Source organism: Electrophorus electricus, chromosome 5 (assembly GCF_013358815.1).
Source record: "Electrophorus electricus isolate fEleEle1 chromosome 5, fEleEle1.pri, whole genome shotgun sequence".
Classification (NCBI taxonomy): Eukaryota; Metazoa; Chordata; class Actinopteri; order Gymnotiformes; family Gymnotidae; genus Electrophorus; species Electrophorus electricus.
The window spans coordinates 25,378,644-25,522,822 of NC_049539.1; the positions used below are offsets into that span (position 1 = coordinate 25,378,644).

At 39.7% G+C, this 144,179-nt stretch overlaps 10 protein-coding genes, 2 long non-coding RNA genes and 4 pseudogenes across 16 annotated transcripts in view; 7 read left to right on the top strand and 9 right to left on the bottom strand.

Annotated features, from left to right (window-relative positions):
* Window positions 1-274: 274 nt before the first annotated feature.
* On the bottom strand, window positions 275-1,495 carry LOC113568920 (chemokine-like receptor 1). The gene has a single exon (XM_035526545.1). It carries the CDS (start codon window positions 1,466-1,468, stop codon window positions 446-448), a length of 1,023 nt encoding a protein of 340 aa, XP_035382438.1. The 5' UTR covers window positions 1,469-1,495; the 3' UTR covers window positions 275-445.
* Window positions 1,496-19,101: 17,606 nt separating this feature from the next.
* On the bottom strand, window positions 19,102-20,058 carry LOC113568827 (chemokine-like receptor 1). The gene has a single exon (XM_026996983.2). The coding sequence runs from the start codon at window positions 20,056-20,058 to the stop codon at window positions 19,102-19,104; it is 957 nt and encodes a 318-aa protein (XP_026852784.2).
* Window positions 20,059-22,035: 1,977 nt separating this feature from the next.
* On the bottom strand, window positions 22,036-24,320 carry LOC113568855 (annotated as a pseudogene).
* Window positions 24,321-35,719: 11,399 nt separating this feature from the next.
* LOC118241482 lies at window positions 35,720-39,388 on the bottom strand. The gene is made up of 3 exons (XR_004776117.1): window positions 38,563-39,388; window positions 37,199-37,338; window positions 35,720-35,918 (listed from the first exon to the last, which is right to left on the bottom strand). It is a non-coding gene; the product is annotated as an uncharacterized LOC118241482 (long non-coding RNA).
* An 887-nt stretch (window positions 39,389-40,275) lies between these two features.
* LOC113568574 (BOLA class I histocompatibility antigen, alpha chain BL3-7-like) lies at window positions 40,276-50,362 on the top strand. Its single transcript, XM_035525954.1, has 6 exons — window positions 40,276-40,519; window positions 41,989-42,243; window positions 42,349-42,645; window positions 42,763-42,870; window positions 45,876-45,883; window positions 50,168-50,362. The coding sequence occupies exons 1-6, from the start codon at window positions 40,276-40,278 to the stop codon at window positions 50,360-50,362; spliced, it is 1,107 nt and encodes a 368-aa protein (XP_035381847.1).
* Window positions 50,363-53,426: 3,064 nt separating this feature from the next.
* On the bottom strand, window positions 53,427-65,085 carry LOC118241445. Its single transcript, XR_004776091.1, has 10 exons — window positions 65,014-65,085; window positions 61,413-61,697; window positions 60,644-60,862; window positions 59,773-59,805; window positions 59,613-59,674; window positions 56,487-56,598; window positions 56,316-56,407; window positions 55,915-56,000; window positions 55,586-55,816; window positions 53,427-54,732 (listed from the first exon to the last, which is right to left on the bottom strand). It is a non-coding gene; the product is annotated as an uncharacterized LOC118241445 (long non-coding RNA).
* Window positions 65,086-66,332: 1,247 nt separating this feature from the next.
* On the top strand, window positions 66,333-67,420 carry LOC118241306 (annotated as a pseudogene).
* Window positions 67,421-69,766: 2,346 nt separating this feature from the next.
* Window positions 69,767-70,675, top strand: LOC118241442 (annotated as a pseudogene).
* Window positions 70,676-76,483: 5,808 nt separating this feature from the next.
* On the bottom strand, window positions 76,484-77,777 carry LOC113568921 (C3a anaphylatoxin chemotactic receptor-like). The gene is given in 2 exon segments (XM_026997059.2): window positions 76,484-77,552; window positions 77,555-77,777. Coding segments are annotated over 2 exon segments (1,002 nt in total). The 3' UTR covers window positions 76,484-76,773.
* Window positions 77,778-82,434: 4,657 nt separating this feature from the next.
* On the bottom strand, window positions 82,435-85,718 carry LOC113569072 (chemokine-like receptor 1). Its single transcript, XM_035526492.1, has 2 exons — window positions 85,661-85,718; window positions 82,435-84,304 (listed from the first exon to the last, which is right to left on the bottom strand). Exon 2 carries the CDS (start codon window positions 84,288-84,290, stop codon window positions 83,268-83,270), a length of 1,023 nt encoding a protein of 340 aa, XP_035382385.1. The 5' UTR covers window positions 84,291-84,304; window positions 85,661-85,718; the 3' UTR covers window positions 82,435-83,267.
* Window positions 85,719-86,536: 818 nt separating this feature from the next.
* On the bottom strand, window positions 86,537-87,635 carry LOC118241307 (chemokine-like receptor 1). Its single transcript, XM_035525955.1, has 2 exons — window positions 87,608-87,635; window positions 86,537-87,519 (listed from the first exon to the last, which is right to left on the bottom strand). Exons 1-2 carry the CDS (start codon window positions 87,633-87,635, stop codon window positions 86,537-86,539), a joined length of 1,011 nt encoding a protein of 336 aa, XP_035381848.1.
* Window positions 87,636-97,911: 10,276 nt separating this feature from the next.
* LOC118241428 (chemokine-like receptor 1) lies at window positions 97,912-102,424 on the top strand. Of its 2 annotated transcripts, none has more exons than XM_035526421.1 (3): window positions 97,912-98,066; window positions 98,169-98,217; window positions 100,558-102,424. In XM_035526421.1, the coding sequence occupies exon 3, from the start codon at window positions 100,572-100,574 to the stop codon at window positions 101,586-101,588; it is 1,017 nt and encodes a 338-aa protein (XP_035382314.1). In that variant the 5' UTR covers window positions 97,912-98,066; window positions 98,169-98,217; window positions 100,558-100,571; the 3' UTR covers window positions 101,589-102,424. The 2 variants fall into 2 exon arrangements, with proteins under 2 accessions (XP_035382314.1, XP_035382313.1); XM_035526420.1 differs by lacking the exon at window positions 97,912-98,066 and adding an exon at window positions 98,428-98,478 and having other exon boundaries at window positions 98,153-98,217.
* A 5,051-nt stretch (window positions 102,425-107,475) lies between these two features.
* LOC113569071 lies at window positions 107,476-108,835 on the top strand (annotated as a pseudogene).
* A 5,218-nt stretch (window positions 108,836-114,053) lies between these two features.
* On the top strand, window positions 114,054-116,117 carry LOC113568171 (chemokine-like receptor 1). 3 transcript variants are annotated; one of them, XM_026996353.2, is made up of 3 exons: window positions 114,056-114,183; window positions 114,577-114,640; window positions 114,775-116,117. In XM_026996353.2, the coding sequence occupies exon 3, from the start codon at window positions 114,810-114,812 to the stop codon at window positions 115,641-115,643; it is 834 nt and encodes a 277-aa protein (XP_026852154.2). In that variant the 5' UTR covers window positions 114,056-114,183; window positions 114,577-114,640; window positions 114,775-114,809; the 3' UTR covers window positions 115,644-116,117. The 3 variants fall into 3 exon arrangements, with proteins under 3 accessions (XP_026852153.2, XP_026852154.2, XP_026852155.2); XM_026996352.2 differs by having other exon boundaries at window positions 114,054-114,183; window positions 114,577-116,117; XM_026996354.2 differs by lacking the exon at window positions 114,577-114,640.
* A 1,813-nt stretch (window positions 116,118-117,930) lies between these two features.
* On the top strand, window positions 117,931-120,818 carry LOC113568170 (chemokine-like receptor 1). Its single transcript, XM_035525956.1, has 3 exons — window positions 117,931-118,977; window positions 120,459-120,470; window positions 120,576-120,818. The coding sequence occupies exons 1-3, from the start codon at window positions 117,931-117,933 to the stop codon at window positions 120,816-120,818; spliced, it is 1,302 nt and encodes a 433-aa protein (XP_035381849.1).
* Window positions 120,819-137,717: 16,899 nt separating this feature from the next.
* The window catches only part of wscd2 (WSC domain containing 2), a 54,762-nt gene continuing 48,300 nt past the window's right edge, over window positions 137,718-144,179 (bottom strand). For both annotated transcript variants that reach the window (XM_035525917.1, XM_035525918.1), the window contains exons 7-9: window positions 144,117-144,179; window positions 143,430-143,630; window positions 137,718-141,067 (exon numbers count right to left, since the gene is read on the bottom strand). The exon at window positions 144,117-144,179 is cut by the window's right edge and continues 102 nt beyond it. In XM_035525917.1, coding sequence (XP_035381810.1) covers window positions 140,715-141,067; window positions 143,430-143,630; window positions 144,117-144,179 — 617 coding nt within the window. In that variant the 3' untranslated portion in view covers window positions 137,718-140,714. The remainder of the gene's footprint in view (window positions 141,068-143,429; window positions 143,631-144,116) is intronic.

A 144,179-nucleotide genomic window follows, 5' to 3' on the forward strand; every position in this document is an offset into this window, starting at 1 on the left:
TGGCCTCCTGTGATAGCTAGTTATTGTGCAGAATTACTAAATGTGGCTTAATTCATCAAGTTACAAGCCTTAGGTAACAATGTGGACTTTTAACAATACCACCCTTTCCCTTTAAGTGTGATGCAGGACATTTCTTCTTTTGATGCAAATCTTCTCAACATGCTCAAAACTATGAAAGCACCAGTCAACATAAAGTATTGTGACTGTGATGTTCAAAATTTGCAGAAAAATATGAACTATACAAATGTTTTATGTCCCCTGAAATGCTTTTTAAGTAGATAAATGCAGTTGTTTTCCATATAAACCAAGACTACTCTAGACAAAGATAACATGAGTGAGTTCTGCAAGAGGCAAAATTGCATTAGCAAACCTAAATATATCTACATTCTTTTTTTGCCTAATTGTTTGATAATCTTCATGACTGACAAAACCATACACAGGACACTTAAACGGTAATCGAAAGTCTGCCTTCCCCTGAGTTGGTGATAGACGTTCGTCGGACTGTGCTCCTTTGCTCCTCCTCCATTGCACTCTCAATGTTCAGCAGAAGTGCATAAAACGTCCTCTTAAAATCCTTCCCCATGAAAGCATAAAGAAATGGGTTCATAAAGCTGTTTGCAGTGGCAAGAGTGGCAGCAATATTTTGTCCAGTGGGAACAAGACTGTGATATTTACTGTCAAGTTCCATGAAAGCAACAGTGTGAAAAGGAAACCAGCAGATAAAAAAGCAAAGAATCAGCACTGTCATAATCCTAAACGGCTTTTTGGACTTTGCCATCTGGTTGGTCTTCAGCTTTTGGATGATGACAGCATAACAGGTGACGATGACCAGGAATGGGATCACAAATCCAAAAATGAATCGGCACACTACAATGGTAATATGGTCTTGATTTTTAACATCTGTGTATCTGTAGTAACATGTTTTTATTGAAGTCATGTGATCTTCCTTGATGTTCCGGTAAATGGCTGATGGTGTGCTAAGCAGTGCTGAGACAATCCAAGCCAGCATGACTATCACAGAGGCCTTTTTTACAGTGCGCTGGTTCTGCGCCCACACAGGAAACATAACGACCACACAGCGGTCCACGCTGATGATGAGGAGGAGGAAGATGCTGCTGAACATGTTAATAAACATGATGAAGGACTGGAGCTTACACAAGAAGAGCCCAAAGACCCAGTCGCCTTTAACCAAGAAGACAACATGAAATGGCAGGAAGGCACAGAACAGGCAGTCAGACACGGCCAGGCTGAGGTACCAGGTTGTGTTGACCGACTTCTTCATCCTAAATCCAGTGATCCAAATCACCAGACCATTTCCAGTGACACCCAGCACAAAGATGATCACATTGGCTGTTGCTAAGATCACACACATCGCATCTCTGCATGATGGTGAAGACACTGTTGGGGTATCTGTTGTGTTGAGGTAGTCATAATCATAGTAATTTTGCATCAATTCGATGGAATTCATGATGCCTCTTAATTCTCTACAGCAAACAGAAACAGAAAATGTAGTTATTCTGACTTACAACAAAAAACTCTTTTAATGACTTCACTTCTTCCTAGATGCGGTTTGATAATGAGCTGTAAAATGTAAAGATTAAGCTAACAAAAAGAGAAAGACCTCTATGAGGATTAATGCTAAATTAAATAGGATTAATGATGCTCCTGAATAGTGAATATTAATAGTGGCACCTATGTGTCCAGCATTCAGTATCTTAAACTTGTATTAAAATGTGCAGATATTTGTAATAAAAAGGCTGTTGGGTTATATATTTCTTTTTATGGAACAGCCTAATTGCAGCGTCTTGCCCAGTATGGTACCCAGCCAGGACTCTCACACCAATTACACCAGTTACACTTTAAGCCCCACAGATGTCTGAGTCCAGTGCTTCCCACTGATGGCCTCTACAAGCCACCTAGAGAATGCTCAAATCATCTATGCTACTAAAGTGAATTTTCTTTTTTTCTTTTTTATCCTTCTGTCTCGACAAAATAAACCTGCTTGTTTCTTGCCTTGCTCCTAACTTTGACGAAATGTCATACACAGGTGTTTAAAAACTGCGTGTAGTTAAATGTACAAACAAGCCTAAAACAATACTAGTCAAAAAGGTTGTTCTCAGTTCTCTATCAGGGTAAAACAAATACAAAATAAATCATTCAAAAAGATTTTCTCTTCTACTGTCTAGATATTCTATTCAATCAGTATGAAGGTATTTCATGAGTTTGTATATATGATGCATTTGTGTAGACTGGTCATCTTCCCTTCACTTTGACTAGTCAGGATATGATTTGACAGGGTGTTTCAACCCAGTTAAGGGGACAGAACCAGACATGGAAGACTGATTCTTTCTTTATTCTTCTGTCCATATCTAATTTTCAGTGCCTCCTCATCTTTATCTCCATTTTTCTCCATATTATCTCCATACATGGTGTTACATGCAGTGTACACACAGTTTGCTATACTGTCTTACAGCAACCCAGTCACTGTTACCAGCTGTCTTCTGTTTGTGGTACTCAGCCAGTATTTCAAAATAGTATTTAATTCATGTCCAACCTAAAGACAATATCTGTACATTTTGGAAAGGTTTGCTACTTTGTATAACACATGTAAAACTGAAACTATCTGAACCAAATGAATCAAATGTATAATATTAAAGTGTGTAGGCATAACATTGGTTGGGACTTCCTGTGTAATACAGTAGGAGTATCTCACAAAGATATGCACAATACACATTATATCTACAATAATTCAATTTCTTAAATGCAACTTCCTGTATATTCTGTAAGGTGACTCTAGCCTATATGCACAGATCTGAATGATGATTGACTCACTTTTTGATGTCTCTCACTTTGGTGTCGAATTCGTGGTTTTAATGTCTGTAATGGAAAACCTTTTCGTGTTAGTAAAGCTTCCTATCATAGAGTTCCTTGCTGAGCTGAATGTAGTTTTCGGCTGAAAGAGGGTGTTGCAAACCACATAGTCACACTCCCCCTCCATCTACCACTGTCTGCTGCAGTGCCTCCACTGTTCTGTTGAGAAACTGGTACCAGAGGAGTTACACAGTGATAGAGCAGCAGATAACAAAATGGTTCACAGTTTATCAGTTAGATCAGCTAACGTCTCCAGCCACCACCATACTCCCCTTAACAATACACACACACACACACACACACACACACACACACACACACACACACACACACACACACACACACACACACACACACAGAATACGTGTGAAGCTATATGATGCATGTGCAGAGGGTTCTTATAGTAAATCTATAAAACTTGAACTTGAACTTGAGACGTGCATATGTGTGATTGTGCAAGAAGACCTGTATATGTGACAGTTAGAGGCGAGGGCTGAAATGGAAAAGTACTAAGCAGAAGTGGCGCAAGGCGAGAAAACTATAAGTCTGTGTGTTGCGAAGTTATGCTTTGGATCTCACTCGCACAGCGCTGTGAAGTGACATCTCCAGAGCTCTGCATTAATAAAAGGCCACAAGGTAACGCACTGTTTCCGGTCTCTTCTTTCATGCATCAACGGACACGACAGTGTCTTTATCAAATCAAGCAGGAGTCTGTAGTGCATCTCTTTCTGAGACTTATATATTCTGTTGGGGGATTTAACTACAAAGAAGAATGTAACCCGCATACTACCAAAAAAGTCATGAAATCCTACTGAGATTTTGATCAAATTTATTCCATTAGTATGATTAGATGTCAGCCAGTGAAACAAGAGCAAACGTTTCAGGTTGACGTGCTATCGTCTAGATTTACCCAAGAAACGTAAATCTAGAAGAGTGTTTGGCTTCTCTAAATGGCGTGCCACAGGCGAAATGTGGTCTAATCTGCACTGATGTGTTCAATAATTCTAGTGCGTAACGCTGGGTTAGTTTTTCATCGGTTAGTTTGTTATGTATCGAGAGGGTTGGGGTATAAAAAAGAGGGGGAGACCGAGATAAATCACTATTACACAGGGAGATTTTTATATTTGTGATTTGGCTTCCATGTTTCCCATGGGGATGAATGAAGTCCTTAATCTTAAACTGTTTTTTGTTTGTTTGTTTGTTTTTGTAAGAGGGTACATTGCCATTTCTTAACATATTTTAATATATCTTTTTATTGCTTCTTGTTATATACACCCCCTTGGGATTGCACACACGTGCACAGGCTTTGTCAAGTGTTGCCATGTCTATTTAAACCCCTGTCCGTGTGCGCTTCCTTTGCTGGTCATTGTCGCTACGTAAGTCGTTTATCATATGTATGATATGATATACACATATCTGCCTGTGTATCGTACCTTGATTTTGTATTTCTCGTTGCTGATTTTTGCCTGCCCCTTGGATTTATCTGCCTGGTTTTGGATTGCTCTTCTGGTTTTGACACAGATTGTTCTTTTTCCAAGATTCGGATTTCCCCTTACCTTGCCCTTTTGGTTTGGAGCCTGGTTTGTTCAGCCACCACTGTGTTTAACCCTATTAAAGCTCCTGTTTTATTTCCGTAAGCGTCCGATTCTGCCAGGCCCGTCACACACTACATGTAATCATTTGTATTTATTGTTTTCCCACATTAGACAGACACCTTTTGATGGAGCTAATTACACAAGTGGACATTTACAGTTACACTGTTTACATTGCTCTTCTGGTGTTGACACAGGCTGTTCTTTCTCCAAGATTCGGATTTCCCCTTACCTTGCCCTTTTGGTTTCGACCCTGGTTTGTTCAGCCACCACTGTGTTGAAATGCATACACATGACTGTAATCTGTGCTACCATAATCACTCCTATGTAAAACCACATGAAAGAACTCTACCCAAACATTTGTATTTATTGTTTTCCCACATTAGACAGACAACTTTTGATGGAGCTAATTACACAAGTGGACATTTACAGTTACACTGTTTTTTATTAGTATATTAGCATTAGAAATAGTAATAGCTGCTATAACAGTAATATAAACTAATAATTTAATTTTGTTAATGATGCTAAAAAATAATCCATGTCAAATCCAGTTATAAGAGTATCTGGAGTGAAAAGGTAGAACAATGCAAGTAACAAAAACCATGTAAAAGATCGACTGAGGCATCAGTCTGAATCTGAACACACACACCTGGGTTGCATCTAATGATAAAGTTCAAATTACCAAACGTGTGGGATTCTGATGTTGCTTATAGTGTGAACCAAACAAACTACCTGGAGAACACCTTTATCAGTGGTTACAGGAGTATGCAGAGAGAAAAGGTAGAGTGTGTGATCTGCTCTGTTAATGTAACTGCACCTGCTTCTCAGACACACTGCATTCCCCCTCATCACTGTAACCCTGCTGTTCAGACTTATGTTTTTTTGGCAGGATAAAGGAATAACCAGCACAAAGAAAAGATTATTAACCCACAGAGAAGTACATCTGAGAACATTGATCTTTACATAGAGACCTGTATGGGATTGGGGATAGAAGTAATACAAATCATTGGAGAAATATGCTGGTTTGGGAACAAAATGAAAGGTTCTTGTGGTGACAACAGGAATATTCATAAGCTTTATGGTATTCCTGTGGGAATGGTAATAAAAAGACCATGGTATTGCTGTGTGTAACTTCCACATGGTTTAACCCAAAACATTCTCAGCTCCCGTATTGAAGTTTTGTCTGACTCTTGAGTGGGTTTTTTTGTATGATGGATGAAGTAGTGCTTAAAAACAGTTGTGATTGGCTGAAAGGCCTGTCAGTCAGTTCAGCATCAATCACTTCTCACATCATCCATTACTAGACAGAAAGCCAACATTATTAAGATGGATGTTCTGTCAGTTATTGATCTAAAATTGACCACTTACATTTTGAAATGAATGTGAAAAAGAATGACTGGAAACAGTCTGCACTGATCAAAGACTTCCATACTGTCCAGCACTCAGCATTACATGTTAGTTTGCTGAGAATATGTTGACTATGGCATTCTGGTATTGTGTTGTATCCTCTCTTGAGTGTGTTTTGCGTGTTATCTTGTTATCTGCATACATATCGGGACCGCTGTGTGTTCTTAATTTCCTTCTCATTATCTCTCTGTTTCTCTTCAGTTCCTCCTGAGGAGACTCTGTTCCAGAAGGAGTCCTCTTCTCCAGTGGTGTGTCATGCTACAGGTTTCCTCCCCAGAGGACTGATGATCTCCTGGAAGAAGATTGGAAAGAACCATGCATGAAAACGTGGAGCTCACAGAGACGTTACGCAACCATAACGGAACCTTCCAGAAGAGAATCATTCTGGCAGTCTAACCTGAGGAGCTGGACAAGAATGAGTACACCTGTGTAGTTCATCACAGTGGACTGGAGAAGGACTTAGTGTTAAGAGTGGCTGATCGCAGGGCCCTGAACACAGGTAGGAAAAATCTGACAAAAGGCTGTATATCTCTGTGTTCTAAATTATTAAATTGTACACACAGCTAATGGGAGTCTACAGTGATGTAACTCACTGGTGTTTCAGGTTGATGGTCGGTTCGCGTCATTGTTGGTATAGTTGTGGCTGTTCTCCTCCTGGTCTTTATTGCTGTTGGATTCTTCTTCCGGTGGAAGAATAATAAGAAGAGATCTGGTAAGGGAGGATGCAGTCTAATCTAATGTTAAAGAAAACAAATGATTTATTGAGCATAGTGGTTTTTATATGTACATAACTTGCTTTCCATATCAAAATTGATATTTGATACAAATCTGGTATCAAGTATTTTGTGATTCTGGTCAGGTTTTTCTTTAACCTCTAGATATGTTAGACTGATCTTCACCACACTGACATGTTTACCCTCATACTGTCATCTGTGCTATTCTGTTTTAAACAGATGTACACATTCACACTAGCAGTTCCTCATCACAGATCCAAAGGCAAACACGCAAAATACCCGTCTAAGAGTTAACAATGTTCACATAGTTAATACAGCTAATACTCACGTATTCCTACTACATCTGTCATGCAGTAGTTGATATATTCTACACAGTTTGTACAATAATTCCATATCTATCTTGTCTTTTTAGGCTTTAATCCTGTTTCAGGAAACCCCACTGCATGTAAGTGATACAGTGAACACTAATGGATTATTTCGTTCTATTATTCAGTTCCCTTCATTAATGTCTGAGTATTTAACTTTAACTCTGTTAACCTACAGGTTTTGAATCATCGATCACCAGCTCCCCCGATTGCAGAATTCAAATAGTACATTTGGTGTCAGCTGCATGCAGAAAACCACAAGACTGGAAATTACATTCCATGTACTTACCTTGACTGAACTTAAACTGCAATATTAGATACTCTTGAAATTGGCCGAGTTATTTTTTTCTTCCTATTGTTTATGCCACCAAAATAAGTACATCTGTTTTAAATCATTAGACAATGTAGATAAATTAGCTACATTAATAATGTAAGAATAAATCAAAGAATAGTAGTGGGATAAATAGTGATATTTTGGAACGAACTAAGAAGAGAAATAGACATTAAAAATAAGGATGATGTGAGTTGGGCACATTTATAAAACAAAAGAATGAGGTCAATAGAGTAATTGAAATAAATAGAAAGGCTTACTTCACAGAAAAGATAACTGAATATATAAAGGATTTTAACAAACTATGGAAATCCTTTAAACAGCTTTGAAGTGAGTGGCTTGGCTTGGAGTAGCTTGGAGAAATAAATAAAGTTTATATTAGTCAATGGAGTATCTGCCTGGTCAGACTGGCCTGTGGGGAGAGTTATGTGTCTGTAACTATTATAATCAAACAGGATTACTGGAGATAACTGGTCTCATAGTTGTGCTTGAGAAACATACGAACTAAGCTTAACAGTCTGGTTGTAGAAGGTCTTGTTCTACTGATACATGTTTAAGTGATTTTGTTAGGACTGAGCTCTGATACAGTGATGTGTATTAAGGTGCCATGTTTGCCATGTTTCACCTGCATCTTATTGTTGGGTTTGTTTATTTGTTTATTTATTGGATGAAGAACCTGTGTCTGAAACATCCTGCATCTTCTGCTTGTATGGAAACTTTGTGTAATTTATTACAGTTTTGAATCTCTACTTTTTTTTACTATAGTACATTCCAGTACATTGCTAAATATATGAGAGAGATTCAAAATCCATCAGCAGCAGTGTATATATATTTAGATTTCAATAGTATAGATATTTTAGATTAATAATTTATTAATGGACTATCTAGTTTTTAATACAAAATGTTAATACTTGTATTGTCTAATGAGTTTGTTTTTTTCTATGAATATTAAAATACTTGCCCATTTAACATGTGCTCTGTGGTTTCCTTGGAACTCACTTTAAGGCAGGTCATTAACCTGTGACAGGTAGTCAGTCAACTTTCAGATCTACCACATGCAGAGTGACACAGGACAGCTGAACATGCTGAAAACACTTAATGTGACTTCACAGGTGCTCCTGCTAAGCTTGGCCCTAAGCTAAACCCCAAAAAGACCTCAAAACATGAAAAGACATGAAAAGTGTTGTTTGTTTGTACTGGGAAAGAACAGATTCACTTGCAATGCTTCAGAATCCCTGTCAATATATAAGCAATTTTTAAAAAAATATCCAGCCATGCTGTATTTTTATCTCTGGTTCAGCACACCATGTGTTGTAAACAGTTCTGAGGATAAGTGGGTGTGTCTGTCTGTGTACAGGTAGCTCACCTGCACCTAAACAGCAAACAGTGGGTCTTAACCACATGATAGCCTGAGGTAGAACCACCTTTCCTTTCTGCTGTTACACTAGCAGCCGTTCTCTCTGTTCTTATTGCACTGCACTAGGAATAGTTTCCAACCTCCGCATGGATCCTCTGTTTATTTCACATATCCTACATCAACAACTACTGAGTGCTGGTCTCACTAGATACCCCTTGCTTTTTTCCAACCCATTTTTGTTGACTGATCACAGACGCTCATTTGAGGAGCTCTGTTAAAACAAGCCTTCATGACCTGAGAGTGTCTTCAGGTGAAACAGGGCCTGTCTTTGGCATAAACCTTTTTAAACTCTCTTCTCTGTTTGTTTTGGGTTTCATAAGGAACTCTTTAGAATGTGAAAGTATTCTAAAGAATTCCTCATAAAACGTGTTTATTTGCATATGTGCATTTACTCATTATGTGTATTTATTTATTTGTAATTAATTACCAATTTAATTAATTACAATTTTAGTTGAAACAATGACCATCTACTACCAGTCCATATTACATAATAGCTTTCTCCCTGTGACAGTGAGAGTTACCATGTTTTCTCTGTGACTCACAGCTATAAAAAGATGTGAGAAAAGTTAGTCAGTTGGGGGAAGCTCTTACCACTGTATGCTTAAAGGTGGTACTTGCAAAAACATCTGCTTTTCTTTGTACATTCTGTAATGCTGTACACTGTATACTTATTATGGGCACTGTATATACTGGATATAGTTCATTAGCTCTTCACTTATAGTGTATTTTTTAAATGCACAACTTTGCAATGTTGCAAAAAGGACAGGTGATGTTTTGTCCTCACACTTAGTGGTTATTATAGGCATCTCTGCACTTTAACACACTGCATCTCTGCACATTTAACACTTGGCCACTGTCATGTAAAGGTGACAAAACCACTAAATTTGCATGCATCACGTGGTCCATTACAACTTGAGCATTTAACACTCCCTAAAGCAGAAGGTTACATTTCTGGTTTAGTTTTCTTCTGAACAATTAAGTAGGTGTTTCATCCACAGTCATTGCCTACAGGTGTATAACATCAAGCACATAGCCATGAAGTCTTGACAGATGTGTCAAACTGAAGAGCTCAGTGATTTTCAGTGAGGAACTATCATAGGATGCCAAAAGCCAGTCCTGGTCAAGTGTGAATGTTATTGTGAAACAGAAGCATCTAGGAGCAATGACAGCTTAGTCACAAAGTGATAAACTACACACACACACACATACACTGCCAAATTCCACTGAGAGATAATACTTATGCTAAAGACATTGTAGAAAAGCATTTACTTCCAACATTGTGGGAAAAGTTAGAGTTTTTCCAACATGCCTATGCCCGTGCGCACAAAGTGAGGTACATAAAAACAGTGTCCTGCACAGACCTGACCTCAACTCCACTGAAAACCTTTGGGATTGGGATTTGAAACATACAGCAAGGCCCTTCCCTTCAACATCAGACCCTGACATCACAAATGCCCTTTTGAGGCATGACATCCTACAGACACATTCCACACTTTTAAAGGCCTTCTCTGAAGAGTTATAACTGCAAAGTGGTGGCTACCTCCATAATTTTGGAATGTCCCACATACTTGGAATGTCCCACATACTTGGAATGTCCCACAACTTATCTACTATAAACAGGTACATCAATTGGTTAAAACATGTAACAGCTGAAAACAGGGACCAAGCGTGACTTTTGAATGCAAAAGTTGAATGAAGACTAAAAAGAACTTAGAAGTGGCAGGGACCACACCACCCTGCACACGGAACACAATGGGCACCATGCCACCACCGTGCCCACCAATGCCTACATTGTGCAGCAGAGACACTTCCCTCCTGCATCTACAATCAGCAGCCACCTGGACAGGGGTTACTCAGTTCTGCCTGACTGTCTGGAACTGCTTCTGTACCATGATAAATATTTCTGTCAGTCCAACTTCAGGCTAATTACCCTAAATCCAGCTGTCAGGCCTAAGCCAGGACTTGACCTGATTTTTTACTGCAGTAATTCTCAACATAACTGGAGCCCAGTTTTTTACTCTGGGCAGAATATGCGCAACATTCATAATTTGCTGGATTCACTGTCCCCTGTCAGCTGAACGTATTCTGCCTACAGCTGGACTCACTGTCCCATGTCAGCCATACAGTACACAGTGTGAGGAGTACTGCTGGTGCTGACTTTGGTCTGCATCTCACAGGAATGAGAGAGGAGAGCATCAGGTGGCCATGTTACATATACAGTAGTGTGCAAAAATCTTAGGCACCTAAAGAACAGTTCATTTATTTCCTCCTGACAAGCTTTTGTTTGATAGTTTAATAATTACATTGATCAAAGGTTATTACTAGTATCAAGGTGAAGCAGTAAAATTGTAATGCATACAAAGTTCATTTTCACAATGATCATGTGTGACAGACGTGGAAGAGTCTGCAGAGGCTGTGGTGAACATTATGCTGCCTGCAGCACCATCCAACGTCTGACACAGGAATTTCTGAAACAGCTAATATATATATTCAATCTATATATGAGGGACAAACACAACAGGCTTATAAAGAACACAACATAATAATATAAGAGACACACACCACTGCAATGCCACTACTGTATAAGGGAAGCTAACAGCGGCAGTCACACAGACCAGAACATGGCGTGTTGGTCATAATGGTCATGTTGCTATCAGGTGATTTAAGTAGCATCTAGCAGGCTCACATCCAGCCAAGGTTGTTTAATTAAAAGGTTATGGGACATTGTGTCCAAGACTGTGTTTTAATGGGGCTGAGAGAGAATCTGGGAGAATTAAAATCAGAATAGTGCTGTTGGAAGGACAAGTACCTGCTCTGATTTACATCACGGTGTGAGGGCAGAACTGTGAACGCACCTGGAGTGCAATGGCAGAAGCAGTTTTCTATAATTATTTGCATATCTTTTAAATTTTATCATATTAATTATATTTTAATGGATATTGGTCAGTTCTATAGTTGAAAATCGCCTACCATGCAAAAATGTCCAGCCAATCATGGTCTTGTAGTCAGAAACCGACCTCAAGTATCTTGCATGTGCTTATACAATATTGAGACTGTAACCCAGGTTATGTTACTCACATGGGTTAGGGACTGTTTCCTTTATAATTCTTAAAAGCTCCATAAAGAAATCCAAGTTAAAACGTATAATGAGTGTACAGCCAGTTATACTGCAGAATTTTAAGTACATGCCTTAATGGGATATACTGAACCAGTCTTGCCAAAGGGTTGCACCTTTTGTTGCCAACTCAACATGTCCTGGCTGGTTATTTTTTTGCCACCCTGTGGATTACTGCTACAGCTGACCTTTCTCACTCTGCTGCCAACCGCATTTACAGAGATGTCTTTGCTTTCATCATCTATGTCTCAAAGAGTCTCTTCTTGAGCTTTGATTTAAGTTTGCAGAGTGCGTTGTGAGGCATGTGGATAAGCACAAATGGTTGGCAGAGCTGGTGCTACTGGCTAAAGGAACAAGAAGTGTCAGGGAAAGGAGTTTAAACAGAGCCCCTGTACAAACTTTATTTAGCTTTGTCTTTTGAGATCTCAATAGTAATTTTATTTATTTTTTGTTGGATAAAACATATTTTAACTCATCCAACCTAAACTGTGAGGAGTCGTGTCAGTGCTGTCTGTGGTCTGTAGCTCTCATGAGTGAGAGAGGTGGAGCATCATTATCTCATGCTGTCACATATACAGCAGTGTGCAAAAGTCTAAGGCACCTACAGAAAACTAGTTAGTTATTACTAATATCTATGTGAAGCAGCTAAATTGTAATGCACACAAAACAAAATACATTGTACCTGCTCACAAAGATAGAGGAGCATAATTGGTGTGTAATTTAAGCTTATATTTAGTTGCTTCTCCAGTAAACCCAGTACCAGTGATGGGGACCATAGATGTGAGAGCTTGTGAGAGTCTAAATGGGGATTGTTCAAGTTAGAGAGATGTGCAAAACAAATTCATGAGACCTTGTATAACTCTCACCTTGTATATATGTTTACTATGTAGATTTATGAAATGGTCTCCACAGACCATTCCATTTCAAATAAAGGATGTTTGAAAATGAACTAACTTGTTGATCTAGACTGGTAGGACCAGTCATAAAGCTTCTCAGCTGACAAGTCTACAGACCGGCCCACAGGTGAGGAACACTACATGATCACTCTAATTACACAAACACTATAAACCTTCACAACGTTCAGTCACTATCTCACAATACTTTATTTCTTTAGAGTGAGGTCTGATCTTTGAAAGCAGCTGATTAAAAATGGCAGAACAGAACAAGAAAGACATCACTAAGATAAGATAATGTGGACCACACTATATTAACTAAAAAGGAGATCTGTCATTTGCAGTTAGCTAATTATTTTTAAGCAATGTGCATGTGTGTTTGTGTGTGTATGTGTGTGTGTGTGTTTTTTGTGAAGATCTTCAAGGTCTTCAATGACCCCATCCATGGCCACATTCAGATGCATCCTCTGCTGGTGAAGATCATCGATACTCCACACTTTCAGTGCTTAAGAAACATCAAACAACTTAGTTATTATGGTTATATGGTTATATATATTGTTATTATGGTTATATATGAGGTTATTATGTCTTTCCAGGGGCTTCCCACAACTTTGGGTATAATAAAGTAATTGGGTACAATTACTTTATACTTGAAATACTTTATTGGGAATTATGACATTAGCTACAAATAACAGTATGGCGACAATGATAATTAATCTCATTTTTATTATCAGTGTGACACATTTAGCAGGGAACCTTGTAAAAAAATCTTCCCAAAAAAAAGAAAGAATAAATGAAGAGAAAGAGAAAGAGGAGAAAAAGGAACTCTGTGTGCAGATTGCAGGATTGTGTCATGACCTGGGTAAAATATTATTGACTATTAGTGTTTGACCATTACCAGTACTAGTGAGACTCTGCTTACATTATGGAGCCTGACATATAGGCACTGACAGTATATATATATATATATTTAGCCTGCCATGTGAAGTGGGAGAATCATTGTTTGTGGCCACAGCTGCACACACCTGCACCTTGTTTTGTTTATGTATTTAAACCCTTGTCGTAGTATGCAGGATTGTTGGTCATTGTGGATGTAACATGTTGATGTAATGTTCCTTTTGTCGTTGGTAAACGTATTCATGTTTTTTTATTGTAGACCATTTCATGTTTGGGTTTAGTGTTTGTAGTGCTTGTGAGTGCCATTATCGTTTTATATTTATACGTAAATAAATGTACGTCCCAGTCGCTGGAGTCTGTGCGTCCTGTCCCTCGCCCTGCGGTACTCGGGCCACCATGCATTATATATATATATATATATATATATATATATATATATATATATATATATATATATATATATATATATATAAAATCAAACACAAACAGTAAATAATATATATGTAGAGAGTGCATATATGTCAAGTTCCAAGATGTAAGCAGAGTCTCACTGGTACTGGTAATGGTACTGGTGTATTGTACAAACATAATGCAGAATACATAGAATAAAGTAGATGGGGAGTCAAGTCTATATGAGTTGATATTGTTTGATGTTTGAAGCAAATCAGTTCAATTAACATTTATTACACTTAATCCAGATTTATCGTGTATTTCTTATTTAAGGCCATGGTCCATTCTCTCATTTATTTGAGGAATTTATGAAGAAAAAGGAGCCAAACTCGAAGGTACAGCATTACCACTTGTATTTAATGTTAACTGTCTCATAAACCTAAATAAGTGTTAATAGTATTCAAATTTTAATTTGTTAATTAGTGTTATTAGTATTTTAGTATTCAACGTATTATTTATTTATTTATTTGGAAAAAAACATCCATCCATCACAAAATTATTCCATTGTTGTTTATTAATATTGTTTATTCTTAAATATGTGCTTTTCCTGAACATAATTTATGTATAATCCTGTTTTCAACTAAAACAAATTATAGAAATATAAAAATAGTCATAACAATATTGGACACGTTCACCTTCAAACTTTCGTTTTCTCGTTGAGACAGCATGAAGAGCAAGGATTCACAATGTTTGAAGACCTGATAAAAGACAGAGAATTTGCTAAGGAAATGAAACAATATAAAATTGACCTGCAGGATAGAGAATTCATCAAGGAGTTGATTCGTCGCAGGGGATATTCTAAGGTGAACATTCATATGAAACTCTGTTTTATACCAGACCATGCAGAGCCTTACAGGAAAATACATGAGGTGCATTTAAGACACATGCATTTTAATAGAATTTTAGTTGTTGGCATTTGAATGCACAAGATGGTGGAAACCGCTTCTTAGTCAGAAAAGGTGCCAACACTGACCTAGAAGACAAGTTCTTTCTCTTGTAATAAATTTAAAAACATCAAAAGACAAAGTTTACCTGTTGTCCTTATGACTGGAGAGTTTGGTTGGCCAAATCAGAGCACTAAATTGCAGTTCTGATTATTTTCCTTTGTGTTTCCTCATGTATATGAATCGTAATGGTCTTGTTACATAATAAATATTATTGTTTTACTTGTGTTGTCTGAAGACATTCATTGCTGGCTTTAGTTTAGCAGGCATTAGATTTACAATAAGAACCCTCTGCACATGCATCATATAGCTTCACACATATTCTGTGTGTGTGTGTGTGTGTGTGTGTGTGTGTGTGTGTGTGTGTGTGTGTGTGTGTGTGTGTGAACTGTATCAAATGTATCCCACGTGTTACTTTAACCTACGAGTGAAACTAAGTTAATATGCCTTTAACAATATGACGCAATCGTAAGAGCCGACGAGTTAGTGACGGAGCGTCACGGGACGCTCGCCTCTCACGAGTGACGTCGTTTGGCCAGCCGCATGCAGTGGGAGGGTCTTGTTTGTTTATTTGTAACCACGCCTACACACACCTGCACCTGCTTAGTGTTTTGTCTGTGTATTTAAACCCCTTTCATTGTGCGCACCCCGGTCATTGTCGTTGTTCAAGTCGTTTAAATGCTTGTCCTTATTGTCAATGTTAAATATATTCGTATTCATGTTCACCGCCTGTGTTATATGTGAGTGCCGTTGTCTTCGTATGTCACTTCGTGCGTCCTGCTCTTCGCCCTGCGGCACTCGGGCCATCACACAGACAGAATAGCCTCGCCCTTCCTCACGTAAGCACAACGCTGAGAAGCCCAGGATGTCAGTTCTGCTTAAAAAAGCTTAAAAATAAGAAGATTGTGATAATTATAGTGAAACTAATTAGTGGAACTTAAACTCAATACCTGAGAAAACTGTAAAATGTAATACAACATTGAAGGCATTAATTCTGAGGTGTCATTTTTTTATAAGGGGATTTTCTATTATAGTTTTTTTCCCCTCTTATAGATCATTCAAGATTCAAGGGCACATACTACTCCTAGAACCTGGTCCATATGCCCTCCTTAGTGTTACACCTGTGGTGGAAATTTGAATAAACAGCAAGTCAGACGTGATTAAAAGAGTAATTTAATAAAGAAAATAGAACATACAAAACACAGCTGTGTGAGAGCTAATGCTCTAAAGCAAAAGCTCTAAAGGGGTAGAATGACTCTGCTCCTTATATCTAAACTTCACATCCCGGAAGGGATGTTCTGTTGTCCTGTTTACCCATTTCCTGCTCCTTATCGCGATAAACACTCTTGCACATACCGGGATGCTTTGTTCCACCAGGACGGACACAGTTTTCTAGCTCCTCTTTATCAGCATTAGTCGCGCGACACATGCAAAATCACGAAGCAGGTGATTCAGCAGTTGTTTTGTTCACACAATATACAGAGACAGAGTGTGCAGACTAAACTATTCATATAGGATTATATGATGGAAAGGATTAACATGATTATATATGAATCACATGATAATACATGATCAAGTAATATTTTCCATCACACACCCATTACCTGGTCAGATCAGAGAGGAGGGACACACAGGTTACAACCCATTTAGGAGTACATTCATCCTCATAGGTTCCTCCTGAGTTTCCATATACTGGTTTCAGTACATCATCTTTTACTGTACCATCAGGAGGACAGTTGAGGTCATGGCATTATTTAAAATGCTCTCTGAAGCAGGCTCGAGAACACATGCCTCCTGTCTGTTCCTTCGGGTGTGCAGTATATCAGTAGGTGAAAATCGCTGAGTTACATGTATGAAATCACGTTGTTACTTGACAGCTCAGTATTCTTGACAGCAGCTGTGATTTCATACTTTGCTTATTTGCAGTATAAGACATCAGGGCCTGCTGTCTGATGGTCACTTACCTCAGTGTCGTGCTGCTGAAGTACAGCAGGGAACATCGGCGTGCAGGGGAGGCTACACCTGCTGATCTGAAGTTGTGTGAACCATCAGAAATCGTATTTTGGTGTGAACCATACTGGTATTGTATATTACAATTTATATTAAAGTATTTTATGTGTCATAGGTATGAAAACTTCTAAAGACCCTTCTTCTCTCAACCATTAACTTCCTTTACTGCCATTTCTAACTAAAATTTTTCACTGGTATATTTAAACTTGTCCTGACGTTAGGTGATACTCCTAAGGGAAGGTGTTAGTCCTAATGGCAGGTGTTACTCATGCAATGTTACAAAATATAAATGTTTCAGTCAAAGGTTAAATAATATATTTATCATTCTGGTTTGATTAAAGATTCTTTCATGACTTTGTGGTTGAAGTTTGGTTTTCGATGGATCACCATACTGTGATCACGAAAGCCCTGCTTTTCCTCATGTTTAGTATTCATTAGCATGTATGTAGCTGGCTAATGGTTAGGCTAGTCGGGCAATTGTCAATATATTCAGAAAACGTATCAAAACAATATTTAGGCAGTAGGCTAAAATGATATGTTAAATGAAATATGTGAATTATTGGACTGATGTTCTGTCTTGACAGCATCTGATCTGTTACAAACATTCAGCTGCTACTAATACGTAATTTTAGTGTAAATATGGAAGCTTGAATCCGAGTTAGCCTCCCTCTGTCCAACTGGGTTAATTATTACGTAGTTACTGTAGTTATATATTAAACTGGATGTCCTGGTCTAGAATTTTTTACCTTGAAATTTTTCTATGCTATTTGTGATCTGAAAGGCTGCAAACAGTATATTGATAAATTTCCCCCTAGCAAATTATATCCTAATGTTTTGAATTTTACCAACTAACAATTTTAAGGAAGGAAGTTTATTACAAAAAGCAAACATTAACAATGTCTGTAAGAGCATCTGCTAAATGCAATGTAACATGTCTAAACTGTTCCAATTCAAGTACAAAATAATTTCAGCAAATTTATAACTACACCAATGTTATACAGGCCAGATAGATTTTATTACACTGCTTGAGCTTTGCTTGTACAATAAGGTGTTGTTCAAAGTGTGTGAGTGAAGTGATTATACAATCTTTTATTTTGCCCCTCAACCTTGTTCAACATCACTAGACATTTTATATGGAAATCTGACAGTTAACACAGAAGACTACATATAAAAACGTATTCCAAATAACTAACCTTCCAACATCTTTAATATCATAAATGGCAATATGTAATGACATCCTGTTTTTAGTGGTATAGTAGTTTTGTGGATTATTGATTATTTTTGTTGTTTTTTGTTTCGTTTGTTTCTTTTATTATTTACTTTTAAACTTGTGCCTGCCCCCCACACCTTTTTGTTTTCTTTGTGTTCTCCATCCTTCAATAACTGTCCATTCCCTGAAGCATCAAGTTTCTTTGTCAGCGAGTTGCCTAGGAGCACCTGTAACCTCCTGTGCTTGTTGCTTCCAGGTATCAGTGTAGTAGATGCAGGATAGTGCTGTTTCCACCATACTCTGTTGACACAGGAGGGTGCTGTGCCCTGAGCTCCAGATGTTTATCAGTAAAATTGTCCTTCAGTGGCATCAGACCATTTAAGTTGATCTTCATTTCTCGAATGCTTTTGGAACACTTGCAGAACTACATGGTTCTTCGAAGACATGTCAAATTGTTCACAAACTGCCTTGACTAAGCAGAGACACTTTCCTCATTTGCTCATGTGGTTCATTTGACCTTTCAGAAAAGAAGTAAAGGAAGCGTGTGGTTTTCCGTGGAAAATATTATTCATGTTTCAACAGCAGTTAAGAGACAGCAGAGATAAAAAAAAAAAAAAGGTGCAAGTAAAAATGTGGGCTTGATTTGTAAAAATATCACTTGGGTGTCTTGTCTCACCCAAGTGTGTTGCAGGACATTTCTTCTTTTGATGCATATCTTCTCAACATGCTCAAAACTATGAAAGCACCAGCCAACATAAAGTATTGTGACTGTGAGGTTCAAAATTTGCAGAAAAATATTAACTGTACAAATGTTTCATGTCCCCTGAACTGACTTAGTGATAGACGTTCCTCGGACTGTGCTCCTTCACTCCTCCTCGATTGCACTCTCAATCTTCGACAGAATTGCATAAAAGTTCCTCTTAAAATCCTTCCCCATGAAAGCATAAAGAAATGGGTTCATAAAACTGTTTGCAGTGGCTAGAGCGGCAGCAATGTTTTGTCCAGTGGGAACAAGACTGTGATATTTAGTGTCAAGTTCCATGAAAGCAACAGTATGAAAAGGAAACCAGCAGATAAAAAAGCAAACAATCAGCACTGTCATGATCCTAAATGGCTTTTTGGACTTTGCCATCTGGTTGGTCTTCAGCTTTCGGCTGATGACAGCATAACAGGTGACAATGACCAGGAATGGGATCACAAATCCAAAAATGAATTGGCACACTACAATGGCAATATGGTCTTGATTCTTAACATCTGTGTATCTGTAGTAACACGTTTTTATTGTAGTCATGTGATCTTCCTTGATGTTCCGGTAAATGGCTGATGGTGTGCTAAGCAGTGCTGAGACAATCCAAGCCAGCATGACTATCACAGAGGCCGTTTTTACAGAGCGCTGGTTCTGTGCCCAGACAGGAAACATAATGACCACACAGCGGTCCACGCTGATGATGAGGAGGAGGAAGATGCTGCTGAACATGTTAATGAACATGATGAAGGACTGGAGCTTGCACAAGAAAAACCCAAAGACCCAGTTGTCTTTAACCATATAGATGACATAAAATGGCAGGAAGGCACAGAACAGGAAGTGAGACATGGCCAGGCTGAGGTGCCAGGTTGTGTTGACCGACTTCTTCATGCTGAATCCAGCGATCCACATCACTAGACCATTTCCAGTGACACCCAGCACAAAGATGATCACATTGGCTGTTGCTAAGATCACACACATCGTATCTCTGCATGATGGTGAAGACACTGTTGGGGTATCAGTTGTGTCTGGGTAGTCATAATCATAGTAATTTTGTATCTCTTTGATGGGATTCATGATGTCTCTAGATTCTGTACAGAATCAAGAAACAGAAACAGAAAATGTTATTCTGACTTACAACAAAAACCTCTTTTAATGACTTCACTTCTTCCTAGATGAGGTTTGATAATGAGCTGTAAACTGTAAAGATTCAGATAACAAAAAGAGCAAGACCTCTGTGAGGATTAATCCTAAATTAAATAAGATTAATGATGCTCTGATGGCCTCTGATGCTACTGATGGCCTCTACAAGCCACCTAGAGACTGCTCAAATCAGCTATGCTGATAAAGTGAATTTTCTTTCTTTTTTTTTTTATCTTCTATCTCAACAAAATAGACTTGCTTGTTTCTTGCCTCACTCCTAACTTTGATGAAATGTCATACACAGGTGTCTAAAAACTGCATGTAGTTAAAATTATTTTGTTGTTACAAACAAGCCTAAAACAGTACTAGTCAAAATGAGGTTCTCTATCAGGGTAAAACAAATACAAATAAATCATTCAAAACATTTTCTCTTCTACTGTCTAGGTATTCTATTCAATCAGTATGTAGGTATTTCATGAGTTTGTATATATGATGAGATTTGTGCAGACTGGTCATCTTCCCTTCACTAGTCAGGATATGCTTTGACAGGGTGAGTTTCAGCCCAGTTAAGGGGACAGAACCAGACATGGAAGACTGATTCTTTCTTTATTCTTCTGCCCATATCTAATTTTCAATGCCTCCTCATCTTTATCTCCATTTTTCTACATATTATCTCCATACTTGGTCTTACATGCAGTGTACACACAGTTTGCTATACTGTCTTACAGCAACCCAGTCACTGTCTTCTGTTTGTGGTACTCAGCAAGTATTTCAAAATAGTATTTAATTCATGTCCAATTTAAAGGCAATATCTGTACATTTCGGAAAGGTTTCATACATTGTACAACACGTAAAACTGAAACTATCTGAACCAAATGAATCAAATTCATAGTACTAACTGTGCAGGCATAACATTGGTTGGGGCTTCCTGTGTAATACAATAGAAGTATCTCACAAAGATATGCACAATACACATATCTACAATAATGCAATTTCTTAACTGCAACGTCCTGTATATTCTGTAAGTGACTGTAGCCTATATGTACAGATTTGAATGATGATTGACTCACTTTTTGATGTCTCTCGCTTTGGTGTAGAATTTGTGGTTTTAATTTCAGTAATGGCAAACCTTTTCGTGTTAGTATAGCTTCATGTCATCAAGTTCCTTGCTGAACTGAATAAAGTTTTTGGCTGAAAGAAGGTGTTGCAAACCACATAGTCACACTTCCCCTACACCTACCACTGTGTGCTGCAGTGCCTCTACTGTTCTGTTGGGTAATTGGCACCAGAGGAGTCACACAGTGCTAGAGGTAACATGGAGAGCTAAAAATGATTCACAGCTTATCAGTTAGATCAACTAACGTCTCCAGCCACCACCATACTCCTCTTAACAACACACACACACACACACACACACACACACACAAGCTATATGATGCATGTAGAGAAGGTTCTTATTGTAAATCTAATGCATGCTAAACAAAATCCAGCAATGAATGCCTTCAGACAACAAAAGTAAATCAATAATATTTATGTAACAAGACTATTACAGTTCATTAATCATGACAGATCATCATGCACATCATACACAATCTACAGGAACTGCAGAATGAAAGCATGACTATGCAGATTACAATATATATTTACACTGTGCCTGAGCATCAGAAATTGCATTTTTTGGACTAAAATATATCCAATCTGGAGCTGAATTAAATTTGCTGATTCTGTTTTAGCTCTTGATCAAGATTATCATCAAGACTAGACATAATTTGCATCCATAAGAAAATTGGTCAGAACTTGATCATAATCGCAGACAGAGGTCTCACTCCTTACCTTCAGTTCAAGTACTTAGAAAACCTGAGTGTATTTACATTTTTTTTCAACTGGAACATTACCTACTTAAAAGAATAGTTAGTTATGGAACTGCATTAATTTCTTTACCACAGCTCCAGATGAGGGCCAGATGTGAGTGGAAGCTCTGCATCCATAGAGCTGGAGCATGACAGGTAGTGGCTCAGCGTGCATTGCTCCTCTCCTATTGCATTCACCATCTTTGAAACCAGCGAGCTCTTGAACTTTCTCCTGAAATCGTTACGCATGAACACGTAGAGTATCGGGTGAGGAAGCTATTTGCTGACACAATCAAGGTGCCAGCTCTGAGTGAGATGGGGATGACCTCAGCATGGATGCTTTGGTTCAGCTCAATCAGCACTAATGTTTGGTATGGAAGCCAGCACAGGAAAAATGTCACAATGAGTGCTGCCATGACCTTAAACAGATCTTGCCATCTGGTTGCTTCTCAGTTTGAAGATGATGATGGAGTAACAGGTGATGATGATCAGGAACAGGATGAGGATTCCAATAAGGAACCGGCTTGTAGCGATGGTTTCATGACTGTACTGACTAGTGCTATAGTTGTTCAGGCACCAGCTTGTGCCCAGATGTTGCTGAACATTGCAAAAAATGATGGATGGAATGCTGCAGAGACGACCCAGGATTAATGCTTGAATTAATAAAATAATTGCTGTATGTGCAGACATAACAGGAAATGCCTTAGACGTGCATATGTGTGATTGTGCAAGAAGACCTGTATATGTGACAGTTAGAGGCGAGGGCTGAAATGGAAAAGTACTAAGCAGAAGTGGCGCAAGGCGAGAAAACTATAAGTCTGTGAATTGCGAAGTTATGCTTTGGATCTCACTCGCACAGCGCTGTGAAGTGACATCTCCAGAGCTCTGCATTAATAAAAGGCCACAAGGTAACGCACTGTTTCCGGTCTCTTCTTTCATGCATCAACGGACACGACAGTGTCTTTATCAAATCAAGCAGGAGTCTGTAGTGCATCTCTTTCTGAGACTTATATATTCTTTGGGGGGATTTAACTACAAAGAAGAATGTAACCCGCATACTACCAAAAAAGTCATGAACTCCTACTGAGATTTTGATCAAATTTATTCCATTAGTATGATTAGATGTCAGCCAGTGAAACAAGAGCAAACGTTTCAGCTTGACGTGCTATCGTCTAGATTTACCCAAGAAACGTAAATCTAGAAGAGTGTTTGGCTTCTCTAAATGGCGTGCCACAGGCGAAGTGTGGTCTAATCTGCGAACCGCACTGATGTGTTCAATAATTCTACTGCGTAACGCTGGGTTAGTTTTTCATCGGTTAGTTTCGTATGTATCGAGAGGGTTGGGGTATAAAAAAGAGGGGGAGACCGAGATAAACCACTATTACACAGGGAGATTTTTATATTTGTGATTTGGCTTCCATGTTTCCCACGGGGATGAATGAAGTCCTTAATCTTAAACTGTTTTTTTTTTTTTTGTTTGTTTGTTTGTTTGTTTTTGTAAGAGGGGACATTGCCATTTCTTAACATATTTTAATATATCTTTTTATTGCTTCTTGTTATATACATTTTCCTTTTCGGCTTCATTATATTTATTTTTCTTTTACTGTTACTGTCTCTTTAAGGTTTACATTTATGGCATTTAGCTGACGCTTTTATCCAAAGCGGTTTACAATTATAACTGAGTACAACTTGAGCGATTGAGGGTTAAGGGCCTTGCTCAGGGGTACAGCGGTAACTTGGCAGTGGTGGGGCCTGAACCAGCAACCTTCCACTGAGCTACCACAGCCACCTTTAAGGCACTAATTACTCAACGTGAACGTCAGTTTTAGCCTATAAAAGGTAAGCCTATAACAGATGGTTTCTCATGGTAACCTGAAACGTTTATTATTGTTTCAGTGCCTACCTGTCACGGACTGCTCCTCCCCCATAAGCCACATGGTACGGCCCGCTAAGTGTGGGGGATCCACATGTGTATTGTTTATCTGTTTTGTAACCACACCCCCCTGGGATTGCACACACGTGCACAGGCTTTGTCAAGTGTTGCCATGTCTATTTAAACCCCTGTCCGTGTCCGCTTCCTTTGCTGGTCATTGTCGCTACGTAAGTTGTTTATCATATGTATGATATGATATACACATATCTGCCTGTGAATCGTACCTTGATTTTGTATTTCTCGTTGCTGATTTTTACCTGTCCCTTTTTTGGATTTATCCACCTGGTTTTGGATTGCACTTCTGGTTTTGACACAGGCTGTTCTTTCTCCAAGATTCGGATTTCCCCTTACCTTGCCCTTTTGGTTTCGACCCTGGTTTGTTCAGCCACCACTGTGTTGAAATGCATACACATGACTCTAATCTGTGCTACCATAATCACTCCTATGTAAAACCACAAGAAGGAACTCTACCCAAACATTTGTATTTATTGTTTTCCCACATTAGACAGACAACTTTGGATGGAGCTAATTACACAAGTGGAAATTTACAGTTACACTGTTTTTTATTAGTATATTAGCATTAGAAATAGTAATAGCTGCTATAACAGTAATATAAATGAGTAATTTAATTTTGATAATGATACTAAAAAATAATCCATGTTAAATCCAGTTATAAGAGTATCTGGAGTGAAAAGGCAGAACAATGAAAGTAACAAAAACCATGTAAAAGATCGACTGAGGCTAGATCTGTTCAAACATACCTGAAGAGTAAAGGAAAACATCTTACATGTTTAACTTGTTTGTGTGTGTTTTCTGAATGCCCATTAACAACTGTTTAAATAGGTGTTGTTAGTCACTCTGCACAAAACAATCCATTCATAAGAACACTGGTAATGTAAGCATCAAATTAATAATTACACAGTTTTAAAATATAGATGTGCCCCACATACTGCAGTATTTTAGGCACTAAAACAGTTTTAGAGTCTATATATTTAATGGACTTCTAATTGCACAATAGCCTCTTTAGAAAATATGCAAAATGGTGAGCCCTTTCACTAAAAACCCACAATGGTGTCATGTTTGCGTATCTGCAGGGGTTCACACAGTACAGGTGATGAGATGGCTGTGAGATGGATGATGATGGAATCAAGAGAGGATCCATACAGTACAGCTATTACGGAGAAGAATACATCAGTCTGGATCTGAACACACACACCTGAATTGCAGCTAATGATAAAGCTAAAATTTCCAAACACGTGTGGGATTCTGATGTTGCTTATAGTGTGAACCAAACAAACTACCTGGAGAACACCTGTATCAGTGGTTACAGGAGTATGCAGAGAGGAAAGGTAGAGTGTGTGATCTGCTCTATTAATGTAACTGCACCTGCTGGTCAGACACACTGCATTCCCCCTCATCACTGTAACACTGCTGCTCAGACACGCTGCATTCCCTCTCATCACTGTAAACTTGCTGCTCAGACACACTGCATTCCCTCTCATCACTGTAAAGCTGTACCTCAGGGGTAGGTGTACCTTTGCAGAAAGAGAGACTAAATAGGCTCCAGCTGATCTAGCTATGGCAGCACAGTTAAAAGGATAGAGTGAGAAGGAAGCACAGGCATGAGGGCACACTGGAACATCAGCACTCCACCACTCTCAGTCTATAAACCAAAAGAGAGTGACCAACAATGGTGCACACACTGACAGGAGTTTAAATAGACAGACAAACATACAACAGTAAACCCTGTGCAGGTGTGTGCCTAACCCTGTTAGCTCTTGTCTCTGGTGTGAAGGAAACCACCCGGCCAGTTCCTGGCTCCGTTGTGAGAGATGCCGCCTGGCCATTTCCCGCCTCTAGCGCGAGAGACGCCGCCCGTCCTGACCCAGTTCCACTCCCCGGCACGAGAGACGCCAGCCGTCCTGAGCCTGTTCCCAGTTCCCAGCATACTGGATGCCGCCAGTTCTGTTCCTGTTTCCGGCATAATGGATGTGCCACTTCTGTTTCGTGTGTCACTCCATTCCTGTAGTGGTGCAGCCCCGCCTCTGGACCCCCCAGACCCGCCGCCGCTGAATGCCACGTCACCGGACCTGCCAGTTCCTGTTTCTGGAGTGGAAGAAGCCACTCCACAAGTCCCCGTCCCTCGTACCAGGCCATTCCCTGTGGTTTCTCCTCGAGACTCCACTGTGCCCCTAAATGCTAATACCATGTGCCTCCTAAGACGCTTAGGACTCCTTCGGCAACACCTCGCAGCAAGCCAGTGACTCTTAAGCCCTCTCTGTCGGCCTCACGGACCCCTACGACTCCTATTTCTACACCTTATATATCTCCTCTGCTCCTTCAGACTGCAGCGCCAGACCCCATTACTGCCCCCTTGTCTGCTTCTGTGTCTTCAGTTCCTGTGTTGCCTACTCCTGTTCCTGGTTTTGTCCTTGTCCCTGTTCATGTGTCTATTCCCATTTGTGTGAAGATTGTCCGTCCTGTTACTCTGCCTTGTGGTATTGTTGTTGCCGTACCTGTACCCGTTCCCGTCCCAGTACCTGTACCATGCCTGCCGTGTATTTTGTTCCTGTGTCCATCTCTGTCATAGTTCACATCATGTCCTCTGTTTTTACCTCTTCCCCCGTGCGTGACACCAGTTTTTCTCCTCTCCTCTCTCTGCTTGTCTCTGTGCTCATCTCGAATTCCGACCGGGTCTCCAGTGACTCCTTTTCCCCATCAGGCTCCTGTCCTTTGGTCTGTCCCTACTGCACTGCCTGTCCACGGTTTAACCCTGAGACCGACACATATCCCTGGTCCTGTCGCATTCCATGTCCGCAGTCCTGCCCTGTCTCCTATGCCTGTTTGTAATCCTACCCCTGGCCCGGCTTCTACTTCTCTGTTTACTCCCTGTGTCCCCTCAGCTGTTTCCTGTCCTGCCTCGTCATCCCTAGCTCCTCCTTTTATTCCGGTCCCTGCATCGTGTAGCCCTTTTGTTCCAACTCCCTGTCTTGCCTGAACTCCCACCCCTGTTCCACCCTCTGGTATTATGCTTGTTTTTGTTCTTGTTCCTGTTCCTGTGTCCGTTCTGGTACCCTTGTCTGTTTTTGTTCCTGTCCCTTTGCCCCTGGTCTGTTTTGAAATGTTTCTTCCTGGTTCTGTTTTGGTTTTGGTGTTCCGGGTTTTGCGGGCCCTGGTGTTGCGCGCGTTGGTGGGGGGTTCTGTCATGAATGGTCACCTTCCTGGCATCACTGTTTCTTTAGTTTTTCTGTCGTGTCTTTGTTTTTCCTTCACTTCCTTGTTCCTTTCCTTGGTTTCGTTTTCTCCGCCCCTCATCTGCTCTTCAGTTCCAGTCCGTGTTTTAGTTATCTCTGTTATGTTCACCTGCGTCTGATTATCCTTGATTGTTTTGGTTATTTTAGCCCTGGCTTTTGTCTTCTAGTTTGTTGGTTATTTTGGTAAGTTACGTTTGTTCTGTTGTGTTTAAATTCTGCTCGTGGGACTGTTGTCGCCATTGCTTTTCCATTTGTTCAGTTTGTGTATTATTTTTGCTTCATCGTTTTTCCTCCTTGCCTTGGTTTATTTTACTCTCCATGTTTGTGTTTCACTCACTTAATAAACCACCTCCTGCATTTGCATTCTGCCTCTTGCCTGTTTCTATTGGGATCGATACACCTACCTCACTCTGCCTGCTAATGACTTCTGCTAGTGCTGGAGTAAATGGGTCTAGTCCTAATAATGTTCTAATTATTAATAACATTAAACAACTGACATTGCTTGTTGTAATAAACTTGCTTTCTTAAAATTGTTAGTTGGTAAAATTCGAAACGTTAGTAGGACATAATTTGCTAGGGGGGGATTTATCAATATACTGTTTGCAGCCTTTCAGATCACAAATGGCATAGAAAAATTGAAAGGGGAAAAAAGTCTAGACCAGGACATCCAGTTTAATATATAACTACAGTAATTACATAATAATTAACCCACAGCGAGTTGGACAGAAGGAGGCTAACTCGGATTCAAGCCTCCATATTTACAGTAAAATTACGTATTAGTAGCAGCTGAATGTTTGTAACAGATCAGATGCTGTCAAGACAGAACATCAGTCCAATAAGTCACATATTTCATTTAACATATAATTTTAGCGTAAATACTGTTTTGATACGTTTTCCAAATATATTGACAATTGCCCGACTAGCCTAACCATTAGCCAGCTACATACATGCTAATGCCGGATGAATACTAAAACAAGAAGAAAAGTAGGGCTTTCATGGTCACAGTACGGTGATCCATCGAAAACCAAACTTCAACCACAAAGTCATGAAAGAAACTTTAATCAAACCAGAATGATAAATGTATTATTTTAACTTTTGACTGAAACATTTATATTCTGTAACATTGCATGAGTAACACCTCCCATTAGGATTAACACCTTCCCTTAGGAGTATCACCTAACGTCAGGACAAGTTTAAATATACCAGTGAAAAATTTTAGTTAGAAAATTGCAGTAAAGGAAGTTAATTCAGGTGCAGGTGTGTGTAGGCGTGGTTACAAATAAACATACAAGACCCTCCCACTGCATGCGGCTGGCCAAACGACGTCACTCGTGAGAGGCGAGCGTCCTGTGACGCTCCGTCATTAACTCGTCGGCTCTTACGGTTGCGTCATACTATTAAAGGCATATTAACCTAGTTTCACTCGTAGGTTAAAGTAACACGTGGGATACATTTGATGCACACACACACACACACACACACACACACGTGTATACAGTGTGTGAGGAAAAAAAAAACATTAAAAAACGCAATAAGGAAGAAATTTGCCCTGAGATTATACGTTTAAGGTGTTTTTTTTCACAACAGGTATGAAATAATGACTTGCAGTCCACCTAATTTAATCAAACCTAGGCACCCACCCATGTCCCACAATGAAATATAAAGGCTGTAAATTCCCCTGCTGTTTGGCACTGTCATGCCAAGCCTGTTTGGTAGCGGGAGATGTTAAGTCAGTGGAGCAGAAACCACCTTTGATAAGGTGAAGAACAGCTCCCCCTGCTGGTGCATGAAAGCATCTCTGGTCTCTAGCCATTAACCCTTGTGTGGTGTTCGTATTTTTGTTAATCAGCCAATGTTTGCGGTTCTGGAGGGGCCCACCGCATTATTTGGTTTCTGAATCAATACAGCCATAACAATTTATGTAATAAAAATACCAGATGGTTTCTTTATGACAAATACTAGCAATAAAGACAGGATATATGATTAATATTTACCATTTACCCCTTTTAAATCATATTTATAAATGATAGTGCGAATTGTTTATGTGATAAAATGTAAAAACAAAAATGTAAAAAAGAAAAAAGGAAAATTCAATATCAGCATATCGGTGGAAAAACATGTTTATTTAGATTTATGTTAATTGAACACATTTGTGTCAGTATAAAAAACATCAGCCCCATTGAACACATACACATTGAACACATGTGGGGCAGAGTTTTTCTCTGTGTGTGTTGCATATGTATTTCCTGCACCTGATGCATGTGTATTCTTCCATGCATATGATGACACATCATCACAGGCAGCCCAGATCTTGAGTAGGTATTTTGCGGGTTTAGATGCTATGTATTGCCTGAAGGGGCAGCGGCCCCTAAATGACACCAGCTGTTCATCAGCAGTGACATTGGGGTCAGGGTTGTAAAACAGGGGGAGGCGGTGCACCCACTTGTCTCATACTGTTCTGATGGCAGCTAGCTTGTCTCTCTGCTGCCGAGCTGGTCTGTCATTTCAGTTATCGAAGCAGATAATCCTGGAAATTATTTGAAAGTTTTCTAGTGACCTTGTGGCACAGAACAGGTCTCTGCCAGTTTCTGCATCCCACAGGGATTCTGTGGATTCCCTTTGGATCGGAAAACTCCAGCAAGGTTAAGAAGCCCAAGGTATGCACATAAATGGGTTTGGTCCATGGCCTTCTAACCCTCTTGAAAAACATGCCTCTAAATTGGTGCAATCCAGAATAATTTTCTGGATGTCATCCAGGATGAACATTTCAAAAGAAGACCCGATGTCCTAGACTTGAATAACTGCCATCTGTCTTGGCTCTGGTTGCATCGTTATCACATTGGCAGACCTGCGGGGTGGCTCTTTCTTTGGCCAAGGAGACCATTCAATTTCACCATTTTTTGACATCCATATTTCTCCATATGCTATCTGCTGATGTCCTGACTGCTGTTGGGCTGGTCCTGCAGGGGGCTGCTGATGGGCTGGTCCTGTGGCTGGTCCTGCCTGATGGGCTGGTCCTGTAGCTGGCTGGTGAGGGGTTCCTGAGGCTGGTTGTTGACTTCTTCGTTTTGATGGTTGTTCATGTTCAGTTTCATCCTCTTCAGACTCACTGTCAGACTCTGAATTGACAGAAATATTATCTTCAAATTCAGAAAATTCCTCCTCTTCATTATTTTCCCAATGTTCTCTCTCTTCAAAAATAATTTCTAAGGCCTTCTGAACAGAGAACCTCTTTGCCATCTTGATCAACTGCTATGCATAGCCACACACACACACACACACACACACACACACACACACACACACACACACACACACACACACACACACATACACAGATATTTATTGGTTGTACTCCGCCAACAATTTTGAGGAGTGTGAGAAAATATAGAATAATTCCCGCAAAATAGAGGGTGTAATGTGCGGGAATTTAGGAGCAGACAGCTTGAAATATAACAATGTTGCAGTCTTGTCTGTGAGTAGTAGGACCTTGTGCGTGAACACATATGCAAACACACACACACACACACACACACCCACACACACACACACACACCACAAACACAAACAGACACTAACAGTAGGCCACGTAGGAGGTCACTTTTATTATGCATGAGTCCAGTGGACCTGCAAACCACTTGTGTAATATAAATGTGTAGGGAGGGTGTACAATGTGAAGTCATTAAAAATGTGTTATGATATATGTTCTTCACAGGAAATGACTTAAAGCCATAAAATCTGAGGTTGAAATAATAATCAATCGCAACATTTTTCTTTTGGTAAACATTGAAAATGGGTCCCACAGACCCAAACACCACACAAGAGTTAAACAGATCCTTGCCATTAAACAGATTTCAGATGAGTGCCATTTCAGTGAAGCAACGGTGATTCATTTCCAGTGATGACATGACATTCAGTTTGAAGCAAAGCTCCAAAACAGTATTTGTGAAACAGGAGTTTAAAAACTTGAGACATGTTTCTAAAATCTGCTCCACACCACACTGACCCACCTGGACAAAGGGAGGGGTAATTATATTAAAATGCTGTTTGTCGACTACAGTTCAGAATTTAACACTATCATCCCCTCCCTACTCAGTACTAAGTTAGAAGATCTAGGACTGCATACATACCTGTGCGACTGGATCTCCAACTTCCTAACAGACAGACCACAATCAGTACGGGTGGGCAACTGTGTCTCATCCACCCTCACCCTCAGCACTGGAGCTCCTCAGGGTTGTGTCCTAAGCCCCCTGCTCTACTCACTGTACACCTACGACTGTACAGCCACTTCCAGCTCCACCATCATTGTCAAGTTTGCTGATGACACCGTCGTCATGGGCCTGATCTCGGACAACGATGAGAGGGGCTACCTGGAGGAGATTAAACACCTGGAAAACTGGTACCAGGAAAATAATCTCCTCCTAAATGTCAGTAAGACAAAGGAGCTGATCGTGGATTGCAGCAAGAAGCAGGAGCGGCACTACCAACCTGTGGGGATCAGTGGAACCACGGTGGAGAGAGTAGATAGTTTCAGGTACCTTGGTGTTCACATCTCGCAGCACCTGTCCTGGTCCCGCCATACCAACTCCCTGGCAAAGTAGGCTCTTCAGCGTCTTTACCACCTCAGACGCCTAAGAGACTTCAGACTGCCCTCCAAGGTACTGCGGAACTTCTACACCTGCACTATCCAGAACATGCTCATGGGGAACATCACAGTCTGGTTTGGGAACAGCACCAAGCAGGACAGACAAGCACTCCAAAGGGTGGTGCGTTCAGCAGAGCGCATCACTCATACGGAACTTCCTGACCCGTAGACCATCTATTACAAGCGGTGCCAGACCAAGGCCAGGAGGATTGTGAAGGACCCCACCCATCCCAACAACAGGCTCTTCTCTCTGTTGAGGTCAGGGAAGCGCTTTCGCTCCCTGAAGACCAAGGCAGAGAGACTGAAGAGGAGTTTCTTCCCACAGGCCATTTGGGCCCTGAATCAGAGAAACTGATAAACTATGGGGACCACCACCACCATATAACATGTAACTGTAAATATGTTCAATTGGAAGATGGAACTGTACACTGTGTACATACATATACATATATACATGTCCATATATACATATGCATTGTATATTGTGTATATAAACATAATATACATATATTGTACATACATTGTTTAATATATTTTATATATATTTAGATATATATTTCTCTATGCACCTCTGTTTTTTTTCCCTCAGTTTGGACAGAGCACTCTAAAACCATTTCACTGCGAGTTATACTGTGTATGACTATGTATGTGACAAATAAACCAAGCTTGAACTTGAAATCTTTATTGAGCAAACCTGATCCTAGGTTCACACCCCACAACCTTCACCAGGAATAGAGCTTCAGGACAGTGCAGTGCATTGTTCTGTTTTATTTTACCTTGTATTAAATATCACAAATGAATAAGATAATAAGATGATAATAATAAGATGAATAAGGATCAAAAATCAAAACAATGCCTACTCTAACATAAAGACATATTTCAGTATTCTCAGTTCATGTCCATTTATACACCATTTATATATGATAGTCCTGAATCTAAATTATTTCATTCTCTGTTTGATAGAAATGGTTTAAAAATGTTTAGACATTAAACATTCAAAAAAAGGAGTATACAAACTCATCAAACAAACAAATATCATCCCTCCTGGTCTTCTTTGAATTTCAGAGGTCAAGGTGGTAGTAAATATACACATTCATATCTATTTAAACAGCTCCTACAGTAGACATTAAGCTCTGGGGGACTCAGTTTTAGTTAAAGGACTTTTGTACCATATCCTAATGGTTTTGTACCATATCCTAATTTTTTTTTTTTTTTTCTGGTCTTCCTTCAGTTTTCCAATGAGTCTTAAAGCAAAAAAAAAATGAGAAGAGTGTGTTCCTATGTTTTGCCCCAGTTCAAGTTTTAGTATTTTTTTACCTGGTAAAATTGTAAATAATATTCTTGGTTTCCATTTTGCTCTATTAGGTGAGCTCATCATCTCATTTTTCATTTCCTTCCTCAGTTCTTCATTCGCCCCCCTTTATCTATCTAAACTTTGTAGCCTAACACAGGAGATGCTCGTTGGGGAGGAACAGTGGCCCCATCTCCTCTCTTCCCACCATGCTCTTTGTTTGTGTTTCTACCTGCCCATGTTCATTTGTTGCCCCTGGCCCCGCCCCCTACTCATGTTAATTCCCTTCCCGTATCCATCTGACTGTTCCTTATTCAGAACCAGGAACCATCAGTCAAGGCAGACAAATATGCTTTGCAGTTGTACAGTTAGTACCACCAACATTATGCTGGTATGCTGGTGGTATTTGTCACGGGACGCTCCCCCCTACGAGTCACGCGTTATGGCTTGCCACGTGCAGGGGGGTTCACCTTGTTTGTGGTCACGCCTTTTGTGATTGAATGCACCTTCACAGGGTTTAATGTCATGTCTATTTAAACTCAGCTAGTGTGTGCATGGTGTTGGACATTGTTAGGCTGCTGTTATATGTAAAACACATGTAGTCATTGTTAAATGTTATTGTGATCTGTGTTTTATTACATATGGAAGTCTTTCATTAATATTGTGTATGAGTGCCAACGGTGTTGTTCGTGTCTTTCGTTAATAAATGTTTCACTTTATCGAGTGAGTCTGTGCGTCCTGCTCCATGCCCATCGACACTCGGGCCAGCAGAATTGTTACAGTATTAAGCATAAAGTGGTAAGAGTTTCCCCCAACTGACTAACTTTTCTTATATGTTTTTATAGCTGTTAGTCACAGAGAAAACATGGTAACTCTCACTTTCACAGGGAGAAAGCTATTATGTAATATGGACTGGTAGTAGATGGTCATTGTTTCAACTAAAATTGTAATTAATTAAATTGGTAATTAATTACAAATAAATAAATACACATAATGAGTAAATGCACATATGCAAATAAACAAGTTTTATGAGGAACTCTTTAGAATACTTTCACATTCTAAAGAGTTCCTTATGAAACCCAAAAAAAACAAAACAGAGAAGAGAGTTTAAAAAGGTTTATGCCAAAGACAGGCCCTGTTTCACCTGAAGACACTCTCAGGTCATGAAGGCTTGTTTTAACAGAGCTCCTCAAATGAGCGTATGTGATCAGTCAACTAAAAATGGGTTGGAAAAAAGCAGGGGGTACCTAGTGAGACCAGCACTCAGTAGTTGTTGATGTAGGATATGTGAAATAAACAGAGGATCCATGCGGAGGTTGGAAACTATTCCTAGTGCAGTGCAATAACAGCAGAGAGAACAGCTGCTAGTGTAACAGCAGAAAGGGAAGGTGGTTCTACCTCAGGCTATGATGTGGTTGAGACCCACTGTTTGCTGTTTAGGTGCAGGTGAGCTACCTGTACACAGACAGACACGCCCACTTACCCTCAGAACTGTTTACAACACATGGTGTGCTGAACCAGAGAAAAAAATACAGCATGGCTGGATATTTTTTTAAAAATTGCTTATATATTGACAGGGATTCTGAAGCATTGCAAGTGAATCTGTTCTCTACCAGTACAAACAAACAACACTTTTCATGTCTTTTCATGTTTTTAGGTCTTTTTGGGGTTTAGCTTAGGGCCAAGCTTAGCATGAGCACCTGTGAAGTCACATTCAGTGTTTTCAGCATGTTCAGCTGTCCTGTGTCAATGTGCTTGTGGTAGATCTCAAAGTTGACTGGCTACCTGTCACAGAGGAAGTACACCATAGTAACATACCAGGCTTGGACTGTATACTTTGAAAATGTTTTGGTGTCTGAAAATTGTTTACATGCTACATTCACAGACCATCATGACTAGACTAACTGTTGTCAGCTTTAATTTTACAGGTAGCTGAAGTCAGCGTTATTAAAAAAAAAAAAAAAAGGTTTAGTAGAGTATATTTCACCTGTATATTTTTGTAAAGGTTAAAAGTGTTAACTTGTAGCACAGAGTATATACAATTTGTGAAAAATCATAATACTGGTGTGTTTATACTGTTAAGAAATTTGAAACAAAGAGGGAGGAGACATCCTTTTAAACAGCTGGTCCCGGGTGGAGAATGGGGCGAAGACTTCCCTTTAAACAGCTGATCCTGGGTTCCTAAAGGGCTGCATTCTCCCTTTTGGCTGGATCTCCATCTACAATACACATAATATTGTATTATGTGACATTGTATTTGAATAATTATAGAGATCCCAATGATGTAAGTGGGGAATGAAGAAATATCCCTGATAGCTAGGTTTAGTCTACCCCCAAGTGGTGAATAGACGTGTCATCATGGCCTTGTCCCGAATCATTGGTAAAAGAGCCTCTAGAGGTCTACAGTAGTGACTAGAATGGGCAAAGCATTCTGTGTCGAACACCCTGGAGCTGTTTCTGAACCTAAATACTAATGACATGCCTTAAAGTGAGTTCCAAGGAAACCACAGAGCACATGTTGAATAAGCAAGTATTTTAATATTCATAGAAATAACCAAACTCATTAGACAATACAAGTATTAAAATTTTGTATTAATAACTAGATAGTCCATAAATAAAATTATTAATCTAAAATATATATACTATTGAAATCTAAATATATATACACTGCTGCTGATGGATTTTGAATCTCTCTCATATATTTAGCAATGTACTGGAATGTACTATAGTAAAAAAGTAGAGATTCAAAACTGTAATAAATTACACAAAGTTTCCATAGAAGCAGGAGATGCAGGATGTTTCAGACACAGGTTCTTCATTCCTATAAATCAACAAATAAACAAACTCAACAATAAGTTGCAGGTGAAACATGACAAAAATGCCACCTTAATACAGATCACTGTATCAGAGCTCAGTCCTAACAAAATCACTTAAACATGTATCAGTAGAACAAGACCTTCAAAAACCAGACTGTTAAGCTTAGCTCTTAAGTTTCTCATGCACAACTATGAGACCAGTTATCTTCAGTAATCCTGTTTGATTATAATAGTTACAGACACATAACTCTCCCCACAGGCCAGTATGACCAGGCAGATTCTCCACTGACTAATATAAACTTTAATTTATTTCTCCAAGCTACTCCAAGCCAAGCTACTCATTTCAAAGCTGTTTAAAGGATTTCCATAGTTTGTTAAAATCCCTCATATATTCATTTATCTTTTCTGTGAAGTAAGCTTTTCTATTTCTTTCAATTACTCTATTGACCTCATTCTTTTGATTTATAAATGTGCCCACCTCTCATCATCCTTATTTTTAATGTCTATTCCTCTTCTTAGTTCGTTCCAAAATATCACTATTTATATTACTATTCTTTGATTTATTCCGGCATTGACAGGTAAGTAGCTGGCTAATGGTTAGGATAGTTGGGCAATTGTTAAAATATTTTGAAAACTTTTCAAGACAATATTTAGGCAGTACACTAAAATGATATGTTAAATGAAATATGTGAATTATTGAACGTGGACTGAAGTTGTGTTTTGAGCCTGTTTTTCAGCCTCCGATCTGTTTTAAACTTTCAGATGATCTTTACTAATCCTTAATTTTACTGTAAATATGGAGGATTTAATCTGAGTTAGCCTCCCTCTGTCCAACTCACTGTGTGTTATTTATTACATAATTATTGTAGTTATATATTAAACTGGATGTCCTGGACTAGATTTTTTTCAATTGAAATTCATTTTCTTTGGTGTTTGTGATCTGAAAGGCTGTAGACAGTATATTGATAAGATGTGGTGGACCTTAGACAATCTAAATCTCAGGGTCTCCCTCGCAAATTATGTACTAATAACGTTCTGAATTTGACCAAATAACAGTTTTAAGAAAGCAAATTTATTACACAAAATAAACATTAACAATGTCAGTTGTTTAATGTTATTAATAATTAAAACATTATTAGGGCTACACCCATTTACTCCAGCACTAACAGAAGTCATTGGCAGGCAGAGTGAGGTAGGTAGGCTATGCAGGTGCGTGGTATAAAGGAAGATTCAGACAGGCAGGTAGGGGAACAGGTAGAACAGGTTAATATTCAGATGAGCTTACCCGCATGTGTCAGTCAGAAGCTGCTGCATTTCTGACTAAGGACGCTGTGGTCTGTACATCAGGGAGGACAGTTGAGGTTGTGGTATTATTTAAAACTCTCACTGAAGCAGGCTGGAGAAACACATGCCTCCTGTCTCTTCCTTCGGGTGTGCAGTATATCAGTAGGTGAAAACCACTCAAAGTTACATGTATAAAATCACCTTGTTACTGTATTTATTGACAGGTCAGCATTCTTGATGGCAGCAGATATTTCATACTTGTTTTATACTGGAAATAAGCAACTAGTTTAAAAAAAAATAACTAAGTAATGCACACATCTGCATACTCGTCGGTGCTCTCGAAACCTCTATTCACTAATATTATAGTAAGAACTGGAATCGGCAGGAACACAAGAGACACTAACTCACAGAAAGCTTCGTTTCTCAAGGTTTCTCATGCACGCGGTATAGTGGGATAACATTAAACTAAATGGAAATTGCGTCGGGTACGGCGCCATGCTCACTGTGAAAAACTACGGTTTATATACTTTAAGTAGTTCATGGGTACATTACATTAATACACTATTCTATAGAGTCTTTAATATAAAGTATTAATTTCTTTGAGTTGATTCACTTTTTTCCACCTTTTGTAAACAATTTAAGAAAGCTTGATTCTAAATGTCTCTCAACATCAAATCAGTATTATTTTGATCAGTTGTCGCGAGGCTTCTGAAAGTTGCGAGGATCATAGGTTGCTGCCTACACTTATTTGGTAATACGACACTGTTTATAATTCAAAATTCTTTTCAGTGAATTTTGATCACTATAGTGTATTTTAGATCTACCTTTAACGCGCTTATCAATGTACTCTTTCTCTTCTGACATTGCTACATAAAATGCTGTATAAGGTAATACCTTTTTAGATTATCTAGTTATATTTAGTTTTTACGAGATATCAAATTATGTCCTTATAAATTTCGATTTCTTGATATTGCGATAGATTAATTCCATTATCTCGAGAAAACGTTTGTGTCGAGATAATGAAACAAATAATTTGAGACCTCGATTAAACAAAATTAACTCGTAACGCTAAAATGAGGTGGAAAAAGGTGCAAATTCAGTGCTTCTGGACCTTTTACTACATCCAGCTTCGTAATCACAATCGAGGACGAGGAAACCGATCTGGCTTGGTGATCGCAATATTTTTTTTCATGAAGTTGGTACAATGGCGATAAGTGTCATCAGACTTTGAGACCAACAAACAGGGAGATGATCATGGGCTACAGCTGGGTACAGCAAGACCTTTCTGTAAAACGGGTATTCGGTTTCTTGTAGTATAGCCGGCTTAGCTGGGTTAACTCATATAGTTGTTTGATGGTCGCTTACCTCAGTGTCGAGGGAACATCGGAGAGTTCAAGGGAGTCTACACCTGCTGATCTGAAGTTCGTCTGTCTCTGTAATCGGTGGACAGCTTGGAGCGTATACAGCGGAGCATAACAAGGGACGTTTGTAAATTGCGTGGACTGTCAGAAATCGTATTTTGGTGTGAACCATACCGGTATTGCATGTTACAATTTACATTAAACGATTTTATGTGTCATAGGCATGAAAGCGTCCCTTCTTCTCTCAACCATCAACTTCCTTTACTGCAAATTTGTCCTATCGTGAGGTGCTCGTCCTAACGGCAGGTGTTACTCCTGCAACGTTACAGTATATGAATGTTTCAGTCAAGGTTAACCCTATTGTTTTTGTTCGAATCAACGTTTTTCACAACTTCGTGATTGAAAGCTGGTTTTCAATCAAACCGCGATCATGAAAGTCCTGATTCTCCTCGCGTTTAGCATTTATTCGGCATTAAGTAGCTGGCCTTATGTTTAGGTTAGTCGGACCAGTGTCAAAATGTTTAGAAAATGTATTTAGTGGTTATCAGTGCCGGATTAAATCCTGTGGAGGCCCCTGTAGGCAGTCGAAATCTCTGGACCCCTTGCAAATGATCTCCTAATGTTTTTAATTTACCAACAAAAAATTTTAAACCAATTTTTTTACACAAAACACAATGAAAAGAGTGAAAGAATTCTTAGGTCTCAACAAAAAATGCGCAAAACTGCCTGAACAAGATAGATTCGCTGTTATGGTAGAAATTACACGGCGAAGTTAACAATTTAATCGAAAATCAGAAAAGCTAGCTAGCTAACTAGCTAACTCGACGATGTTCTCGAAGCTTCTACTATTCCACTAGGATGTGAACTCGCGAGACACTGACTCACAGAAGGCTTCGCGAGGTGTCTCGTGTGCGCGCTCTTGTGGGGTAACACTGAACCACGTGAACTAAATAGTGAACATTTCGCCGCTAGAGGGACTGTGTCTGGTACAGCTCCGTTTACACTGTAAAAAACAATGTATGGTTTATGTACTTTAAGTTGTGAATAGGTACATTACATTAATACAGTGTTTACTCTATAGAGTCTTTAATGTAAAGTTTTCATTTCTTTGAGTTGATTCTTTTTCCCCTATTTTTTGAAAAAAAAAGAACACAATTGTATTTGTCTTTCAAGATCAAATCAGTCCTGTTTTGATCCGTTGTTGCGAGGCCTCTAAAAGGTATGAGGACCATAGGCTGGTGCCTACTCTGTATATTTGTTAATCAGACACTGTTTGGTATACAGTATTTTCAAGCATACACACTGAAGTATGACATCAAGACAATATTTAGGCAGTAGGCTATAATTATATGTTAAATAAAATTATATAACTTAATTATGTGAATAAGTGAACATAGAAATATGGAGCATTTAATTAGCCAACCTCTGTCCAACTCAGTGTTTAATTATAATGTAATTAATGTAGTTATATATTCAACTGTATATCCTATATATTGTTTATCTACATAGGTCCTTTATTTAAAATTTGTAGCATAACCACCTTGCGATCAATCAGCAAGCACTCTGCGAACTACTGGTTGGGCAACTGTGCTAAAGAGTGCCGCTTGTACAGTGTGATAATTATAACAGATGGAAGAAATTGGCCTTTTCATTTTCTTCTGCAAAGATTTTGGATCTGAAACATTTATGTCTGAGATTCATGTTTTAATAAAAACAAATGGTTGTGTTTTTCCTCTTTACAGACAATTATACTCTACATCATGTCTGCAATGCAGTTACTCCCAGAACAGATTTCTCAGAGTGCACTGCTGCTGTTCTGGTGGATGGTAAGTGGATAAAGAACATTACAGCTAATGATCCACTACTGGACTACAAAAAAACTACACAGATTCACCAGAGAATTCAGGAGATCTTCAAAGACAATGAGGCTACTGGAATGGGACCCTTTATTCAGACTCAAGGTAAGGATGAAAACACTCAGAAATAGCATCACAGTGACACTTAACAACATTCATTATTACAGTCTAGTAGTGAGTATCAATGGAAACCAGCCGTCAGACAGCAACAGTATGATGTATTCTGTACCTCTGTCAGTCTAAAGTGTACAGCTTCCTCACGTGTTGTTACTTTGTTACACAGTTAATTAGCAACAGCAGAGAAAATGTATACACATAACTGTAATCTGTGCTACCATAATCACTCCTATGTAAAACCACATGAAGGAACTATCCAAACATTTGTATTTATTGTTTTCCCACATTAGACAGACACCTTTTGATGGAGCTAATTACAAAAGTAGACATTTACAGTTACACTGTTTTTTATTAGTATATTAGCATTAGAATGTTAGTAGTTTTTTTTAAATATATGTATTAGTAATAGTTTTCTTAGTGTGCTCTCTGTGAACTGATTGCATGAATGCTAGGTGTCACTATGACCTAGTGCTACAGGAGCTTAGTCATTTGTGTATGAATTTGAGCATTGTGACTGACATCATAACTGTTCCTGAATCAAATAATGGGAGACATTTTAATTAATGTATTATATTGTTTATATTGTACAGTTTATATAATTGTACTTGCTATTCTGTTGTCAAGTGGCCTAGGGTCTTAAAGGAATATAAACAATAGTGTATCTGAAAACTATAAACGTTACTATTATAAACAAAACAGATATTATGTAAGGTTTAAGTCGAGGACATACAGAGAAACACAGTCATCCTCTAACAGCTCTGTGATGTCCTTACTCCACTTTAAAACAAATACAAAAACAAAAACCCATATACCTCTTTATGTTTTGTTCACACTGTATTAGATTGTGGAATGCTGCTACCTTGTGGCTCATTATTAAATGACAATAAATTTATTATAAAATGTAACTTTTGTGTATGGCTTAGTTTTATAGTCAAGAAAGAAAATTGTAATTGCCACTATAACAGTAATATAAACTAGTAATTTAATGGTGATAATAAAAAATAATCCATGATTAAGTCCAGTTATAAGAGTAGCTGGAGTGAAAAGGCAAAACAATGCAAAAAACAAAAACAATGTAAAATATCAACTGAGGCTAGATCTGTACAAACAGTCCTGAATAGTAAAGAAAAACATCTTACATATTTAACTTGTTTGTGTGCGTTTTCTGAATGTCCATTTACAACTGTTTAAATAGGTGTTGCTAGTCCAACTACTCACAAAACAATCCGTTAATAACACTGGTAATGTAAACATCAAATTAATAATTACACAGAGTTTTAAAATATAGATGGGCACCGCATACTGCATACAATTTTTTTAGGGGATAAAACAATTTTAATTTAGTGTCTATATATTTAATGCACTTCCAAATACATAATAGATTCTTTAAGAAAATATCAAAACGGTGAGCCCTTTCACTAAAAAACCCAAATGGTGTCATGTGTATCTCTCTGCAGGGGTTCACACAGTGCAGGTGATGTACGGCTGTGAGCTGCAAGATAATGGAACCAAGAGAGGATACATGCAGTACAGCTATGATGGAGAAGACTACATCAGTCTGAATCTGAACACACACACCTGGACTGCAGCTAATGATAAAGCTGAAAATACCAAACAAAAGTGGGATTCTGATGTTGTTTATAGTGTGGGCCAAACGAACTACCTGGAGAACACCTGTATTGAGTGGTTACAGAAGTATGCTGAGAGGAAAGGTAGAGTATGTGATCTGCTCTGTTAATGTAACTGTTATCTGCATACATATTGAGACCTCTGTGTGTTCTTAATTTCCTTCTCATTCTCTCTCTGTTTCTCTTCAGTTTCTCCTGAGGTGACTCTGTTGCAGAAGGACTCCTCTTCTCCAGTGGTGTGTCATGCTAAAGGTTTCTTCCCCAGAGAAGTGAAGATCTCCTGGAAGAAGAACGGAAAGGACCTGAATGAGAACATGGAGCTCACAGAGACATTACCTAACCACGATGGAACCTTCCAGAAGAGAAGCATTCTGACAGTCTCACCTGAGGAGCTGGACAAGAATGAGTACACCTGTGTAGTTCATCACAGTGGACTGGAGAAGGACTTAGTGTTAAGAATGGCTGATCGCAGGGTCCTGAACACAGGTAGGAGAAATCTGACTCTAAAAGGGAAAAAATGCTGTAAATCTTTGCATTCTAAATTATTAAATTGTACACACCACTGATGGAAGTCTACAGTGATGTGACACACTGGTGTTTCAGGTGGAGGGTCGGTTGGTGTTGGTGCAGTTGTTGTAGTGGCTGTTCTCCTTCTGGTTCTCATTGGTGTTGTATTCATCTGGTGGAAGAAAAAGACTGAGAAGAAATCTGGTATGGGAGGAAGGAGTCAAATATATGTTAAAGAAAACTATTTCTTTATTGAGTATAATGGTTTTTATATGTACATAACTTGCTTTCTATATCAAAACTAATATTTGATACTAATCTGGTATCAAGTATTTTGTGATTCTGGTCAGGTTTTTCTTTAACCTCTAGACATGTTAGACTGATCTTCACCACACTGACATGTTTACCCTCAGTGTCAGATTATCCTCAGATTCTTTTTTTACTTTTTTTTACACCTGCTACATCTGTCATGTAATAATTCATATATTCTACACAGTTTGTACAATAATTCCATATCTATCTTGTATTTTTAGGATTTACTCCTGTTTCAGGAAACCCCACTGCATGTAAGTGATACGGTGAAACTAATGGATTATGTAGTTATATTATTCATTTCCCTTCATTAATGTTCCCTTCATTAATGTCATTCAGTTCCTGTGATGGTGAGCGTCAAGGAGGCAGATGCATTTGCAGAGAAGAGCGAGATTTATTCAGGGCAAATCCAGAATCAGAGTCGTAGTCGTAGTCCAGGGTCATAGTACCAATACGGAGAGTCGGAAAATACATGATAAACAAAACAAACACACGGAGGCAAACAGGGGAAGCAGGCTATAATAAAGACTAGGGAAAACTTGGGGCTAAGAAACATGGAGTACAAACCAACACAACTGTACAAACACATTCAGATGAACAGCCAAGACACAGGGCACATGAGAGGGTTTAAATACATGAACTTAACAGGGTAGAAATGAGGGACAGGTGTTGAAAATCAAACGAGGGGAGGAGAAAATGAAACTATGGAATGGAACTAAAAAACACAAGACAGGGAAAACACGGAACACAGAATCTGGGAGGGACTGTTAGTGACAGTTCCCTTCATTAATGTCTGCGTATTTAACTTTAAATCTGTTAACCTACAGGTTTTGCAGCCTCCTCCGACTGCAGAATTCAAATAGTAAGTCTTTTTATGTGAACCAGATTTGGTTCAACTGCATGCAGAAAACCACAAGACTGGAAATTACATTCCATGTACTTACCTTGACTGAACTTAAACTGCAATATTAGATACTCTTGAAATTGGCTGAGTTCTTTTTTTTCTTCCTATGTTTATGCCACCAAAATAAGTACATCGGTTTTAAATCATTAGACAATGTAAATAAATTAGCTACATTAATAATGTAAGAATAAATCAAAGAATAGTAGTGGGATAAATAGTGATATTTTGGAATGAACTAAGAAGAGGAATAGACATTAAAAATAAGGATGATGAGAGTTGGGCACATTTATAAATCAAAAGAATGAGGTCAATAGAGTAATTGAAAGAAATAGAAAAGCTTACTTCACAGAAAAGATAAATGAATATATGAGGGATTTTAACAAATTATGGAAATCCTTTAAACAGCTTTGAAGTGAGTAGCTTGGCTTAGAGTAGCTTGGAGAAATAAATTAAGTTTATATTAGTCAGTGGAGAATCTGCCTGGTCATACTGGCCTGTGGGGAGAGTTATGTGTCTGTAACTATTATATTCAAACAGGATTACTGAAGATAACTGGTCTCATAGTTGTGCATGGGAAACTTAAGAGCTAAGCTTAACAGTCTGGTTGTAGAAGGTCTTGTTCTACTGATACATGTTTAAGTGATTTTGTTAGGACTGAGCTCTGATACAGTGATCTGTATTAAGGTGGCATGTTTGCCATGTTTCACCTGCAACTTATTGTTGAGTTTGTTTATTTGTTGATTTATAGGGATGAAGAACCTGTGTCTGAAACATCCTGCATCTCCTGCTTCTATGGAAACTTTGTAATTTATTACAGTTTTGAATCTCTACTTTTTTACTATAGTACATTCTAGTACATTGCTAAATATATGAGAGAGATTCAAAATCCATCAGCAGCAGTGTATATATATTTAGATTTATATAGTATATATATTTTAGATTAATAATTTATTTATGGACTATCTATTTTTTAATAATTTTAATACAAAATGTTATTACTTGTATTGTCTAATGAGTTTGGTTATTTCTATGAATATTAAAATACTTGCTTATTCAACATGTGCTCTGTGGTTTCCTTGGAACTCACTTTAAGGCAGGTCATTAGTATTTAGGTTCAGAAACAGCTCCAGGGTGTCTATTCACCACTTGGGGGCAGACTAAACCTAGCTATCAGGGATATTTCTTCATTCTCCACTTACATCACTGGGATCTATATAATTATACAAATACAGTGTCACATAATACAATATTATGTGTATTGGAGATGGAAATCCAGCCAAAAGGGAGAATGCAGCCCTTTAGGAACCCAGGATCAGCTGTTTAAAGGGAAGTCTTCACCCCATTCTCCACCCGGGACCAGCTGTTTAAAAGGATATCTCCTCCCTCTTTGTTTCAAATTTCTTAACAGTATAAACACACCAGTATTATGATTTTTCACAAATTGTGTATACTCTGTGCTACAAGTTAACACTTTTAACCTTTACAAAAATATACAGGTGAAATATACTCTACTAAACCTTTTTTTTTTTTTTTTTAATAACGCTGACTTCAGCTACCTGTAAAAGTAAAGCTGACAACAGTTAGTCTAGTCATGATGGTCTGTGAATGTAGCATGTAAACAATTTTCAGCCACCAAAACATTTTCAAAGTATACAGTCCAAGCCTGGTATGTTACTATGGTGTACTTCCTCTGTGACAGGTAGCCAGTCAACTTTGAGATCTACCACAAGCACATTGACACAGGACAGCTGAACATGCTGAAAACACTGAATGTGACTTCACAGGTGCTCATGCTAAGCTTGGCCCTAAGCTAAACCCCAAAAAGACCTAAAAACATGAAAAGACATGAAAAGTGTTGTTTGTTTGTACTGGTAGAGAACAGATTCACTTGCAATGCTTCAGAATCCCTGTCAATATATAAGCAATTTTTAAAAAAATATCCAGCCATGCTGTATTTTTATCTCTGGTTCAGCACACCATGTGTTGTAAACAGTTCTGAGGGTAAGTGGGCGTGTCTGTCTGTGTACAGGTAGCTCACCTGCACCTAAACAGCAAACAGTGGGTCTCAACCACATCATAGCCTGAGGTAGAACCACCTTCCCTTTCTGCTGTTACACTAGCAGCTGTTCTCTCTGCTGTTATTGCACTGCACTAGGAATAGTTTCCAACCTCCGCATGGATCCTCTGTTTATTTCACATATCCTACATCAACAACTACTGAGTGCTGGTCTCACTAGGTACCCCCTGCTTTTTTCCAACCCATTTTTAGTTGACTGATCACATACGCTCATTTGAGGAGCTCTGTTAAAACAAGCCTTCATGACCTGAGAGTGTCTTCAGGTGAAACAGGGCCTGTCTTTGGCATAAACCTTTTTAAACTCTCTTCTCTGTTTTGTTTTTTTTGGGTTTCATAAGGAACTCTTTGGAATGTGAAAGTATTCTAAAGAGTTCCTCATAAAACTTGTTTATTTGCATATGTGCATTTACTCATTATGTGTATTTATTTATTTGTAATTAATTACCAATTTAATTAATTACAATTTTAGTTGAAACAATGACCATCTACTACCAGTCCATATTACATAATAGCTTTCTCCCTGTGAAAGTGAGAGTTACCATGTTTTCTCTGTGACTAACAGCTATAAAAACATATAAGAAAAGTTAGTCAGTTGGGGGAAGCTCTTACCACTTTATGCTTAATACTGTAACAATTCTGCTGGCCCGAGTGTCGATGGGCATGGAGCAGGACGCACAGACTCACTCGATAAAGTGAAACATTTATTAACGAAAGACAAGAACAACACCGTTGGCACTCATACACAATATTAATGAAAGACTTCCATATGTAATAAAACACAGATCACAATAACATTTAACAATGACTACATGTGTTTTACATATAACAGCAGCCTAACAATGTCCAACACCATGCACACACTAGCTGAGTTTAAATAGACATGACATTAAACCCTGTGAAGGTGCATTCAATCACAAAAGGCGTGACCACAAACAAGGTGAACCCCCCTGCACGTGGCAGGCCGTAACGCGTGACTCGTAGGGGGGAGCGTCCCGTGACAAATACCACCAGCATACCAGCATAATGTTGGTGGTACTAACTGTACAACTGCAAAGCATATTTGTCTGCCTTGACTGATGGTTCCTGGTTCTGAATAAGGAACAGTCAGATGGATACGGGAAGGGAATTAACATGAGTAGGGGGCGGGGCCAGGGGCAACAAATGAACATGGGCAGGTAGAAACACAAACAAAGAGCATGGTGGGAAGAGAGGAGATGGGGCCACTGTTCCTCCCCAACGAGCATCTCCTGTGTTAGGCTACAAAGTTTAGATAGATAAAGGGGGGCAAATGAAGAACTGAGGAAGGAAATGAAAAATGAGATGATGAGCTCACCTAATAGAGCAAAATGGAAACCAAGAATATTATTTACAATTTTACCAGGTAAAAAAATACTAAAACTTGAACTGGGGCAAAACATAGGAACACACTCTTCTCATTTTTTTTGCTTTAAGACTCATTGGAAAACTGAAGGAAGAACAGAAAAAAAAACCCAACAACAACAAAAAAGCATTAGGATATGGTACAAAACCATTAGGATATGGTACAAAAGTCCTTTAACTAAAACTGAGTCCCCCAGACCTTAATATCTACTGTAGGAGCTGTTTAAATAGATATGAATGTGTATGTTTACTACCACGTTGACCTCTGAAATTCAAAGAAGACCAGGAGGGATGATATTTGTTTGTTTGATGAGTTTGAATGCTCCTTTTTTTTAATGTTTAATGTCTAAACATTTTAAAACCATTTCTATCAAACAGAGAATGAAATAATTTAGATTCAGGACTATCATATATAAATGGTGTATAAATGGACATGAACTGAGAATACTGAAATATGTCTTTATGTTAGAGTAGGCATTGTTTTGATTTTTGATCCTTATTCATCTTATTATTATCATCTTATTATCTTATTCATTTGTGATATTTAATACAAGGTAAAATAAAACAGAACAATGCACTGCACTGTCCTGAAGCTCTATTCCTGGTGAAGGTTGTGGGGTGTGAACCTAGGATCAGGTTTGCTCAATAAAGATTTCAAGTTCAAGCTTGGTTTATTTGTCACATACATAGTCATACACAGTATAACTCGCAGTGAAATGGTTTTAGAGTGCTCTGTCCAAACTGAGGGAAAAAAAACAGAGGTGCATAGAGAAATATATATCTAAATATATATAAAATATATTAAACAATGTATGTACAATATATGTATATTATGTTTATATACACAATATACAATGCATATGTATATATGGACATGTATATATGTATATGTATGTACACAGTGTACAGTTCCATCTTCCAATTGAACATATTTACAGTTACATGTTATATGGTGGTGGTGGTCCCCATAGTTTATCAGTTTCTCTGATTCAGGGCCCAAATGGCCTGTGGGAAGAAACTCCTCTTCAGTCTCTCTGCCTTGGTCTTCAGGGAGCGAAAGCGCTTCCCTGACCTCAACAGAGAGAAGAGCCTGTTGTTGGGATGGGTGGGGTCCTTCACAATCCTCCTGGCCTTGGTCTGGCACCGCTTGTAATAGATGGTCTACGGGTCAGGAAGTTCCGTATGAGTGATGCGCTCTGCTGAACGCACCACCCTTTGGAGTGCTTGTCTGTCCTGCTTGGTGCTGTTCCCAAACCAGACTGTGATGTTCCCCATGAGCATGTTCTGGATAGTGCAGGTGTAGAAGTTCCGCAGTACCTTGGAGGGCAGTCTGAAGTCTCTTAGGCGTCTGAGGTGGTAAAGACGCTGAAGAGCCTACTTTGCCAGGGAGTTGGTATGGCGGGACCAGGACAGGTGCTGCGAGATGTGAACACCAAGGTACCTGAAACTATCTACTCTCTCCACCGTGGTTCCACTGATCCCCACAGGTTGGTAGTGCCGCTCCTGCTTCTTGCTGCAATCCACGATCAGCTCCTTTGTCTTACTGACATTTAGGAGGAGATTATTTTCCTGGTACCAGTTTTCCAGGTGTTTAATCTCCTCCAGGTAGCCCCTCTCATCGTTGTCCGAGATCAGGCCCATGACGACGGTGTCATCAGCAAACTTGACAATGATGGTGGAGCTGGAAGTGGCTGTACAGTCGTAGGTGTACAGTGAGTAGAGCAGGGGGCTTAGGACACAACCCTGAGGAGCTCCAGTGCTGAGGGTGAGGGTGGATGAGACACAGTTGCCCACCCGTACTGATTGTGGTCTGTCTGTTAGGAAGTTGGAGATCCAGTCGCACAGGTATGTATGCAGTCCTAGATCTTCTAACTTAGTACTGAGTAGGGAGGGGATGATAGTGTTAAATTCTGAACTGTAGTCGACAAACAGCATTTTAATATAATTACCCCTCCCTTTGTCCAGGTGGGTCAGTGTGGTGTGGAGCAGATTTTAGAAACATGTCTCAAGTTTTTAAACTCCTGTTTCACAAATACTGTTTTGGAGCTTTGCTTCAAACTGAATGTCATGTCATCACTGGAAATGAATCACCGTTGCTTCACTGAAATGGCACTCATCTGAAATCTGTTTAATGGCAAGGATCTGTTTAACTCTTGTGTGGTGTTTGGGTCTGTGGGACCCATTTTCAATGTTTACCAAAAGAAAAATGTTGCGATTGATTATTATTTCAACCTCAGATTTTATGGCTTTAAGTCATTTCCTGTGAAGAACATATATCATAACACATTTTTAATGACTTCACATTGTACACCCTCCCTACACATTTATATTACACAAGTGGTTTGCAGGTCCACTGGACTCATGCATAATAAAAGTGACCTCCTACGTGGCCTACTGTTAGTGTCTGTTTGTGTTTGTGGTGTGTGTGTGTGTGTGTGGGTGTGTGTGTGTGTGTGTGTGTGTGTGTGTGTGTGTTTGCATATGTGTTCACGCACAAGGTCCTACTACTCACAGACAAGACTGCAACATTGTTATATTTCAAGCTGTCTGCTCCTAAATTCCCGCACATTACACCCTCTATTTTGCGGGAATTATTCTATATTTTCTCACACTCCTCAAAATTGTTGGCGGAGTACAACCAATAAATATCTGTGTATGTGTGTGTGTGTGTGTGTGTGTGTGTGGCTATGCATAGCAGTTGATCAAGATGGCAAAGAGGTTCTCTGTTCAGAAGGCCTTAGAAATTATTTTTGAAGAGAGAGAACATTGGGAAAATAATGAAGAGGAGGAATTTTCTGAATTTGAAGATAATATTTCTGTCAATTCAGAGTCTGACAGTGAGTCTGAAGAGGATGAAACTGAACATGAACAACCATCAAAACGAAGAAGTCAACAACCAGCCTCAGGAACCCCTCACCAGCCAGCTACAGGACCAGCCCATCAGGCAGGACCAGCCACAGGACCAGCCCATCAGCAGCCCCCTGCAGGACCAGCCCAACAGCAGTCAGGACATCAGCAGATAGCATATGGAGAAATATGGATGTCAAAAAATGGTGAAATTGAATGGTCTCCTTGGCCAAAGAAAGAGCCACCCCGCAGGTCTGCCAATGTGATAACGATGCAACCAGAGCCAAGACAGATGGCAGTTATTCAAGTCTAGGACATCGGGTCTTCTTTTGAAATGTTCATCCTGGATGACATCCAGAAAATTATTCTGGATTGCACCAATTTAGAGGCATGTTTTTCAAGAGGGTTAGAAGGCCATGGACCAAACCCATTTATGTGCATACCTTGGGCTTCTTAACCTTGCTGGAGTTTTCCGATCCAAAGGGAATCCACAGAATCCCTGTGGGATGCAGAAACTGGCAGAGACCTGTTCTGTGCCACAAGGTCACTAGAAAACTTTCAAATAATTTCCAGGATTATCTGCTTCGATAACTGAAATGACAGACCAGCTCGGCAGCAGAGAGACAAGCTAGCTGCCATCAGAACAGTATGAGACAAGTGGGTGCACCGCCTCCCCCTGTTTTACAACCCTGACCCCAATGTCACTGCTGATGAACAGCTGGTGTCATTTAGGGGCCGCTGCCCCTTCAGGCAATACATAGCATCTAAACCCGCAAAATACCTACTCAAGATCTGGGCTGCCTGTGATGATGTGTCATCATATGCATGGAAGAATACACATGCATCAGGTGCAGGAAATACATATGCAACACACACAGAGAAAAACTCTGCCCCACATGTGTTCAATGTGTATGTGTTCAATGGGGCTGATGTTTTTTATACTGACACAAATGTGTTCAATTAACATAAATCTAAATAAACATGTTTTTCCACCGATATGCTGATATTGAATTTTCCTTTTTTCTTTTTTACATTTTTGTTTTTACATTTTATCACATAAACAATTCGCACTATCATTTATAAATATGATTTAAAAGGGGTAAATGGTAAATATTAATCATATATCCTGTCTTTATTGCTAGTATTTGTCATAAAGAAACCATCTGGTATTTTTATTACATAAATTGTTATGGCTGTATTGATTCAGAAACCAAATAATGCGGTGGGCCCCTCCAGAACCGCAAACATTGGCTGATTAACAAAAATACGAACACCACACAAGGGTTAATGGCTAGAGACCAGAGATGCTTTCATGCACCAGCAGGGGGAGCTGTTCTTCACCTTATCAAAGGTGGTTTCTGCTCCACTGACTTAACATCTCCCGCTACCAAACAGGCTTGGCATGACAGTGCCAAACAGCAGGGGAATTTACAGCCTTTATATTTCATTGTGGGACATGGGTGGGTGCCTAGGTTTGATTAAATTAGGTGGACTGCAAGTCATTATTTCATACCTGTTGTGAAAAAAAACACCTTAAACGTATAATCTCAGGGCAAATTTCTTCCTTATTGCGTTTTTTAATGTTTTTTTTTTCCTCACACACTGTATACACGTGTGTGTGTGTGTGTGTGTGTGTGCATCAAATGTATCCCACGTGTTACTTTAACCTACGAGTGAAACTAGGTTAATATGCCTTTAATAGTATGACGCAACCGTAAGAGCCGACGAGTTAATGACGGAGCGTCACAGGACGCTCGCCTCTCACGAGTGACGTCGTTTGGCCAGCCGCATGCAGTGGGAGGGTCTTGTATGTTTATTTGTAACCACGCCTACACACACCTGCACCTGAATTAACTTCCTTTACTGCAATTTTCTAACTAAAATTTTTCACTGGTATATTTAAACTTGTCCTGACGTTAGGTGATACTCCTAAGGGAAGGTGTTAATCCTAATGGGAGGTGTTACTCATGCAATGTTACAGAATATAAATGTTTCAGTCAAAAGTTAAAATAATACATTTATCATTCTGGTTTGATTAAAGTTTCTTTCATGACTTTGTGGTTGAAGTTTGGTTTTCGATGGATCACCGTACTGTGACCATGAAAGCCCTACTTTTCTTCTTGTTTTAGTATTCATCCGGCATTAGCATGTATGTAGCTGGCTAATGGTTAGGCTAGTCGGGCAATTGTCAATATATTTGGAAAACGTATCAAAACAGTATTTACGCTAAAATTATATGTTAAATGAAATATGTGACTTATTGGACTGATGTTCTGTCTTGACAGCATCTGATCTGTTACAAACATTCAGCTGCTACTAATACGTAATTTTACTGTAAATATGGAGGCTTGAATCCGAGTTAGCCTCCTTCTGTCCAACTCGCTGTGGGTTAATTATTATGTAATTACTGTAGTTATATATTAAACTGGATGTCCTGGTCTAGACTTTTTTCCCCTTTCAATTTTTCTATGCCATTTGTGATCTGAAAGGCTGCAAACAGTATATTGATAAATCCCCCCCTAGCAAATTATGTCCTACTAACGTTTCGAATTTTACCAACTAACAATTTTAAGAAAGCAAGTTTATTACAACAAGCAATGTCAGTTGTTTAATGTTATTAATAATTAGAACATTATTAGGACTAGACCCATTTACTCCAGCACTAGCAGAAGTCATTAGCAGGCAGAGTGAGGTAGGTGTATCGATCCCAATAGAAACAGGCAAGAGGCAGAATGCAAATGCAGGAGGTGGTTTATTAAGTGAGTGAAACACAAACATGGAGAGTAAAATAAACCAAAGCAAGGAGGAAAAACACTGAAGCAAAAATAATACACAAATGGAAAAGCAATGGCGACAACAGTCCCACGAGCAGAATTTAAACACAACAGAACAAACGTAACTTACCAAAATAACCAACAAACTAGAAGACAAAAGCCAGGGCTAAAATAACCAAAACAATCAAGGATAATCAGACGCAGGTGAACATAACAGAGATAACTAAAACACGGACTGGAACTGAAGAGCAGATGAGGGGCGGAGAAAACGAAACCAAGGAAAGGAACAAGGAAGTGAAGGAAAAACAAAGACACGACAGAAAAACTAAAGAAACAGTGATGCCAGGAAGGTGACCATTCATGACAGAACCCCCCACCAACGCGCGCAACACCAGGGCCCGCAAAACCCGGAACACCAAAACCAAAACAGAACCAGGAAGAAACATTTCAAAACAGACCAGGGGCAAAGGGACAGGAACAAAAACAGACAAGGGTACCAGAACGGACACAGGAACAGGAACAAGAACAAAAACAAGCATAATACCAGAGGGTGGAACAGGGGTGGGAGTTCAGGCAAGACAGGGAGTTGGAACAAAAGGGCTACACGATGCAGGGACCGGAATAAAAGGAGGAGCTAGGGATGACGAGGCAGGACAGGAAACAGCTGAGGGGACACAGGGAGTAAACAGAGAAGTAGAAGCCGGGCCAGGGGTAGGATTACAAACAGGCATAGGAGACAGGGCAGGACTGCGGACATGGAATGCGACAGGACCAGGGATATGTGTCGGTCTCAGGGTTAAACCGTGGACAGGCAGTGCAGTAGGGACAGACCAAAGGACAGGAGCCTGATGGGGAAAAGGAGTCACTGGAGACCCGGTCGGAATTCGAGATGAGCACAGAGACAAGCAGAGAGAGGAGAGGAGAAAAACTGGTGTCACGCACGGGGGAAGAGGTAAAAACAGAGGACATGATGTGAACTATGACAGAGATGGACACAGGAACAAAATACACGGCAGGCATGGTACAGGTACTGGGACGGGAACGGGTACAGGTACGGCAACAACAATACCACAAGGCAGAGTAACAGGACGGACAATCTTCACACAAATGGGAATAGACACATGAACAGGGACAAGGACAAAACCAGGAACAGGAGTAGGCAACACAGGAACTGAAGACACAGAAGCAGACAAGGGGGCAGTAATGGGGTCTGGCGCTGCAGTCTGAAGGAGCAGAGGAGATATATAAGGTGTAGAAATAGGAGTCGTAGGGGTCCGTGAGGCCGACAGAGAGGGCTTAAGAGTCACTGGCTTGCTGCGAGGTGTTGCCGAAGGAGTCCTAAGCGTCTTAGGAGGCACATGGTATTAGCATTTAGGGGCACAGTGGAGTCTCGAGGAGAAACCACAGGGAATGGCCTGGTACGAGGGACGGGGACTTGTGGAGTGGCTTCTTCCACTCCAGAAACAGGAACTGGCAGGTCCGGTGACGTGGCATTCAGCGGCGGCGGGTCTGGGGGGTCCAGAGGCGGGGCTGCACCACTACAGGAATGGAGTGACACACGAAACAGAAGTGGCACATCCATTATGCCGGAAACAGGAACAGAACTGGCGGCATCCAGTATGCTGGGAACTGGGAACAGGCTCAGGACGGCTGGCGTCTCTCGTGCCGGGGAGTGGAACTGGGTCAGGACGGGCGGCGTCTCTCGCGCTAGAGGCGGGAAATGGCCAGGCGGCATCTCTCACAATGGAGCCAGGAACTGGCTGGGTGGTTTCCTTCACACCAGAGACAAGAGCTAACAGGGTTAGGCACACACCTGCACAGGGTTTACTGTTGTATGTTTGTCTGTCTATTTAAACTCCTGTCAGTGTGTGCACCATTGTTGGTCATTGTTGCTACCTATGTGTTAATATTGATCTTTGTGAGACCCGCTGTAATGTTTGTTTTAAAAGTTACCATTAATATACGTTCTTCGTTTAATGTTAATGCATTGTCATGTTCATGGTCGACATTATATGTGAGTGCCACATTTGTCATCTGTGTTTTAAGTTAATAATAGTTCTACAACATCAAGAGAGTCTGTGCGTCCTGCCCCGTGCCCTGCGGCACTCGGGCAGACAGCGATACACTAACGTGATGTGATAGTGCTTAAGGGAAGGTGTTAGTGCTAAAGTGAGGCACTATTGGCAGGTAACTAACGGAGCATTTAACTAACTAAGTAGCTAACAGGAGATATTAAAATTGCACCAGTGCATGTATGATTAAGTGATAGTCTGGTCTAGCCAAATTATTTGGCTTCATTTACATTTTTCAAATGAACATTTTTTTCTTAAGCAAAGATTATAAAGGTGGTTACTGTTAATAACTGATTATCTGTTAAACCTCATAGCCACAAACTAAGGACACTGGACCTTTCTTGCATGGACAATGCAGATTACAAATCAACTATATTTCAGTAGTTACAAGAATATAAATAGCTTTGGTATTTTAATAATTAAAATTTTGGTTCTGTGTTGCACAGCCAAACTGAAGCTTCATCTATGACAAATCAAGTGTCCTGCACTGCAAATGTTTACAGTATTTTCCTGTACTGCACTGTAGGTGTTTATAGTATTTCCCTGTGCTTACCTTCACTGCAAAGTCATCTGCAGAGAGCTGCGAGCCACCAGGTTGTCCCTGGATTTTGTCCAACCAGGTTTTCAGAAGTTCAACCATGTCCAAGTGACCATGTGACTTGAGTCTGAAATGTTTTCCCTTCAATAAACCTGTAGAGTTTGCTCTCAAAAATTCTCTTTATAATTTTCTGTGCTTGTACAATGCCTTTGTTTATTGAGTTCAGGATTTCCCGAAGAACACAATCTGCATAACATAAGAAGGAACAACAATAAATACAAAGCAAGATACTACAATGAAATCAAGCAACCAAACACAGACATTTGCTAAAATAAGTGGACAACCTGTGAGATTCAGGTAAGCTTTGGGGTCCTTTACTGCAGCAGAAAACTCAAAGATCTCATCAGATGCTGTGAGTACATCTAAAATCCTGAAAACACCATCAATGAAAATGTATGATTAAAACAAGTTTCCTGATTGGTTAATACAGCCAGAATGTGTTGACATTTTTAGATGCTGATTACAAGGCCCAGAACAGTCAAAAAGGTTTTTCTTTTTCTTTCTCAGTGTATCTCTGTTTAGGCTAAAGGTTGTTGAAAAAACACATCAACTTTTATTAAGCAATTTCAATTAAATGTCTTTGACCTATCCAAGTGAGAAAGAGAGAGAGAGAAAGCAAGAGAGCAAGAGAGACAGTCCAACATGGAAAGTATGCTATGGTTTTATAGAATCAGAGTGAACTTACATGAGTTCAACTGCCTTTACAACCCTGTGCTGGTAGGCATTGTGGTGAAGGAGGTTCCGAACATGAAAGAGCTCGTACATGTTTAATGCTTCCTGATGGAGACAGAAGAAAAACTCAGAATGGTGATTGGACGTCATTCTAGAACAAACACTTCCCTGTTTATGGGATCACCTTGTCTCTCATGCAGATCTGCTCGGCTCCATCACCATCAGTGCAAACTCGTGCAAACACCATGTAACATTCGTGGGAGAAGTTGGATGTCATACTCAGATGGTGACGGTCTCTGGATAAATGAAATGATAAATAAAGGATAAATGTTGTAAGGTGGGCTCGAACCAAGATCGGTTAGGTGATGACACAGGCAGCCTAATGGGTGAGCAACCATGCTCTAATGATGGTGGGCCCATATGCAGAACAGTTAGATCTTTGAACAAGTAAAACAAAAGGAAAAACTAACCACCACGCCGAGCGTAGAAAAAGCCTGAAGTTTTGTTTATTTCGTGCTTTTGGTTTCTTTATTGTCTATGGATAATAAACCGCACTTCACCACAACCCCGCCTCTCGCTTCATCTGAGCCGCCTGCATCACATTTATTAGACCCAGAGACACTTAAGTCCTCACTCTTCAGTTATTCAGTGAACCTAAGTGGTATCACAATTACATCTTCCTTAACACTTAAAGATCTTTGAGTTATTATGGATCCCAGTCTCTAGGTCGAAGCTCATATAAATAATATTTCTAGGACCGCCTTTCTCCACATTAGGAACATTTCAAAGATTAGGAACATGCTTTCCTCATATGATGCATAAAAGCTAGTCCATGCATTTATTATTAAGATTGGACTACTGTAATGCCTTACAATCAGGCTGTACTACTACGTGCCTAAACAAGCTCCAGCTAGTCCAAAATGCAACAGCCAGAATATTTACTAGAACTAGAAAATTTGATCACATCACTCATATCTTAGGTACTTTACACTGGCTCCCAATAAAATTTCATATTGATTATAAAGTACTTTTAATTACCTGAAAAGCACTGAATGGTCTTACCTGCAGTAGCTTAGAGAACTCTTAGTGCTTTACGACCTGCTTAGTTCAAAAGGGTCAGGCTCTTTATTAGTAGCAAGAATAAGAAAATCTACCACAGGGGGCAAAGCCTTTTTCTATGAAGCTCCCACACTATGGAATAACCTTCCTGCAAATGTTTGAGATTCAGACACAATCTCAATATTTAAGGCTAGGCTGAAAACCTCAACAGTCAGGCATTTTATTAGCTACTTCCCATCTTAGGTAAAGGTGTAGATCAGGGGGTCCATGGGCATTGAGAGTTATGGTAAACTGGGATGTTATAATGCTGTCACTTCACCGCTCTTTTGTCACTCTCTTTTGGTTTATAGAATGAGAGTGGTGGAGTGCTGATGTTCCAGGGTGCCCTCATGTCTGTGCTTCCTTCTCACTCTATCTGTGCTGCCATAGCTAGATCTGCTGGAGCCTATCTAGTCTCTCTTTCTGCAGAGGTACACCTAGCCCTGAGGTACAGCTTTACAGTGATGAGAGGGAATGCAGTGTGTCTGAGCAGCAGGTTTACAGTGATGAGAGGGAATGCAGTGTGTCTGAGCAGCAGGTTTACAGTGATGAGGGGGAATGCAGTGTGTCTGAGCAGCAGGTTTACAGTGATGAGAAGGAATGCAGTGTGTCTGAGCAGCAGGTTTACAGTGATGAGGGGGAATGCAGTGTGTCTGAGCAGCAGGTTTACAGTGATGAGAGGGAATGCAGTGTGTCTGAGCAGCAGGTTTACAGTGATGAGGGGGAATGCAGTGTGTCTGAGCAGCAGGGTTACAGAGATGATGCAGGAACTTGTTATTTTTCCTGCTGGACATGTTGTGCCAATAACAAACTGTTCAGAAAACTCTAAATAATCAATAATGTGAGATTTCTTGATTAAATCTCTTCCTTAAACGTAAATGAAAGTTCTAATGTATTAAAGAATACTCTCTGAGAAAACTGTAGCTTGCAATGACCACTCTATTTTCTTTCCACCAGCAACCCTACCACATACTGACTCAACATCTTGCGGTGAATGTTTCATTATTTTAATTATGTTCTTGGGTGTTTGATAACTTCATAGCCCAATAAAAGCAGCAGTTGCTCAGCCCTGTTGTGTTCTGCCTGTCTGATTGGCCATGATGAGAACGTCATTGACAAGAATGAAAACCACAGTGGTAAGTCCTACATTGAGCTTGGAAAAGAGACCAAAAGAGATGTTTCTTACAGAACCTCCTGATCAATTAAAAGTGTATTCTAACAGTGTCATATTCCTATCTTCCACTAAAATCTGATTACCTGAAAACTCTCTTTTTTCTTAAAATATTATACCAAATGTATATTTTGATTTATAGATGTATAGATATAAAACATGGTCCTGTTTCTGTGATCATAAACTTGGCTTCTCTCATTAATATATAAAGGAGTCTATGGATATTAGGAAATGGTATGTTAGAGGGATAGATTTAAATAATGTAAACAGGGACATCACACATTTTAAACTTTTAAATAAACACACGTTACATTTAATGTGAAAGCTGTCAGTGTGACAATATTCATGGCATTTGTTCCCTCAATCAGAACCATAAAAATTTATTTTTTATGTAATGTATGTGATCCATGTTAAAGTATTGTAATCCTGGTAGTAATCACCACATTTTAAACATGTACTGGTAATGTGAATAACTGCCTATTTTACTTGACCAGCTGCACAAACGCTATAGTCAGAGCACCCCCTCAACAGTGCAAGTCCTTATGGGTCATTCCTGCACCCTCATGAACCAAACACCTGTGTCACTGTGCTCGTGGCAGATCTGAAGGGTGATTGGTAGTAGCAAACCAGGCTTGGACTGAATACTTTTAAAATGTTTTGGTGGCTGAAAACTGAATACAGTTCAGTGTTACCCAGTGTGTACATGTTATGTTCACAGACCATCATGACTAGACTAGCTATTGCCAGCTTTAATTTTACAGGTAGCTGAAGTCAGTGTGTGTGTGTGTGTGTGTGTGTGTGTGTGTATATATATATATATATATATATATATATATATATATATATATATATATGTGTGTGTGTGTGTGTGTATATATATATATATATAAAATTAATGTTTAGTAAAATATGTTTCGGCTGTATATTTTTATAAAGGTACAAAGTGTTAAATTGTAGCCCAGTGACTACATATTTTGTTTAAAATCATAATACTGGTGTATTTCTACTGCTAAGATATTTGAAACAAATAAAAAAACTTACTATTTCAATTCTGCAATCACGGGAGCTGGTGATCGATGATTCATCGCCAGAGGCTGTAAAACCTGTAGGTTAACAGAGTTAAAGTTAAATACTCAGACATTAATGAAGGGGACTGAATAATATAACTAAATAATTCATTAGTGTTCACTGTATCACTTACGTGCAGTGGGGTTTCCTGAAACAGGATTAAAGCCTAAAAAGACAAGATGGATATGGAATTATTGTACAAACTGTGTAGACTACAACTACTGCATGACAGATGTAGTAGGAATACTTGAGTATTAACTGTCTTAAATATGTATGCAGATAACACCCACAACACACTCAAGAGAGGATACAACACAATACCAGACTGCCATAGTCAACATATCCTTCAGCAAACTAACATGTAATGCTGAGTGCTGGACAGTATGGAAGTCTTTGATCAGTGCAGACTGTTTCCAGTCATTCTTTATCCCATTCATTTCAAAACATAAGTGGTCAACTTTAGATCAATAACTGACAGAACATCCTTCTTAATGTTGGCTTCGAGTAACGGATGACGTGAGAAGTAATTGATGGAGAACTGACTGACGGGCCTTCCCGCCAATCACAATTATTTTTAAGCACTACTTCATCCATCATACAAAAACAAAAAACACTCAACACTTCTAATGCTAATATACTAATAAAAAACAGTGTAATTGTAAATGTCCACTTGTGTAATTAGCTCCATCAAAAGGTGTCTGTCTAATGTGGGAAAACAATAAATACAAATGTTTGGGTAGTTCCTTCATGTGGTTTTACATAGGTGTGATTATGGTAGCACAGATTACAGTCATGTGTATACAGTTTCTCTGCTGTTGCTAACTGACTGTGTAACAAAGTAACAACACATGAGGAAGCTGTACACTGTAGACTGACAGAGGTACAGAATACATCATACTGTTGCTGTCTGATGGCTGATTTCCATGGATACTCACTACTAGACTGTAATAATGAATGTTGTTAAGTGTCACTGTGCTGCTGTTTCTGCGTGTTTTCATCCTCACCTTCAGTCTGAATAAAGCGTCCCATTCCAGTAGCCTCAATGTCTTTGAAGATCTCCTGAATTCTCTGGTGAATCTGAGTCCTTTTCCAGTAGTCCAGTAGTGGCTCATTAGCTGTAATGCTCTTTATACACTTACCATCCACCCGAATAACACCACTGCAATCTCGGAAATCTGTTCTTGAACTAACTGCAATGCAGATGTAATATAGAGTGTAATTTTCTGTAAAGAGGAAAAAACACATCCATTGTTTTTAATCAAAACATAAAAACATCATCTCAGACACAAATGTTGCAGGTACAAACCTTATCAACACAAGTACCTGTAAAAAGAATCAGACTTCCAGCTGAACTGGTCAATAAAGATCATTTGCAGAAGAAAACGAAAAAGACAGTTTCTTACATCCAATATAATCAAACTGTACAAGCAACACTTGAATTTGTAACTCTACAGAACAGTTTCCCAACGAGTATTACATGGAGTGTGTGATGGGCCTGGCAGAATCGGAAGCTTACGGATATAAAACAGGAGCTTTAATAGGGTTCAACACAGTGGTGGCTGAACAAACCAGAGTCGAAACCAAAAGGGCAAGGTAAGGGGAAATCCGAATCTTGGAGAAAGAACAGTCTGTGTCAACACCAGAAGAGCAATCCAAAACCAGGCAGATAAATCCAAGGGGCAGGCAAAAATCAGCAATGACAAATACAAAATCAAGGTATGATACACAGGGAGATATGTGTATATCATATCATACATATGATAAACAACTTACGTAGCGACAATGACCAACAAAGGAGGCATGCTCCAAGTGAAGGGTGTGGAGGGAGCATTCCTCAAAGACAACCCTTCCCTGGGGGCGTGGTTCCTGATGCTTTCCCTTCCAGGATAGTTCACTCCAGGCTGCCGTGAACACACACAGACAAGGCATGGCATTGCCCGGAGCCCACCCAGCACAAGGTGGGCCAGGAACTTCCCACCTGGGAGACCTCCCGGAATGAGGAAGAAAGGCCTGCCTCTCTGGGGTCCTTCCGGTATGCTTCCCAAAAAGGTAACGTGCCTAAAAACACACACATAAACATTACACATAAACACATACACATAAACATTAGCACCAATGAACACATATACATGGTGTTGTGCTGCAGCGCCTGCTAAGTCCGCAGTCGCCGTTAACGTGTCCTTGGGCCCATCGGACACATGGGGGTGCACGACCACCCTGGTTCCATACGTGTGACCTCCCTTAATGGTCCTCTTTAATCCTGACACTCTAGGAGCGTTCCAGAGGAACTCCCCCTCCGGGACTTTGGGCGGCCCTCTCCAGTCCTTCTCCTGGTGGGTCCGTAGAGGTAGAAGGACTCGGGCTCTAGCGTCTTTGGTCGTAGATCTCGCTGACTCTATCGCCCTAGGCCCCCACTAAAATTTTCCAGGGGGTGTTCCTCTCCCACTCCAGAGTTTCCGCGATCTTAGGTCGTGGTACAGTAACGGTGGCACTCACATATAACATTCACGGATAACATAACTTTATAATAGACACGGATAACTCACACAACCATAACCTCTACACAGACATTCAACATCACAGGGCTACAATGACCAACGGAGAGGTGCGCACTGACAACAGTTTAAATAAACATACATACACTTAACGTCCTAAACCCTGTACAGGTGTGCACCCTCACGGAGGGTGTGGCTACAAACAAACGAACCCCCTGCACACCGCAGGCCGTACCACATGACTCATGGGGGAGGAGCAGTCCGTGACAGAACCCCCTCCCAAGGGGCGCGGCTCCCGAAGCGTCCTATGCCTGGACAGCGAATCCCACGCCACCATGCACACACAAACAGATACTGCATGGCAGTGCCCGGTGCCCACTTAACCCAAGACGGGCCAGGAACCATCAGCCAGGGAGATCCCTGTGAATGAGGGAGAAAGGTAGAGTGCCTGCCTCTCTCGAGGTAATCTGGTATGCTCCACAATGTGACGTGCCTAGGAACGCACATTAGGTGCACACACATACAAACAAGAGTGCCATTCCACATAGATATAAGGCGCTGTGATGTGTCCTCAGACTCCACGAACACGCGGGGGTGCATGTCCGCCCTGGTTCCGGGGCATGCTCCTTCCCCGAACGGTCCTCCTCTCCTCTACCACTTTAGGAGAGCCGCAGAGGCGGTTTGCCTCCGAGACATTGGGCGGACCCCTCCAGTATCGCTGGCGAATACACTGAAGGGAAGGGACTCAGGCTTTAGCCCTGCCCTCCGGAGATCCCGACGACTCCACCCAACCTCCCTCTTTGCAGTCTGTGGTGTTTGGCGTTCTGTGGTGTTTGGTCATTCTTTAATGCTGCTGGCCCGACTGCTGCAGGGCGCGGGGCAGGACGCACAGACTTCCTCGTTCATGTGAGACATTTATTAACATGAAACAAACACTACACAACAGGCACTCAGAAACATTGGCAGTGAACATGATTACATGTTTTAACATTTAACAAAGTACACACTAACAAAGGTTATCACACAATCACAGACATTACTGCTATCGCAAATATTTACAACGATGGGTGTTGACGTTAAACGACAATGACCAGCAAAGGAAGCACACACGGACAGGGGTTTAAATAGACACGGCAACACTTGACAAAGCCTGTACACATGTGTGCAATCCCAGGGGGGCGTGGTTACAAAACAAATACACATGTGGATCCCTGAACTCCCCGCACACGCCGGGCTGTAACATGTGACTTATGGGGGAGGAGCAGTCCGTGACAGGTAGCTACAACCCCTTGACAAAAGGTATGTGGTTATGCTCAAGCCAAGAAAATTAAATGAAAAAAAACATTTACTGTACGTGCATGAAGAAAATAGCAGAATGTCTAAAAAATAGACTGTAGCCTGCACACTACTAGAAAAGGATCAGGAGAATCCAACAGAGCTTTTGATAAAATTTATTCCATTAGTATGATCAGATGTCAGCCACTGAAACAATAATAAACGTTTCAGGGCACCATGTGAAGCCATCTTTTACAGGCTAAAACTGATGTGCAGGTTGAGTAATTAGTGCCTTAAAGATGGCTGTGGTAGCTCAGTGGAAGGTTGCTGGTTCAGGCCGCACCACTGCCAAGTTACCGCTGTACCCCTGAGCAAGGCCCTTAACCCTCAATCACTCAAGTTGTACTCAGTTATAATTGTAAGCCGCTTTGGATAAAAGCGTCAGCTAAATGCCATAAATGTAAACCTTAAAGACACAGTAACAGCAAAAGAAAATAAATACCATAAAGCCGAAAAGGAAAATGTATATAACAAGAAGCAATAAAAAGATGTATTAAAATATATTAAGAAATGGCAGTGTACCCTCTTACAATAATAATAATTAAAAAAAAAACAGTTTAAGATTAAGGACTTCATTCATCCCTATGGGAAACATGGAAGCCAAATCACAAATATAAAAAATATCCCTGTGTAATCGTGGTTTATCTCGGTCTCCCCCTCTTTTTTATACCCCAACCCTCTCGATACATACGAAACTAACCGATGAAAAACTAACCCAGCGTTACGCAGTAGAATTATTGAACACATCAGTGCGGTTCGCAGATTAGACCACACTTCGCCTGTGGCACGCCATTTAGAGAAGCCAAACACTCTTCTAGATTTACGTTTCTTGGGTAAATGTAGACGATAGCACGTAAAGATGAAACGTTTTCTCTTGTTTCACTGGCTGACATCTAGTCATACTAATTGAATAAATTTGATCAAAATCTCAGTAGGATTTCATGACTTTTTTGGTAGTATGCGGGTTACATTCTTCTTTGTAGTTAAATCCCCCAACAGAATATGAATGAAATCTCAGAAAGAGATGCACTACAGACTCCTGCTTGATTTGATAAAGACACCAAAATGGGAAAATACAGAAAAGAAAGACGACTGAGTAAGTCAGATCTAGGATACGTTAGGTAGTCCTCAAAATTCACTGAAAATAATTTAAGTTACAGTTGATCAATATACTAATCGTTTGCCGCCTTTTAGCTCACAAAGGTTAAACAACTAGCCCACCATAAACAGTTGAATATATAACTACAGTAATTACGTTATAACTACACAAAGTGAGTTGAACAGGTGGAGGACATCTCCAATTAAATCCTTCATATTTACAGCAAAATTGGGGATTAGTAGAAGTAGCAGGTTCATGTTCAATAATTCACCTAAATTGTATAATTTCATGCAATTTATAATTTTAGCGCCGATTACGCGTCATTAGAACGTCATTAGAACCATTAGCCAGCTACTTATCTTACATATACGTTTACCGCATTTAGCAGACAAAAAGGACTTTGTCATTTACTCATAGAAACATCCTAACCAGTACAGTAGCTTACCTGCTAATGCCGGATAAATAACCGCGAGGAAAAGCAGGGCTTTCATAATCGCGTTACTGTGGTCCATCGAAAAGCAAACTTCAACCAAAGTCGCGAAATAATTACTTTACTCTTTATTTTACTCTTCGATTAAAACATTCGGATACTATTAACTCGTCTTGCGACATCCTGATACTCAACTGATATTCAAGTAACGTTACATAGAGCACAACCAATGAGAAAGGACGTAAAATTGCGTAGGAAAGGAGGGGTAGAGTTGTCCGTGCTTTAGCGATTCAATATGAGGGGCCGTTTAGGGGGAAACACTTGCACATACGCACACAACTTGCACTTTACTGCCAAACACTTGCGCATGAATATGAAACATTTTCACATAAATAATCTACTACTTTACAAATCTGTAAAGGAAGATTTTCATCTGAAAATTCTGAGATTGTTACTCCCTATGTTGTACCTATGTTATATGTTGTGATAAAACATCTTATTCATATAAAACTTATGTCATTGGCATAAGTTGGCAAATTTGTGGATAAAATGGCAAATTTGTGGACCTTTTTCACTGAGATTTGGCCTGAAAAAAACCCCAAAAAAACAGACAAGCAAAAAAAAAATTGCCTTCAAATTGAAATATTACGTATTACATGCTATGATTGTATTATGTTGCAGTTTTGTGTTTACTAAAATTAAATATAGGTCAGGCACTTCAATCTGTAAGGGAGGGAGGGAGGCCTTGAGTCAGGCACACCACTAATCAGGCTTAACGCACAACAGCTGGGCTAGACCTATCTAAGCCCAGTGACCCAGTCTGTCAGTGTTGGGTCTTTGCCAAAGTTCTGAGCCAAGCTCCTAGCTGGTAATTTTGGGTATTGAGGTCTGTGAGCCCTCGTACTACACCTCACTTCTGTGCTGCAAAGGTGTTTGTGTTTTTACATGTCCCCTCCCCTCTCCAGTTTTCCCCCTCAAATCTGTCTCTCTCCAAAGGCTTCCCTTAGCCATTACAGTTCCTCCCTGTTTTCTGGTTTTGTTTGGGAAGTTTTAGTTTGGTTTTCCCCAGGGCATCGGGGCTGCCATTCTTCCTGTGGCGTCCTTGGTTCTCCCTTTTCGGTGTGGTGTTTAGTTTTTTGCCTCTAGTTTTGTCATCCTCCATTCCTTTGAAGGGCGATATATTCACCGGTTGTTTTATAGCTGCTGCAATCTAGTGGGTATTTGGCCCCCTTGTAACAAAGTGGCCGGGATTCACTCCCACCTTTGGTTAATTACTTTTCTTGTTTACCTCTTCCACGATCTAACTGTTCTGCACATGGGCTCACCATTAGAGCATGGTTGCTCACCCAGTAGGCTGTTGGGGTAATTACCTAGCTGACCTGGATTCGAGCCCACTTTACACAATCTCTTCTCTTCACTGAGATTTCAAATGAATTAGCTTTTTTTACAGTGGACTCAATGGATTTCACTTTGGATTACTCCAACTACAGCAATTACACAGTGGATAACCTGACATATAAGTAGATGTCTTTTAGAGTACTCCCAACATGTTCTGGAGAAGTTCTGTGTATTGCGTTGGTGGTCATTAATGCAGTCATCTTCCTGCTGGGAATCGTAGGGAATGGCGTGGTGATCTGCATAACTGGCTTGAAGATTAAGAAGTCAGTCAACACAACATGGTACCTCAGCTTGGCCGTGTCTGACTTCCTGCTCTGCTTCTTCCTTCTCTTCAACGTCTTCTACATGGCCACGTCTGACTGGACCTTTGAAATCTTCATATGCAAGTTCATGTCCTTCATCATGTTGCTCAACATGTTCAGCAGCATCTTCCTCCTCGTCATTATTAGCGCGGTCCACTGTGGGGCAGTGATGGTCCCCATGTGGGCACAGAACCAGCGCACCATAAGCAGGGCCTAGTCTGGCATGGGTCATCTCTGCTGCCCTGAGCGTTCCATCCATCATTTTTCGCAATGTTCAGCAACATCTGGGCATAAGCCGGTGCCTGAACAACTACAGCATTAGTCAGTACAGTCATGAAACCATCGCTATAAGCTGGTTCCTTGTTGGATTCCTCATCCCGTTCCTGATCATCATCACCTGCTATTCCATCATCATCTTCAAACTGATTGTGACATTTTTCCTGTGCTGGCTTCCATACCACTCGTTAGTGCTGACTGAGCTGAACCAAAGCATCCATGCTGAGTTCATCCCCATTGCACTCAGAGCTGGCACCTTAATCACATCAACAAATATCTTCCTCAACCCGATACTCTACATGTTCATGGGCAACGATTTCAGGAGAAAGTTCAAGAACTTGCTGGTTTCAAAGATGAATAAAGCAATGGGACAGGAGGGACGCATGCTGAGTCGCTACCTGTCACGCTCTAACTCTATGGATGCTGGAACTTCCACTCACATCTGACCTTCAGCTGGAGCTGTGGTAAATAAATGAATGCAGTTCCATAACTAACTACTCTTTTAAGTAGGTAATAAAAAATGTATGTGGTAAATACACTCGGGTTTTCTAATTACTTGAACTGAAGGTAGGGAGTTAGACCTGTCTCTGATTATGGTCTAGAGTTCTCACCACTTTTCTTATGGATGCAAATTATGACTAGTCTTGATAATAATCTTGATCAAGAACTAAGACAGAATCAGCAAATTTAATTCAGCTCCAGATTGGATATATTTTAGTCCAAAAAATGCAATTTCTGATGCTCACGCACAGTGTAAATATATATTGTAATCTGCATAGTCATGCTTTCATTCTGCAGTTCCTGTAGAGCGTCTATGATGCGCATGATGATCTGTCATGATTAATCAACTGTAATAGTCTTGTTACATAATAAGTATTATTGATTTACTTTTGTTGTCTGAAGACATTCATTGCTGGATTTTGTTTAGCATGCATTAGACTTACAATAAGAACCTTCTGCAAATGCATCATATAGCTTGTGTGTGTGTGTGTGTGTGTGTGTGTGTGTGTTGTTAAGGTGAGTATGGTGGTGGCTGGAGACGTTACTTGATCTAACTGATAAGCTGTGAATCATTTTTATCTCTCTCTTTTAGCTCTAGCACTGTGTGACTCCTCTAGTGCCAATTACCCAACAGAACAGTAGAAGCACTTCAGCAGACAGTGTTAGGTGTAGGGGGAGTGTCACTATGTGGTTTGCAACACCTTCTTTCAGTCGAAAACTTTATTCAGCTCAGCAAGGAACTTGATGACATGAAGCTATACTAACACAAAAAGGTTTTCCGTTACTGACATTAAAACCACGAATTCTACACCAAAGTGAGAGACATCAAAAGGTGAATAAATCATCATTCAAATCTGTGCATATAGGCTACAGTCACCTTACAGAATATACAGGAAGTTGCTTTTAAGAAATTGCATTATTGTAGATATAATGTGTATTGTGCATATCTTTGTGAGATACTTCTATTGTATTACACAGGAAGTCTCAAACAATGTTATGCCTGCACAAATAGTACTATGAATTTGATTCATTTGGTTCAGATAGTTTCAGTTTTACATGTGTTGTACAATGTACCAAACTTTTCCAAAATGTAGATATTGTCTTTAAGTTGGACATGAATTAAATACTATTTTGAAATACTGGCTGAGTACCACAAACAGAAGACAGCTGGTAACAGTGACTTGGTTGCTTTAAGACAATATTGCAAACTGTGTGTACACTGCATGTAACACCACATATGGAGATAATATGGAGAAAAAATGGAGATAAAGATGAGGAGGCACTGAAAATTAGATATGGACAGAAGAATAAAGAAAGAATCAGTCTTCCATGTCTGGTTCTGTCCCCTTAACTGGGTTGAAACTCACCTTGTCAAAGTATATCCTGACTAGTCAAAGTGAAGGGAAGATGACCAGTCTACACAAACGCATTATATATACAAACTCATTAAATACGTACATAATGATTGAATAGAATACCTAGACAGTAGAAGAGAAAAATTTTTGAATGATTTATTTTGTATTTGTTTTACCCTGATAGAGAACTGAGAACTATCATTTTGTCTAGTATTGTTTTAGGCTTGTTTGTAACAACAAAATAATTTTAACTACATGCAGTTTTTAGACACCTGTGTATGACATTTTGTCAAAGATAGGAGCGAGGCAAAAAACAAGCAAGTTTATTTTGTTGAGATAGAAGAATAAAAAATAAAAAATGAAAATTCACTTTAGTAGCATAGCTGATTTGAGCATTCTCTAGGTGGCTTTTAGAGGCCATCAGTGGGAAGCACTGGACTCAGACATCTGTGGGGATTAAACTAACTGGTGTGATTGGTGTGAGAGTCCTGGCTGGGTACTGGCCTGGGCAAGACGCTGCAATTAGGCTGTTCCATAAAAATAAATATATAAACCCAACAGCCTTTTTATTACAGATATCTGCACATTTTAATACAAATTTTAGATACTGAATGCTGGACACATAGGTGCCACTATAAAAATTCACTATTCAGGAGCATCATTAATCCTATTTAATTTAGGGTTAATCCTCAAAAAGGTCTTGCTCTTTTTGTTATCTTAATCTTTACAATTTATCCAACCTCATCTAGGAAGAAGTGAAGTCATTAAAAGAGATTTTTGTTGTAAGTCAGAATAACATTTTCTGTTTTTGTTTGCTGTACAGAATCAAGAGACATCATGAATTCTATCGAAGTGACACAAAATGAATATTATTACTATGACTACCCCAACACAACAGATACCCCAACAGTGTCTTCACCATCATGCAGAGATGCGATGTGTTTGATCTTAGCAACAGCCAATGTGATCATCTTTGTGCTGGGTGTCACTGGAAATGGTCTGGTGATTTGGATCTCTGGATTTAGGATGAGGAGGCGGTCAACATAACCTGGTACCTCAACCTGGCCGTGTCTGACTTCCGGTTCTGTGTCTTCCTGCCATTTCATGTTGTCTACTTGGTTAAAGGCGACTGGGTCTTTGGGCTCTTCTTGTGCAAGCTCCAGTCCTTCATCATGTTCATTAACATGTTCAGCAGCATCTTCCTCCTCCTCATCATCAGCGTGGACCGTTGTGTGGTTATGTTTCCTGTGTGGGTGCAGAACCAGCACACTGTAAAAAAGGCCTCTGTGATAGTCATGCTGGCTTGGATTGTTTCAGCACTGCTTAGCACACCATCAGCCATTTACCGGAACATCAAGGACGATCACATGACTTCAATAAAAACGTGTTATTACAGATACACAGATGTTAAAAATCTACACCATATTGCGATTCATTTTTGGATTTGTGATCCTGTTCCTGGTCATCGTCACCTGTTATGCTGTCATCATCCGAAAGCTGAAGACCAACCAGATGGCAAATTCTAAAAAGCCGTTTAGGATTATGACAGTGCTGATTCTTTGCTTTTTTATCTGCTGGTTTCCATTTCACACTGTTGCTTTCATGGAACCTGACGCTAAATATTACAGTCTTGTTCCCACTGGACAAAAAATTGCTGCCACTCTACTCACTGCAAACAGCTTTATGAACCCGTTTCTTTATGCTTTAATGGGGAAGGATTTTAAGAGGACGTTTTATGCAGTTCTGTCGAAGATTGAGTGTGCAATCAAGGAGGAGCGAAGGAGCACAGTCCGAGGAACGTCGATCACCAACTCAGGGGAAGGCAGACTTTCAACTACCGTTTAAGGTGTATTGTGTATGTTTTTGTCTGTCGTGAAGATTATCAAACAATTAGGTAAAAAAGAATGTGTAATTATTTATATTTGCTAATGCAGTTTTGCCTCTTGCAAAACTCACTCATCTTATCTTTGTCTAGAGTAGTCTTGGTTTATATGGAAAACAACTGTATTTATTTACTTAAAAAGCACAGTCAATTCAGGGGACATGAAACATTTGTACACTTCATATTTTTCTGCAAATTTTGAACATCACAGTCACAATACTTTATGTTGACTGGTGCTTTCATAGTTTTGAGCATGTTGAGAAGATTTGCATCAAAAGAAGAAATGTCCTGCATCACACTTAAAGGGAAAGGGTGGTATTGTTAAAAGTCCACATTGTTACCTAAGGCTTGTAACTTGATGAATTAAGCCACATTTACTAATCTTGCTAAATAGCTAGCTATACTGTATACAGCTATATACAGTGTGGGACAGTTTTGTACCTCACACACTTCACACTGCAGGAGGATGGGAAGGTTTTTGAAAGGATCAGGAGATTCATGGACATGAAGCTGCACAGGGCAAGTTAGGTAGGTGTCATGAAAAATTAGGACTTTGCAAATACACCACATCTGATTTACAGAGAAAGTGAAAAATGTCATTGTCCACTTCTGTCAAAAACTTCAATGACTTCTTTGAAAACATTGTTGGGTCTCTCCAGCATGATTTCATATTCCTAAAGAATTAATATGCAGCTCCTCTATGTATAACTCTTGTGTAAGTACAATGATTAACTGAAGTATGTGAATTGTGTGGGATTGTTTACACTTGATACTAGAATAATGTTCTCTCCCATCAATTGCCACAAGTAGTAATTCATCACAAGTAGTAGATTTGATTGGGTGTATTCAGTTTAGTGTCTGCTTCCCTTCCCCAATACTGCTGCTGCGTTTGGGCTGATCTCTCTTCTCTTCCCCAACACCGCTGCTGTGTTTGGGCTGATCTCTCTTCTCTTCCCCAACACCGCTGCTGTGTTTGGGCTGATCTCTCTTCTCTTCCCCAATACTGCTGCTGCGTTTGGGCTGATCTCTCTTCTCTTCCCCAACACCGCTGCTGTGTTTGGGCTGATCTCTCTTCTCTTCCCCGACACCGCTGCTGTGTTTGGGCTGATCTCTCTTTATATAGCCAAATGTGATGCTGCACCTTCTCACACAGTCAGAGCGTGGTGCAATGCTCAACCATTTCACTGCGAGTTATACTGTGTATGACTATGTATGTGACGAATAAACCAAACTTGAACTTGAACTTTTATACTTCAAAATGTAATAATATACAAAATGTAATAGAAACATACAAATCTAAATATAGGTGTAGTTATAATTTTCCTTTATTAATGCCTGCAAAATGACTGATATTACACATATAATATACTGTATGTGTCTGTGTTGTACATTATTCATGCTACTTACGGGTACATATGTAGTAAAGAATATACGAGCTTTTATTTCTGCCTGCTGGTGCTAATGGTGTTAACAAGCTTTCTTGGAAAAAGAAGGTTTCATACAAAAGTGTGACACTGTAAAAACAATTAGTTGTTTATATCTACTTTTATAATATTATTAATCTATTTGATTTCATTTTGAGGGCAAGTACATCCATGCAGTTAATCTCTACTGTGTGGTCCCTGCTGACCTCTAGTGGTTAACTAGTATAGATTTCAAAGAGCAGGACTGATGTGTAACATAAACTTTTTTTAAGCTATTTTATTTATCAGGAAGAACTAATTATGTCTCATGAAGTAGGGCCTATTCAGAGAAATAGATACCTAAAAACGTCTATTTGGTAAATGGACTTGATAAAATGGACCAGTTTATAAAGTAGTTGTACCTAAAGGGAGCTGTGACTGTATATTTTTTATAAGTTCCATTGACGAGTTCACAGACTGAACATAAATGAATAACGCACATATACAAAAACAAATACACAATAAGGTATTTCCTTACACTATGAGTTTTCTGTTTTAATAGTAATACTGTTGTAATATCATACCGCTGACATAAATGCTAGAACTAAATGTTTCTTCTTCTCAGCAATTTTCTGCCACAGCCTGTGGCGTCTTGTTGTGATAAAGATAAAACATCTAACTGTTCTTTATAAGTTAAAGATTAATCAGACCTGAGAGTTAACACCTAATCTAAAAACTCTCAAAATTCTTAACATATCAACAAATTGACTAGGACAAAGTATATATTACTATGGATTATATATTACAAATTATGGATTAATATATATATATATATATATATATATATATATATATATATATATATATCACAAATGGTTGGTTGATGGGTTGCAAACAAAAAAGTTGAGATTGACATGTTTCCATTTTTTATTTCTTGTCACACATTGTTTACATTTGGCTTTCTTAACTTTCCCATAACTACTGATGAGTATCAACAAGATGGACAGACTCAGACACCTGTTATGTACCAGCCAGTGCATAATAGTTAGTCAGTGTGCCACCACTGACACGAATGGCTGAAAACTTAAATGGACTGGAATGTCAACTGGAAACTGGCAGTATGATTGTGTAAGAAACAGTGTTACTAAAAGCGAAGGTACCGGAACTGTCACGGTACGGCCCCTCGTCCCAGACGCCTCGGCGTGCACGTGCGTGTGTGTGTTTGTTCGTATGGCCACGCCAGACTGTGCTCCTTCCCTCCTCCTTGATTGCACTCTTTATATTCGACAGAATTGCATAAAACTTCCTCTTAAAATTCTTCCTCATGAAAGCATAAAGAATCGGGTTCATAAAACTGTTTGCAGTGGCTAGAATCTGAGCTATTGTTAGTCCAGTAGGAACAAGACTGTGATATTTAGTGTCAAATTCCATGAAAATGTCATGATCCTAAGCTGTTGTTTGATATTTGCCATCTGGTTGGTCTTCAGCTTGCAGATGATGACAGTATAACAGGTGATGATGACCAGGAACAGGATCACACACTACAATGGCAATATGCTTGATAGATTTGATTAACCTACCAAAAACACAGATTAGCTCACTAAAGCAAGTGCATTATCTAGCTTAGCTAAGACATTGGTTATTATCAAAAGGGAGCACTGCTAACTAGTTAGTTAGCTATATACATGACAAGCTAGTAAAATGAAAAATATAACTAGTAGCTAGCTAGCTAATCAAACGGCCTTGCTGTAAATAATTCAATAGAAAATGTTATTTTCATTTTAATTCACATATTCTTTTTTTTTTTTTTTCAGTAGCTAAGATAATGTGAAATCTTCAGGGAGGTCCATTAGGTGGTGCTTAGCCTCTAATTGTAATAATGGGTGTAATTTATTCACATGAATTTGAGATGTTTTGACTAAGATGCTTCAGCATTGGCTTGCTGAACACATGCTCTAATTATCTAATTATTGAGTTTTTCTTTATTTCTTTAGCTCCTTAGTTTGAAACTAATGCTTGCTTCACCTGTTTTTTGCCCATTCTCCACCTGTGACAGAATAATTGACTATTTTGGGAGGCAGCAAGTTTTTTGCTCCACCACTTTGCGCTTTCTCACCTTTGGACTGTGTTGTCTGCAACTTTTAGGGTGGTGCTCCCCCTACCCCATTTGGGGATATGGTTCAACCCAGAGCTCTCCCTATGTGCATGGTTTCTGTGGACCTCAGCCAGGAGACATGGTTTGTCCCCAGGGCTCAACAGTGCTGCTCCCATAGCTTGCCAGAAAGCATGTGTTGTCTCTAATTTTTGAGGGCTTGAAAGATGGTGTTGTTGAGAGAGTCAGTCCACACCAGATCAAGAGACGAAGCACAGGCTAACAGCAGCCTAACACAGATGACCAAGGGTCTGGAGTCTTGAGTCACCTTGGTTCCTAGAGTAGGCTCCCCTCTGGATTTTCTTTTGGAGGCAGGGGAGCCCTGCCCTCCAGAATCTGACCGGTCCATACCTGGTGACTGTGTGGATTCGAAGGTTGATCTGGAGGGCTGCCCAGGTGGCTGACGATTGTAGATGCAGATGGGCACTGTCTCTGTTGCACCCTGTAAGCATAGGTGGGCATGGGGTGGCATGGTGCCCATTGTGTTCCTTGTTCTGTGTGCAGGGTGGTGTGGTCCCTGCCACTTCTAAGTTCTTGGTAGTCTTCATTAAACTTTTGCATTCAAAAGTCAAGCTTGCTTACGTTTTTAGCTGTGACATGTTTTAACAAATTGATGTACCTGTTTAGAGTAGACAAGTTAATATTATCTATACTTTATGGCCAAAGGTATGTGCGACATTCCAAAATTATGGAGTTAGCTTCCTCTTTGCGGCTATAACTCTTCAGAGAAGGCCTTTCAAAGTGTGGAATGTGTCTGTAGGATTTTATGCCTCAAAAGAGCATTTGTGATGTCAGGGTCTGATGTTGCATGGAAGTTTCAAATCCCAATCCCAAAGGCTTTCAGTGGAGTTGAGGTCAGGTCTGTGCAGGCCACTGTTTTTATATACCTCACTTTGTGCAGAAGGACATAGGCATGCTGGAAAAACTCTAACTTTTCCCACAATGTTGGAAGTAAATGCTTTTCTACAATGTCTTTTAGCATTAGTATTATCGTTCAGTGGAATTTGGAGGTGTATGTGTGTGTGTGAGTGTGTGTGTGTGTGTGTGTGTGTGTGTGTGTGTGTGTGTGGTCTATCACTTCATGACTTAGCTGTCATTGCTCCTAAATATGCAGAGATGCAGTGTGTCAAAGTGCAGAGATGCCTATAATAACCACTAAATGTGAAAACATAACATCACCTGTCCTTTTTGCAACATTGCAAAGTTCTGCATTTAAAAAATACACTATAAGTGAAGAGCTAATGAACTATATCCAGTATATACAGTGCCCATAATAAGTATACAGTGTACAGCATTACAGAATGTACAAAGAAAAGCAGATGTTTTTGCAAGTACCACCTTTAAGAAAGCAAATAAAATCACCGAATTACAAATGCTTGCTACAGAAATAAAATGCAAAACCCAGCACATTCAATATGCATTCATTTATGGTTTATATACAAAAGGTTAAACTGTGAGATTTCCTATCTTGTTCATCTTTAATCTGAAAGATTTATGTGGATGAGAGAATTAGACACAGAATAGGGGGAAATGCATGTTTAACCAGCATCAGCCAATTTCACCATAAGACTAAGGACATGAAAAACAACCAGTTTTAAGACCCAGCAGCAATAGCTTCAGCTGAAGCAAACACAATAATAAACACAGTTTAAAACTTCAGAAAAATCACTGAGCATTTAAATTGAGTTTCATTTCGTGAATGCTTTTAGAAAAACTCATGCAATTACAGTTATTACAAAGACAATGTATGCAAAAATAGGTACAAGTGGTTAACAAACTGTCTTGACCAATCAGAGACTCTTTGCTTACTTTCTCATATGGTTAATTTGGCCATTTAAAAAACATGGAGACCATAACAAAGGTACATTGCCTTAAGTGACCAAGGAATACTATCATGTTTCAACAGCAACGTTAATGTATGCTACAGGCAAGCAACAGAGTCTGATAAATCACAGCAGCGATAAAGCAAAGGCAAATTTGCAGGAGACTGAAAGGCTAGAGAGAAAACCCTGACAATGTTTTAAGATTTCAGCCAGTTTTGTTCCCTGTAATCCATCATGGTGGCCTCCTGTGATAGCTAGTTATTGTGCAGAATTACTAAATGTGGCTTAATTCATCAAGTTACAAGCCTTAGGTAACAATGTGGACTTTTAACAATACCACCCTTTCCCTTTAAGTGTGATGCAGGACATTTCTTCTTTTGATGCAAATCTTCTCAACATGCTCAAAACTATGAAAGCACCAGTCAACATAAAGTACTGTGACTGTGATGTTCAAAATTTGCAGAAAAATATGAACTATACAAATGTTTTATGTCCCCTGAACTGCTTTTTAAGTAAATAAATGCAGTTGTTTTCCCTATAAACCAAGACTACTCTAGACAAAGATAACATGAGTGAGCTCTGCAAGAGGCAAAATTGCATTAGCAAATACAAATATTTACACATTATTTTTTACCTAATTGTTTGATAATCTTCATGACAGACAAAAACATACACAAGACACCTTAAATGGTAGTTGAACGTAGGCCTTCCCCTGAGTTGGTGATAGACGTCCCTCGGACTGTACTCCGTCCTTCCTCCTCGATTGCAATCTCAATCTTTGAGAGAATTGTGTAAAAGTTCCTCTTAAAATCCTTCCCCATGAAAGCATAAAGAAACGGGTTCATAAAGCTGTTTGCAGTGGCTAGAGTGGCAGTAATTGTTTGTCCAATGGGAACAAGACTGTGATATTTAGTGTCAAGTTCCATGAAAGCAACAGTGTGAAATGGAAACCAGCAGATAAAAAAGCAAACAATCAGCACTGTCATGATCCTAAACAGCTTTTTGGACTTTGCCATCTGGTTGGTTTTCAGCTTTCGGATGATGACAGCATAACAGGTGACGATGAGCAGGAACGGGATCACAAATCCAAAAATGAATCGGCACACTACAATGGCAATATGGTCTAGATTTTTAACATCTGTGTATCTGTAGTAACACGTTTTTATTGAAGTCATGTGATCTTCCTTGATGTTCCGGTAAATGGCTGATGGTGTGCTAAGCAGTGCTGAGACAATCCAAGCCAGCATGACTATCACAGAGGCCTTTTTTACAGTGCGCTGGTTCTGCGCCCACACGGCAAACCTAACAACCACACAGCGGTCCACGCTGATGATGAGGAGGAGGAAGATGCTGCTGAACATGTTAACGAGCATAATGAAGGACTGGAGCTTACACAAGAAGAGCCCAAAGACCCAGTCGCCTTTAACCAAGAAGACAACATGAAATGGCAGGAAGGCACAGCCAGGCTGAGGTACCAGGTTGTGTTGACCGACTTCTTCATCCTAAATCCAGTGATCCAAATCACCAGACCATTTCCAGTGACACCCAGCACAAAGATGATCACATTGGCTGTTGCTAAGATCACACACATCGCATCTCTGCATGATGGTGAAGACACTGTTGGGGTATCAGTTATGTCGGGGTAGTCATAATCATAGTAATTTTGTATCTCTTTGATGGGATTCATGATGTCTCTTGATTCTGTACAGAATCAAGAAACAGAAACAGAAAATGTTATTCTGACTTACAACAAAAACCTCTTTTAATGACAATAGAAATTTTATTTTCAATTTAATTCACATACAATTTTTTTTTTTTCAGTAGCTAAGATAATGTGAAATCTTCAGGGAGGTCCTTTAGGTGGTGCTTAGCCTCACAAGAATTTGAAATGTTTTGACTAAGATGCTTCAGCATTGGCTTGCTGGACACATGCTCTAATTATCTAATTATTGAATTTTTGAATCTTTATTGCTTTAGAACCTTAGTTTGAAACTAATGCTTTCTTCACCTGTTTTTTGCCCATTCTTCACTTGTGACAGAATAATTGACTATTTTGGGAGGCAGCAAGTTTTTTGCTCCACCACTTTGCGCTTTCTCACCTTTGGACTGTGTTGTCTGCAACTTTTAGGGTGGTGCTCCCCCTACCCCATTTGGGGACATGGTTCAACCCAGAACTCTCCCTATGTGCATGGTTTCTGTGGACCTCACCCAGGAGACATGGTTTGTCCCCAGAGCTCAACAGTGCTGCTCCCATAGCTTGCCAGAAAGCATGTGTTGTCTCTATTTTTTGCGGGCTTGAAAGATGGTGTTGTTGAGTCCACACCAGATCAAGAGACGAAGCACAGGCTAACAGCAGCCTAACACAGATGACCAAGGGTCTGGTGTCTTGAATCACCTTGGTTCCTAGAGTAGGCGCCCCTCTGGATTTTCTTTTGGGGGCAGGGGAGCCTTGCCCTCCAGAATCTGACCGGTCCACACCTGTTGACTGTGTGGGTTCAAAGGTTCATCTGGAGGGCTGCCCAGGTGGCTGCTGATTGTAGATGCAGATGGGCACTGTCTCTGCTGCAACCTGTAGGCATAAGTGGGCATGGGGTGGCATGGTGCGCATTGTGTTCCGTGTGCAGGGTGGTGTGGTCCCTGCCACTTCTAAATTCTTGTTAGTCTTCATTAAACTTTTGCATTCAAAAGTCACGCTTGCTTACATTTTTAGCTGTGACATGTTTTAACAAATTGATGTACCTGTTTAGAGTAGACAAGTTAATATTATCTATACTTTATGGCCAAAGGTATGTGCGACATTCCAAAATTATGGAGTTAGCTTCCTCTTTGCGGCTATAACTCTTCAGAGAAGGCCTTTCAAAGTGTGGAATGTGTCTGTAGGATTTTATGCCTCAAAAGAGCATTTGTGATGTCAGGGTCTGATGTTGCATGGAAGGGCCTTGCTCTATGTTTCAAATCCCAATCCCAAAGGCTTTCAGTGGAGTTGAGGTCAAGTCTGTGCAGGCCACTGTTTTTATGTACCTCACTTTGTGCACAAGGACATAGGCAATGAATGTGGAAGAAACGCCTGCTTAATTGTTCAGAAGAAAACTAAAGAGAACCAGAAATGTAACTTTCTGCTTTTGGGAAAGTTAAATGCTCAAGTTGTAATGGACCACGTGATGCATGCAAATTTAGTGTTTTTGTCACCTTTACATGACAGTGGCCAAGTGTTAAATGTGCAGAGATGCAGTGTGTTAAAGTGCAGAGATGCCTATAATAAGCACTAAGTGTGAGGACAAAACATCACCTGTCCTTTTTGCAACATTGCAAAGTTGTGCATTTAAAAAATACACTATAAGTGAAGAGCTAATGAACTATATCCAGTATATACAGTGCCCATAATAAGTATACAGTGTACAGCATTACAGAATGTACAAAGAAAAGCAGATGTTTTTGCAAGTACCACCTTTAAGAAAGCAAATAAAATCACCGAATTACAAATGCTTGCTACAGAAATAAAATGCAAAACCCAGCACATTCAATATGCATTAATTCGTGGTTTATATACAAAAGGTTAAACTGTGAGATTTCCTATCTTGTTCATCTTTAATCTGAAAGATTTGTGTGCATGAGAGAATTAGACATAGAATAGGGGGAAATGCATATTTAACCAGCATCAGCCAATTTCACCATAAGACTAAGGACATGAAAAACAACCAGTATTAAGACCCAGCAGCAATATTTTCAGCTGAAGCAAACACAATAATAAACACAGTTTAAAACTTCAGAAAAATCACTGAGCATTTAAATTGAGTTTCATTTCGTGAATGCTTTTAGAAAAACTCATGCAATTACAGTTATTACAAAGACAATGTATGCAAAAATAGGTACAAGTGGTTAACAAACTGTCTTGACCAAACAGATACTCTTTGCTTACTTGCTCATATGGTTAATTTGGCCATTTAAAAAACATGGAGACCATAACAAAGGTACATTGCCTTAAGTGACCAAGGAATACTATCATGTTTCAACAGCAACGTTAATGTATGCTACAGGCAAGCAACAGAGTCTGATAAATCACAGCAGCGATAAAGCAAAGGCAAATTTGCAGGAGACTGAAAGGCTAGAGAGAAAACCCTGACAATGTTTGAAGATTTTAGCCAGTTTTGTTCCCTGTAGTCCATCATGGTGGCCTCCTGTGATAGCTAGTTATTGTGCAGAATTACTAAATGTGGCTTAATTCATCAAGTTACAAGCCTTAGGTAACAATGTGGACTTTTAACAATACCACCCTTTCCGTTTAAGTGTGATGCAGGACATTTCTTCTTTTGATGATGACCAGGAACAGGATCACACACTACAATGGCAATATGCTTGATAGATTTGATTAACCTACCAAAAACACAGATTAGCTCACTAAAGCAAGTGCATTATCTAGCTTAGCTAAGACATTGGTTATTATCAAAAGGGAGCACTGCTAACTAGTTAGTTAGCTATATACATGACAAGCTAGTAAAATGAAAAATATAACTAGTAGCTAGCTAGCTAATCAAACGGCCTTGCTGTAAATAATTCAATAGAAAATGTTATTTTCATTTTAATTCACATATTCTTTTTTTTTTTTTTTTTTTCAGTAGCTAAGATAATGTGAACACACACACTTCCAACATTGTGGGAAAAGTTAGAGTTTTTCCAGCATGCCTATGTCCTTCTGCACAAAGTGAGGTATATAAAAACAGTGGCCTGCACAGACCTGACCTCAACTCCACTGAAAGCCTTTCGGATTGGGATTTGGGATTTGAAAACCAGAGCTCAGCAGTGCTGCTCCCATAGCTTGCCAGAAAGCATGTGTTGTCTCTATTTTTTGCGGGCTTGAAAGATGGTGTTGTTGAGTCCACACCAGATCAAGAGACGAAGCACAGGCTAACAGCAGCCTAACACAGATGACCAAGGGTCTGGTGTCTTGAATCACCTTGGTTCCTAGAGTAGGCGCCCCTCTGGATTTTCTTTTGGGGGCAGGGGAGCCTTGCCCTCCAGAATCTGACCGGTCCACACCTGTTGACTGTGTGGGTTCAAAGGTTCATCTGGAGGGCTGCCCAGGTGGCTGCTGATTGTAGATGCAGATGGGCACTGTCTCTGCTGCAACCTGTAGGCATAAGTGGGCATGGGGTGGCATGGTGCGCATTGTGTTCCGTGTGCAGGGTGGTGTGGTCCCTGCCACTTCTAAATTCTTGTTAGTCTTCATTAAACTTTTGCATTCAAAAGTCACGCTTGCTTACATTTTTAGCTGTGACATGTTTTAACAAATTGATGTACCTGTTTAGAGTAGACAAGTTAATATTATCTATACTTTATGGCCAAAGGTATGTGCGACATTCCAAAATTATGGAGTTAGCTTCCTCTTTGCGGCTATAACTCTTCAGAGAAGGCCTTTCAAAGTGTGGAATGTGTCTGTAGGATTTTATGCCTCAAAAGAGCATTTGTGATGTCAGGGTCTGATGTTGCATGGAAGGGCCTTGCTCTATGTTTCAAATCCCAATCCCAAAGGCTTTCAGTGGAGTTGAGGTCAAGTCTGTGCAGGCCACTGTTTTTATGTACCTCACTTTGTGCACAAGGACATAGGCAATGAATGTGGAAGAAACACCTGCTTAATTGTTCAGAAGAAAACTAAAGAGAACCAGAAATGTAACTTTCTGCTTTTGGGAAAGTTAAATGCTCAAGTTGTAATGGACCACGTGATGCATGCAAATTTAGTGTTTTTGTCACCTTTACATGACAGTGGCCAAGTGTTAAATGTGCAGAGATGCAGTGTGTTAAAGTGCAGAGATGCCTATAATAAGCACTAAGTGTGAGGACAAAACATCACCTGTCCTTTTTGCAACATTGCAAAGTTGTGCATTTAAAAAATACACTATAAGTGAAGAGCTAATGAACTATATCCAGTATATACAGTGCCCATAATAAGTATACAGTGTACAGCATTACAGAATGTACAAAGAAAAGCAGATGTTTTTGCAAGTACCACCTTTAAGAAAGCAAATAAAATCACCGAATTACAAATGCTTGCTACAGAAATAAAATGCAAAACCCAGCACATTCAATATGCATTAATTCGTGGTTTATATACAAAAGGTTAAACTGTGAGATTTCCTATCTTGTTCATCTTTAATCTGAAAGATTTGTGTGCATGAGAGAATTAGACATAGAATAGGGGGAAATGCATATTTAACCAGCATCAGCCAATTTCACCATAAGACTAAGGACATGAAAAACAACCAGTATTAAGACCCAGCAGCAATATTTTCAGCTGAAGCAAACACAATAATAAACATAGTTTAAAACTTCAGAAAAATCACTGAGCATTTAAATTGAGTTTCATTTCGTGAATGCTTTTAGAAAAACTCATGCAATTACAGTTATTACAAAGACAATGTATGCAAAAATAGGTACAAGTGGTTAACAAACTGTCTTGACCAAACAGATACTCTTTGCTTACTTTCTCATATGGTTAATTTGGCCATTTAAAAAACATGGAGACCATAACAAAGGTACATTGCCTTAAGTGACCAAGGAATACTGTCATGTTTCAACAGCAACGTTAATGTATGCTACAGGCAAGCAACAGAGTCTCTGATAGGTCATGGCAGTGATAAAGCAAAGGCAAATTTGCAGGAGACTGAAAGGCTATAGAGAAAACCCTGACAATGTTTTAAGATTTCAGCCAGTTTTGTTCCCTGTAGTCCATCATGGTGGCCTCCTGTGATAACTAGTTATTGTGCAGAATTACTAAATGTGGCTTAATTCATCAAGTTACAAGCCTTAGGTAACAATGTGGACTTTTAACAATACCACCCTTTCCCTTTAAGTGTGATGCAGGACATTTCTTCTTTTGATGCAAATCTTCTCAACATGCTCAAAACTATGAAAGCACCAGTCAACATAAAGTATTGTGACTGTGATGTTCAAAATTTGCAGAAAAATATGAACTATACAAATGTTTTATGTCCCCTGAAATGCTTTTTAAGTAGATAAATGCAGTTGTTTTCCCTATAAACCAAGACTACTCTAGACAAAGATAACATGAGTGAGCTCTGCAAGAGGCAAAATTGCATTAGCAAATACAAATATTTACACATTATTTTTTACCTAATTGTTTGATAATCTTCATGACAGACAAAAACATACACAAGACACCTTAAATGGTAGTTGAACGTAGGCCTTCCCCTGAGTTGGTGATAGACGTCCCTCGGACTGTACTCCGTCCCTCCTCCTCGATTGCAATCTCAATCTTCAACAGAACTCGATAAAACTTACTCTTGAAATCCTTCCCCATGAAAGCATAAAGAAACGGGTTCATAAAGCTGTTTGCAGTGGCTAGAGTGGTAGTAATTTTTTGTCCAGTGGGAACAAGACTGTGATATTTAGTGTCAAGTTCCATGAAAGCAACAGTGTGAAATGGAAACCAGCAGATAAAAAAGCAAACAATCAGCACTGTCATGATCCTAAACGGCTTTTTGGACTTTGCCATCTGGTTGGTCTTCAGCTTTTGGATGATGACAGCATAACAGGTGACGATGACCAGGAACGGGATCACAAATCCAAAAATGAATCGGCACACTACAATGGCAATATGGTCTTGATTTTTAACATCTGTGTATCTGTAGTAACATGTTTTTATTGAAGTCATGTGATCTTCCTTGATGTTCCGGTAAATGGCTGATGGTGTGCTAAGCAGTGCTGAGACAATCCAAGCCAGCATGACTATCACAGAGGCCTTTTTTACAGTGCGCTGGTTCTGCGCCCACACGGGAAACCTAACAACCACACAGCGGTCCACGCTGATGATGATGAGGAGGAAGATGCTGCTGAACATGTTAACAAACATAATGAAGGTCTGGAGCTTGCACAAGAAGAGCCCAAAGACCCAGTCACCTTTAACCAAGTAGACAACATGAAATGGCAGGAAGGCACAGAACAGGAAGTCAGACACGGCCAGGCTGAGGTACCAGGTTGTGTTGACCGAGATCTTCATCCTAAATCCAGAGATCCAAATCACCAGACCATTTCCAGTGACACCCAGCACAAAGATGATCACATTGGCTGTTGCTAAGATCACACACATCGTATCTCTGCATGATGGTGAAGACACTGTTGGGGTATCTGTTGTGTTGAGGTAATCATAATCATAGTAATTTTGCGTCACTTCGATGGAATTCATGATGTCTCTTGATTCTGTACAGCAAACAGAAACAGAAAATGTAGTTTTTCTGACTTACAACAAAAACCTCTTTTAATGACTTCACTTCTTCCTAGATGAGGTTTGATAATGAGCTATAAACTGTAAAGATTAAGATAACAAAAAGAGCAAGACCTCTGTGAGGATTAACTCCAAATTAAATAGAATTAATGATGATGCTGAATAGTGAATGTTTATAGTGGCACCTATGTGTCCAGCATTCAGTATCTTAAATTTGTATTAAAATGTGCAGATATCTGTAATAAAAAAGCTGTTTGGTTTATATATTTATTTTTATGGAACAGCCTAATTGCAGTGTGTTGCCCAGGCTGGTACTCAGCTAGGACTCTCACACCAGTCACACCAGTTAGTTTAATCCCCACAGATGCCTGAGTCCAGTGCTTCCCACTAATGGCCTCTAAAAGCCGTCTACAGAATGCTCAAATCAGCTATGCTACTGAAGTGAATTTTCTTTTTTTCTTTTTTATTCTTCTATCTCGACAAAATAAACTTGCTTGTTTCTTGCCTCACACCTAACTTTGACAAAATGTCATACACAGGTGTTTAAAAACTGCATGTAGTTAAAATTATTTTGTTGTTACAAACAAGCCTAAAACAATACTAGTCAAAATGATAGTTCTCAGTTCTCTATCAGGGTAAAACAAATACAAAATAAATAATTCAAAACATTTTTCTCTTCTACTGTCTAGGTATTCTATTCAACAGTATGTACGTATTTAATGAGTTTGTATATATAATGCATTTGTGTAGACTGGTCATCTTCCCTTCACTTTGACTAGTCAGGATATACTTTGACAGGGTGAGTTTCAACCCAGTTAAGGGGACAGAACCAGACATGGAAGACTGATTCTTTCTTTATTCTTCTGTCCATATCTAATTTTCAGTGCCTCCTCATCTTTATCTCCATTTTTCTCCATATTATCTCCATCCTTGGTGTTACATGCAGTGTACACACAGTTTGCTATACTGTCTTACAGCAACCCAACTACTGTTACCAGCTGTCTTCTGTTTGTGGTACTCAGCCAGTATTTCAAAATAGTATTTAATTCATGTCCAATTTAAAGACAATATCTGTACATTTTGGAAAGGTTTGGTACTTTGTACAACATATGTAAAACTGAAACTATCTGAACCAAATGAATCAAATTCATAGTACTAACTGTGCAGGCATAACATTGGTTGGGACTTCCTGTGTAATACAATAGGAGTATCTCACAAAGATATGCACAATACACATATCTACAATAATCCAATTTCTTAAACACAACTTCCTGTATATCCTGTAAGTGACTGTATCCTATATGTACAGATTTGAATGATGATTGACTCACTTTTTGATGTCTCTCGCTTTGGTGTAGAATTCGTGGTTTTAATGTCAGTAATGGAAAACCTTTTTGTGTTAGTATAGCTTCATGTCATCAAGTTCCTTGCTGAGCTGAATAAAGTTTTCGACTGAAAGAAGGTGTTGCAAACCACATAGTGACACTCCCCCTACACCTAACACTGTCTGCTGAAGTGCTTCTACTGTTCTGTTGGGTAATTGGCACTAGAGGAGTCACACAGTGCTAGAGCTAAAAGAGAGAGATAAAAATGATTCACAGCTTATCAGTTAGATCAAGTAATGTCTCCAGCCACCACCATACTCCCCTTAACACACACACACACACACACACACACGCTATATGATGCATGTACAGAAGGTTCTTATTGTAAGTCTAATGTATGCTAAACAAAATCCAGCAATGAATGTCTTCAGACAACAAAAGTAAATCAATAATATTTATTATGTAACAAGACTATTACAGTTGATTAATCACGACAGATCATCATGCACATCATAGACACTTTACAGGAACTGCAGAATGAAAGCATGACTATGCAGATTACAATATATATTTACACTGTGCGTGAGCATCAGAAATTGCATTTTTTGGACTAAAATATATCCAATCTGGAGCTGAATTAAATTAGCTGATTCTGTCTTAGTTCTTGATCAAGATTATTATCAAAACTAGTCATAATTTGCATCCAAAAGAAAAGTGGTGAGAACTCTAGACCATAATCAGAGACAGGTCTAACTCCCTACCTTCAGTTCAAGTAATTAGAAAACCCAAGTGTATTTACCACATACATTTTTTATTACCTACTTAAAAGAGTAGTTAGTTATGGAACTGCATTAATTTATTTACCACAGCTCCAGCTGAAGGTCAGATGTGAGTGGAAGTTCCAGCATCCATAGAGTTAGAGCGTGACGGGTAGCGGCTCAGCATGCGTCCCTCCTGTCCCATTGCTTTATTCATCTTTGAAACCAGCAAGTTCTTGAACTTTCTCCTGAAATCGTTGCCCATGAACATGTAGAGTATCGGGTTGAGAAAGATATTTGTTGATGTGATTAAGGTGCCAGCTCTGAGTGCGATGGGGATGAACTCAGCATGGATGCTTTGGTTCAGCTCAGTCAGCACTAACGAGTGGTATGGAAGCCAGCACAGGAAAAATGTCACAATCAGTTTGAAGATGATGATGGAATAGCAGGTGATGATGATCAGGAACGGGATGAGGAATCCAACAAGGAACCGGCTTATAGCGATGGTTTCATGACTGTACTGACTAATGCTGTAGTTGTTCAGGCACCGGCTTATGCCCAGATGTTGCCGAACATTGCGAAAAATGATGGATGGAACGCTCAGGGCAGCAGAGACGACCCATGCCAGACTAACCATCACCAAGGTCCTGCTTATGGTGCGCTGGTTCTGTGCCCACACGGGGACCATCACTGCCCCACAGTGGACCGCGCTAATAATGACGAGGAGGAAGATGCTGCTGAACATGTTGAGCAACATGATGAAGGACATGAACTTGCATATGAAGATTTCAAAGGTCCAGTCAGACGTTGCCATGTAGAAGATGTTGAAGAGAAGGAAGAAGCAGAACAGGAAGTCAGACACGGCCAAGCTGAGGTACCATGTTGTGTTGACTGACTTCTTAATCTTCAAGCCAGTTATGCAGATCACCACGCCATTCCCTATGATTCCCAGCAGGAAGATGACTGCATTAATGACCACCAATGCAATACACAGAACTTCTCCAGAACATGTTGGGAGTACTCTAAAAGACACCTCCTCATATGTCAGGTTATCCACTGTGTAACTGCCATAGTTGGAGTAATCCAAAGTGAAATCCATTGAGTCTACTGTAAAAAGAGTTAATTCATCTGAAATCTCAGTGAAGAGAAGAGATTGTGTAAAGTGGGCTCGAATCCAGGTCAGCTAGGTAATTACCCCAAAAGCCTACTGGGTGAGCAACCATGCTCTAATGGTGGGCCCATGTGCAGAACAGTTAGATCTTGGAAGAGGTAAACAAGAAAAGTAAGTAACCAAAGGTGGGAAGTGAACCCCGGCCACTTTGTTACAAGGTGGCCAAATACCCACTAGATTGCAGCAGCTATAAAAGAACTGGGGCATATATCGCCCTTCAAATGAATGGAGGATGACAAAACAAGAGGGAAAAAACTAAACACCACATCGAAAAGGGAGAACCAAGGACGCCACGGGAAGAATGGCAACCCCGATGTCCTGGGGAAAACCAAGCTAAAACTTCCCAAACAAAACCATTTTATCCACAAATTTGCCAGCTTATGCCAATGACATAAGTTTTATATGAATAAGTTGTTTTATCACAACATATAACATAGGTACAACATAGGTAGTAACAATCTCAGAATTTTCATATGAAAATCTGCCTTTACAGATTTGTAAAGTATTAGATTATTTATGTGAAGATGTTTCATATTTATGCGCAAGTGTTTCCCAGTAAAGTGCAAGTTGTGTGCGTATGTGCAAGTGTTTCCCCCTAAAAGGCCCTTCATATTGAATCGCTAAAGCACGGACAACTCTACTCCTCCTTTCCTACGCAATTTTACGTCCTTTCTCATTGGTTGTGCTCTATGTAACGTTTCTTGAATTTGAGTATCAGTTGAGTATCAGGATGTCGCAAGACGAGTTAATAGTATCCGAATGTTTTAATCGAAGAGTAAAATAAAGTAATTCTTTCGCGACTTTGGTTGAAGTTTGCTTTTCGATGGACCACAGTAACGCGATTATGAAAGCCCTGCTTTTCCTCGCGGTTATTTATCCGGCATTAGCAGGCAAGCTACTGTACTGGCTAGGATGTTTCTATGAGTAAATGACAAAGTCCTTTTTGTCTGCTAAATGCCGTAAACGTAAATGTAAGATAAGTAGCTGGCTAATGGTTCTAATGTGGCGTAATCAGCTCATTGTCAAAATGTTTAGAAAATGCGTTTAGTGTACAGTACTTTCAAAAAATACGTGCTGATGTTTAACCTCAAGACCATATTTAGGCAGTGCGCTAAAATTATAAATTGCATGAAATGATACAATTTAGGTGAATTATTGAACATGAACTGAAGTTTCCGAACCGGGGCAGACGTGCACCCCCGCGTGTCTGTGGAGTCTGAGGACACGTCACAGTGCCTTATGTCTGGAATGGCGCTCTTGTTTGTATGTGTGCGCGCCTAATGTCTGTGCGCCTAAGTGCTTCACATTGTGGAGCATACCAGATTACCCAGAGGCAGGCACACTGCCTTTCTCCCTCGTTCACAGGCATCTCTCTGGCTGACGGTTCTTGGTCAGCCTTGTGTTAGATGGGCACCGGGCACTGCCATGCAGTGTCTGTTTGTGTGTGCATGGTGGCCTGGGATTCGCTGTCCAGGCACAGGACGCTTCGGGAGCTGCGCCCCTTGGGAGGGGGTTCTGTCACGGACTGCTCCTCCCCCACGAGTCACGTGGTATGGCCTGCGGCGTGCAGGGGGTTCGTTTGTTTGTAGCCACTCCCTCCGTGAGGGCGCACACCTGTACAGGGTTTAGGACGTTAAGTGTATGTATGTTTATTTAAACCGCTGTCAGTGCGCACCTCTCCGTTGGTCATTGTAGCCCTGTGATGTTGAATGTCTGTGTAGATGTTATGCTTGTGTGTATCATGTTCAGTTTCATGTGAGTTATCCGCGTCTATTATAAAGTTATGTTATCCGTGAATGTTATATGTGAGTGCCACCGTTACTGTCTCCCTCCGTCGAGGGAGTCTGAGTGTCCTGTTCCATGCCCAATGGCACTTGGGCCACATGTTACAGAATGACCAACCACCACAGGACGCCTACTTCCCGTTCAAGAAACGGACCACTTAGTGGACGGGGCTTATGCACGTCCCAACCTGCAGCCTGGATCCCAGGAGAATGGGGAGAGTACCACGACCTAAGATTGCAGAAACTCTGGAGTGGGAGAGGAACACCCCATGGAAAATTTTGTTGGGGACCTAGGGCAATAGAGTCAGCAAGATCAACGACAAAAGACACTAGAGCCCGAGTCCTTCTTCCTCTACGGACCCACCAGGAGAAGGACTGGAGAGGGCCACCCAAAGTCCCGGAGGGGGAGTTTTTCTGGGACGATCCTAGAGTGGCAGGATTAAAGAGGACCATTAAGGGAGGTCACACGTATGGAACCAGGGTGGTCGTGCACCCCCGCATGTCCAATGGGCCCAAGGACACATTAACGGTGCCTGCGGAGTTAGCAGGTGCTGCAGCACAGCGCCTTGTATATGTGTTGATTGGTGCTAATGTTTATGTGTATGTGTTTATGTGTAATGTTTATGTGTGTGTTTTTAGGCACGTCACGTTGTGGGAAGCATACCGGAAGGACCCGAGAGAGGCAGGCACTCTGCGTTTCTTCCTCATTTGGGGAGGTCTCCCAGGTGGGAAGTTCCTGGCCCACCTTGTGCTGGGTGGGCTCCATGCAATGCCATGCCTTGTCTGTGTGTGTGCACAGCGGCCTGGAGTTAACTATCCTGGAAGGAAAAGCATCAGGAACCACACCCCCAGGGAAGGGTCGTCTTTGAGGAATGCTCCCTCCACACCCTTCACTTGGAGCATGCCGGAATACCCCGAGAGAGGTAGGGATGCTGCCTTTCTCCCTCGTGTATGGAAGTCTCCCCAGTTGGCGTTTCCTGGCCCGCCTTGTATTAGGTGGGCACCGGGCTTGGCCGTGCTGTGTCTGTCTGTGTGTATGTGCACGGTGGCCTGGGAATCGTAGCCCCAGAGGTGGATGCTTCGCTGTGTTTTTTCCTCTTTACAGAAAATTACACTCTACATTACATCTGCACTGCAGTTACTTCAAGAACAGATTTCCCAGATTGCAATGGTGCTGTTCGGGTGGATGGTAAGTGTATAAAGAACATTACAGCTAATGAGCCACTACTGGACTACTGGAAAAGGACAGATTCAGCAGAGAATTCCAGAGATCTTCAAAGACAATGAGGCTACTGGAATGGGACACTTTATTCAGACTGCAGATGAGGATGAAAACATGCAGAAACAGCAGCACAGTGACACTTAACAACATTCATTATTACAGTCTAGTAGTGAGTATCCATGGAAACCAGCCATCAGACAGTAACAGTAAGATGTATTCTGTACCTCTGTCAGTCTACAGTGTACAGCGTCCTCATGTGTTGTTACATTGTTACACAGTCAGTTAACAGCAGCAGAGAATCTGTATACACATGACTGTAATCTGTGCTACTATAATCACTCCTATGTAAAACCACATGAAAGAACTACCCAATCATTTGTATTTATTGTTTTCCCACATTAGACAGACACCTTTTGATGGAGCTAATTACACAAGTGGACATTTACAGTTACACTGTTTTTTATTAGTATATTAGCATTAGAAGTGTTAGTAGTTTTTATTTGTATTAGTAATAGTTGCATTAGTGTGCTCTCTGTGAATTAATTGCATGAATGCTAGGTGTCACTATGACCTAGTGCTACAGGAGCTTAGTCATTTGTGTATGAGTTTGAGCATTGTGACTGACATCATAACTGTTCCTGAATCAAATAATGGAAGACATTTTAATTAATTTTTATAGTTTATATTGTATAGTTTATAATATTGTACTTGCTATTTTGCTGTCAAGTGGCCTAGGGTCTTAAAAGAATGTAAAGACAGTTATTATGTAATAGTTTTAAGTCAAGGACATACAAAGAAACACAGTCATCCTGTAACAGCTCTGTGATGTCCTTACTCCACATTAAAACAAATACAAAATCAAAAAACCCACATAACTCTTTATGTAATGTTCATGCTAAGTTTGGAACAGATTGTGGAATGCTGCTACCTTATTAAATGGCTCATTATTAAATGACTTATTATATTTATTATAAAATTTAACTTTTGTGTATGGATTAGTTTTTCAAGAAAGAAAATTGTAATAGTCACTATAACAGTAATATAAACTAGTAATTTAATGATGATAATGATGATAAAAATAATCCATGTTAGGTCCAGTTATAAGAGTATCTGGAGTGAAAAGGCAGAACAATGCAAGTAACAAAAACAATGTAAAAGATTGACTGAGGCTTGATCTGTTCAAACATACCTGAGGAGTAAAGGAAAACATCTTACATGTTTAACTTGTTTGTATGTGTTTTCTGAATGCCCATTAACAACTGTTTAAATAGGTGTTGTTAGTCACTCCTCACAAAACAATCCATTAATAGGAACACTGGTGATGTAAGCATCAAATTAATAATTACACAGTTTTAAAATATACATGCGCCCCACATACTGCAGTATTTTAGGCACTAAAACAGTTTTAGAGTCTATATATTTAATGCACTTCTAATTGCACAATAGCCTCTTTAGAACATATGCAAAATGGTGAGCCCTTTCACCAAAAACCCACAATGGTGTCATGTTTAGATATCTGCAGGGGTTCACACAGTGCAGGTGATGTACGGCTGTGAGATGGATGATGATGGAATCAAGCTATGACGGAGAAGACTACATCAGTCTGGATCTGAACACACACACCTGGATTGCAGCTAATGATAAAGTTAAAATTACCAAACGTATGGGATTCTGATGTTTCTTATAGTGTGAACCAAACAAACTACCTGGAGAACACCTGTATCAGTGGTTACAGGAGTATGCAGAGAGGAAAGGTAGAGTGTGTGATCTGCTCTGTTAATGTAACTGCGCCTGCTGCTCAGACACACTGCAATCCCCCTCATCAGTGTAAACCTGCTGCTCAGACACACTGCATTCCCCCTCATCAGTGTAAACCTGCTGCTCAGACTTATATTTTTTTGTGAGGATAAGGGAATAACCAGCACAAAGAAAAGATTATTAAACGCACAGAGAAGTACAGCTAGGAACATTGATCTTTACATAGAGACCTGCACAGGAATGGGGATAGCAGTAACACACATCAGTGGAGAAACCTGCTGGTTTGGGAACAAAATTGAAAAGGTTCCTGTGGTGACAACAGGAATATTCATAAGATTTATGGTATTCCTGTGGGAATGCTAATAAAAATACCATAGTAATAGTGTGTGTAACTTCCACATAGTTAAACCCAAAACATTCTCAGCTCCTGTATTGAAGTTTTGTCTGACTCTTGAGTGTTTTTTTTTTTTTTTTGTATGATGGATGAAGTAGTGCTTAAAAACAATGATTGGCGGAAAGGCCCGTCAGTCAGTTCACCATCAATTACTTCTCACGTCCTCCGTTACTCGACAGAAATTCAACATTAAGAAGGATGTTCTGTCAGTTATTGATCTAAAGTTGACCACTTACGTTTTGAAAAGAATGGGATAAAGAATGACTGGAAACAGTCTGCACTGATCAAAGACTTCCATGCTGTCCAGCACTCAGCACTACATGTTAGTTTGCTGAAGGATATGTTGACTGTGGCAGTCTGGTATTGTGTTGTATCCTCTCTTGAGTGTGTTGTGGGTGTTATCTGCATACATATTTAATACAGTTAATACTCAAGTATTCCTACTACATCTGTCATGCAGTAGTTGATATATTCTACACAGTTTGTACAATAATTCCATATCCATCTTGTCTTTTAGGCTTTATTCCTGTTTCAGGAAACCCCACTGCACGTAAGTGATACAGTGAACACTAATGGATTATTTAGTTATATTATTCAGTTCACTTCATTAATGTCTGAGTATTTAACTTTAACTCTGTTAACCTACAGGTTTTACAGCCTCTGGCGATGAATCATCGATCACCAGCTCCCCCGATTGCAGAATTCTAATAGAACGTTTTTTTATTTGTTTCAAATATCTTAGCAGTAGAAATACACCAGTATTATGATTTTAAACAAAATATGTAGTCACTGGGCTACAACTTAACACTTTGTACCTTTATAAAAATATGCAGCCAAAAAATATTTTACTAAACATAATATATATATATATATACACACACACACACACACACACACACACACACACACACACACTGACTTCAGCTACCTGTAAAATTAAAGCTGGAAACAGCTAGTCTAGTCATGATGGTCTGTGAACATAACATGTAAACACTGGGTAACACTGAACTGTATTCAGTTTTCAGCCACCAAAACATTTTAAAAGTATTCAGTCCAAGCCTGGTTTGCTACTACCAATCACCCTTCAGATCTGCCACAAGCACAGTGACACAGGTGTTGGGTTCATGAGGGTGCAGGAATGACCCATAAGGACTTGCACTGTTGAGGGGGTGCTCTGACTATAGCGTTTGTGCAGCTGGTCAAGTAAAATAGGCAGTTATTCACATTACCAGTACATGTTTAAAATGTGGTGATTACTACCAGGATTACAATACTTTAACATGGATCACATACATTACATAAAAAATAAATTTTTATGGTTCTGATTGAGGGGACAAATGCCATGAATATTGTCACACTGACAGCTTTCGCATTAAATGTAACGTGTGTTTATTTAAAAGTTTAAAATGTGTGGTGTCCCTGTTTACATTATTTAAATCTACCCCTTGAACATACCATTTCCTAATATCCATAGACTCCTTTATATATTAATGAGAGAAGTCAAGTTTATGATCACAGAAACAGGACCATGTTTTATATTTATACATCTATAAATCAAAATATACATTTGATATAATATTTTAAGAAAAAACAGAGTTTTCTAGTAATCAGATTTTAGTGGAAAAGAGGAATATGACACTTTTAGGATACACTTTTAATTGATCAGGAGGTCCTGTAAGAAACATCTCTTTTGGTCTCTTTTCCAAGCTCAATGTAGGACTTGGCACTGTGGTTTTCATTCTTGTCAATGACGTTCTCATCATGGCCAATCAGACAGGCAGAACACAACAGGGCTGAGCAACTGCTGCTTTTTTTTTGGACTATGAAGTTATTAAACACCCAAGAACAAAATGAAAATAATGAAACATCCACTGCAAGATGTTGAGTCAGTATGTGGTAGGGTTGGTGGTGGAAAGAAAATTGAGTCACTGCTGCCATCTGGTGGAAATGAGAGGTCATTGCTAGCTGCAGTTTTCTCAGAGAGTATTCTTTAATACATTAGAACTTTCATTTATACTTAAGGAAGAGATTTAATCAACAAATCTCACATTATTGATTATTTAGAGTTCTCTGAACAGTTTGTTATTGGCACAACATGTCCAGCAAGAAAAATAAAAAGTTCCTGCATCATCACTGTAAACCTGCTGCTCAGACACACTGCATTCCCTCTCATCACTGTAAAGATGTACCTCAGGGGTAGATGTACCTCTGCAGAAAGAGAGACTAGATAGGCTCCAGCAGATCTAGCTATGGCAGCACAGTTAAAAGGATAGAGTGAGAAGGAAGCACAGGCATGAGGGCACCCTGGAACATCAGCACTCCACCACTCTCAGTCTATAAACCAAAAGAGAGTGTCAAAAGAGAGGTGAAGTGACAGCATCACAAAATCCCAGTTTACCATAACTCTCAATGCCCATGGACCCCCAGATCTACACCTTTACCCAAGATGGTAGTTAATAAAATACCTGACTGTTCAGGTTTTCAGCCTAGCCTTAAATATTCAGATTGTGTCTGAATCTCAAATATTTACAGGAAGGTTATTCCATAGTGTTGCTACTGATAAAGAGCCTGACCCTTTTGAACTAAGCAGATTGTAAAGCACTAAGAGTTCTCTAAGCTACTGTAGGTAAGATCATTCAGTGCTTTGCAGGTAATTAAAAGTATTTTATAATCAATATGAAATTTTATTGGGAGCCAGTGTAAAGTACCTAAGATATGAGTGATGTGATCAAATTTTCTGGTTCTAGTAAATATTCTGGCTGTTGCATTTTGGACTAGCTGGAGGTTTTTTAGGCACATAGTAGTACAGCCTGATAGTAAGGCATTACAGTAGTCCAATCTTAATAATAAATGCATGGACTAGCTTTTATGCATCATATGAAGAAAGCATGTTCCTAATATTTAAAATGTTCCTAATGTGGAGAAAGGCGGTCCTAGAAATATTATTTACATGAGCTTCGACCTAGAGACTGGGATCCATAACACCTCAAAGATCTTTAAGTGTTAAGGAAGGTGTGATTGTGATACCACTGAGGTTCACTGAGTAATTAAATAGTGAGGACTTGGGTGTCTCTGGGTCTAATAAATGTGATGCAGGCGGCTCAGATGAAGCAAGAGGCAGGGTTGTGGGGAAGTGCGGTTTATTATCCATAGACAATAAAGAAACCAAAAGCACTAAAGAAACAAAACGCACAGAATAATCGCTGGGTCGAAGGCAGCGCAGCGACGTTCAACAGCGAAGTTGAGGGCTCATCAGTTAATGTACAGCGCTATCTTTGTGTACCTGTGGGTTTTAAATAGACACACAATTAGCAGGGACAGGTGCGCACAATCAATACTCCGGGGATGAGGAGTGAGGCTGGGAAGTGGAGTGATCTCCCTATCTCCTTCAAGCTGGTCCAAAGACCTCGCCAGCCTCCTGACATGTGGCCGGCCCAGTCTTTGCCGAGCAGGCTTCCCCAGATGCTCTCTCTGGAAGGAGGCAGTGAGATTGGGGTCCAATGCCTGGAAGGCCGGTACCCAGCTACGTTCTTCTGGACCATACCCCTCCCAGTCAACCAGGTACTGAAGTCCCTTCCTACTCTGATGCAAATCCAGCATCTTATGTACCCTGTACGCTGGCCCTCCATCAATGTCGATGGGGGGAGGCGAAGGACCTGGGGGGGTGACCCTCCTCTGCAAGGGCACCCTCCATCACCGGTTTCAGGGCGTACAAGTGGAAAGCCTGAGACACCCCCTTAGTAAACCCACACGATACGTGACATCATTAACCTGCTCTAGTATGGTGTATGGGCCTCCATATTTTGCCTCCAACTTCCCTGAGGGGCCTGCCCGGCCGTCTTTTGTAGAAACCCACACCTGTTGTCCCGACTCGTATCATGGAGTCTCCCCGTGTCTCAAATCTGTCTTCCTTTTATAGTTGGCGATTGCTTTCCGTAGGTTCTGATGTGCTTCCTCCTGCTCACTTTGCACCATTCCTCCACGGCCGGCTGGTGGGATGTGGGCACATTCCATGGATAACGCGCTGGCTGATACCCTCAAATCAGACACACTCAAAAGGGCAGAGGGAGGCCTCGATTCAACCACACTACCACACCACTAATCAGGCCAACAGCTGGGCTAGACCTTATACAAGCCCAGTGAACCAGTCACTCAGTGCTGGGTCTTTGCTAAAGTTTTAAGACAAGTTCCTAGCTGGTAACTTCAGGTATTGAGGTCTGTGAGCCCTCATGCTACACATCACTTCTTCCCTGCGAGGGTGTCTGTGTTTTTACATGTCCCCTCCCCTCTCCAGTTTTCCCCTCTCAAGTCTCTCTCTCGAGGCTTTCCTTAGCTATCCTCCTCATTTTCTGTTTTTTTTTGGGAAGTTTTAGTTTGATTTTCCCAAGTGTATATTTTTTGCTGTAATTACCAGAACTACATTTTTCTGCTTTCTATTTGCTGAACAGAACCAAGAGGTACCATGAGCCCTACTACAACAAAACAAGATATCAATTACATTGATTTTCTATGATGTCGCATCCACAAACCTGAAAATGCCTTTTTTATAGTGTGCTGGTTCTGTGCCCACACAGGAAACATAACGACCACGCAGCAGTCCACACTGATGATGATGAGGAGGAAGATGCAACAAATTCATCTTCATCAAATTAAATATATTCGGAATCTGAAGAACCAGCACTGGAAAATGCACAGTCTAAGTCAGTCATAATGATGTTTGATAGCGGCAATGTCCAAGACTGACGTCACTCTGCAACTTTCTGCAATATTCAGAGCAACATCGGTTTTTCTGTCAATGTACCTGAAGCCATCATTTTTAAAGAAATGAACATTGGTATTTTAATTTTAGTTCACATATACATTTTTACAGTAGCTAAGATAATATGTAATCTTCAGGAAGGTCCATAGGTTGTGCTTAGTCTTTAATTAAATGTAATTGTCTCATTACATAATAAACAATATTATGAACTAATGTGTTTTACTTGTGTTGTCTGAAGACGTTGTTCATGTGAATTGCATTAGTTTCAGATTAGGAAACTTCTGCATATGCATCACTTGGCTTCACACATTCTCTCACTCTCGCTCTGTGTGTGCGTGTTTAAGGTGGGGATGGTAGTCGGAAACGTTAGCTGACCTAAGTGATAAATTGTGAATTATTTTTTTTTGCTCTCTGCTGCTTTACTACTGTGTAACTCCTCTGGTGCCTGTTACCAGTGCTGGATTATCTTGGAATTTCGACTGCCTAGCAGCCTCCACAGGGATTAATCTGGTACTTTGTGTTACTCAACAGAAAAGTAGAGCCATTGCAGCAGTCAGCAGTCAGCGGTAAGTTGCACCATCCTCTTGTATTCTAAAAGTAGCGTTCAGCTCAGCAAGAAACTTGCTAACATGGCATTTTATTGACAGGAAAGGCTTTTTCTATTACAGACATTAAAACCTCAGATTCTACATTGAAGTGATAAATAGACATCAAAAGGTAAGCCAGTCATCGTTCAGATCTGTGCATACATGTTTTGGTCACCTTCTAGAATATACAGGATACAGAAAAGAAATTAAATTATTGTATGTTTATTGAATTTTGTGCATATCTTTGTGAGACGCCATTACTCTCATTGGACTACCCAACCAATGTTATGCCTGCACAGTTTAATACTAAGTACCTCCTACTTGTTTTATTCCTTCACAGATGAAGATTCCATTTGTTTAATTCAGATATTTTCAGTTTTACATGCGTCTTGTGAGTATCAAACCATTTCAAAATGTACCGATCTTGTCTTTAGATAGGACATGAATTAAATATTGAAATACTAGCCTAGAAGTTTACTGCTTTTTTGGAAGCAAAGATAAAAAAAACGAGAAAGTGTCAGTCTTGAATGTCTGGTTCGGTCACATTAACTGAGCTGAAATGCACTCTGTCAAAGCATATCCAGACATAATGAAAGTGAAGGGGAGGCTGGAGAGGACTCCAAATTATTCTATAAGGAAGTGTGCCATGTTGTTTATGTATTGTGGCATGATATGGAAGAAAAGTGCTGGAGCTACCTCTGACAAGCTTAGTTGAGGAATTTGTTAAGTGATGTCATTGGACGAGTGCTATGTGGAAAATCAGGCCTTAGGTCAGAAGATACCTGGAAAGCAAAGAATGCAAGAAGGCAAATGATGGCTAGTTTTATTTGTGAGCAGAAATTGGATGCAAGGCACCCAGCAGCAGCATCGCAAGGAAGGCAATGCCAATGGCTTCACTGGGAAAGTGGAGAAAAGGAAAATCACCTGGCAAGAGCTGTGGGATGTGGATGCGAGTTGCATCAACTTTTTGCTTGGAGCAACTTGCAACATCCTCCCAACTCTCCAAAACCTGGGACAGTGGGGAGGCAAAGACATTAAGTGTAAATGATGTGCAAGTTGGCACACTGAAGCATATTTTAACAGTGTGTAAGGTTAGCTTGTCACAGGGTTCCTATACATGGAGACACAATCAACTGCGTAGTGTATAGGAGTATTTATTTGATAGTAAGTGCCTAGACTTGATCATGTTGCCAAGTGGCATTAGTAATAAAGGGAATAAGTTTGTGTGAGAGGGATGATGTGTTGAAGCATACACAAGCAATCTGGAAATTATTTGTAGATGTATGTAAAAAAGTACAGGTCCCACAGTGTTCTGCGTTAAGTATGCTGAGGCCAGACATGGTGTTGTATTCTGAAAGTAAATGGATAGTTTTTTATTCAGTTCCATTTGAAGATGCAGTGGATGAAGGTTTTGAAAAGGAAAATGCTGAAGTACACAGACTTGGTGGCTGAGGTGAGCGAATGCATGTTTGCAGGTGCTTATAAGACCAGTAGAGACAGGTGTCAAAGGATGTGTAGATGTCTGCCACTGCTTGTACAGTTCAGCCTTTGAAGCCATAAATTTATAGAAACTGTAAAGGAGTTATCATAAGTAGCTGAAAGGGCTAGTCAGTAGTTGTGGAGGAGGAGAGCTCAGTCTGGATTGGGGTAATGCACCCTAAAGTTGGAGTGGCTGAGATTGTCATGTCATTGTGTAAAGTGGTAGATCCAGATGGAACTGGTGGCATGGAGCAGGTATTAATGGTGCTGGCTCTAGTCATTGTGGAGGCCAGGATGGGTCTGAGCATGGCACTGAGCATGCATTAATGATGGCAGTGGGGCTGAGTATGGCCTTAGTTGCTGGGAAGGCCATCATGGATCTTACGGGTTGTGTTTGTTAGTGGCATAGTGCTTAAAGAGGTGCAGCTGGTTTAAAGTGAGCTTGGAAGGGAGTGAGGCTGGGACACCAAACCTCACTTTTGAGCCTTCGGGCTTAATTTAATGAAAAAATGGTTATCCTGTGTATATGAAACATATAAAGTCTGAGAGCTCATTTACTTATCTACATATCAACTGAATAGAATATCTAAGCAGTAGAAGAGTTATAATTTTTATAATTTTTTATTTTATATTAGTTTTATCCTTATAGAAAAGTGAGTCCTTCTAAAAACTATCATTTTGACTAATCCTATTCTTAGGCTTTATTTTAACAGCACAAAAATTCAGTGCAAGAACTACCTGGAGTTTTTAAACACAAGTTTAAGATACTGAATGATGGACACACGTGCCACTATAAACATTCACTATTCAGGAGCAGCATTACTCCTATTTAATTTAGGATTAATCCTCACAGAGGTCTTGCTCTTTTTGTTATCTTAATCTTTACAGTTTACAGCTCATTATCAAAACTCATCTAGGAAATGAAGTAATTAAAAGAGGTTTTTGTTGTAAATCAGAATAACTACATTTTCTGTTTCTGTTTGCTGTACAGAATCAAGAGACATCATGAATTCCATCGAAGTGACGCAAAATTACTATGATTATGACTACCCCAACACAACAGATACCCCAACATTGTCTTCACCATCATGCAGAGATACGATGTGTGTGATCTTAGCAACAGCCAATGTGATCATCTTTGTGCTGGGTGTCACTGGAAATGGTCTGGTGATTTGGATCGCTGGATTTAGGATGAAGAAGTCAGTCAACACAACCTGGTACCTCAGCCTGGCCATGTCTGACTTCCTGTCCTGTGCCTTCCTACCATTTTATGTCGTCTACTTGGTAAAAGGCGACTGGGTCTTTGGGCTCTTCTTGTGCAAGCTCCAGTCCTTCATTATGTTCGTTAACATGTTCAGCAGCATCTTCCTCCTCCTCATCATCAGCGTGGACCGCTGTGTGGTTGTTAGGTTTCCCGTGTGGGCGCAGAACCAGCGTACTGTAAAAAAGGCCTCTGTGATAGTCATGCTGGCTTGGATTGTCTCAGCACTGCTTAGCATACCATCAGCCATTTATCGAGATGTCCAGGAAGATTATATCCAGCCAATCAAAAAATGTTTCAACAATTACATGGAGGATGAAGTCCATATTTCCACCATAGTGTGTCGATTCATTTTTGGATTTGTGATCCCGTTCCTGGTCATCCTCACCTGTTATATTGTGATCATCCACAAGCTGAAGACCAACCAGATTGCAAAGTCCAAAAAGCCATTTAGGATCATGACAGTGCTGATTGTTTGCTTTTTTATCTGCTGGTTTCCTTTTCACACTGTTGCTTTCATGGAACTTGACACTAAATATAAAAGTATTACTTCCATTGGACAAGTAATTGCTGGCACTCTTGCCACTGCAAACAGCTTTATGAACCCGTTTCTTTATGCTTTCATGGGGAAGGATTTTAACAGGAAGTTTTATGCAATTCTATCAAAGATTGAGAGTGTAATCGAGGAGGAGGGACGGAGCACAGTCCGAGGGACGTCTATGACCAACGCAGCGGAAGGCTTACGTTCAACTACTGTTTAAGGCGTCATGTGCTTTTGTCTGTCATGAAGATATCAAACAATTAGGCAAAAAAAAAAGTAGAATGTTTTATATGTTTATGTAGTATTGTCTCTTACAGCCTCATTCATATTATTGCTAGTCTTTGTTCGAGTACTCTGTTTTAGGGTAGTCCATATTTATTTGTAAAACATTTTTTACTGAAAAAAAAAGCAGTTAGTTCCAGGCACATAAAAGATTTGCACTGCTCATGTTTTTCTGGCAATTCTTTAACATCTCCACAGTCACAATACTGTATGTTGACTGGTTGACACGGTTATGAACATGTTCAGAAGATATGCATCAAAATAAGAAATGTGTTGCAACTCACTTGGGAGATGCAAGACACCTAAATAATATTTTTACAGTCAAGCCCACATTTTTACTTGCACTTTTTTTTTTTTTTATCTCTGCTGTCTCTTAAATTTGCTGTTGAAGCATGACTCATATTTTGCCACTGAAAACCACACACTTCCTTTACTTCTTTACTAAAAGGCCAAATGAACCACATGAGCAAATGAGGAAAGTGTCTCTTTGCCTTGGTCAGTCAGGCAGTTTGTGAACAATTTGACATGTTTTCAAAGAACCATGTAGTTCTCCAAGTGATCCAAAAGCATTCAAGAAATGAAGATCAACTTAGTGGTCTGATGCCACTGAAGGACAATTTTACTGATAAACATCGGGAGCTCAGGGCACAGCAGCCTCCTGCATCTACTAAACTGATATCCGGAAGCAACAAGCACAGGAGGTTACACGTGCTCATAGGCAAGAAAGTGCAAAGGCACAAAGAAACTTGATTCAGAGAATAGACAGTTATTGAAGGATGGAGAACAAGGGGGGGAAGGAGGGGGGGCAGGCACAAGTTTAAAGCTAAATAAAGGAAACAAAATGGAAAAATAAAAAAATAAATAACCCACAAAACTGCTATACCAGTATTGTTTTTTTTAAAAGGAAGAAAAAACAGGATGTCATTACATATTGTCATTTATGATATTAAAGATGTTAGAAGGTTAGTTATTTGGAATACGTTTTGACATGCAGTCTTCTGTGTGTTAACTGTCAGATTTCCATATAAAATGTCCAGTAATGTTGGAACAAGGTTGACCGGCATAAAAGATTGTATAATCACTTCACTCACACACTTTGAACAACAACAACAACAACAACAACAACAACAACAACAACAACTTATTGTACAAGCAAAGTTCAAGTAGTGTTTAAAAAAATAAAAATAAAAATCTCTGGCCTGTGTAACACTGGTGTAGTTATAACTGGCGGAAAGTTTGTGCTTGAATTGGAACAATTTAGACATGTTACATTGCATTTAGTAGATGCTCTTATCCAGAGTGACTTTCAAAATTGCTTTGTTACTCATAGAATGCATCCTAGCCAGTACAGTAGGTTAGAGTCCAAGATACCTTTGAGCTAAAACACTGTTGAAATACAGGGATTAATGCTGATGCCTAGAAGTGCAAAATACATAAGCTTTCTCAGACAACAATCAGTGCAATAAACAATAAGTACTAGTGTTAGACAACATAGGAACCATCAACATCAGTGCAATATACAATACCCTACGATAAGTCCTAGAGTTTTAGTCAGTCAACATAGGAGCAGGGTCAGTGGTCAATGAACTAATCCACAAAGATGGGTCTACCTTTGAGATTACAGGAGACTGCACAAGTACCCGGGCAGCTTCCTGTGAGACAAAGGGCCGAATCCTTCATATGTTACAAAGGAGAAATCGCTCATCAGCGTCTTTACCACCTCAGACGCCTAAGAGACTTCAGACTGCCCTCCAAGGTACTGCGGAACTTCTACACCTGCACTATCCAGAGCATCCTCACGGGGAACATCACAGTCTGGTTTGGGAGACTGGCACCAAGCAAGACAGGCAAGCACTCCAAAGGGTGTTGCGTTCAGCAGAGCGCATCACTCATACGGAACTTCCTGATCTGCAGACCATCTTTTATAAGCGGTGTCAGACCAAGGCCAGGAGGATTGTGAAGGATCCCACCCATCCGAACAATAGGCTCTTCTCTCTGTTGAGGTCAGGGAAGTGCTTTCGCTCCCTGAAGACCAATAGAGAGAGACTGAAGAGGAGCTTCTTCCCACAGGCCATTTGGGCCCTGAATCAGGGAAACTTATTAACTGTGGGGACCACCACCACCATGTAACATAACTGTATATCTGTATATATATATATATATATATATATTTATATTCAATTACCTTGTTACACAACAACTGTAGATATGTTATTATACGAAATGGATCTGTACATTCTGTAGATTGTGTACATATATACACAACCATATACATTGTACATTGTGTATATAATCATAATATACATATAATGTACATACATTGTTAATATATTTTGTACATACATAGAATATATATATTTATCTTGCATATATATATTTCACATATAGAGAATATCTATATTTCTCTATGCACCCCTGTTTTCTTTTCCGCAGTTTGGACAGAGCACTCTCCAACATTTCAGTGCGAGTTATACTGTGTATGACTATGTATGTGACGAATAAACCAAACTTGAAACTTGAAACTTGAAACTTGATTAATGAACTGTAATGGTCTTGTTACATAATAAATATTATTGTTTTACTTTTGTTGTCTGAAGACATTCATTGCTGGATTTTGTGTAGCATGCATTAGATTTACAATAAGAACCTTCTGCAAATGCATCATATATAGCTTTGTGTGTGTGTGTGTGTGTGTGTGTGTGTGTGTGTGTGTGTGTGTGTGTGTGTGTGTGTGTGTGTGTGTGTGTGTGTTGTTAAGGGGAGTATGGTGGTGGCTGGAGGCGTTAGTTGATCTAACTGATAAGCTGTGAATCATTTTTATCTCTCTCTTTTAGCTCTAGCACTGTGACTCTAGTGCCAATTACCCAACAGAACAGTGGAGGCACTGCAGCAGACAGTGGTAGGTGGAGGGGGAGTGTGACTATGTGGTTTGCAACACCTTCTTTCAGTCCAAAACTATATTCAGCTCAGCAAGGAACTCAATGATATGAAGCTTTACTAACACGAAAAGGTTTTCCATTGCAGACATTAAAACCACGAATTCTACATCAAAGTGTCAAACAGACAGTTGCATTTAAGAAATTTATATTTAAGAAATTGCATATTGTATATTTCATGTGTATTTTGCATATCTTTTGCATATGTGAGATACTCCTTTTGTATTACACAGGAACTCCCAACCAATGTTATGCCTGCACAGTTTAATACCATCAGAATCAGAATCAGAAGCACTGTATTTGGCCAAGTATGTGCATACACATACAAGGAATTTGTATTGGTGAGTGCACACATGTATGATGTAACCTACTAAAACCAACTGGACAGCACATATACCACAACACTATTTAACTATAACAGAAAGAAAGACAAAATATTAAATAAAGCAGAATATAGAATAAGGAATAGGTAAGCAATAAAAATAAAACTTAGAGTTACAAGAACTAAGGATATCTATACATGTGAGATATGTATATTAACATATATATCAGAAAAATAATAGAGTAGTATGAACATTGAATACTAACATATTGTGCAGTTGTGCAAAATAAGCATACCACAGGAGGAGATTAGTTTGTAAGTTCAGTTTTAAAGTGCAAAATGTCCACTGTCGTTGAAGAGTGCTACAGCTCTTGGGAAAAAGCTGTTAGCATGTCTAGTAGTGCTGGCTCTGATAGCCCTGAGTCTTCTACCAGAGGGCAGTGGCTGGAAAAGTTGATGTCCAGGCTGAGAAGAGTCAGCAATTATTTTGCTGGCACGTTTCATCAACCTGCTGGTATAAATGTCCTGGAGTGGTGGCAGGCTACATCCGATGATCTTCTCTGCCTTCCTGATTATGTACTGGAGATTGGCTCGTTCCTGTGAGGTGGACAAACCAAACCAGATGGTTATAGATGTTTTAAGGACAGACTCGATGATCGCTATGTAGAACTGGATCATCAGACTCTGAGGCAAGTTGAATTTCTTTAACTGTCTTAGAAAGTACATTCTTTGCTGTGCTTTCTTAGTGATGGAGATTATGTTCTCCTCCCACTTCAGATCCCTGGATATGGTAGTGCCCAGGAATTTGAGGGACTCCACAGTGGAAACCACAGAGACATTAATGATGAGGACAGGTAGGATGGGGGGGTGATGTCTAAAGTCGATCACCATCTCCACCGTCTTTTCTGTGTTCAGCAGCAAATGGTTGCTGCGGCACCACAAAACCACTTCCTTTCTGAATGCAGACTCATCTCCATTGTTTATAAGACTGACCATGGTGGTGTTATCTGCAAACTTCAAGATTTTCACAGCTGGTTCATTGGAAACACAGTCATTGGTATACAGACTAAAAATGAGAGGTGAAAGCATACAACCTTGTGGTGCTCCTGTGCTTAGGGTCCGAGGATCTGATGTGTGCTTCCCTAGTCGCACCTGCTGTTTCCTGTCAGTCAGGAAATCCACGATCCACCTGCAGATGGAATCTGGCACCAACAGCTTGGATAGTTTAACCTGCAGCAACTCAGGCACTACAGTGTTGAACACCGAGCTGAAGTCCACAAACAGAACTCTAGCGTAGGTTCCAGGGCTGTCGAGGTGTTGTAGTATGAAGGTACTATGTACCTCCCACTCATTTTATTTCTTCACATGAATTTGATTCCGTTCATTTGGTTCAGATATTCTCAGTTTTACATGTGTTCTAAAAAGTACCAAAACATTCCAAAATGTAAAGACATTGTCTTTAAGTAGGACATGAATTAAATACTATTATGAAATACTGTCGGAGTACCACAAACAGAAGATGGCTGTTAACAATTATTGGGTTGCTGTAAGACAGTATAGCAAACTGTGTGAACACTGCATGTAACACCTAGTAAGGAGATAATATGGAGAAAATGGAGATAAAGATGAGGAGGCACTGAAAATTAGATACGGACAGAAGAAAAAAGAAAGAGTCTTCCATCTCTGGTTCTGTCCCCTTAACTGGGTTGAAACTCACCCTGTCAAAGCATATCCTGACTAGTCAAAGTGAAGGGAAGATGCCCTGTCTAAACAAACACATTATATACACAAACTCATTAAATACTTACATACTGACTGAACTGAATACCTAGACAGTAGAAGAGAAACAAATATTTTGAATTATTTATTTTATATTTGTTTTACAGCAGAATGTAGAACTAGATGTTTCGCTAGTACTGTTTTAGGCTTGTTTGTAACAACAAAATAATTTTAACTACATGCAGTTTTTAACAGAATAAAAGAAAATTCACTTTAGAAGTACAGCTGATTTGAGCAGTCTCTATGTGGCTTGTAGGGACCGTCAGTGGGAAGCACTGGACTCAGACGTCTGTGGGGATTAAATAAGTGGGAGCCAATGAAAAGCAGGTGTGTTTAAGAACCAATAAACTGGTGCCTGTGAGTGAGGAAGTGGAAGGAAGCTGAGACTGGTGTGATTTGTGTGAGAGTCCTGGCTGGCTACCGGCCCGAGCGAGACACTCAAATAATGCTGTTTCATAAAAATAAATAAATATACAAACCAAAAAGCCTTTTTATCACAGATCCCTGCCCATTTTAAGACAAGTTTAAGATGCCTTTAAATATCTAAATGCTGGACACACAGGTGTCACTACAAACATTCACTATTCAGCATCATCACAAATATTTAATTTAGGATTAATCCTCAATTTTAATGATTTTTGTTATCTTGCATTTTTGTACATTTTATAGGTCATTATCAAACCTCATCTAGAGGGAAGTGAAGGAAGTCACTGCCAGACATTTTTGCTGTAAGTCAGCAGAACAACATTTTTCTGCTTTCTATTTGCTGAACAGAACCAAGAGGCACCATGAGCCCCACTGCAACAGCACAAGATAACAAGTACAGTGATTTCTATGATGGCACTACCACAAACCCAAAAATGCCTTCAGCATCATGCAGGTATGCAGTGTGTGTGATATTTGCAACAGCCAGTGTGGTATTTGGGTTGTTCTTGTGGAAGCTCCAGTCCTTCATCATGTTCATTAACATGTTTAACAGGAGATTTCTCTTCATCATCATCACCATGTACTGTCGTGTGGTCGGTATGTTTCCTGTGTGGGCGCAGAACCAGCGCACTGTAAAAAAGGCCTCTGTGATAGCAATGCTGGCTTGGATTGTCTCAGCACTGCGTAGCACACCATCAGCCATTTACTGGAACAGCAAGGAAGATCACATGACCTCAATTAAAATGTTACTACAGATACACAGATGTTAAAAATCAAGACCATATTGCCATTGTAGTGTGCTGATTCATTTTTGGATTTGTGATCCCATTCCTGGTCATCGTCACCTGTTATGCTGTCATTATCCGCAAGCTGAAGACCAACCAGATGGCAAATATCAAAAAACAGTTTAGGATCATGACATTTTCATGGAACTTGACACTAAATCTCACAGTCTTGTTCCCACTGGACAAACAATAGCTCAGATTCTAGCCACTGCAAACAGTTTTATGAACCCGTTTATTTATGCTTTCATGAGGAAGGATTTTAAGAGGACGTTTTATGCAATTCTGTTGAATATAAAGAGTGCAATTGAGAAGGAAGGAAGGAGCACAGTCCTAGGAACATCTATCACCAACTCAGGGAAGGCAGACTTTCAACTAATGTTTGAGGTGTCATGTGTGGGGTTTTTTGTCTGTCATGAAGATTATTAAACAATTAGCCAAAAAGAAAAAAAATTTGGAAAGGTTTTATATGTTTATGTAGTATTGTCTCTTACAACCTCAGTCATACTATTGAGTAATGTATGATCAAGAGTAGTCTTTGTTTTAGGGTAGTCCATGTTTATTTGGAAAACATTTTTTACTGAAAAAAGCACAGTCAGTTCAGGGAGAATAAAAGATTTGCACTGCTCATGTTTTTGTGCCAATTCTTTAACATCTCCAAAGTCACAATACTGTATGTTGACTGGTGGCTTCACAGTTATGAGCATGTTAAGAAGATATGCATCAAAAGACGAAATGTCTTGCATCATCCAAGTGGCATTTTTAAAATCAAGCCCACATGTTTACCTAATGCTTGTAATTTGATGAATTACAAAACAAATTCCACCAAAGGACAATATTAATGCTAAACATCTGGAGCTCAGGGCACAGTGGGTTCGGCACCCTCCTATGTCAATAGAGTATGGCAGAAAGAGCACCATCCCACATCTACAAGCAGTAGCCACTACAAAGTTACACAAACTCCAAGGCAACTCGCTGACAACACAGTGCAAAGGTGCAAACAAATCTGATAACACAAAGACACTCAGTGCTTCTGGGAATGGACTGTTATTCTGTCAAGGGTGGAGAACATACAAAGAATATTTGTTAAAAGAGTGTGTGGGGGGGGGGGTTGTGGAGCAGGTGCGAGTTTAAAAGGAAATATTGAAGGAAACAAACAAAAAAATTGAAACAAACGTAACATTAATAATCCACAAAGCTGTTATACCACAACTGGGTTTTAAAACCGAGAAAAAACAGGATGTAATTACATATTGTCGTTTACGATATTAAAGCTGTTAGAAGGCTATTTATTTGGAATATGTTTTTACATGTAGTCTTCTGTTTGTAAACAGATTTACCAAATAAAATGACCAGTGTTGATGTTAAAGGTGTATAATAAAATTATATAGTCACTATTTTCTTTTCTTTTTTTTAATGGCAACTGTGTATATACATTACTTTTTAATTACAATTTATTGTACAACCAAAGCTCAAGTATTGCATTAAACTCTGTATGGCCTATAAAATACTGGTGTGTTACTGTTTACTGGAATTGGAACAATTTAGACATATTTTATACATTCTATCATTGTTTGCTCTTATAGGCTTTACTATTGTAATATGTGGCAGGCTAGAGTTTGAAAAAGCAACATGAAACTTATATAATGGAATAATGAATAAATAACATTAAAAACCAGTAAGACCAGTATGAACAATTACTCCCCTAAAGGTTAATTAGTTTCATTAAATACCACTAAACGCACAACTAGAGCACAATACCACAAGGTTACTATAAAATATCATCAAAAACCAACAGAATCAAATACATTACTGAACAAGAACTACTACCAACAACACATACCATTAGACTGTCACAGCAGACCAAAAGGAATCCAATAATATCCACTAAGAACTGCTAATCCCTAAAGGACTCTAATGTTTTATCTGCAGGGATCTTGTGCAATAAATGGGAAGTGCTAAATTTCTGGAAAAAAACAAATCAAAACACTCAAGTTATAAAACAAACAAACAAACAAAAAAAGATTCATGTATAGTTTCCCAGTAGTTAGTCACTGAAAGTTGAAGAAAGTTTTTTAATCAACACACACTGGCTCTGACACAATCACACTGCCAGGATGATCTATTTCAGTTTTCAGCCATTCTTCCCAGTTATTTCATTTTGCCACAGTCTTATTTTGATTTTATTAACCAACCAGTGCTAATAATATAACACATGGAATAATTAGTATGCACTCATGAATATTTAGCATTTGTCCAAGTCTATCAATCTTGTTGTGACCCTTATCAGTTATTGGAAAGTTAAGAAGATTTTGATAAATGTATAGTTCCTGTGACGTCGGAGGCTAGGCAGGACGCAGGAACGAGCCGAGTGTGACAAAGTGACGTTTACTGACACGAACAACAGCCATGGTAGCACACAGGCTAACGCAAGATTAATCACCGACAACATCCATTACTAAAAAAGAGATTTATATACACTCACGATAATGACACAAAATGAGGAGCGGGTGTGAAACACGGGGAGGGCGTGGCCATACGAACAAACACATACACACACACGCACACACGCACGAGGAGCCGTACCGTGACAGTTCCGGTACTGTCGTTTTCAGTAACACACACTGTTTCTCAGACAATCATACTGCCAGGCACACTGACTAATTATTGTTCACTGGCTGGTACATATCAGGTGTCTGAGTCTGTCCATCTTGTTGATACTCATCAGTTGTTATGGGAAAGTTAAGAAAGCCAAATGTAAACAATGTGTGACAAGAAATAAAAAATGGAAACATGTCAATCTCAATTTTTTTGTTTGCAAACCATCAACCAACCATTTGTGATATATATATTAATCCATAATTTGTAATATATAATCCGTAGTAATATATACTTTGTCCTAGTCAATTTGTTGATATGTTAAGAATTTTGAGAGTTTTTAGATTTGGTGTTAACTCTCTGTCTGATTAATCTTTAACTTATAAAGAACTTTTAGATATTTTATCTTTATCACAACAAGACGCCACAGGCTTTGGCAGAAAATTGCTGAGAAGAAGAAACATTTATTGCCAGCATTTATGTCAGCGGTATGATATTACAACAGTATTACTATTAAAACAGAAAACTCAGTGTAAGGAAATACCTTATTGTGTATTTGTTTTTGTGTATGTGCATTATTCATTTATGTTCAGTCTGTGAAAACATCAATGGAACTTATGAAGAATATACAGTCACAGCTCCCTTTAGGTACAACCACTTTATAAACTGGTCCATGTTATCAAGTCCATTTACCAAATAGACCTTTTTAGGTATCTGTTTCTCTGAATAGGCCCTACTTCTTGAGACTCTGCATAATTAGTTCTTCCTGATAAATAAAATAGTTAAAAAAGGTTTATGTTACACATCAGTCCTGCTCTTTAAAATCTATACTAGTTAACCACTAGAGGTCAGCAGGGACCACACAGTAGAGATAAACTGCATGGCTGTACTTGCCCTCAAAATGAAATCAAATAGATTAATAATATTATAAAAGTAGATATAAACAACTAATTGTTTTTACAGTGTCAGGCCTTTATATGAAACATTCTTTTTTTCAAGAAAGCTTGTTAACTGCATTAGCACCAGCAGGCAGAGATAAAGGCTCGTATATTCTGTATTACATATGTACCCATAAGTAGCATGAATTATGTACAACACTGACACATACAGTATATGATGTGTAATATCAGTCATTTTGCAGGCATTAATAAAGGAAAATTATGATTACACCTATATTTAGATTTTATGTTTCTATTACATTTTGTACTTTATTACATTTTGAAGTATAAAAGCATTACACTAATGGAGAAAAGAAACACTAGTGATCTCCTGAGCATCTTGCAGTGTGAGGCCTTGGGACTGTGCACAGGACTGTGTTAATACACAAGTGTAACACTGGGCTCAACACTCTGTATAAAAATAATGTTATTAGTCTGTGCAGTCATTCAATTTACCAAGCTCTGACTGTGTGAGAAGGTGCAGCATCACATTTGGCTATATAAAGAGAGATCGGCCCAAACACAGCAGCGGTGTTGGGGAAGAGAAGAGAGATCAGCCCCAACACAGCAGCGGTGCTGGGGAAGAGAAGAGAGATCAGCCCAAACACAGCAGCAGTACACCCAATCAAATCTACTACTTGTGATAAATTACTACTTCTGGCAATTGATGGGTGAAAACATTATTCTAGTATCAAGTGTAAACAATCCCACACAATTCGCATACTTCAGTTAATCATTGTAATTACACAAGACTTATACATAGAGGAACTGCGTATTAATTGTTTAGGAATATGAAGTCATGCTGGAGAGACCCAACAATGTTTTCAAAGAAGTCATTGCAGTTTTTGACAGAAGTGGACACTGATGTTTCCTGTTCGCTATAAACCAGACGTGGTGTATTTGCAAAGTCCTAATTTTTCATGACACCTACCTAACGTGCCCTGTGCCTCTTCATTTCCATGAATCTCCTGATCCTTTTACAAACCTTCCCATCCTCCTGCAGTGTAAAGTGTGTGAGCTAGAAAACTGTTCCACACTGTTCTTCATGCTGCTGCCACTTTCTACAGTCAGATTGTCTAGCTGGACAGTGTTTCTTTGGGTGATTTGGTGTCCTTGATCTCTCCCTGAATGTATTTGCTTGTTGTGACCTTTGCCCTTTTTTCCTCTTATGTCATCCATGTTTCATGTGTTGTCTCCCACTGTACTGTCACTATTCACTATTGTTTGCTTGAAATGTAGAGTTAAACACAAGCTTGTTAATTCTTGTATTAGTAAAAGTGCAACGATTTACCAATTTAAGAATGCAGAATACAGGAAATGCACAGGAAACTACTATAAAAACAGTAATGTGTTTTGATGAGAGCTTTATGAATGTACTCACTAAAGAATTAATAGCAGCTTCATTACTCTGACTTTAGAAAGCACATAAGAGGGTTATGATGAATCTCAGAGAGTCCACTATGTAACACCTTCCTCCATTCAAACACCTGCCTGTCATACCTGTAGGAGCTGAAACCTGATCTCAGTAATTAGGAGGGATGTGCACATACTTTTGACCATATAGTGATATATATATAAATAAATCTACTACCTTTTGGCAAACCATTTTTTATTAATCAAATAATTTGGATTACATGTAAGTTTGATGTGATAACTTCAGTTCCACGAATAATTTAGGCTTAAAAAAACTGATTATACAAATGTTGAGCAGGTTATTTTAACAATGTAACATAAGCACAGACACTGTGAGCAATGTGTCATAATGACACGTCACGGAATGCTCGCCTCTCGCGAGTCACGTGGTTTGCGCGCTACGTGCAGTGGGAGCGTTGTTTTGTTTGTAAACACACCTGCACCTTGTTCCACTTTATATACATAAACCCTTGTCATTGTGTGCAGTGTGTTGGTCATTGGTAATGCAGCGGGGTGAGAGAAACGTTGGCGTCGTTATTGTAACTGTTCATCTCATCAGTGTTAATGTATTCGTGTTCTTCGTTCATGTTATATGTGAGTGCCGGTATGTGTTATGTAAATAAATGTTCGTCCATGTGGAGGAATTCTGTGCGTCCTGCTCCACGCCCTGTGGCACTCGGGCCACACCGTTACAACACAAAGACAGGAAAAGGACACACATGCTGTTTTAATAATTGTAAATGGTTAGGAATTGTAAATGGTTAGGAACTATGTGCTTATAAATAATTGTGTTGTCTATAGACAGTCAGGTATGTCTCATAGGATTACACAGAATTACACTGCAAATAATTAAAAATACATGTTTACTGAAGGAAATGAAATGTAGACTACATTCCCAGTCATCCTTTTGCTGGCAGTGAGAGATTTCTCATGAGGGTGATTTCAATTTCAATTTTTTACCCATTCTCAGAAAATGTTGCCAGCATGTTAAAGGTTAGCTAATTATACACTTATTTGTTAATTATACACTTCATTCATATAGCGAAATAGAGCATGAAAAAAAAAAGGTTTTAAGTCACCCAACCCTATAGTAATTAAAACAGAATAGATAGTCAGGCCAGTCAGGACGGGTGAGAATGGAGAAGTGAGATCGGGGGATGTTGTTGATGTGGAAAACAAAACAGTTTGCAGAAGTGCTCATGTAGAAGTCAGGATGTCAGTGTTCAGACAGCCCCGTGTTGCACAAGAGAGCCCTGCTTGACTCTTTATAAATGCTACGCATACAGCTGTCAAGGGTCTCTGGTCACTGGCAATCCAAAGCCACTGATTCCATGACAAGGTAAGCACTTCACTCTTATTTTCTCTAACTGAACAACAACAAATTATATAATTTATGTGGCTATCAGTTATGTGACAGAATCTGTAAAGGCAGATTTTCATATGAAAATTCTGAGATTGTTGCTCCCTATGTTGCACCTATGTTATATGTTGTGATAAAACAACTTATATAAAACTTATGTCATTGGCATGAGTTGGCAAATTTGTGGATAAAATGGTAAATTTGTGGACATTTTTCACTGAGATTTGGCCTGGAAAAAAAAACAAAAAAACAAAACAAAAATTGCCTTCCTATTTAAATATTACATATTACATGCTATGATTGTGTCATGTTGCAGTTTTGTGTTTATTAAAATTAAACATAAGTCAGAACATCAATCTCTTCTCTACACAGAGACTTCAGATGAATTAACCCTTTTGACAATTGACTCAATGGATTTCACTTTGGATTACTCCGAGTACGACAATTACACAGTGGATAATTTTACATATGAGGAAGTATCTTTTAGAGTACACCCAACATGTTCTGAAGAAGTTCTGTGTATTGCGTTGGTGGTCATTAATGTAGTCATCTTCCTGCTGGGTATTGTAGGGAATGGCGTGGTGATCTGGATAGCCGGCTTCAAGATGAAGAAGTCAATCAACACAACCTGGTACTTCAGCCTGGCTGTGTCTGACTTCCTGTTCTGCTTCTTCCTTCCCTTCAACATCTTCTACATGGCCACGTCTGACTGGACCTTTGGAATCTTTATGTGCAAGTTCATGTCCTTCATCATGTTCCTCAACATGTTCAGCAGCATCTTCCTCCTCGTCATCATCAGTGCGGACCGCTGCGTGGCGGTGATGTTCCCCGTGTGGGCACAGAACAAGCGCACCATAAGCAAGGCCTTGGTGATGGTTAGTCTGGCATGGGTCATCTCTGCTGCCCTGAGCATTCCATCCATAATTTTTCGCGATGTTCAGCAACATCTGGGCACAAGCCGGTGCCTGAACAACTACAGCACTAGTCAATACAGTCATGAAACCATCGCTATAAGCCGGTTCCTTGTTGGATTCCTCATCCCGTTCCTGATTATCATCACCTGCTATTCCATTATCATCTTCAAACTGAGAAGCAACCAGATGGCAAGATCCACCAAGCCGTTTAAGGTCATGACAGCACTCATTGTGACGTTTTTCCTGTGCTGGCTCCCATACCACACGTTAGTGCTGATGGAGCTGAACCAAAGCATCCATGCTGAGGTCATCCCCATCGTACTCAGAGCTGGCACCTTGATTGCATCAGCAAATAGCTTCCTCAACCCAATACTCTACGTGTTCATGGGCAACGATTTCAGGAGAAAGTTCAAGAGCTCACTGGTTTCAAAGATGGAGAACGCAATGGGAGAGGAGGGACGTACGCTGAGCCGCTACCTGTCACGCTCCAGCTCTATGGATGCCAGAACTTCCACTCACATCTGACCCTCAGATGGAGCTGTGCTAAAGAAATACATGCAGTTCCAGAACTAGATTAAAGAAATTAATGCAGTTCTGGATCTACCTATTTTTGTTCCAGTTGGAAAAAAAATGTGGTAAATAAACTCTGGTTTTCTAAGTACTTGAACTGAAGGTAGGGAGTGAGACCTCTGTCTCTGATTATGCTCGAGTTCTGACCACTTTTCTTATGGATGCAATTTATGTCTAGTCTTGATAATAATCTTGATCAAGAACTAACAAAAAATCAGCAAATTTAATCCAGCTCCAGAATGGATATAATTGAGTCAAAAAAAAAAAAGCACTTTCTGATGCTCAGGCACAGTGTAAATATATTTTGCACTGTGTGTAGTCATGCTTTCATTCTGCAGTTCCTGTAGAGTGTGTGATGTGCATGATGATCTGTCGTGATTAATGAATTGTAGCAGTCTTGTTACATAATAAATATTATTGTTTTACTTATGTTGTCTGAAGACATTCATTGCTGGATTCAGTTTAGTATGCATTAGATTTACAATAAGAACCTTCTGCACATGCATCATGTAACTTGTGTGTGTGTGTGTGCGTGTGTGTGTTGTTAAGGAGAGTATGGTGGTGGCTGGAGACGTTAGTTGATCTAACTGTTAAGCTGTGAATCATTTTTGTTATCTGCTGCTCTAGCACTGTGTAACTCCTCTGGTGCCGGTTAACCAACAGAACAGTGGAGGCACTGCAGCAGACAGTGTTAGGTGGAGGGGGAGTGTGACTATGGTTTGCTACACTCTCTTTCAGTGTAAAACTACACTCAGCTCAGCAAGGAACTCGATGACATGAAGCTTTACCAACACAAAAAGGTTTTCCATTACAGACATTAAAACCACAAATTCGACACCAAAGTGGCAGACATCAAAAGATGAGTCAATCATCATTCAGATCTGTGCATATAGGCTACAGTCACCTTACAGAATATACAGGAAGTGGCATTTAAGAAATTGCATTATTGTAGATATGTGTATTGTGTATGTCTTTGTGAGATACACCTTTTGTATTACACAGGAAGTCCCAACCAATGTTATGCCTGCACAGTTTTTATTACTATGTACCTTTATGAATTTATGAATTGGATTCATTTGGTTCAAATAGTGTCAGTTTTACCTGTGTTGTACAAAGGACTAAACCTTTCCAAAACATACAGATGTTGTCTTTAAGCTGGAAATCAATTAAATACTATTTTGAAATACTGGCTGAGTACCACAAACAGAAGACAGCTGGTAACAGTGACTGGGTTGCTGTAAGACATTATAGCAAACTGTGTGTACACTGCATGTAACACCACGTATGGAGAAAATATGAGACAAAAATATGAGACAAAATGCAGATAAAGATGAGGAAGCACTGAAAATTAGATATGGACAGAAGAATAAAGAAAGAATCAGTCTTCCATGTCTGGTTCTCTCCCCTTAACTGGGCTGAAACTCACCCTGTCAAAGTATATCCTGACTAGTCAAAGTGAAGGGAAGACGACCAGTCTACACAAATGCATCATATATACAAACTCATTAAATACCTACATACTGATTGAATAAAATACCTAGACAGTAGAAGAGAAAAAATGTTTTGAATGATTTATTTTGTATTTGTTATACCCTGATAGCGAACTGAGAACTATCCTGAGAACTATCAAAATAATTTTAACTACATTCATTTTTTAAACTCCTGTCTATGACATTTCATCAAAGTTAGGAGCGAGGCAAGAAACAAGCAAGTTTGTTTTGTCGAGATAGAAGAACAAAAAATAAAAAATGAAAATTCACTTTAGTAGCATAGCTGATCTAAGCATTCTCTAGGTGGCTTTTAGAGGCCATCAGTGGGAAGCACTGGACTCAAACATCTGTGGGGATTAAACTGTAACTGGTGTGACTGGTGTGAGAGTCCTGGCTGGGTACTGGCCTGGGCAAGCCACTGCAATTAGGCTGTTCCATAAAAATAAATATATAAACCCAACAGCCTTTTTATTACAGGTCTCTGCACATTTTAATACAAGTTTAAGATACTGAATGCTGGACACATAGGTGCCACTATAAATATTCACTATTCAGGAGCATCATTATTCCTATTTAATTTAGGGTTAATCCTCACAAAGGTCTTGCCTGTTTTTGTTATCTTAATCTTTACAGTTTACAGCTCATTATCAAACCTCATCTAGGAAGAAGGAAGTCATTAAAAGAGGTTCTTGTTGTAAGTCAGAATATCTACATTTTCTGTTTCTGTTTGCTGTACAGAATCAAGAGGCATCATGAATCCCACTGAAGTGACACAATATAATTATGATTCATATGACTACTCTGACATAACAGTTACCCTTCAAAAAGGCCCGACAGTCTCTTCACCATTGTGCAGAGATGCGATGTGTGTGATCTTAGCAACAGCAAATGTGATCATGTTTGTGCTCGGTGTCACTGGAAATGGTCTGGTGATTTGGATCTCTGGATTTAGGATTAAGAAGTCGGTCAACACAACCTGGTACCTCAGCCTGGCCGTGTCTGACTTCCTGTTCTGTGCCTTCCTGCCATTTCATGTTGTCTACTTGGTTAAAGGCGACTGGGTCTTTGGGCTCTTCTTGTGTAAGCTCCAGTCCTTCATCATGTTCATTAACATGTTCAGCAGCATCTTCCTCCTCCTCATCATCAGCGTGGACCGCTGTGTGGTTGTTATGTTTCCTGTGTGGGTGCAGAACAAGCGCACTGTAAAAAAGGCCTCTGTGATAGTCATGCTGGCTTGGATTGTCTCAGCACTGCTTAGCACACCATCAGCCATTTACCGGAACATCAAGGAAGATCACATGACTTCAATAAAAACATGTTACTACAGATACACAGATGTTAAAAATCTAGACCATATTGCCATTGTAGTGTGCCGATTCATTTTTGGATTTGTGATCCCGTTCCTGGTCATCATCACCTGTTATGCTGTCATCATCCGAAAGCTGAAGACCAACCAGATGGCAAAGTCCAAAAAGCCGTTTAGGATCATGACAGTGCTGATTGTTTGTTTTTTTATCTGCTGGCTTCCATTTCACACTGTTGCTTTCATGGAACTTCACACTAAATATCACAGTCTTGTTCCCAATGGACAAAATATTGCTGGGACTCTAGCCACTGCAAACAGCTTTATGAACCCGTTTCTTTATGCTTTCATGGGGAAGGATTTTAACAGGAAGTTTCATGCAATTCTGTTGAAGACTGAGAGTGCAATCGAGGAGGATGGAAGGAGCACAGTCAGAGGAACATTTATCACCAACTCAGGAAAGGCAGACTTTCAACTAATGTTTAAGGTGTCTTGTGTATGTTTTTTTCTGTCATGAAGATTATCAAACAACTACACAAAAAATAATGCAATGCAGTTTTGCCTTTTGCAGAACTCACTCATGTTAGCTTTGTCTAGAGTAGTCTTTGTTTATATGGAAAACATCTGTATTTATTTACTTAAAAAGCACAGTCAGTTCGGGGACATGAAACATTTCTACAGTTCATATTTTTCTGCAAATTTTGAACATCACAGTCACAATACTTTTTGTTGACTGGTGCGTTCATAGTTTTGAGCATGTTGAGAAGATTTGCATCAAAAGAAGAAATGTCCTGCATCACACTTAAAGGGAAAGGGTGGTATTGTTAAAAGTCCACATTGTTACCTAAGGCTTGTAACTTGATGAATTAAGCCACATTTAGTAATTCTGCACAATAACTAGTTATCACAGGAGGCCACCATGATGGATTACAGGGAACAAAACTGGCTGAAATCTTAAAACATTATCAGGGTTTTCTCTCTAGCCTTTCAGTCTCCTGCAAATTTGCCTTTGCTTTATCGCTGCTGTGATTTATCAGACTCTGTTGCTTGCCTGTAGCATACATTAACGTTGCTGTTAAAACATGACAGTATTCCTTGGTCACTTAAGACAATGTACCTCCGTTATGGTCTCCTTGTTTTTTAAATGGCCAAATTAACCATATGAGCAAGTAAGCAAAGAGTCTCTGATTGGTCAAGACAGTTTGTTAACCACTTGTACCTATTTTTGTACACATTGTCTTTGTAATAACTGTAATTGCATGAGTTTTTCCAAAAGCATTCAAGGAATGAAGCTCAATTTAAATGCTCAGTGATTTTTCTGAACTTTTAAACTGTGTTTATTACTGTGTTTGGTTCAGCTGAAGCTACTGCTGCTGGGTCTAAATACTGGTGGCTTTTCATGTCCTCAGACATATGGTTAAATTGGCTGGTTAAACATGCATTTCCCCATATTCTATCTCTAATTCTCTCATGCACACAGATCTTTCATATTAAAGATGAACAAGATATGAAATTTCACAGTTTAACTTTTTGTATATAATCAATGAATTAATGTATATTAAATGTGCTGGGTTTTACATTTTATTTTTGTAGCAAACATTTGTAATTCGGTGATTTTATTTGCTTTCTTAATGATGGTACTTGCAAAAACATCTGCTTTTCTTTGTACATTCTGTCACGGTATGGCCCCTCCCCCCTCAAGTCTGCATATGTGTGCGTGTTTCGTATCGTAAAAGTTGTCGGTGTTTGAGCCAAGTAGTGTTACTACGTGTATGTTTAATGTGTAAATAAAACGTATGTTTATGTTCAACGTGCCTCGTCCCCGCATCCTGCTTAACCCTCGTCCGTCACAGAAACACCGACCTACCGAGGATGCCTGGGAAAGGCAAAAAGAAGAAGGGAAAGAAGGGAAGTGAAGCTCTCCCACAGCACGTGCAGCGGAGTCTCCCGTGGTCATGGGCACCCTCCTGACTCCAGGTGCAGATCCAGGTACGGAAGCAGGGGAGGCATACGGAACCCCGGCGGGGGACCTGGACTGGTACAACGACTTCCAGTACTCAGAGTGAGACTCTGTGGATTCATACTGTCCAGCAGAGAGGCCTTCCCTCATCCTGGCCTCACTCCAAGGAACTACCGGGAGGGAGGAACCTGCTGAACAATTTTGTGGGGGCCCTGTGTATGGTCCGGGATCGAACGGTGCAAAGTCCTGCGGAGTACAGCTGGACCAAGAGGATTCCGCTACTCGGAGATGGACTCTGCTGGGTCCTAGCCTCCAGCACCCAAGGCACCGCCCAGGGCACGCCGCCCAGGTGTGAGCTGGCGAACAGAGTTGGCTAGCAGGGAGGCACTGTTGTCAAATATGGACACTCCCCTGCCTGAGGCGAGGAGCTCTAGAGCGTATGCGCCTACGCCGAAGCCTCTTACAGGCAAAAAGGCAGCGGCACTAGTACCAGAACCGGGACAGTCGCCACTACTTAGGCTGGCGAGGGACACTTCCCACCAGGATGGTCAGTCTTTGACCCAGCTGACGACTGGGGGACTGGCTGGACTTCCTTCTCCCTTCCCTGGACTCTTGAATGTGTGTGGGGACATTCATGTGCCTGTGCCTGTCACCGTGTCTGTCCCGATTACACTAAATGTACCGGTCACTTTGTTCCCCTTTGTGTCTGTGCCCGTTAGTGTGTGCGTCCCTGTCCTTCTCCCCGCTACCCTGTTTGCGTTGGCCCCTGGCGGGTTGTCTGGTCCTTCAACATCACCTTTTGGCGTCGGTCTCGGGGCCGTAGCCCGGCGCACTGGGAGTCGCGCCGTTGAGGGGGGGGCTTTGTCACGGTACGGCCCCTCCCCCCTCAAGTCTGCATGCGTGTGCGTGTCTGTGTGTTTGTATTGCCACGCCCTCTTGTGTTGTGCACCTGATCCTTGTTGTGTGTAACTGTCATGAGTGTATATAAGTCTCATTTCATATCGTCAAAGTTGTCGGTGTTTGACCCAAGTAGTGTTAATACGTGTATGTTTAATGTATGAATAAAACGTATGTTTATGTTCGACATGCCTTTGTCCCCGCATCCTGCTTAACCCTCGTCCATCACACATTCTGTAATGCTGTACACTGTATACTTATTATGGGCACTGTATATACTGGATATAGTTCATTAGCTCTTCACTTATCGTGTATTTTTTAAATGCAGAACTTTGCAATGTTGCAAAAAGGAGAGGCAATGCTATGTCCTCACACTTAGTGGTTATTATAGGCATCTCTGCACTTTGACACACTGCATCTCTGCACATTTAACACTTGGCCACTGTCATGTAAAGGTGACAAAACCACTAAACTTGCATGCATCACATGGTCCATTACAACTTGAGCATTTAACACTCCCTAAAGCAGAAGGTTACATTTCTGGTTCTCTATAGTTTTCTTCTGAACAATTAAGCAGGTGTTTCATCCACAGTCATTGCCTACAGGTGTATAACATCAAGCACATAGCCATGAAGTCTTTACAGATGTGTCAAACTGAAGAGTTCAGTGATTTTCAGTGAGGAACTATCATAGGATACCAAAAGCCAGTGCCGGTCAAGTGTGAATGTTATTGTGAAACAGACGCAATTAGTAGCAATGACAGCTAAATCACGAAGTGATAGACCACACACACAGACACACACACACACACACACACACACACACACACACACACACACACACACACACACACACACACACACACACACAAACACATACCATGAAATTCCACTGAAGGATAATACTAATGCCCAAAGACATTGTAGACAAGCATTTACTTCCACCATTATGGGAAAAGTTAGTTTTTCCAGCATGCCTATGCCCTTATGCACAAAGCGAGGTACATAAAAACATTAGCCTGCACAGACCTGACCTCAACTCCACTGAAAGCCTTTGGGATTGGGATTTGAAACATACAGCAAGGCCCTGCCATTCAACATCAGACCCTGACATCACAAATGCTCTTTGGAGGCATGAAATCCTACAGACACATTCCACACTTCTCTGAAGAGTTAAAGCCGCAAAGTGGGGATTAACTCCATAATTTTGGAATGTCCCACATACCTTTGGCCATAAAGTATAGATAATATTAACTTATCTACTATAAACAGGTACATCAATTTGTTAAAACATGTCATGGCTAAAAACAGGGAAGCAAGCGTGACCTTTAGTGCAAAAGTTTAATGAAGACTAAAAAGAACTTAGAAGTGGCAGGGACCACACCACCCTGCACACGGAACCCAGTGGGAACCATGCCACCATGCACTCCTGCATCTACAATCACCAGCCACTACGCTGACGAACCAGAAGCAAAAAGCACAGGAGGTTGGTTATACATGCTCCTGGGAAGCCCTCCAAATCAACCTTCGAACCCACACAGTCAACACTTGTGGACTGGTCAGATCCTGGAGGGCAGGGCGCCCCTGCCCCCAAAAAGAAAATCCAGAGGGGAGTCTACTCTAGGAACCAAGGTGACTCCAAACACCAGACGCTTGGTCATCTGTGTTAGGCTGCTGTTTGTCTGTGCTTCGTCTCTTGATCTGGTATGGACTGACTCTCTCAACAACACCGTCTTCCAAGCCCTCAAAAAATAGTGACAGCACATGCTGTCTGGCAAGCTATGGGAGCAGCACTGGTGACCTCTGGGGACAAACCATGTCTCCTGGGTGAGGTCCACAGAAACCATGCACATAGGGAGAGCTCTGGGTTGAACCATGTCCCCAAATGGGGTTGAGGGCGCACCACCCTAAAAGTTGCAGACAACACTGTCCAAAGGTGAGAAAGCGCAACGCGATGAAGCAAAAAACTTGCTGCCGCCCAGAATAGTCAATTATTCTGTCACAGGTGGAGAACGGGCAAAAAAAGGTGAAGCAAGCATTGGTTTCAAACTAAGGATCTAAAGAAATAAATAAAAACTCAATGTTCTCAAATAGAAAACAAAATAAATCCAACATATCATCACTAAACAACAAAGCTGTTATAAAGGAAAGGAATTAAAAGGAAACAAAAATTAGCCATATAGATTTCCTGACAAATAATAGGACAACATAAGACACCTGTGCAGAGGCATGGCACATATACCACAACACAAAGCATGTGACACTAAAATGACAAAACAAATCAAAACAACAAACAAAAGCCATGCATTGGCCACCACTGCTAAACAGAGACTGCTGGTGAGGGGGAACCATCACAAATAGCTAGCTAGCTTGCTAGTTAATTAATAAATTAACTATTTAATAATAATTACGTTATTAAGTGTCCACATACTTAAATAAGCAATAGGCCAAGGAATAGCTGTGGATATAAATATGTCAGTACTTGTTTAAAATCATAAAAAAAATTTAGGTACATAAAATGATGAAAAAAGCTAATGCGGGGTACGTTTTTGATGCGGAAAAAGGTAAAGTAATTCTTTTCACGATTTCAGGGCCAGGTAAGACCCATTGGACACGAGCTACAAAACAAGTGGTGTTTGACCACCATGACTGGAAAGAGTTCAGAAGATGGTGCATGGAGTTTGACTACGTTAACAAGAAAGAGCTGTGGTGTTCCTGAGGGTGTTCGTCAAGGGCGAACATTAATGGAAAAGCCAGAGACCTCCCTATGGCACATACAATGTCGTGGCGAAGATGATCTCCAAGGGTGAGGTAGACATTTGTTTCTCAGTGATTCATGGCCATAAACATCATGAACCTGGACCGGATATCAGGAGAGATTCAGTAATTAACTTTGGATGTATCAACTGGTTTATGTTGCAAAAGTATGTCAGCCTGATCAGTATGCTATTTAAACATTGAAATATGTTTTGTTTAACGATTCTTTAAAAGTGAGGCCCTCTGTTAAGTTTGAAGTGGATATTCGATTCCCATGCAAAGAAGGTAGTCACGTGTCAAAGGGAAACCGAGCCCAGTGTTGCTGCTGTGAGCAATAACCCCACCCCCACACCGCACACCCCACCCATCTAATATAAAGGGGGGGGGGCGTTGACTCGTCGAAACATTACAGCCTGAAACGATGAGTATAGAAACAGGAATGATATTCTATACGCCAACAATGAACTCATATGATGATGAAGTGGCTCTTACAGGTGTGAATGACAGTGAGAGTGGACCCTCTGAAACAAGCTTTAGTGAAAACATGAATAACAACGAAACAGATGGGTGCATCAACGCACTGGTGCTGGCGGTCATTTGAGCTGTGATCGGGAATCTGATGTATAGAATTATTGACGAAGATATGAGAGAAAACTGTCACAGCCGTGCTATTGACCATCAAAGTCAGCGTCAGCCTCAATGCACCTAAGCTGATAAAAAAAACAGTTCAAGCCATGGTTTATACATACTCTAGCCAGAGCTTTGAAGCTGTGCGGCATTCAGATACCTCCATCCTCTAGCAAGATTCAGGCAATCGCTGAGGTAGTAGTAACCGACCTGCATGTGCGGGGAGCAGGTACACGACGACGTCGTGGACTACTGGAAGCTGCACGAAAACCTGAACCCTGGTACTCGAGTCAAATGAGAAACCTTTTCGAAACCCGCTCCGGTCCTTCACCTGAGAAAGAGTGCCGAGGACGGAGTTGATCACGCTGTTCTGTAAAACCCTTGAAAATAGAGTCAGAACCGTAAACGTTACCGATAAGATCAAATCCGTATAGAATTTGGAAAAGCTGATGTGTGTAGTACGTTGTTGAGTCTAGCAGTCAGTGGAGTCAGTGGAGTTCTCTAGTATCAGAAGCCAATAATACATGTTATCCTTTACATATTTATATAGAGAAGTCATGTTATTTCTCATACGGTTAAAAACCCAGATGAATGTAAAAACGGGCATATATTATATATATTCACATATGTAATAGATGTATGTGTTTTGAAACTAAGTAACGATGAAAAGGTTGATGTATATAAAACCTTTGATTGCATGCTTTCATTTTTAATTGAACGTACCATAAACATAACCACTTTTGCTGAAAAGATGCTAATAAAGCCATAATCCATTCTAGCACTCTCTTCATTGTGTTTCAATCATTTCACCATGAATGAACATCTACTGAAAAATATTTACTACATTCTTTCAAACCCAGGATCCTGTGGAGGGGTTGAGAGTCTGCAAAGGTCCTTGGTGGATGAAATCGGTAAATGGGTTGATGATAAGGAAACCAAAAACTGGTTAGCAGCTCAGGATGTGTACACACTACATAAACCAATCTCTGTCAAATTTAAAAGAAACAGAGTCATTGTAAAAAACATAGATGAACAGGCTGATTTGGTGGACATGACCAATATAGCAGAACATAACGGGAACATGAAATTTATGTAAATGTGTATAGATACTTTCCAAGTATGCTTGGGCACGCGTGATGAAAAACAAGACAGGTGCCGAGCTTACCAAAGCCTTTGTTTCCATTCTAAAAGAAGTCAGAGTTCCTAAAAAACTTCAGACTGATGAAGGGAAAGAATTTTTTAATAAAAGTTTCAAAACATTAATGAAAAAACATAATGTCAATCACTTTGCTACAGGGACGGGACAAAAAGCATCAGTGTGTAAACTGTTCAACAGGACGCTGAAAACCAGAATGTGGAGATACTTCACAGCCGTCAATAAGAGAAATTACATCGATGTGGTACAGGACTTGGTTCGTGCTTATAACAATAGTTTTCACAACAGCATTAAGATGAAACCCGTTGAAGTGAACAAAGGAAATTCCTTCATGGTGTTTAAAACCCAGTATGGGTTGTTTCAACCAAAAAAAAGGTGAAAAAACTAAGATTGAAGTTTAGAGTCGGCAATACCGTCAGAATTTCACAATTAAAAAGACATTTTGAGAAAGGTTATGAGCAGACCTTTACGGAGGAATATTTTACAGCTTCTGAATGTCTAAGGAGAGACCCTCCCGTATACAAATTAAGGGATTTCGATGGGGAAAATATAAATGGGATCTTTTATGAACAGGAGCTGCAAAAGATTTTAGTGGGAAAAGACAAAGCCTTTAAAATAGAAAAAATTATATCTGAAAAAACTAGGAACCAAAAAAAGATGTGCTTGATCAAGTGGGTTGGGTGGCCTGATAAATTTAACTCCTGGATTCCGGCCGAGGACGTCCTTAACATTGTGAAAGGTTAAAAGGGGGGTGCTAAATCAAAATGAAATTATAATCCAATCACCATGGAAGAGAGTGGATTCTATGTGACTCTACCGAGCAACGCCTCCTAAGACATTTAACCCGATAATAAGAATTCATGCTACACAACCAAATTTCTGAAGCCTATAGAGTTGGTGGGAGGATGGTAGGTTGCACTTACCGAGGTACAATATCCACACACGTGGTACTCACTGAAGGAGCTGGATTTTTTAAATAAAATCTCTGCAGAAGGAGAAAATGGTATGGTATTTACATGTCTTCTGAACCAAGGGTATTATAATAGTATAGAATATCTGGTTAAGGAAATGAATAAGGAGATCTAAAATAAGGAGATATTGATCTAAAAATAGATTACCAACCCGTGTAACACAAAATTTGTCTGATGACTAGCAAACCCTATTCGCTATGGACTCAAGGAAACCTTTCACACATTCTGGGGCTGGATCATTCCCTGCCGACATTCACGCAGGGTTTTACACCATGTTCGTGTATACGGATATTATACAATATCAGAGAGTAGGGGACAGTCTTATTCCTTTGCTGAGATGTGTACATATAACTGGGAAGAACAACAAAATCATCAGTTTAACGTACGACAAGCCACATTACGTACCTGTTAGCAAATTTCTCATAAGCGATATTACCACTGAGGTGAAATCTGATCAAAACATTCATATACCCTTTCTGTACATGAAATTTGTGGCAAAGCTTCACTTTAGACCAGCGAAACACACATTTCCCATTTGATTAAATAAATAATCTTTTTTTTTAAAAAATAATAAAAAATGATCGGCGCAAGTTACATGAATCCTCAGATCTATGTGGACTATTACAAGCACCAGGCAGGGAATAGACTTCCCGGGTTTGCAGGAATCCCGATGATGTATGGTTCTGGGCTCGGTGTTATATTCAAAGCACTAAATAGGATCGCTCTCAAACCATTTCACTGTGAGTTATACTGTGTATGACTATGTATGTGACAAATAAACCAAACTTGAAACTGTACCCATTATTAAAAGAGGTGTTTGTATGTGTGTATATATATCGCTTACAAGAATGCTAGTTGTCCTCCGGGAAGGCATGCTGTATCCATAAATAAAAAACATAAGATCACCAATAGTAAGGTCAATGTGAAAAAGAACAGACAAAGAAGCAACAAGCGTTCTTCATCCTCTTCCTCTAACAAACAAAGAAAACAGAACATATTCTAACGCCTTCCTGTATAGTCTGTCAACCGAGTGCACCAAGTCAGAACTAGACTTTTTCACATTACCTTACACCCAAAGCTTTAATCTATCCCCAGATGATGATTGCGGGCAGCATTTGTCATTAACAAAGTCAGGAAATATGAGACTGCAACTCAGATTTAAAGACCCGCTCCCAAGGATCATAAATCTTGTTGTCTACATCAATATTGACAGTATTTTGGAAATTAACAATCGCAGCAACATACTCATCGATCATCAATAAAATAAATAAATAACATGGACACCAGAGAGCTCACGAATGTAATGAGAAGCTGTCGTGATATGGAGAGGATCTTTTGCGATGTGGTTCCATGCGACCAGCTGCCCAGGGTTAAACTGAGATGATTCCCTGCTTTATTCATTGTGAACACCCATGACAGCCACATGCCTGGAGAACACTGGTTAGCTCTGCATCTCAACAATGAAACCTCAGGTGAATTTTTCGATTCATTCGGAAACCCACCAAGCTATGAACCTTTCCCTCATTTTATTTATTCATTTATGAAAAAGAACTGTAAACAAGTTCAGAGTGTTGATTCTGTTTGTTGCGGACAACATTGTGTATTTTTTGGGTCAAAGGGCTAAAGGACGATCTTTTAATCAGATTATATTGATGTATACTGATGATTTAAAACGAAACGATGAAGCGGTAGTATCTTATGTGAAAGACATGCATCCTAGAATAAATAAGAACTGTACCTTTAATTGCATGCAATGCGCTAATACCTAAAAAGTTTAATTTACGGATGTAATGTGTGTAATGTGTGTACATTTTATTATTTAATTAAGTTTTTCGTTACAATAATAAAAACTAACGTGTTTACGTATTTAATCAAATTTCAACCAAGCGAAAAGGGGTTTAGAAACAGAAGGTCTGAGAATAGAAGAAGAATCGTCGCTGTCGGGTGACGAGGGAGTAGCGGGTGAAACAAATGGTGAATACAATTATTTAGATTTTTTAATGTCTGACAGTTTTCGACAAACACCATCATTAGGAATGGTTGAATACGGTATATTTAATTTGGCTACGGCATGCAGCATTTCGTACCACCCTAAAGGTCGCTGGTCATCAGATATCTTTTGGGTGGCGATTAAGTTTGTAATCAAGTCCAACATGCGTGATCCTTTAACTGTTATTCGTTTGCAAATAAACTCTCCTTAATCGTTCTACGATGCTACACCACCGGATTTTGCGATTTTGTCCATGATGTAGGAAGCATTTTTTCTAGCTCTCATAGGGACATTACCTATAACCTCTTTAGCGATTTCGTCCTCATGCATTCGACCGGCCTCTTCGTTTACCCCGGTCACCGGCTTATTTTCAGGTTCAGCGGGCAGGGTTAGGGTCACTCGAGCTATTTCTTCTTCTCCGCTTTTAACTATATTTAAAAATCTTTGCAACGCCGATGCGTAAACTTTAGCGTTTTCATAAGGGTCTAAGTTAGACCTGGTTAAAATGTGTTGCATCATTTCGTCGAGGTTGTTTTCCACGGTGTGTCTTAAATTGGTTTTATCGGACGCTATGTTTCTAAGTTTTTCCATCTGATGATGCGGTACCAAATACATCTTCTCTGCAGTATCCATTTTAATCTTTGCGAAATGCTATCAAACTACAGCAAAGCTAAGCAAGGGCAAGAGGAAACCTCCGGACTGATTAATAGCTTTTCTCTTTGTATCTATAGACGATCTTTTATTAGCAAACAGTTTTATCCACTTTTATGTCTTTTCAAAAGCCGATACAGACGAGCCGTCAGAGGGATGTTATCACAGAGTAGATTAAAAGCCAATTCGCAAATGGAAAGTATGAGATCCGCCGACGCCTTTCGTAATATACTCTGCCGGGGGGATGACTTATAAAGGGTATTCAGCATCGTTAGATTTGACTTTTTAAATTATTTTATTTATTTATTTTTAATATTTTAAAGATTTTTTTTCTTAGGAATGTACACCGCAGGGGTCTCCCAGGAAAACACGCTTGATCTAAGAAGAAGGTCTTCTGGCGTCTGATCTTTCAAGTCAACGACGCATAAAGCAAAACATAGATTGCTGTCAGATGTCTCATCTTCTTTCAGAAAACGTCTGATCTGAAGACGTTTGATAATTTATTCCTAACACCTAACTATCATCCATACTATCACTTGCCAGTATCTCAAGATTGCTCTGCATAGCTTTCTCGAGCGTGGTTAGAAAAGAGTCTAGTTCCATGGCCCCGTTATTCAACTCAAATTGTGATGAAACATTCAGATTAGGACCTTGAACTAGAAAATGTACAACATCTCTTGGACCAGCTTTTTCATTAACGGTATCCATCATGCCGTTTATAACCTCTAGAATGTAATTCTAAAATTCTGCAAAACTGTTAACGTTACCCAGTGAGGCAAAATTAACTCTCCTTCTAATTTCTGTGTTATTGAACTTTTCTCTACGAATTATTCTAATGTCAGGATCTATGCCATACCCCGTTTGTTCCTTTTCCATACGGTTTTCAGTATTATCTGAAGGGAGAAATTCTACATCAGTTTCATACATTCTAGGACTCTGTTCTTCGTTATCAAAACCAGTTGAAGAATTCTGTGAACCCGGCTGTTGAGCACGTTCAACACTTAAGAGCTTCTCATTTAACGCAGCCAAGTATTGATTCAGTTCATAGAAAATGTCATTTTGACTAACCTGTGTGTTTTCAGGACTCTGCAGTATGTATTCATTTTGACTAACAGATTCTGATGTTAAAGCTAAACTTTCATTCATCTGATTTATAGCATGTAGTACATAATGATTCAAAGAATCTTGTTTGCATAAACTATTTTGTAAATGTATTAAACTTTGATTCAGTTCATAGAAAATGTCATTTTGACTAATCTGTATGTTTTCTTTTTTTTTTTGAAGCGTTACCTAGTGGGTTATTATTCGGATGTTTCTGAGCCATAGTATGATACTGTATATTCACTAGGCATGTGTAACAACAATATTCCTTCTGATGTACACTGATTTAGAAATCTCAACACGTCATACAATGCAGAACCAAATCCACAGCCAGGACTGTATACAGGCGTAGAGATCAGTTTAGCAAATGCTCGATCCATAAGTTGTTTTTCATAACAGGTCAGACAACATACATTCCCGTTGTAAAAGACTGTCAGGAGGTGATGCTGCCGCAGCTGTTGCTTCTCTCACTTCCTGCTGTGTCTGATCCTGGTACAACGTGTCACTGTTGACAAATCACAATTGATAACAGCTTTTAGGAATCGAGTGGGGAAAAATATGGAATATTTTCAGTAATTAGTTAGAATTCTTTATCCAACCACTCACATGATGGGGGAGGCGTTCTTAAATCAGCCTCCCAGTCGAACAGACTCAACTCCTGATCCCCTTGGTTAGAACCATCTTAGAACAAAATTTGTATTCAATTATTCTAGTATAAATGTGATTAATAATCATGCTTTAAAAATTATACTTACGTGGTGATGGTGGCCTACAGTTTAGTGGTTGAACAGCTTGAACAGGCCTAGAGTTATTTAGACAATTGTCATAAGCCACAGTGACCTCTGCATTCGTTTCTAAAGACGTCGCCGGTTGTATGAGGTCCACTGAAAAAATTGTGAGCTAAACCAGAGGGCTCGATGAATAGTGGTTGACGGTTGAGGGATCCACACCTTCTGGCTCTGTGTGATGAAATAATGCACTGCATAAACTATTAGACAAAATGTGGTATTTTAACATATGTTAGACTCCCTCTAGAATATATTACCTTGTATCAACTCATTCAGTATATAAACTGTTTCATCATCATCCTGTGTCCTTATATCTGCTGATAAAACATTTTAAATTAAAATGATAAATAAAATACATAAAATTAAAATGTATAAAAGTTCACAAATAAGAAATTACCTTGGTCAGCAATTCTCTCCACAAATTCAAGGAACTCCTGATCGTCTGAATCTATGAAAATACACAGAATTATAGACCGTGAGCATAAAAGATCGTCATGATGGTATCTTCTTTACCAGAACAAATAGATGTTACATCATGTATTGGTTATTTTAAGTAAATAGATTCACCTACTTTGAAGTTAAAGTTTTTCTATATAGCTAGCCATGAGAATAAGAATAGCTCTCGATCAAAAGAGTTTCAGTCGATCAAAATGTTTCACATACACAATGGTCATATTTCATGTTGATCAAAAATAGAATCAGAATAAAGACAATGTGCTTTTCCTAGCTATCTCGAAAAAAGAATAGATACGATAGTTTGTACATAATATGTAATGATTGTTTGTTAAAATATATGTTATCTAGACCTGAAATTAATTACGACGCTAAGCCCTAACGTGTTAAATCACACAACACATGATAAAGTATTTCAGCCATTAGCTAAATAAAAAATAGCTAGATACACATCAGCCTTTTTAGTAACTAACTAATATAAGGTATAGAGTGAATTAGTTAAGCATTACTGAATTGCTTACCTGTTGAAAACGGATGAGCCATGGCCATGTTCGTTCAGAGGTCCTGACAAACGTTTTCAGGTGTTTCGCTTACAATTACGACTGTGATCTAAAGGAGTGAAGTACCGTAAAACACGGCTTTAAGAAAGAAGTGTAGGTGGAGAAAAAGAAATGGTTTTCAGATAAAAGCTGTAAATTACAATCCACCCCTCTCCAACACCACTCTCAGATGTGGAATGCACTGAAAAGTGTTAAGGGCCCAAAGTGTGATAAAACTGTGGTAAAGTAACCACGTTTGTTTAGAGGTCACAGAAAAAAAATAAATAAAAGGAAACTGTGATGTTTTCTGAAAAGTTTTGCTTATTGCCACTGTTTGAGTACATCTGGCAAATAAGATGTAAAGAGGCATCAGGGAGAGGTGTCTGTCTGTGTGTGTGAGAGAGAGAGAGAGAGAGAGAGAGTGAACAAAACATAGCAAGTGGAAAACTGGTGTAGTATGAGACTAAAAACTTTAATTTTCTTTAACCATAATAATATTTCTCAATTAAAGAAACCTCTTCTACACAGGACTGGTCAGACCGCATGGTTGGGTGCAAAGAAAAAAGGCACCAAAATTTTATCTTTCTGGCCTAGTTCTGACCCTCGGAGGAATTTGATTTTGGGAGGGGGTTTCCTGCATGGTGGTGGTGATGGGTGGGGGTTGGTGTGAATTCTATCATTGTCATCTACCGCCCTCAAGGTTCCCTAGATCACTTCATTGATGAGCTCAACATCCTTCTGTGTCAATTCCCCATTGAAGGAAATCTACTCATTCTCCTTGGTGACTTCAACCTTCCATCAGACAAGCTGCATTCCTCCTGCATCCTTCCACTGTTGAGAGCATTTGGCCTCACCCTCAACCACTCTCCTCTGACTCACAAAGCAGGCAATGTTCTGGACCTGATCTTCACCCGTAGCACTACAACATCGGACATCACAGTCACCCCCCTCCACCTCTCGGACCATCACTTTGCATCCTTCTCTTTCCATCCAGTCCTCTCCAACATGTTCCTCCTTCCTCTGTCACAATGTGCACTCCATAACTCCCTCTTCCCTTACTTCTACTGTTTTGTCCACCCTTCCTCACCCTGACTCTATCCTCTCTCTCTTTGAATACAGTTACAAATACTTTAATTTCTACACTCTCCTCATCAATGAATCTTCTGTGCCTTCTCTCCTCTAGACCCACTAAGTCCTCCCCACCTGCCCCTGGCTATCAGAAACACTTTGCTGCTACAGAAGAGAACTAAGGACTGCAGAAAGGCGGTGGAGGAAATCTCGCATAGATTCAGACCTTAGCTCATACAAGTCTCTCCTTTCCAAGTTCTCACTGGAAGTAACATCTGCAAAGTTATCCTACTACAGAGAGAAATTTGAATCATCATCATCTGATCCACACAAGCTCTTCACTATTTTTTTTCTCTCCTTAATCCTCCCCCTCCCCCTCCTTCCTCATCTCTTTCTCTGGAGGATTTTATCACCTTCTTTGAGGAGAAGGTTGCAGCAATCCGTCAGTCCTTTTCCTCTGTTCCCACTCCTCCAACCAACGTGCATTCCCCAACATCCAACACTCTGACCTCTTTTTCTCCTCTCTCCACAGATGAAATTCTTCAACTCCTGACTTCCAGCAATCCGATTACATGTCCGCTGGATCCAATTCCTTCTGGTCTGTTCCAGACAATCACAAGAGATCTGCTTCCTTTCATCTCTGTCATCATGAACAACTCTTTATCTTCCGGATACGTGCCTACTGCATTCAAAACTGCCAGGGTGGTACCAATCCTCAAGAAGGCCACACTTGATAGCTCCAGCGTTACCAACGACAGACCGGTATCACTTCTCTCTTTCCTCTCAAAAGCCCTTGAACGAGCAGTTTATAATCAATTGTCTCTTTTTCTCACCCAGAACCAGCTGCATGATCCCAATCAGTCTGGCTACAAACCGGCACATTCTACAGAAACGGCCCTCATAGCAGTGACTGAGAAACTTCATGCTGCTAAACCTGCCAAACAGTCATCTGTTATGATTTTTCTAGACCTTTCAGCAGCCTTTGACACAGTGAACCACAACATTCTTCTCTCTGTTCTTTCCAGGCTTGGTGTGACTGGCTCTGCTTGGAGGTGGTTTCAGTCCTATTTGGATGGATGGTCCTATCAGGTGACATTGAGAGGATCCACATCCAAACCGTGTAGACTCTCCACTCGTGTTCCACAAGGCTCAGTATTGGGCCCCCTTCTCTTCTCTTTGTATACTCGTTCTCTTGGTGATGTAATATCTTCTTATGGCTTCTCCTACCACTGCTATGCCGATGACACTCAATTATTTCTTTCTTTTCCACCCTCTGACACGCAGGTCTCCAGACGTATCTCGGCATGCTTGACTGACATTGCGTCATGGATGACAGCCCACCACTTGAAGCTCAACCCCAGTAAAACTGAGCTTCTCTTCATCCCAGGTACTCCTAACCCCTACCGTGACCTCACTGTTTCCTTTGAGAACTCCCTGGTATCACCATCCGAAGCTACCCGTAGCCTGGGCGTAACTTTGGACAACCAGTTGTCGTTTTCAACTCATGCTTCTAATCTAACCTGGTTTTGCAGATTCCTTCTTTGTAACATACGAAGGATTTGACCCTTTCTTTCACAGGAAGCTACCCAGGTGCTTGTGCAGTCTCTTGTGATCTCAAAGCTAGACTACTGCAACTCGCTACTTGCTGGTCTTCCTCTAAGAGCCATCAAACCTCTACAACTTGTTCAGAATGCAGCAGCACAACTAGTCTTCAATCTTCCGAAGTTCACACATTACTCCACTGCTGCACTCCCTTCATTGGCTCCCTATAGCTGCACGCATCAGATTTAAAACCTTGATGCTTGCCTACAAAGCCAAAAATGGACCAGCCCCTTCATACATGAGGTCAATGGTGAAAGCCCAATCCATACCTCGAGTACTTCGAACCTCAAGTACAGCTCGGCTTGAAATACCTTGCTTCAGGTCTCATGGACAACAAGCATCAAGACTATTTTCTGTCCTGGCTCCAAGATGGTGGAATGAACTCCCACTTGCTGTCCGGACAGCAGAGTCCATTGCAGTCTGCAAATGCAGACTGAAGACCCATCTATTTGCAGAATATTTAAAGGACAACTGACACTGCTCCCTTATTGACTGACTAATTTAATACTTATTGTAGGGCACTGTTTATGTTGTTTAACAAACTCTAGCACTTATTGTTTATAGCACTTATCATTGTTTAAGATAGACCTTATATATTTTGCACTTGTAGGTATCAGCATTCATCCCTGTATTCTACAGTATTCTAGCTCATTGGTATGTTTAATTCTAACCTACTATACTGCACTTGGATATATTCTATGAGTAAATGACAAAGCACTTTTGTTAGTCGCTCTGGATAAGAGAGTCTGCTAAATGCCGTAAATGTAAATGTAAATGTAAATGTAAAGAATCAGCCAAAGGGAGGGGAGTGGGATGGGTGAGGGGCTATTTATTCATTTTTGTCAGAAGCTTTTTACTGCATGATAGGGTGAGGACTTTTGAGGAGGTGTGACTTCTTAGAGAATCAGCCAATGGGAGGGAGTGGGATGGGTGAGTGAGAGAGAGAGATACACACAACGGAGACCCTTACGTATGTTTGAGTATCAGTACATGACCGGCAGCTGAGCGGCGTGGAGGGTGAATGAGTGGGTGAGTGAGAGACAATAAGAGACGAGACACGCAACCGAGACCCATACGTGTGTTTGAGTATCAATACTTGACCAGCAGCGGAGCAGAGCAGACATTAAAGTGTGGGTGGTACATAATCGTTTAAGACTTTTATTTACTTTAATCATTTACTTAGCTTTCATTTGGCAGTTTAACTGGGCAATTTCGGTTAAATGCTCCCTTTAAACTTGATGAGCAGAAAATTTGCGGCCTTCTTCCTATACTTTACACTTCAGCGATGACCAGATCATTTGGGTAATGGTAACACCATGTATCTATAGTCCCTTGTTCTATGAAAATACAGTGGGGCTTTTAAGATTTCCATCTTTACATTTGAGGTAGCAGCTTTCATCTTTTGAAAGCATGTGTTTAATTATCACAGTGAAAGTACTTGGCTACTGAACTGTACTGGAAGTGTTTACATATATTCCCCATGAATTAAACCAGTACAGACAGGCCAAGGGTGATCATAATCTCCACATCAGAGAACTTAAAATTGTGGTTTAGCTGCACCTGAAATACAAGTACAACTATATCTGTGCCTTTCTTTTCAGCATGAAGGTCCTGAACCCACCTCAAAGTCCAAGAACTATCTGGCGATAAGGGAAACTAAAGGTCAGCTTCTGGAATGAGCTGGGCTGCCCACTCTTTGACCTTTAATACCATACTGGACAGACGGAACAAATATTTCTCGTTTTATTTTTCAATGCTTTAATAACTTTTTCCACTACTAAATATAATATTTTATATTTTTGCCTGAATTACAACTTTCTGCAAATTTGAATTAACTATGTTTTTGTTTGATAGTTAGTTTTGTGACATATTGACATGATTATGATTTCATGATTATGATTACTACACTATCACGATACCATACTGTCATGATACGGCCCCTCGCCCCGAACACCTTTGTGTGTGTGTGTGTGTGTGTTCATCATAGTGGCCTCGCCCTCCCTGTGTGTCACGCCTGCTCCTCATTGTGTCATTAGCATACATGTATAAAAGTCTATCGTTTATACGTTTGTGTTGTCGGTGTTTAACCTTGTTAGCCTGCGTAGTAAGTGTTATATGTTATGTGTGCAAATAAACGTATGTTCTTGTGTCTGCAACTCGTGCCGGCATGCTGCTTGAACCTCCTCGTTACACATACTTAATGTATATGTAGCAGTTTATTAACCAGGGCATCCTGAGCAAGTACAAAAATGTCATCTTTTATGTTTCTCCAGTTTCAGGAAAAGAACTGACAGGTATCTTTTCATCTCCATGGAAACATACAGTACAGTGAAACAACAAACATTGAACAGTGTATATCGTTGCTTTCAGTTTCGCGCTATTTTCATTATTTTATATAAATATAATACATTAATTCCGTACAAAATACATTCAGATTGAAACTCACTTCGGTTTTGCCTGCATTAAAAAATAGTGAAACTTCTTATCTTTCTGTCTTAACTTACAAATACAGTAATAAACATGTTACAAAAATATATAGGTATTTGTGATGGTGTGTGTTGTGTGAGTGTTTATGTTTATATATATGTTTATATGTTTATATATATATATATATATATATATATATATATATATATATATATATATATATATATATATATATGTGTGTGTGTGTGTGTGTGTGTGTGTGTGTGTGTGTGTGTGTGTTGACAGTAAGAGATGCAACCATTAGCTTTGCATTTCTGTGTTTTAAGCAAAATTTTGTAATCTTAATATGAACAACTGGGTACTGAGAACCTGTAGTGTAGTACCTCTCACTTAAGGGGCACCGTAATCTGTCCTGTACATTCTACACACAGACCCTCAAGCAGGCCACAAAATATGAACCATATTCTCACCAGTTCCTCTCGAATTATTGCATGAACAAAGTGGAAACCTAACATTGTATTATGACAAAATGAACATGGGAATTATTTCAAGCACAAAAATAAAGCACAAAAATAAAGCACAAAAATAAAACAAATCATTTCTGATATACATAACATTCAACAGCAAATCAAACTGGTAAAAATACAATTTTTGTTTTTGAATTTAAGGTGTATGAAATAAATTATATTTAATTGTTCACATTTAGATGTGGTTATATACATTTCACAATTTCACACAAACACACACACTTACACACACACACACACTCATTTTGAACTCAATCATACAAATTCATATTGTTCTACTTTGATGAGAAGGGGTTTATAGCTTGAGGATGACACAGACAATCACACACAAATATACACACACAGACACACTGCTTTATAGAGGATCAGAGGTAAAAATGAGGAGGAAATCCCTATAAATAGGCCACAATGTCATTATATACTAAAGTACCTTGGGACTACTCACAGAAATGGTGCAGGAACTTTTAAAAGAATGGGTAACAGGACTGCACTGTGAGTGGTCTTCCTGAAAGACCATGTAGCACAAGAAGGTGCCATGAGAGAAAATGAGTAGCCTTAGGAGACTAAAATGAAGCAAAATACAGTCAGAGGCAGGTGAAAAGATTCAAATTTGTGGGCCGCTTTCTTTTCCTGCAAGCATTTTGAAAACTACTTCTCTTCCAGTCCAATTAGAAAACCACATATTTGCATTTAATTCATGTGATGATAATTTAGGGGATTTTTGTGCACTGGGGAAGGTAAAATATTCTCTCTTGAAGATAAGCAGCAAGTAAAAATAACAGTCTGTAATTTTCCAATGTCTTAACCAAGGTGACGGCTATTATCGAGGTGTTTGCCAGCCTACAGTTTTCATACATCCAGGGATTTTAAGATCCACAGGGGTATGGGACTTCTATCCACTGGATGATCAGGTGTGTTTGCACTTGATTTCTACATCTAACGAATCACTGTCTTCATGTTTGAGGTGAGTTGAGCCCAGTGACACAGTTCCTTCTCTCTGATGAAGACTTCCCCATACATTTTGCACTGTCCTCCGAGAAGCACACATAGTACATCCTAGACCCTGAGCTCTTTACAATGCGCCTGTGAAAGATTGACATACTGTTTTTGTATAACAGGGAAAAGAGCAAGAGAGAAAGAGAGAGAGAGAGTTAAGCTCTGTGGTATAAGCAGCATTTGTATCATAAAGCTTCTAATATTTCCTTTTACAGAATATAGACTCTTATAAATATTTTTATAGCTTTCCTTCTTTGCTTTACACAGCAACAGCATTACGTACAGTGTCAGTCACTGTGTACACAGAGCAAAGCTGGGGTTGAACTATTCACACCACAAAATATGAGCAGTCAGCTAACATGAACACTGACTAAAGAGGAGAAGTAGTCATTTGTGTAGACTTACATCTCCACTGACTCTTTTTATTTGTGTAAGTCTGTTCTTCGGTGTGTGCAGCCATCTTAACACACAGTGAAAAAAAATTCAGAAAAGGTTCTAAAACATCTTGCATGTGCATTTCACATCACATTATATTTTGCTAGCACTGTGGAAGTTATTTATAGGTAGAAAATATGCTACGTTGTGATATGGTCTTTATGTCTTGTTTTAAGCTTTGGTGAACTCCTCCACAGTGGTACTGATGATAGTGTATTGAGTGGAAATGGATGCATTCTGGGAACACTGGTGATGATCTGTGGCACAGACAGGGCTTTAATATACTCTCTAAGTGTTGTTCTAAAGTCTACATGTATGATCTGGTCTGATTCTTTGGTATCGTTTTTCAAGGTTTTTGTTTGTTTGTTCTGGAATCACCATGGCAAATGTCCATCACCATGGCAAATGACACTTTAAATCTTGCCTAAAAAAGTTTATTCAGCTCTGCATACTTCAGTTCTGCTGCTCTGTTTGAAGGAAATAAATAATTCTCTTTTTCTATTTCAATAATCCTTTACATACACTGCTGAGTGTAACTGTACCATTAATTACAGTATAATATATGGAGTAAGAATGCAAAACAATGCACTGGCAGTCTCACCTTACATAAAAGAATATCAGTGCATACAGAGTATCAAACTGCATATTGTTACTCAGTATGCTATACCGTGATTGATTGTGTAGTACACTGTAACAATGGCTATTAAGAGTGTTACCTGTATGTTTTTTTCTGTTTCATGGATGTCTGGTTACAAAAGAAATGACAACCAGATTACAACTAAGTAGCATAAATAATCCAAAATGCATGTCTGTTAAAACGGCAAAGCATATTGAATAGATGGTGCGGTGTTGTGTCTGCTCGACACCCAGTGGATGATTGAGTGTCAAGATACTACACGCAATCAGCCTGCCCTCAGCCTGTATACATGCATGCAAACAGAGAAGGCAGCACAATGAAACTGCTCTGCGTCACCCATCCCCGGCGTTCTCCCACAGCGATAACCGAGTCATCAGTCATGACCTTTTGTTGAGACACCAACTTCTGTTCAGTTAAGTGAACTGCATTAAAAATACTGAGAATAAAACAAAAGGAGAAAATAGTTGCAGTCCAAAAATGAGAAGTGGTGGTTTTCTTTTTGTTACTTTTCTCCTTCAAGAGCATGTATATCCTCTTTTTAGTAACAGAAAGAAACACAAGAAAAAAACACGAGCTTCAGAGAAAAGGTTCAGTCAGGGAGTTTCACCACATTACCTGACTGAAAGAAAACAAACAAACAAAATCAAATGCGTCATCTAGGCCTGTAGTCTTCTGGGACCCCAGAGAGGTTCCCCTGCCTGAGCGTAGAGTCCACGGTCCGTATGAGGTCATCGATGGTGGCATGCATCTCGACTGTGTATGGGTCATACTCAAGCTTCCTCAGGCCGGAGCGCTTGAAGTTGCCGTCCTTTTGGCTCACAGCGCAGAGCAGGCGGTCCTCAGACACCTCCAGGCCCAGGAAGAGGACCATGCCCTTAAGGCAGGAGAACAGTTCCCGCTTCAGGTCTTCAAAGTGCACAACGTGGACCTTCTTGCCATACTTCAGCCAGTCCAGAGTGTGGGAGGCCCACCACGGGGCATAGTTCTTCACAAACTCTGGCCACTCTGGATGACAGGGACAGTGGAAAGTAGAAGAGGGAGACAGAGAGAAAAAAAAGAGAGAAAGAGGTAGAGAAAATCGGGTAGGGAAGCAGAGATGGTGTGAGATAAGAGAAAGAGACGAGTGTGGTGTTAGTTTGGATGCTTTATTTAAGTCCGTAGAAGGAATGTGATCTATGTAAATGTTGGGTAAATGAACCGAATTAATTATCATTCTACAACCCAAAAGAGTCTTGCTATTCTAAATCCTAGAAGTCCTGTTATCCTAAATCTGGGAAACATCATACAAAACCCTTTGGATTTTGGTTTCAACACAGTTGGTTCTCACTCTGCCGCCATATTGGCAGAATTTAACTAGCATTATATTAATTATTAATATTAATATTATTTTTTATTCATTCAATATTCAATACTCAATACTATATTCATTCAATATTCAATACTATACATTTAGGTGGACAGAACAATACAGTGATACAGCTGGAGACACATGGGTTCAATTAAAAATGTTTACAGATCTCTGCATTGCGGTGGGCTGTGATGGTTCTGATTAGAGAATGGTTCTGACGCAGATGGTTCTGGGACAAGATACTCCTGACCATCTAGTTTATTGATTTTCAATACTAGCATGTTCTTTGAAGAGCGGCCATCATCAAACTCTGTTCATTTCTTTTAGGTCAAGAAGTTTCATGTGCCATGCAATATGAAGTCTCTGTCAGTGATCCCAGTGGAGCAAGCTGGGAAACCAATACATGCTTTCACAAGCTGTGGACTTCTACAATGTGTTGTGGGATCTGCTGACTGTCATGTCTGGACCGACAAGAATGAAGCAAATGCGGAGGAACAAGACAGGATAGAAGAAAATGACCAAAAATGGAACTAGGAAATTAAACACCAGAACTGGGATCAACACAAAGGTATAACTACACAGAACACTAACTGGAGACACTTGGGGTACATTAAACAAGGGAGGGGTAAGTAAGCTTTGTCTAGTTCTAACTGAAGCAGTCTGTATCCTACCAGGAAAGGGAACTGAGATCCCCTGGTCATTTTCCATTTTAATTGGTGTTTTGACATATGTGTACCTAGATGTGTACCAGGTAATACCGAATTAGTCCCAGACATATAAATATTAATCATGTGTTTTAGCAGTGTAGACTAGCATAGCTTACTATGCTAATTGCTGGTCAATGGGAAAATGACATAACAGTTAAACAATATACTTGAAGTACCTTAAAGTATTATGGCTACTATTGGCTTTCAAAAACAATCTAAGTTGTTCTATGTATAGTGGGATTTTGGGCCATTCGTCAAGACGAAACGTTTCAAGTTCATTGAGGGATTAAGGAGATAGAAATAAAGATTGCATTCTGGAATTCTGATGTTTCCATTAGGGCACAGTGATGTTGAGATCCAGTATAGTGGGATATACACAGAAATTGTTTGGTTTTATCTTCCTGCTCACAAAACCCCCTTTTGAAAGACCACATATAAAAGCTGGCAGAAAATATGGGTTGACCTTTGACCTATTCCAGGTATAAACATCTCCAGAGGTAGGAACAAGGGTGAAACATGCTTCATCTGATCACATTACTTATTTTCCAATGCTCAGAAATCCAGGTTTTATATTATATAAACCAGGTTATGCACCTTTGCGTGTTGGCCTTGGACGTAAGGGGTTACATTGTAAAGCTTAGGGCTTTATGTTGCTTTATGTAAAGCTTAGGGTTTATGTTGTTACTGGCACATAGAAATGCCAATTGAATTCCGAGGCCATTTATTTATATGCCGTATGTATGTGTGTGTGTGTGTGTGTGTGTGTGTGTGTGTATGTGTGTGTGTGTATGTATATATATATATATATATATATATATATATATATATATATATATATATATATATATATATATATATATATATAAGCATTAATTCCCACATCCCTGGCCTCTATAATTAAGTTTTCTTTGTGCCACTTTACTCTTCCACCTTGAAAGCTATGTTTGTGGGGGCAAGCCCATCAATCCCACATGTTGTTAATGTTAAGAATCCCTACTGTCCTCGAAAGAAGCAGTTTTAGTGACTCAAATATTGGGTATCTAAAGAGTGAAGAGCCGTCACCCATAAACAAGGTCCAGCCCCCTAAAATAGAAAGAAGAGGGGAAAGCCAGTACCAACATCTATCTAAGTTTGTTCTGAAAACCTCACTTAGCAGTCTGACATTCCAGGTACATGCTCAATGTGATTTTACCAAGTGATGACATTTTTGTTAGATTTCAACTTCAAACCCACTTATATTCTCTCAAGAAACCACTTGATAGAGAGACAGAAAGGTGATTCTGATGTATTGACAACTGAATTTTGGCCTCACCTTTCCCCTTCCAGTGTGCCTGGGAGGCAAATCCAATATGGCCACCGTACTTGCGGTTGAATTCGGCCATGAGGGCCTTGTAGGGGTTGCGGATCATGAGGATAGTGGAGTCGAAGGCCTCGATCTCCTTCCGGCCGCTCTCATGGGTCTTGATGCAGATGGTCCTGCCACTGCGCCAGTGGTCCCGCTCTCCTTTAAAGCCTGCATGGGATTCAGGGAGAAGGAAGGTATATTATGTGCGGCACCTGTTGGTTTGGTTGATATCGCAGATGGCGGTCGGGGTGCTGGTATGCTAACAGGTAAGAACAGATACAAGCACCAGTGTGCTGAGGAGACAACATCGTTCAGAAGTTGCTCTTTGTAGGTGACTATCCTTACAATCGACAAAAATGAGTCACTTTAGCCAAAAATGAGTCACTTTTGGGTGTCTAATGGAGTAATGGAATAATGTGAAATTTCATGTTGGTATTCTTGGAAAAATTCCATAGGCAAGGAAAACACATAAAACACACTAACTGAAGCAGACTGCTTATGTTGTTTTACTCATGAACCATATATATATATATATATATATATATATATATATATATATACTTTTCTCCTGATATGCATCCACCCTTTTGTATCATGAGTGTTGTATAAGCACACTGTTGTACAATCCAGTGGTGAGGAATTCTGCCCAGTCACCCTTGTTGTAGAGTGAGCCATCAAAATAGTAGCTGCCTGTGTAGTATCCAGTGGCCAGCTCTA

What these genes read in the sequence shown, in the direction of transcription:
- LOC113568920 (XM_035526545.1), bottom strand. Translation starts at nt 1,468, where the DNA reads ATGAATTCCATCGAATTGATGCAAAATTACTATGATTATGACTACCTC.
- LOC113568827 (XM_026996983.2), bottom strand. Translation starts at nt 20,058, where the DNA reads ATGAATCCCATCAAAGAGATACAAAATTACTATGATTATGACTACCCA.
- LOC113568574 (XM_035525954.1), top strand. Translation starts at nt 40,276, where the DNA reads ATGGTTGTGTTTTTCCTCTTTACAGACAATTATACTCTACATCATGTC. An exon ending in GAAGTATGCTGAGAGGAAAG is followed by an intron (nt 42,244 to 42,348) that starts GTAGAGTATGTG and finishes GTTTCTCTTCAG; the next exon opens with TTTCTCCTGAGGTGACTCTG. An exon ending in TCGCAGGGTCCTGAACACAG is followed by an intron (nt 42,646 to 42,762) that starts GTAGGAGAAATC and finishes CTGGTGTTTCAG; the next exon opens with GTGGAGGGTCGGTTGGTGTT.
- LOC113569072 (XM_035526492.1), bottom strand. Translation starts at nt 84,290, where the DNA reads ATGAATTCCATCGAAGTGACGCAAAATTACTATGATTATGATTACCTC.
- LOC118241307 (XM_035525955.1), bottom strand. Translation starts at nt 87,635, where the DNA reads ATGGTTGCTCACCCAGTAGGCTTTTGGG. An exon ending in TCACCCAGTAGGCTTTTGGG is followed by an intron (nt 87,520 to 87,607) that starts GTAATTACCTAG and finishes CTCTTTTTACAG; the next exon opens with TAGACTCAATGGATTTCACT.
- LOC118241428 (XM_035526421.1), top strand. Translation starts at nt 100,572, where the DNA reads ATGAATTCCATCGAAGTGACGCAAAATTACTATGATTATGACTACCCC.
- LOC113568171 (XM_026996352.2), top strand. Translation starts at nt 114,615, where the DNA reads ATGGATTTCACTTTGGATTACTCCGAGTACGACAATTACACAGTGGAT.
- LOC113568170 (XM_035525956.1), top strand. Translation starts at nt 117,931, where the DNA reads ATGAATCCCACTGAAGTGACACAATATAATTATGATTCATATGACTAC.